The sequence below is a fragment of the Phalangium opilio genome, unplaced genomic scaffold (assembly GCF_054372755.1).
Source record: "Phalangium opilio isolate 3A_F unplaced genomic scaffold, DU_Popi_V2 ptg000329l_1, whole genome shotgun sequence".
NCBI classification, from domain to species: Eukaryota; Metazoa; Arthropoda; class Arachnida; order Opiliones; family Phalangiidae; genus Phalangium; species Phalangium opilio.
Genome location: NW_028324226.1, coordinates 10,020,674 through 10,164,852, shown reverse-complemented (window position 1 = coordinate 10,164,852; position 144,179 = coordinate 10,020,674). Strand labels below are relative to the sequence as shown.

The following is a 144,179-nucleotide window of genomic DNA, read 5'->3' as shown; positions in this document are numbered from 1 at the left end:
AGTTATGAGCCTCCAAAGTTTAGTGCAAAAATCATAAGTAACATAATAAAAATAAGTGAGACGATACCAAAGTTGACGAACATTTTGCTTAATATCTCGGCCCCTGTTTGTCGTAGCTCAAAGTTTTTAGTATGGTTAGATGGGGGACAATTTGGACTATAACATATCCTAAGGACATCCCCGTATCTCTAGTAAACACAGAGTTATGGGCCTGCAAAGCATAGTCTAATGCATTTCCTTTGGACGGGTTGTTTGTTTACGTTTAGCTTAATTACTCGGCCCCTGTTTTTCGTAGCTCAATGTTTTTAGTATGGTTAGATGGGGGACAAATTGGAATATAACATACTCAAAGGACATCCCCGTATCTCCAGTAGAATTAGAGTTACGAGCCTGCAAAATATAGTCTAATGCATTTTCTATGGAGGGGTTTGTTTGTTCACGTATTGCTTAATTACTTGACCCTGTTCTTTCGATTAAAAATAATAACATATCTTTAGTGTAGCGGTTATCGCATCCGCCTCACTCCCGGAAGGCCACAGGTTCGAAACCGCGAGGTTTTTTTTTTTGCTTGGAACATACAAAGACCTTTATAATTATCCGAACATTTGTGTCAAGGTCACATTATTTACATCCCCGTATCTCTGGTAGAACCAGAGTTACGAGCCTCCAGAATTTAGTCTAATGTATTTCCTATGGAGGGGTTTGTTTGTTTACGATTAGCTTAATTACTCGACTGCTGTTTGTCGTAGCCCTAATTCTTAGTATGGCTAGATGGGGGACAAATTGGTCTATAACATACTCAAAGGACATCCCCGTATCTCCAGTAGAAACAGAGTTACGAGCCTGCAAAGTTTATTTTCAAAAATCAAAAGTAACCTTCTAACAATAAGTGAGACAAAAAGTAAGTTGACGACGATATTGAGGTAGTTTCAAGTTTAAAGTATCCTTGTATGGGGAGCAAAGAGTACTATAACATATGCAAAGGAGATCCCAGTATCTCTTGTAGAACAAGAATTATGAGCCTCCAAAGTTTCGTGCAAAAATCATAAGTAACATAATAAAAATAAGTGAGACGATACCAAAGTTGACGAACATTTTGCTTAATATCTCGGCCCCTGTTTGTCGTAGCTCAATGTTTTTAGTATGGTTAGATGGGGGACAATTTGGACTATAACATATCGTAAGGACATCCCCGTATCTCTAGTAGACACAGAGTTATGGGCCTGCAAAGTATAGTCTAATGCATTTTCTATGGAGGGGTTTGTTTTTTCACGTATTGCTTAATTACTTGACCCTATTCTTTCGATTAAAAATAATAACATAGCTTTAGTGTAGCGGTTATCGCATCCGCCTCACTCCCGGAAGGCCACAGGTTCGAAACCGCGAAGTTTTTTTTATAATTATCAGAACATTAGTGTCAAGGTCACATTATTTACATCCCCGTATCTCTGGTAGAACCAGAGTTACGAGCCTCCAGAATTTAGTCTAATGGATTTCCTATGGAGGGGTTTGTTTGTTTACGATTAGCTTAATTACTCGACTACTGTTTGTCGTAGCTCAATGTTTTTAGTATGGTTAGATGGGGGACAAATTGGACTATAACATACTCAAAGGACATCCCCGTATCTCCAGTAGAAACAGAGTTACGAGCCTGCAAAATATAGTCTAATGCATTTTCTATGGAGGGGTTTGTTTGTTCACTTATTGCTTAATTACTTGACCCTGTTCTTTCGATTAAAAATAATAACATATCTTTAGTGTAGCGGTTATCGCATCCGCCTCACTCCCGGAAGGCCACAGGTTCGAAACCGCGAAGTTTTTTTTTTTGCTTGGAACATGCAAAGACCTTTATAATTATCCGAACATTTGTGTCAAGGTCACATTATTTACATCCCCGTATCTCTGGTAGAACCAGAGTTACGAGCCTCCAGAATTTAGTCTAATGTATTTCCTTTGTTTGTTTACGATTAGCTTAATTACTCGACTACTGTTTGTCGTAGCCCTAATTCTTAGTATGGCTAGATGGGGGACAAATTGGTCTATAACATACTCAAAGGACATCCCCGTATATCCAGTAGAAACAGAGTTACGAGCCTGCAAAGTTTATTTTCAAAAATCAAAAGTAACCTTCTAACAATAAGTGAGACAAAAAGTAAGTTGACGACGATATTGAGGTAGCCTCAAGTTTAAAGTATCCTTGTATGGGGAGCAAAGAGTACTATAACATATGCAAAGGAGATCCCAGTATCTCTTGTAGAACAAGAGTTATGAGCCTCCAAAGTTTAGTGCAAAAATCATAAGTAACATAATAAAAATAAGTGAGACGATACCAAAGTTGACGAACATTTTGCTTAATATCTCGGCCCCTGTTTGTCGTAGCTCAAAGTTTTTAGTATGGTTAGATGGGGGACAATTTGGACTATAACATATCCTAAGGACATCCCCGTATCTCTAGTAAACACAGAGTTATGGGCCTGCAAAGCATAGTCTAATGCATTTCCTTTGGACGGGTTGTTTGTTTACGTTTAGCTTAATTACTCGGCCCCTGTTTTTCGTAGCTCAATGTTTTTAGTATGGTTAGATGGGGGACAAATTGGAATATAACATACTCAAAGGACATCCCCGTATCTCCAGTAGAAACAGAGTTACGAGCCTGCAAAATATAGTCTAATGCATTTTCTATGGAGGGGTTTGTTTGTTCACGTATTGCTTAATTACTTGACCCTGTTCTTTCGATTAAAAATAATAACATATCTTTAGTGTAGCGGTTATCGCATCCGCCTCACTCCCGGAAGGCCACAGGTTCGAAACCGCGAGGTTTTTTTTTTGCTTGGAACATACAAAGACCTTTATAATTATCCGAACATTTGTGTCAAGGTCACATTATTTACATCCCCGTATCTCTGGTAGAACCAGAGTTACGAGCCTCCAGAATTTAGTCTAATGTATTTCCTATGGAGGGGTTTGTTTGTTTACGATTAGCTTAATTACTCGACTGCTGTTTGTCGTAGCCCTAATTCTTAGTATGGCTAGATGGGGGACAAATTGGTCTATAACATACTCAAAGGACATCCCCGTATCTCCAGTAGAAACAGAGTTACGAGCCTGCAAAGTTTATTTTCAAAAATCAAAAGTAGCCTTCTAACAATAAGTGAGACAAAAAGTAAGTTGACGACGATATTGAGGTAGTTTCAAGTTTAAAGTATCCTTGTATGGGGAGCAAAGAGTACTATAACATATGCAAAGGAGATCCCAGTATCTCTTGTAGAACAAGAATTATGAGCCTCCAAAGTTTCGTGCAAAAATCATAAGTAACATAATAAAAATAAGTGAGACGATACCAAAGTTGACGAACATTTTGCTTAATATCTCGGCCCCTGTTTGTCGTAGCTCAATGTTTTTAGTATGGTTAGATGGGGGACAATTTGGACTATAACATATCGTAAGGACATCCCCGTATCTCTAGTAGACACAGAGTTATGGGCCTGCAAAGTATAGTCTAATGCATTTTCTATGGAGGGGTTTGTTTTTTCACGTATTGCTTAATTACTTGACCCTATTCTTTCGATTAAAAATAATAACATAGCTTTAGTGTAGCGGTTATCGCATCCGCCTCACTCCCGGAAGGCCACAGGTTCGAAACCGCGAAGTTTTTTTTATAATTATCAGAACATTAGTGTCAAGGTCACATTATTTACATCCCCGTATCTCTGGTAGAACCAGAGTTACGAGCCTCCAGAATTTAGTCTAATGGATTTCCTATGGAGGGGTTTGTTTGTTTACGATTAGCTTAATTACTCGACTACTGTTTGTCGTAGCTCAATGTTTTTAGTATGGTTAGATGGGGGACAAATTGGACTATAACATACTCAAAGGACATCCCCGTATCTCCAGTAGAAACAGAGTTACGAGCCTGCAAAATATAGTCTAATGCATTTTCTATGGAGGGGTTTGTTTGTTCACTTATTGCTTAATTACTTGACCCTGTTCTTTCGATTAAAAATAATAACATATCTTTAGTGTAGCGGTTATCGCATCCGCCTCACTCCCGGAAGGCCACAGGTTCGAAACCGCGAAGTTTTTTTTTTTGCTTGGAACATGCAAAGACCTTTATAATTATCCGAACATTTGTGTCAAGGTCACATTATTTACATCCCCGTATCTCTGGTAGAACCAGAGTTACGAGCCTCCAGAATTTAGTCTAATGTATTTCCTTTGTTTGTTTACGATTAGCTTAATTACTCGACTACTGTTTGTCGTAGCCCTAATTCTTAGTATGGCTAGATGGGGGACAAATTGGTCTATAACATACTCAAAGGACATCCCCGTATATCCAGTAGAAACAGAGTTACGAGCCTGCAAAGTTTATTTTCAAAAATCAAAAGTAACCTTCTAACAATAAGTGAGACAAAAAGTAAGTTGACGACGATATTGAGGTAGCCTCAAGTTTAAAGTATCCTTGTATGGGGAGCAAAGAGTACTATAACATATGCAAAGGAGATCCCAGTATCTCTTGTAGAACAAGAGTTATGAGCCTCCAAAGTTTAGTGCAAAAATCATAAGTAACATAATAAAAATAAGTGAGACGATACCAAAGTTGACGAACATTTTGCTTAATATCTCGGCCCCTGTTTGTCGTAGCTCAAAGTTTTTAGTATGGTTAGATGGGGGACAATTTGGACTATAACATATCCTAAGGACATCCCCGTATCTCTAGTAAACACAGAGTTATGGGCCTGCAAAGCATAGTCTAATGCATTTCCTTTGGACGGGTTGTTTGTTTACGTTTAGCTTAATTACTCGGCCCCTGTTTTTCGTAGATCAATGTTTTTAGTATGGTTAGATGGGGGACAAATTGGAATATAACATACTCAAAGGACATCGCCGTATCTACAGTAGAAACAAAGTTACGAGCCTGCAAAGTATAGTCTAATGTATTTTCTATGGAGGGGTTTGTTTGTTCACGTATTGCTTAATTACTTGACCCTGTTCTTTCGATTAAAAATAATAACATATCTTTAGTGTAGCGGTTATCGCATCCGCCTCACTCCCGGAAGGCCACAGGTTCGAAACCGCGAAGTTTTTTTTATAATTATCCGAACATTTGTGTCAAGGTCACATTATTTACATCCCCGTATCTCTGGTAGAACCAGAGTTACGAGCCTCCAGAATTTAGTCTAATGGATTTCCTATGGAGGGGTTTGTTTGTTTACGATTAGCTTAATTACTCGACTACTGTTTGTCGTAGCTCAATGTTTTTAGTATGGTTAGATGGGGGACAAATTGGACTATAACATACTCAAAGGACATCCCCGTATCTACAGTAGAAACAGATTTACGAGCCTGCAAAATATAGTCTAATGCATTTTCTATGGAGGGGTTTGTTTGTTCACGTATTGCTTAACTACTTGACCCTGTTCTTTCGATTAAACATAATAACATATCTTTAGTGTAGCGGTTATCGCATCCGCCTCACTCCCGGAAGGCCACAGGTTCGAAACCGCGAGGTTTTTTTTTTGCTTGGAACATACAAAGACCTTTATAATTATCCGAACATTTGTGTCAAGGTCACATTATTTACATCCCCGTATCTCTGGTAGAACCAGAGTTACGAGCCTCCAGAATTTAGTCTAATGTATTTCCTATGGAGGGGTTTGTTTGTTTACGATTAGCTTAATTACTCGACTGCTGTTTGTCGTAGCCCTAATTCTTAGTATGGCTAGATGGGGGACAAATTGGTCTATAACATACTCAAAGGACATCCCCGTATCTCCAGTAGAAACAGAGTTACGAGCCTGCAAAGTTTATTTTCAAAAATCAAAAGTAACCTTCTAACAATAAGTGAGACAAAATGTAAGTTGACGACGATATTGAGGTAGCCTCAAGTTTAAAGTATCCTTGTATGGGGAGCAAAGAGTACTATAACATATGCAAAGGAGATCCCAGTATCTCTTGTAGAACAAGAGTTATGAGCCTCCAAAGTTTAGTGCAAAAATCTTAAGTAACATAATAAAAATAAGTGAGACGATACCAAAGTTGACGAACATTTTGCTTAATATCTCGGCCCCTGTTTGTCGTAGCTCAATGTTTTTAGTATGGTTAGATGGGGGACAATTTGGACTATAACATATCCTAAGGACATCCCCGTATCTCTAGTAGACACAGAGTTATGGGCCTGCAAAATATATTCTAATGCATTTCCTATGGAGGGGTTTTTCCAATTCTAAAGAGTAAAGAAATCTTCCAAAGACTAGAAACTAGAAAGGTTTTAATGGACGAAGTTAGAAGGAGTTTAAGAAATTTTAATTTTCAGGGAAGGAGTTGGAAGGAGTTTAAGAAATTTTAGTTTTCAGGGAAGGAGTTGGGAGGAGTTAAAGGAATTTTAATTTTCATGCAAGGAATTGGAAGTAGTTTAAGAAATTTTATTTTTCATGGAAGGAGTTGGGAGGAGTTTAATAAATTTTAATTTTCATGGAAGGAGTTGGGAGGAGTTATACATTTCGCTTGGTGGAGTTCTGCGGAGTTGAAACTTTTGATTATGGCATTGGGAGGAATTGGAGCCATTGTTGTGTATTGCCTTGGAGTTGGAAGGAGTTGGAGGTTAATATTTTCATTTTGCAGCTCTCTAACGGGGATGTCCTTTGAGTATGTTATAGTGCAATTTGTCCCCCATCTAACCATACTAAAAACATTGAGCTACGACAAACAGTAGTCGAGTAATTAAGCTAATCATAAACAGACAAACCCGTCCATAGGAAATACATTAGACTAAATTCTGGAGGCTCGTAACTCTGGTTCTACCAGAGATACGGGGATGTAAATAATGTGACCTTGACACAAATGTTCGGATAATTATAAAAAAAACTTCGCGGTTTCGAACCTGTGGCCTTCCGGGAGTGAGGCGGATGCGATAACCGCTACACTAAAGATATGTTATTATTTTTAATCGAAAGAACAGGGTCAAGTAATTAAGCAATACGTGAAAAAACAAACCCCTCCATAGAAAATGCATTAGACTATATTTTGCAGGCTCGTAACTCTGTTTCTACTGGAGATACGGGGATGTCCTTTGAGTAGGTTATAGTCCAATTTGTCCCCCATCTAACCATACTAAAAACATTGAGCTACGACAAACAGTAGTCGAGTAATTAAGCTAATCGTAAACAAACAAACCCCTCCATAGGAAATCCATTAGACTAAATTCTGGAGGCTCGTAACTCTGGTTCTACCAGAGATACGGGGATGTAAATAATGTGACCTTGACACAAATGTTCGGATAATTATAAAAAAAAACTTCGCGGTTTCGAACCTGTGGCCTTCCGGGAGTGAGGCGGATGCGATAACCGCTACACTAAAGATATGTTATTATTTTTAATCGAAAGAACAGGGTCAAGTAATTAAGCAATACGTGAAAAAACAAACCCCTCCATAGAAAATGCATTAGACTATAATTTGCAGGCTCGTAACTCTGTTTCTACTGGAGATACGGGGATGTCCTTTGAGTATGTTATAGTCCAATTTGTCCCCCATCTAACCATACTAAAAACTTTGGGCTACGACAAACAGGGGCCGAGTAATTAAGCTAAACGTAAACAAACAACCCCTCCATAGGAAATGCATTAGACTATACTTTGCAGGCTCGTAACTCTGTTTCTACTGGAGATACGGGGATGTGCTTAGGATATGTTATAGTCCAAATTGTCCCCCATCTAACCATTCTAAAAACATTGAGCTACGACAAACAGGGGCCGAGATATTAAGCAAAATGTTCGTCAACTTTGGTATCGTCTCACTTATTTTTATTATGTTACTTATGATTTTTGCACTAAACTTTGGCGGCTCATAACTCTTGTTCTACAAGAGATACTGGGATCTCCTTTGGATATGTTATAGTACTCTTTGCTCCCCATACAAGGATACTTTAAACTTGAGGTACCTCAATATCGTCGTCAACTTATTTTTTGTCTCACTTATTGTTAGAAGGTTACTTTTGATTTTTGAAAATAAACTTTGCAGGCTCGTAACTATGTTTCTACTGGAGATACGGGGATGTCCTTTGAGTATGTTATAGACCAATTTGTCCCCCATCTAGCCATACTAAGAATTAGGGCTACGACAAACAGCAGTCGAGTAATTAAGCTAATCGTAAACAAACAAACCCCTCCATAGGAAATACATTAGACTAAATTCTGGAGGCTCGTAACTCTGGTTCTACCAGAGATACGGGGATGTAAATAATGTGACCTTGACACAAATGTTCGGATAATTATAAAGGTCTTTGTATGTTCCAAGCAAAAAAAAAACCTCGCGGTTTCGAACCTGTGGCCTTCCGGGAGTGAGGCGGATGCGATAACCGCTACACTAAAGATATGTTATTATTTTTAATCGAAAGAACAGGGTCAAGTAATTAAGCAATACGTGAACAAACAAACCCCTCCATAGAAAATGCATTAGACTATATTTTGCAGGCTCGTAACTCTGTTTCTACTGGAGATACGGGGATGTCCTTCGAGTATGTTATAGACCAATTTGTCCCCCATCTAGCCATACTAAGAATTAGGCTACGACAAACAGTAGTCGAGTAATTAAGCTAATGGTAAACAAACAAACCCCTCCATAGGAAATACATTAGACTAAATTCTGGAGGCTCGTAACTCTGGTTCTACCAGAGATACGGGGATGTAAATAATGTGACCTTGACACAAATGTTCGGATAATTATAATTGTCAACTATTTATTTCCCTGATTTTTCCAGGTTTTCCTGGTTTTCCAGGTTTGTATGAACCCTGATATCTTTTGGTGGGCGCCCAAATCCACATTTAGACTGTACCCCCCCCCTAAATTCGAAACGTTCCTACGCGCCTGCCACCAATCTTTCGGTTAGCAACCGAACGCGCATAGCATTGCGCCGCGGAAAATTAGTAAATAAATGGTAAGTGCTGGCTGGCTCCTGACAAGTCCGTTTGGAAGTAAATACAGTGATAGTTAATCATTTAAATATAAAATGACCTTTTACGCGTAATGAGCCCTTGACCATAATTAAAGAGCACTAGCATGCGCGTGTGACTACTTGGTCCGGATATCTGTAAAACTATAAAGATATCTGAACAGGTATAAGATTAGAAATCGTTCAGATAGCGCTAGGTCGGATGAAAATTATCACCTTATCGGGTCAGATTTAATAACTGAAAGTAAATACGACGTTCAATGAACTGTTGACGATTTTGCGGGAAAGATATCCATTTCAGATGTCATAAAAGAAGAAACAGTTCACAACTTTAAGCACTATGAAGTTTTAAAAGTAACGTAAAAAGTCAAAGTTTTTCCACAATACCTGACAACCATTTAATTTCTAAGTTTCCGTGGTGCAATGCTTTGCGCGTTCAGCTGTTAACCGAAAGGTTAGTGGTTCGAGCCCACCCGGGAGCGGTGTTGTGAGGTGTCAGATGTAACGCAAAAAGTCAAAGTTTTTCCACAATACCTGACGACCATATAACTTTTAGGATTCCGTGGCGCGATGGTAAGCGCGTTCGACTTTTAACCGAAAGGTAGGTGAATCGAGCCCACCCGGAAGCAGTGTTGTGAGGTGTCAGATGAAACGCAAAAAGTCAAAGTTTTTCCACAATACCTGACGACCATATAACTTTTAGGCTTCCGTGGCGCGATGGTTAGCGTGTTCGGCTGTTAACCGTAAGGTTGGTGGTTCGAGCCCACCCGGGAACGTTGGTGTGAAGTTTTATATGTAACGTACGAAGTCAAAGCTTTTCCACAATACCTGACGACCATTTAATTTCTGAGCTTCCGTGGCTCAATGGTTAGCGCCTCCGGCTGTTATACGAAAGGTTGGTGGTTCGAGCCCACCCGGAAGCGGTGTTGTGAGGTTACAGATGTAGCGTAAAAAGTCAAAGTTTTTTCAAAATTCCTGAACTCCATTTAATTTTTGGGCTTCCGTGTCGCAATGGTTTGCGCGTTTGGCTGTTAACCGAAGGTTGGTGGTTCGAGCACACGCGGGAGCGGTGCTGTGAGGTCTCAGATGTAACGTAAAAAGCCAAAGTTTTTCCACAATAACTGACGACCATTTAACTTTTAGGATTCCGTGGCGCGATGGTAAGCGCGTTCTGCTGTTAACCGAAAGGTTGAGGTTCGAGCCCACCCGGGAACGTTGGTGTGAAGTTTTATAAGTAACGTAAGAATTCAAAGCTTTTCCACAATACCTGGCGACCAATTCATTTCTGAGCTTCCGTGGCTCAACGGTTAGCGCGTTCGTCCGTTAACCGAAAGGTTGGTGGTTCGAGCCCACCCGGGATCGAAGGTGTGAAGTTTTGTAAGTAACGTAAAAAGGCAAAGCTTTTCCAAAATACCTAACGACCGTTTACTTTCTGAGCTTCCGTCGCTCAACGGTTAGCCTGTTCGTCCGTTAACCGAAAGGTTGGTGGTGCAAGCCCACCCGGGAGCGGTGTTGTGAGGTGTCAGATGTAACGCAAAAAGTCAAAGTTTTTCCACAATACCTGACGACCATTTAACTTTAGGATTCCGTGGCGCGATGGTAAGCGCGTTCGGCTGTTAACCGAAAGGTTGTTGGTTCAAGCCCACCCGGGAACGTTGGTGTGAAGTTTTTTAAGTAACTTAAAAAGGCAAAGCTTTTCCACAATACCTAACGACCGTTAACTTTCTGAGCTTCCGTGGCTCAACGGTTAGCGCGTTCGTCCGTTAACCGAAAGGGTGGTGGTTTAAGCCCACCCGGGAGCGGTGTTGTGGGGTCTCAGAAGTAGCGTAAAAAGCCAATGTTTTTCCACAGTAATTGACGTTCATTTAACTTTTAGGATTCCGTGGCGCGATGGTAAGCGCGTTCGGCTGTTAACCGAAAGGTTGGTGGTTCGAGCCCACCCGGGAATGTTGGTGTGAAAACTTTGCCTTTTTAAGTTACTTAAAAAACTTCACACCAACGTTCCCGGGTGGGCTTGAACCACCAACCTTTAGGCTAACATCCGAACGCGCTAACCATCGCGCCACGAAAGCCTAAAATTAAATGGTCTTCAGGTATTGTGGAAAAACTTTGACTTTTTTGTTACATCTGACACCTCACAACACCGCTCCCGGGTGGGCTCGAACCACCAACCTTTCGGTTAACAACCGAACGCGCTAACCATTGAGCCATGGAAGCTCAGAAATTAAATGGTCGTCAGGTATTGTGGAATAGCTTTGACTTTTTACGTTACTTCTAAATCTTCACACCATCGTTCCCGGTTGGGCCCGAACCACCAACCTTTCGGTTAACGGACGAACGCGCTAACCGTTGAGCCACGGAAGCTCAGAAATGAAATGGTCGCCAGGTAGTGTGGAAAAGCTTTGAATTCTTACGTTACTTATAAAACTTCACACCAACGTTCCCTGGTGGGATTGAACCACCAACCTTTCGGTTAACAGCCGAACGCGCTAAACATTGTGCCATGGAAGCTCAGAAATTAAATGTTCGTCCGGTATTGTGGAATAGCTTTGACTTTTTACGTTACTTCTAAATCTTCACACCATCGTTCCCGGTTGGGCCCGAACCACCAACCTTTCGGTTAACGGACGAACGCGCTAACCGTTGAGCCACGGAAGCTCAGAAATGAAATGGTCGCCAGGTAGTGTGGAAAAGCTTTGAATTCTTACGTTACTTATAAAACTTCACACCAACGTTCCCTGGTGGGATTGAACCACCAACCTTTCGGTTAACAGCCGAACGCGCTAAACATTGTGCCATGGAAGCTCAGAAATTAAATGTTCGTCCGGTATTGTGGAATAGCTTTGACTTTTTACGTTACTTCTAAATCTTCACACCATCGTTCCCGGTTGGGCCCTAACCACCAACCTTTCGGTTAACGGACGAACGCGCTAACCGTTGAGCCACTGAAGCGCAGAAATGAAATGGTCGCCAGGTATTGTGGAAAAGCTTTGACTTTTTGCGTTACATCTGACAACTCACAACACCGCTCCCGGGTGGGCTTGAACCACCAACCTTTCGGTTAACAGCCAAACGCGCAAACCATTACGACACGGAAGGACAAAAATTAAATGGTGTTCAGGTATTGTGAAAAAACTTTGACTTTTTACGTTACATCTGATACCTCAAAACACCGCTTCCGGGTGGGCTCGAACCACCAACCTTTCGGATAACAGCCGGAGGCGCTTAATATTGAGCCACGGAAGCTCAGAAATTAAATGGTCGTCAGGTATTGTGGAAAAGCTTTGACTTCTTACGTTACTTATAAAACTTCACACCTAGGCTCCCGGTAGGGCTCGAACCACCAACCTTTCGGTTAACGGACGAACGCGCTGACCGTTGAGCCACGGAAGCTCAGAAATGAATTGGTCGCCAGGTATTGCGGAAAAGCTTTGAATTCTTACGTTACTTATAAAACTTCACACCAACGCTCCCGGGTGTGCTCGAACCACCAACCTTTCGGTTAACAGCCAAACGCGCAAACCATTGCGCAACGGAAGCCCAAAAATTAAATGGTCGTCAGGTATTGTGGAAAAATTATGTTTTTTACGCTACATCCGAGACCCCACAATACCGCTCCCGGGTGGGCTTGAACCACCAACCTTTCGGTTAAGGGACGAACGCGCTAACCGTTGAGCCACGGAAGCTCAGAAAGTAAACGGTCGTTAGGTATTTTGGAAAAGCATTGCCTTTTTACGTTACTTACAAAACTTCACACCATCGTTCCCGGGTGGGCTCGAACCTCCAACCTTTCGGTTAACAGCCAAACGCGCAAACCATTGCGACACGGAAGCCCAAAAATCAAATGGTGTTCAGGTATTGTGAAAAAACTTTGACTTTTTACGCTACATCTGTAACCTCACAACACCGCTTCCGGGTGGGCTCGAACCACCAACCTTTCGGATAACAGCCGGAGGCGCTAACCATTGAGCCACGGAAGCTCAGAAATTAAATGGTCGTCAGGTATTGTGGAAAAGCTTTGACTTCGTACATTACATATAAAACTTCACACCAACGTTCCCGGGTGGGCTCGAACCACCAACCTTACGGTTAACAGCCGAACACGCTAACCATCGCGCCACGGAAGCCTAAAAGTTAAATGGTCGTCAGGTATTGTGGAAAAACTTTGACTTTTTGCGTTTCATCTGACACCTCACAACACCGCTTCCGGGTGGGCTCGAACCACCTACCTTTCGGTTAAAAGTCGAACGCGCTTACCATCGCGCCACGGAATCCTAAAAGTTAAATGGTCGTCAGGTATTGTGGAAAAACTTTGACTTTTTGCGTTACATCTGACACCTCACAACACCGCTCCCGGGTGGGCTCGAACCACTAACCTTTCGGTTACAAGCGAACGCGCTAACCATTGTGCCATGGAAGCTCAGAATTTAAATGGTCGTCCGGTATTGTGGAATAGCTTTGACTTTTTACGTTACTTCTAAAACTTCACACCATCGTTCCCGGGTAGGCTCGAAACACCAACCTTTCGGTTAAAAGCCGAACGCGCTTACCATCGCGCCACGGAATCCTAAAAATTAAATGGTCGTCAGGTATTGTGGAAAAGCTTTGACTTTTTGCGTTACATCTGACACCTCACAACACCGCTCCCGGGTGGGCTCGAACCACCAACCTTTCGGTTAACAACCGAACGCGCTAACCATTGTGCCATGGAAGCTCAGAAATTAAATGGTCGTCCGGTATTAAGGAATAGCTTTGACTTTTTACGTTACTTCTAAATCTTCACACCATCGTTCCCGGTTGGGCCCGAACCAATATCCTTTCGGTTAACAGCTAAACGCGCTAACCATTGAGCCACGAAAGCTCAGAAATTGAATGGTCGTCAGGTATCGTGGAAAAGCTTTGAATTCTTACGTTACTTATAAAACTTCACACCAACGTTCCCGGGTGGGCTCGAACCACCAACCTTTCGGTTAACAGCAGAACGCGCTTACCATCTTGCCACGAAATTCTTCAAGTTAAATGGTCGTCAGGTATTGTGGAAAGACTTTGGCTTTTACGTTACATCTGAGACCTCACAGCACCGCTCCCGGGTGTGCTCGAACCACCAGCCTTTCGGTTAACAGCCAAACGCGCAAACCATTGCGCCACGGAAGCCCAAAAATTTAATGGTTGTCAGGTATTGTGGAAAAACTTTGACTTTTTACGTTACTTTCAAAACTTCATAGTGCTTAAAGTTATGAACTGTTTCTTCTTTTATGACATCTGAATAGGATATCTTTCCCGCAAAATCGTCAGCAGTTCATTGAACGTCGTATTTACTTTCAGTTATTAAATCTGACCCGATAAGGTGATAATTTTCATCCGACCTAGCGCTATCTGAACGATTTCTAATCTTATACCTCTTCAGATATCTTTATAGTTTTACAGATATCCGTGTTTAACTTTATACACTGATTTCCTCTATACCCCTTTCGTTCATGCGACTGTTCTAGCTTAAAATAGTGGTTCAAACATCCTCATATTGTTAGTCACTTTAGCAGTGTTTACTTAAAAGCCGGACCAAGTAGTCACACGCGCATGCTAGTGCTCTTTAATTTTGGTCAAGGGCTCATTACGCGTAAAAGGTCATTTTATATTTAAATGATTAACTATCACTGTATTTACTTCCAAATGGACTTTTCAGGAACCAGCCAGCACTAAAAGTAGTTAGATAAAGATTTGATTAGAAATTCCACGGCTGTCGTTTTGGTAGCAGAAGCCGCAAAATCATGTGTACTGGAATGGTTGTATATATACTTAGTGTATAAAGTTAAACACGGATATCTGTAAAACTATAATGATTTCTGAACAGATATAAGATTAGAAATCGTTCAGATAGCGCTAGGTCGGATGAAAATTATCACCTTATCGGATCAAATTTAATAACTGAAAGTAAATACGACGTTCAATGAACTGTTGACGATTTTGCGGGAAGATATCGCAATCAGATGTCATAAAAGAAGAAACAGTTCATAATTTTAAGCACTATGAAGTTTTAAAATAAACGTAAGAAGTGAAAGCTTTTCCACAATGGCTGACGACCATTTAATTTCTGAGCTTCCGTGGCTCAATGGTTAGCGCCTCCGGCTGTTATCCGAAAGGTTGGTGGTTCGAGCCCACCCGGAAGCGGTGTTGTGAGGTCTCAGATGTAACGTAAAATGCCACAGTTTGTCCAAAATACCTGACAACCATTTATTTTCTAAGCATCTGTGGCGCAATGCTATGCGCGTTCGGCTGTTAACCAAAGGTTGGTGGTTCGAGCTCACCCGCGTGCGGTGTTGTGAGGTATCAGATGTAACGTAAAGTCAAATTGTTTCCACAATACCTGAACACCATTTAATTTTTGGGCTTTGGTGTCGCAATGGTTTGCGCGTTTGGCTGTTAACCGAAAGGTTGGAGGTTCTAGCCCACCCGGGAACGATGGTGTGAAGTTTTAGAAGTTACGTAAAAAGTCAAAGCTTTTCCAAAATACCTGACGACCATTTAATTTCTGAGCTTCCGGGCTCAACGGTTAGCGCGTTCGGCCGTTAACCGAAAGGTTGGTTATTCAAGCCTACCCGGGAGCGGTGTTGTGGCGTCTCAGATGTAGCGTAAAAAAACATAATTTTTCCACAATACCTGACGACCATTTTATTTTTGGGCTTCCGTGGCGCAATGGTTTGCTCGTTCAACTGTTAACCGAAAGGTTGGTGGTTCGAGCACACCAGTGAGCGGTGTTGTGGGGTTTCAGATGTAACGTAAAAAGCCAAAGTTTTTCCACAATACCTGACGAACATTTAATTTATTTTTGAGTATTTCTTCACTATTTTCAAATATAACCACTGAAGCCGTTATTTTTGTACATTTTGCTTTAATTCAAGCAAATGTAACGATATTCAATCAAAAAACTGTTAAAATTCAATTTTCAATAAGAAATCGTAGTCACGGATTTTGGATCTAGAAAAACAAAAATATAAGATTTTTTCGGTACATTTTTGAATGCATTTTTTCTGGACAAATTTTTGACCGAATTCAGCTTAATCCCTATAAAATACTCATTAAAAGTGATTTCATCTCGATTGAGCAATAAATAAAAATGTACCTCGATTTTTCATAACATTTTCAAAATCGACGTTTCACGGCCAGAGAAGCATATTTTGAGTATTTCTTCACTATTTTCAAATATAACCACTGAAGCCGTTATTTTTGTACTTTTTTCTTTAATTCAAGCAAATGTAACGATATTCATTCAAAAAACTGTTAAAATTCACTTTTCAACAAGAAATCGATTTCACGGATTTTGTATCTAGAAGAAGAAAAACATGCGATTTTTTCGGTACACTTTTGAATGGATTTTTTTTTGGAAAAATTGTTGATAGAATTCAGCTTAATTCCCTATAAAATACTCCTTAAAAGAGATTTCATCTCTTTTGAAAAATAAATAAAAATGTACCTCGATTTTTCTTAACATTTTCAAAATCGACGTTTCACGGCCAGAGAAGCATATTTTTGAGTATTTCTTAACTATTTTCAAATATAACCACTGAAGCCGTTATTTTTGTACATTTTGCTTTAATTCGAGCAAATGTAACGATATTCAATCAAAAAACTGTTAAAATTCAATTTTCAATAAGAAATCGTTGTCACGGATTTTGTATCTTGAAGAAAAAAACTTGTGATTTTTTTTCTTCGATGGCAGCAAGAAAGTTTGCACGACGAAACATAGTCTATTTTCGCAAGTTTGCATCTTAATCGTCTGCGTCTTGTCGTGCCAACGCTTTGGCAGAAAGAAGTTTCTCTATATCGAAGCTTTTAAAAACGTACACGCACTTAAACCCAGAGGTCCTATAATTCCAATAAAATCCTGCATTTTAGAAAGTATCCTATTTTACCCTACAATTTCACAAATCGTCCTTTAAAGTCCCATATTTTTACCCTACAATTTCACAAATCGTCCTTTAAAGTCCTATATATTTGGGATTTTGATGTAATTATTTATAGTCTTAGTTGCATGACGTTTTAAAAGTAGAATCAGGGATATTCTACAGGGCCGGTAGGCCCTTGTAGATATGACTTGATACTCTTCTGTAACGTTAAAGCAAAATTCACATGCTTTTGCCAATTTTCCTATGGAGATTAACATGGGGTTTTTCGTGATATTTAGCCACCTCTAACCGAAAAACTAGAGCGAAGTTACTTTTCGGAATACTCTTAATTTAACAATTAAGTATTCAGGGTGTGCGATCGGCTAGTCTAATCAGAAACAATTAAGTCTAAGTATGTTAATTTTAGTTAATTACGGAAGTACAACTCTTGAGTTAAACGTCAGGTTAACCTGTTAGCGCGCTGATACCCATTTCTTCAATTTTCAAGCATATTGAGAACAAGGGAGGGCCTAGCTTTGTGCCTAATAACAAGTTAAATTGACATTTTCAGTTTGATTCATTCTGTGGAAGTTGAACCATGGAGCCTTAATCTTAACAAGATACAGGCTCCATGGTTAAACTTGTTTTTGAGCAGTCGACGCTTGTTTAGTATTTTACCGGCTCAAAATATTTATTTCATTTTATAAATTTTCTGTAACACTCTTGCTAAGAAACACTTTGCTATCAGGTCGAAATTTTGTTTAATAAAGCAATCCAGGTATAAAACTAAAGGTAATTGATTTCATTAAATTATAAGATATTGGTTTTTGGATGTTCTTTAAGACCAAGGCTTAGGTTTCTTACGTATTGTATTTGTATATATTCTTGATTCTCGGAGTCGGGAGTCGGGACTCGGGAGAACCCAGTTACACCATGGATGTACTAATAACTATCGTAACGATAGTTATTAGTACATCCATGGTTACACTTACCCAGCTTCTGAGCCTCCAGTGTCGTCTAGTTTGGCCTACACTCTCGTGTTTTTAAGCTGAAGGTTATGTTGCAAACTTGCAACGTTTTTGGTTTACAGACTTGGATAATTTTAATAATAGTGATGCTTCTTGATCTTTACTCTTTAGGATAGTAACAGTATGTTGTAGAAAAAGAGCTACTACTTGAAGGACTTATCTTTATTTTATTTTAGAAGTATTATTAAAATTTCAGAAGCTCCGCAACCGTTACAATAACTGTTTCTATAGCAGTTAATTCAACATTCCTTTGAGGTATACAGGGTTTTAGTATTTGTTATTCTCACCAAAATGCTACTAATTCAGAAGGTGTGTGGTACAATTCCTGAAACTCAACCAATGTAGAGGACGACATCATTCGTTAAAACAATTTTTTCCCGTTGCAACAGTCCGTATATGATATTTCGTTTCATAAATTATTTGTTTCCAAGAGTGGATTGTTTAATTCAGAAATATAAGTAACAGTGGTGCTGGTTAATCCAGGAGAACATTGTCTTTACGTAATTTAATTAGTCAAATAAATTACATGTGGAGATTTTTTCAACGTAACCATGTGGGAAACAGAGGGTTACGTTCGCTATTTCCACAGTCCTCATTGCCATTTGTTTATTTGTCAGAATTGCTATGAATTGTTTAGGTATTTGATTTAATTACTGGTATTTAAGCGAAACTATGGAATCACATCATTCATTAACATTGTAATCTTTGTAGTGATCCCTTGTAACAGGCTCCCCGTTACAACATATTTTATTGTTAATCTTCACGTTACCGCAAATTTAGCACGGGGCTATGTGTTGGAACTAATTAAAAACTCATCTAAACAAGCTCAATTTATAAGCTAAATCAATATTGCCAAACCATAATCCTTCATTAATTTCAACTCAATTAAGCCTAAAACCTTTAAATTAAACTTAATCAAGATAAACCTTCAAATTAAACTTAATCGAGATATACCTTTAAATTAAACTTAATCGAGATATACCTTCAAATTAAACTTAATCGAGATATACCTTCAAATTAAACTTAATCGAGATATACCTTCAAATTAAACTTAATCGAGATATACCTTCAAATTAAACTTAATCAAGATATACCTTCAAATTAAACTTAATCAAGATATACCTTTAAATTAAACTTAATCAAGATATACCTTTAAATTGAACTTAATCGAGATATACCTTCAAATTAAACTTAATCGAGATATACCTTCAAATTAAACTTAATCGAGATATACCTTTAAATTGAACTTAATCGAGATATACCTTCAAATTAAACTTAATCGAGATATACCTTCAAATTAAACTTAATCGAGATATACCTTTAAATTAAACTTAATCGAGATATACCTTCAAATTAAACTTAATCGAGATATACCTTTAAATTAAACTTAATCGAGATATACCTTCAAATTAAACTTAATCAAGATATACCTTTAAATTAAACTTAATCAAGATATACCTTCAAATTAAACTTAATCGAGATATACCTTTAAATTAAACTTAATCAAGATATACCTTTAAATTAAACTTAATCAAGATATACCTTCAAATTAAACTTAATCAAGATATACCTTCAAATTAAACTTAATCGAGATATACCTTCAAATTAAACTTAATCGAGATATACCTTCAAATTAAACTTAATCGAGATATACCTTTAAATTAAACTTAATCGAGATATACCTTTAAATTAAACTTAATCGAGATATACCTTCAAATTAAACTTAATCGAGATATACCTTTAAATTAAACTTAATCGAGATATACCTTCAAATTAAACTTAATCAAGATATACCTTCAAATTAAACTTAATCAAGATATACCTTCAAATTAAACTTAATCGAGATATACCTTCAAATTAAACTTAATCAAGATATACCTTTAAATTAAACTTAATCGAGATATACCTTCAAATTAAACTTAATCGAGATATACCTTTAAATTAAACTTAATCAAGATATACCTTCAAATTAAACTTAATCGAGATATACCTTCAAATTAAACTTAATCGAGATATACCTTCAAATTAAACTTAATCGAGATATACCTTTAAATTAAACTTAATCGAGATATACCTTTAAATTAAACTTAATCGAGATATACCTTTAAATTAAACTTCATCGAGATATACCTTCAAATTAAACTTAATCGAGATATACCTTCAAATTAAACTTAATCAAGATATACCTTCAAATTAAACTTAATCAAGATATACCTTCAAATTAAACTTAATCAAGATATACCTTCAAATTAAACTTAATCGAGATATACCTTCAAATTAAACTTAATCAAGATATACCTTTAAATTAAACTTAATCGAGATATACCTTCAAATTAAACTTAATCGAGATATACCTTTAAATTAAACTTAATCAAGATATACCTTCAAATTAAACTTAATCGAGATATACCTTCAAATTAAACTTAATCGAGATATACCTTTAAATTGAACTTAATCGAGATATACCTTCAAATTAAACTTAATCGAGATATACCTTCAAATTAAACTTAATCGAGATATACCTTTAAATTAAACTTAATCGAGATATACCTTCAAATTAAACTTAATCGAGATATACCTTTAAATTAAACTTAATCGAGATATACCTTCAAATTCAACTTAATCAAGATATACCTTTAAATTAAACTTAATCAAGATATACCTTCAAATTAAACTTAATCGAGATATACCTTTAAATTAAACTTAATCGAGATATACCTTCAAATTAAACTTAATCAAGATATACCTTTAATTTAAACTTAATCGAGATATACCTTCAAATTAAACTTAATCGAGATATACCTTCAAATTAAACTTAATCGAGATATACCTTCAAATTAAACTTAATCGAGATATACCTTCAAATTAAACTTAATCGAGATATACCTTCAAATTAAACTTAATCAAGATATACCTTCAAATTAAACTTAATCGAGATATACCTTCAAATTAAACTTAATCGAGATATACCTTCAAATTAAACTTAATCGAGATATACCTTCAAATTAAACTTAATCAAGATATACCTTTAAATTAAACTTAATCGAGATATACCTTCAAATTAAACTTAATCGAGATATACCTTCAAATTAAACTTAATCGAGATATACCTTTAAATTAAACTTAATCAAGATATACCTTCAAATTAAACTTAATCAAGATATACCTTTAAATTAAACTTAATCAAGATATACCTTTAAATTGAACTTAATCAAGATATACCTTCAAATTACACTTAATCGAGATATACCTTTAAATTAAACTTAATCAAGATATACCTTCAAATTAAACTTAATCGAGATATACCTTCAAATTAAACTTAATCGAGATATACCTTTAAATTAAACTTAATCGAGATATACCTTTAAATTAAACTTAATCGAGATATACCTTTAAATTGAACTTAATCGAGATATACCTTCAAATTAAACTTAATCGAGATATACCTTCAAATTAAACTTAATCGAGATATACCTTCAAATTAAACTTAATCGAGATATACCTTTAAATTAAACTTAATCGAGATATACCTTCAAATTAAACTTAATCGAGATATACCTTCAAATTAAACTTAATCGAGATATACCTTCAAATTAAACTTAATCGAGATATACCTTCAAATTAAACTTAATCGAGATATACCTTCAAATTAAACTTAATCGAGATATACCTTCAAATTAAACTTAATCGAGATATACCTTTAAATTGAACTTAATCGAGATATACCTTTAAATTAAACTTAATCGAGATATACCTTTAAATTGAACTTAATCGAGATATACCTTTAAATTAAACTTAATCGAGATATACCTTTAAATTGAACTTAATCGAGATATACCTTTAAATTAAACTTAATCGAGATATACCTTCAAATTAAACTTAATCAAGATATACCTTCAAATTAAACTTAATCGAGATATACCTTCAAATTAAACTTAATCAAGATATACCTTTAAATTAAACTTAATCGAGATATACCTTCAAATTAAACTTAATCGAGATATACCTTTAAATTCAACTTAATCAAGATATACCTTCAAATTAAACTTAATCGAGATATACCTTCAAATTAAACTTAATCGAGATATACCTTTAAATTAAACTTAATCGAGATATACCTTTAAATTAAACTTAATCGAGATATACCTTCAAATTAAACTTAATCGAGTTATACCTTCAAATTAAACTTAATCGAGATATACCTTCAAATTAAACTTAATCGAGATATACCTTCAAATTAAACTTAATCGAGATATACCTTTAAATTAAACTTAATCGAGATATACCTTCAAATTAAACTTAATCAAGATATACCTTCAAATTAAACTTAATCGAGATATACCTTTAAATTAAACTTAATCGAGATATACCTTCAAATTAAACTTAATCGAGATATACCTTTAAATTAAACTTAATCGAGATATACCTTCAAATTAAACTTAATCGAGATATACCTTCAAATTAAACTTAATCGAGATATACCTTCAAATTAAACTTAATCGAGATATACCTTCAAATTAAACTTAATCGAGATATACCTTCAAATTAAACTTAATCAAGATATACCTTCAAATTAAACTTAATCGAGATATACCTTCAAATTAAACTTAATCGAGATATACCTTCAAATTAAACTTAATCGAGATATACCTTCAAATTAAACTTAATCAAGATATACCTTTAAATTAAACTTAATCGAGATATACCTTCAAATTAAACTTAATCGAGATATACCTTCAAATTAAACTTAATCGAGATATACCTTTAAATTAAACTTAATCAAGATATACCTTCAAATTAAACTTAATCAAGATATACCTTTAAATTAAACTTAATCAAGATATACCTTTAAATTGAACTTAATCAAGATATACCTTCAAATTACACTTAATCGAGATATACCTTTAAATTAAACTTAATCAAGATATACCTTCAAATTAAACTTAATCGAGATATACCTTCAAATTAAACTTAATCGAGATATACCTTTAAATTAAACTTAATCGAGATATACCTTTAAATTAAACTTAATCGAGATATACCTTTAAATTGAACTTAATCGAGATATACCTTCAAATTAAACTTAATCGAGATATACCTTCAAATTAAACTTAATCGAGATATACCTTCAAATTAAACTTAATCGAGATATACCTTTAAATTAAACTTAATCGAGATATACCTTCAAATTAAACTTAATCGAGATATACCTTCAAATTAAACTTAATCGAGATATACCTTCAAATTAAACTTAATCGAGATATACCTTCAAATTAAACTTAATCGAGATATACCTTCAAATTAAACTTAATCGAGATATACCTTCAAATTAAACTTAATCGAGATATACCTTTAAATTGAACTTAATCGAGATATACCTTTAAATTAAACTTAATCGAGATATACCTTTAAATTGAACTTAATCGAGATATACCTTTAAATTAAACTTAATCGAGATATACCTTTAAATTGAACTTAATCGAGATATACCTTTAAATTAAACTTAATCGAGATATACCTTCAAATTAAACTTAATCAAGATATACCTTCAAATTAAACTTAATCGAGATATACCTTCAAATTAAACTTAATCAAGATATACCTTTAAATTAAACTTAATCGAGATATACCTTCAAATTAAACTTAATCGAGATATACCTTTAAATTCAACTTAATCAAGATATACCTTCAAATTAAACTTAATCGAGATATACCTTCAAATTAAACTTAATCGAGATATACCTTTAAATTAAACTTAATCGAGATATACCTTTAAATTAAACTTAATCGAGATATACCTTCAAATTAAACTTAATCGAGATATACCTTCAAATTAAACTTAATCGAGATATACCTTCAAATTAAACTTAATCGAGATATACCTTCAAATTAAACTTAATCGAGATATACCTTTAAATTAAACTTAATCGAGATATACCTTCAAATTAAACTTAATCAAGATATACCTTCAAATTAAACTTAATCGAGATATACCTTTAAATTAAACTTAATCGAGATATACCTTCAAATTAAACTTAATCGAGATATACCTTTAAATTAAACTTAATCGAGATATACCTTCAAATTAAACTTAATCGAGATATACCTTCAAATTAAACTTAATCGAGATATACCTTCAAATTAAACTTAATCGAGATATACCTTCAAATTAAACTTAATCGAGATATACCTTCAAATTAAACTTAATCGAGATATACCTTCAAATTAAACTTAATCGAGATATACCTTTAAATTGAACTTAATCGAGATATACCTTTAAATTAAACTTAATCGAGATATACCTTTAAATTGAACTTAATCGAGATATACCTTTAAATTAAACTTAATCGAGATATACCTTTAAATTGAACTTAATCGAGATATACCTTTAAATTAAACTTAATCGAGATATACCTTCAAATTAAACTTAATCAAGATATACCTTCAAATTAAACTTAATCGAGATATACCTTCAAATTAAACTTAATCAAGATATACCTTTAAATTAAACTTAATCGAGATATACCTTTAAATTAAACTTAATCAAGATATACCTTCAAATTAAACTTAATCGAGATATACCTTCAAATTAAACTTAATCGAGATATACCTTTAAATTAAACTTAATCGAGATATACCTTTAAATTAAACTTAATCGAGATATACCTTCAAATTAAACTTAATCGAGATATACCTTCAAATTAAACTTAATCGAGATATACCTTCAAATTAAACTTAATCGAGATATACCTTCAAATTAAACTTAATCGAGATATACCTTTAAATTAAACTTAATCGAGATATACCTTCAAATTAAACTTAATCAAGATATACCTTCAAATTAAACTTAATCGAGATATACCTTTAAATTAAACTTAATCGAGATATACCTTCAAATTAAACTTAATCGAGATATACCTTCAAATTAAACTTAATCAAGATATACCTTTAAATTAAACTTAATCGAGATATACCTTCAAATTAAACTTAATCGAGATATACCTTCAAATTAAACTTAATCGAGATATACCTTCAAATTAAACTTAATCGAGATATACCTTCAAATTAAACTTAATCAAGATATACCTTCAAATTAAACTTAATCGAGATATACCTTCAAATTAAACTTAATCGAGATATACCTTCAAATTAAACTTAATCGAGATATACCTTCATATTAAACTTAATCAAGATATACCTTTAAATTAAACTTAATCGAGATATACCTTCAAATTAAACTTAATCGAGATATACCTTCAAATTAAACTTAATCGAGATATACCTTTAAATTAAACTTAATCGAGATATACCTTCAAATTAAACTTAATCAAGATATACCTTCAAATTAAACTTAATCGAGATATACCTTCAAATTAAACTTAATCGAGATATACCTTCAAATTAAACTTAATCGAGATATACCTTCAAATTAAACTTAATCGAGATATACCTTTAAATTAAACTTAATCAAGATATACCTTCAAATTAAACTTAATCGAGATATACCTTCAAATTAAACTTAATCGAGATATACCTTTAAATTAAACTTAATCAAGATATACCTTCAAATTAAACTTAATCGAGATATACCTTCAAATTAAACTTAATCGAGATATACCTTCAAATTAAACTTAATCGAGATATACCTTCAAATTAAACTTAATCGAGATATACCTTTAAATTGAACTTAATCGAGATATACCTTTAAATTAAACTTAATCGAGATATACCTTTAAATTGAACTTAATCGAGATATACCTTTAAATTGAACTTAATCGAGATAAACCTTTAAATTAAACTTAATCGAGATATACCTTTAAATTAAACTTAATCGAGATATACCTTTAAATTAAACTTAATCGAGATATACCTTTAAATTAAACTAAACTTAATCGAGATATACCTTTAAACTAAACTTAATCGAGATATACCTTTAAACTAAACTTAATCGAGATATACCTTTAAACTAAACTTAATCGAGATAAACCTTTAAACTAAACTTAATCGAGATAAACCTTTAAACTAAACTTAATCGAGATAAACCTTTAAACTAAACTTAATCGAGATAAACCTTTAAACTAAACTTAATCGAGATAAACCTTTAAACTAAACTTAATCGAGATAAACCTTTAAACTTAAATAAAATTAAGGTGAAATTAACCCAAAACACGATTTTTTTGGTTCAATTCATGGATACCTTATTTAATTAAAATTAAAACTAAACTTATCTTTCACCCAGTCTCAATTTTCCTTTTTAATCTTTACAATTAAATGAGGATTCAAGTCGATATTTACACCCATTTCAAATCCATATTGACACCCATTTCAAGTCGATATTTACACCCATTTCAAGTCGATATTTACACCCATTTCAGGTCCATATTGGCACCCATTTCAAGTCCATATTGACACCCATTTCAAGTCCATATTGACACCCATTTCAAGTCCATATTGACACCCATTTCAAGTCCATATTGACACCCATTTCAAGTCCATATTTACCCCCATTTCAAGTCCATATTTACCCCCATTTCAAGTCCATGTTTACCCGCATTTTAAGTCCATATTTACCCCTTTTCAAGTCCATATTTACCCCCATTTCAAGTCCATGTTTACCCGCATTTTAAGTCCATATTTACCCCTTTTCAAGTCCATATTTACCCCCATTTCATGTCCCAAATTAAAACCCCTATTAATCTCATATCAAACCCATGTTCACCCCATTTCAGGACCATACGCCTGATTTACAGGAATATTTATAGTCGTGTTCAGTGGGACTTCACAACCTTTCCTATTGTGTATGTACACGTTGAAGGCTTTCTTATTATATCAATCCTGAATGAACACGATTATAAGTTAATGCCGTTGAAATTATCCAAATGAACTCTTTTGGGCAACAACTAATGGAGTCATATTGGTTTTAATAATGAGCATGTTTTACTTTTTAAAACATCACTTAAAAACCTTTCTGAGTTTTGTATGCACAATTTTTTAAAAATACATGCTTTCAATTATTGCTTATTGGAAAATATTTCATGGCATAAAAATTTTATTTTTATTTTACAAACCGAGATTTAATATTAGGTCATTACTAAACAACTCGGGCCTTTTCCAAAAAAAATCGTTTATTTTTCAAGGTCCTTCAACTAAAAACGTTGAAAATATTGCTTGTTTTATAGGTCGGGTTAGGTAAGGCATATGTTAGTTAGGTTACGTTTCATTGAGACACAAATTTCAAGCATTGTGCCTCTTAATAGTAGAAGTATTTATCCTATAAATGCTATAAATTTAATAAAAAAATAGTTCAATAATAACAAACGTTTTATCGTTGACAGCGTTTAAAAATAAAAATATTTGCTTTTAATAATATGTAATAATATAGGCACTATATTACGTTAGAAAATTATTTTTGGGAACTCATTCTATGTTCAAACTTCGTTTAAGTTCGTTACAGTGTTACGTAATTTGACTTAAAAATTAAAATAAGCGAATCGCTTTATAACGGTCCATTTCTGCGACTTAAAAATATTTCATTCTTCTAAACTATAAATTTTGCTTAATGTTTTACAAAATAGATGGGATTTTTGCTCATTTTACATAACCACTCAATCTTTATAAATTAATCAGACCTAAATGGGTCAATAGGGCCTTAAAACGGGGGAAATAGGGTCTTTAAATGGGTAAACAGGGACTTGAAATGGTGTATTAACGGGTTTGTTTTACACCATAAACGTGGTGCTAAATATGGAAAAAATAAATATTTAACAACTATTTCACAGTTTTTCACTTCACTTGGTTTAATAATGTGACATAGGTAGCGTACTTTTTCCCTACTTTTAACACCATTAAACTAAGTAATATTAGAAGTTCAACAGATTGCCTAAAAAAGATGTTAAAAACCACTGTAAATGGTGCATAAATGCCTAATATTTCCTTAATACTTGCAAATGATATTAGAAAATGGCGTCAATTGATCATAAAAATGGGGTTAAAGTACACCATGAATGATGTCTTTTTTGGCACCGGAAAAAACAGCATAAATGGTGTTTGAATGAACCGTTATATTTTAGAGTGCAATGGTATGACGGTAAAGCAAACATAATTATTCAAAATTTAATTACATTAAGACTGAAGTGACAGATATTATAAAAAAACGTCTTGGTTTGGACCAAGGCCGAAAAAACAAACGATATGTGTGAGGTTTATCAATTGACTGAAGTTTCAGATATTGAAATTTTTTTCTAGTTATTTCTATCCACTCAATCCTTAATCAATATTTAATTCAATCAACTGATTTTACTGTTAATCGATCTAGTCCCTCTAAATTAATTGAAAAAATTACATATCTACGCTTTTTCAAGAACAATTACATTTTCCGAAAACATTTTATCATGAAATTAATTATTTTGAAGGGATTTCGTGTCGATGCTCACTAACTTGTAAGCACCTTGACCGACATAGTTTTAATTGTTGCTGGCTTGACAAATTTTCAAGTTTGCACCAAAAGAAGTTTAAATCTGTTTTAAGTTGTTGATAACTGTCGTTTACAGTGAATGTCGTCTACTTAAGACAAAGCAACAAAGTTTATCCTGTGTGGTAAAGGGTAAAGATCACATAAACAGAAATACTTCTCAGTACCAATGACTTGTTATATTCATTTCCCGCGGAAATAATATGGTTAAACACATCATTCATTACTAGTTATGCCAAGAAGGTCACATTTAACTCCGACACCCTTCCCTTCCTCTATTTTCCCAATATATGGCGTTTTATAATAACCAGTGGTTCCAGTGTATGGGTCATCTGAGCCGTCGCAACACACTCAGCCAATAGATCGAAACCTTTTCACATTAGTAAACGGTACATGACACTCCGGACTTGCCCACCAACCTTTTTAACCCAACACTATAAAACATTCGTGTACATGAATGATTATGGTTATGGCTTGACACTCGCTAGCGCCCGAACGACCGATCACTCAGTGTAATCGGTGTACATTTGTAAGTGAGTAGACCATTTTGGAAATTACATACAGAGAAACTAAAACACAGGTGTGATCCCGCCATTGGGGTGTTTTCTCTCATTCTCTCGCTCGCTTAGAAACACCGCTATAGGCAGTGCTAGTTGACTAGCCTCCTGCCCGTAGTGAACTTTGGCACCGTCTGGCGATGACCCTTGGTGCGACGGAGAATACACCTCGCCCCTGATCTTTGCGCTTGCTAAAATGATTACGCGTAATACGTAACCGGTGTAAACGTAGCGCCAACAATGTAGAAAGGGGTGGTGACGTTTCAAATGAGGACTGAGTTATGACCAAGAAATTCTAAAGTACGGAAATGGAAGTTCTAGTGCAACTTTACCTTCATAGAGGCGGCAATAGAAATGAAGAATTTCTATATACGAAATTAAATGTATAATTTCGCGCAACACCCTCGTTTGGCATCTATTAAATATTTACATTTTCCATTCGAGTTATACCAAAGTTCGCTTGCTCTTTTTAGACATCCAGTAGAACATTTCAAATATTCAATACTAATCCCTCAACACGTACTCCCTTCAAAATAATTCATTTCATGATAAAATGTTTTCGGAAAATGTAATTGTTCTTGAAAAAGCGTAGATATGTAATTTTTTCAATTAATTTAGAGGGACTAGATCGATTAACAGTAAAATCAGTTGATTGAATTAAATATTGATTAAGGATTGAGTGGATAGAAATAACTAGAAAAAAATTTCAATATCTGAAACTTCAGTCAATTGATAAACCTCACACATATCGTTTGTTTTTTCGGCCTTGGTCCAAACCAAGACGTTTTTTTATAATCTCATTTGGTCAGATAAAAAAAATCCAAGCTAAACGAATGAGAGGGTGGGTTGTTTGTTTACGTTTTGCTTAATTACTTGGCCCCCGTTTGTCGTAGCCCTAACCTTAGTATGGTTGGATGGGGGACAAATTGAAATAAAGCATACTCAAAGGACATCCCCGTATCTCTAGGGTGAGATAGCTAAACGAGTGAGAGGGTGGGTTAGCTAAACGAGTGAGAGGGTAGGTTAGCTAAACATGTGAGAGGGTGGGTTAGCTAAACGAGTGAGAGGGTGGGTTAGCTAAACGAGTGAGAGGGTGGGTTAGCTAAACGAGTGAGAGGGTGGGTTAGTTAAACGAGTGAGATGGTGGGCTAGCTAAACGAGTGAGAGGGTGGGCTAGCTAAACGAGTGAGAGGGTGGGTTAGCTAAACGAGTGAGACGGTGGGTTAGCTAAACGAGTGAGAGGGTGGGTTAGCTAAACGAGTGAGAGGGTGGGCTAGCTAAACGAGTGAGATAGTGGGTTAGCTAAACGAGTGAGATAGTGGGTTAGCTAAACGGGTGAGAGGGTGGGTTAGCTAAACGAGGGAGAGGGTGGGTTAGCAAAACGAGTGAGAGGGTGGGTTAGCTAAACGAGTGAGAGGGTGGGTTAGCTAAACGAGAGAGAGGGTGGGCTAGCTAAACGAGTGAGAGGGTGGGTTAGCTAAGCGAGTGAGAGGGTGGGTTAGCTAAAGGAGTGAGACGGTGGGTTAGCTAAACGAGTGAGAGGGTGGGTTGTTTGTTTATGTTTTGCTTAATTACTCGGCCCCCGTTTGTCGTAGCCCTAACCTTAGTATGGTTGGATGGGGGACAAATTGTACTATAACATACTCAAAGGACATCCCCGTATCTCTAATATAACCTGAGTTATGAGCCTCCAAAGTATAGTGTAATGTTAATCAAATGGAAGGTATGTTCACGAACATTTTGCTTAATTACTCGGCCCCCGTTTGACGCAAATTTTCCAGATTTCCCAGAATTTTACTACAAATTCGAAATTTACCTGAATTTTCCATGAGGTTTTTGTCAACTATTTATTTCCCTGATTTTTCCAGGTTTTCCTGGTTTTCCATTTTTGTATGAACCCTGATATCTTTTGGTGGGCGCCCAAATCCACATTTAGACTGTACCCCCCCCCCCTAAATTCGAAACGTTCCTACGCGCCTGCCACCAACCTTTCGGTTAACAACCGAACGCGCATAGCATTGCACCGCGATTTCTTGTTGAAAATTTAATTTTAAAAGTTTTTTGAATGATTATCGTTACATTTCCTTGAATTAAAGCAAAAAGTACAAAAAATATGGTTTCAGTGGTTATATTTGAAAATAGTGAAGAAATACTCAAAATATTCTTCTCTGGCCGTGAAACGTCGATTTTGAAAATGTTATTAAAAATCGAGGTACATTTTTATTTATTGTTCAATCGAGATGAAATCACTTTTAAGGAGTATTTTATAGGGAATTAAGCTGAATTCGGTCAAAAATTTGTCCAGAAAAAAACGCATTCAAAAATGTACCGAAAAAAATCGCATGTTTTTTTTTCTTCAAGATAAAAAATCCGTGACAACGATTTCTTGTTTAAAATATTTTATAGGGAATTAAGCTGAATTCGGTCAAAAATTTGTCCAGAAAAATACGCATTCAAAAATGTACCGAAAAAAATCGCATGTTTTTTTTCTTCAATATACAAAATCCGTGACAACGATTTCTTGTTGAAAATTGAATTTTAAAAGTTTTTTGAATGATTATCGTTACATTTCCTTGAATTAAAGCAAAAAGTACAAAAATTATGGTTTCAGTGGTTAAATTTGAAAATAATGAAGAAATACTCAAAATATGCTTCTCTGGCCGTGAAACGTCGATTTTGAAAATGTTATTAAAAATCGAGGTACATTTTTATTTATTGTTTAATCGAGATGAAATCACTCTTAAGGAGTATTTTATAGGGAATTAAGCTGAATTCGGTCAAAAATTTGTCCAGAAAAAAATGCATTCAAAAATGTACCGAAAAAATCGCATGTTTTTTTCTTCAAGATAAAAAATCCGTGACAACGATTTCTTGTTTAAAATTGATCTTTAACAGTTTTTTGAATAAATATCGTTACATTTGCTTGAATTAAAGCAAAAAGTACAAAAATTATGGTTTCAGTGGTTATATTTGAAAATAGTGAAGAAATACTCAAAATATGCTTCTCTGGCCGTGAAACGTCGATTTTGAAAATGTTATTAAAAATCGAAGTGCATTTTTATTTATTGTTCAATCGAGATGAAATCACTTTTAAGGAGTATTTTATAGGGAATTAAGCTGAATTCGGTCAAAAATTTGTCCAGAAAAAAACGCATTCAAAAATGTACCGAAAAAAATCGCATGTTTTTTTCTTCAATATACAAAATCCGTGACAACGATTTCTTGTTGAAAATTGATCTTTAACAGTTTTTTGAATAAATATCGTTACATTTGCTTGAATTAAAGCAAAAAGTACAAAAATTATGGTTTCAGTGGTTAAATTTGAAAATAATGAAGAAATACTCAAAATATGCTTCTCTGGCCGTGAAACGTCGATTTTGAAAATGTTATTAAAAATCGAGGTACATTTTTATTTATTGTTTAATCGAGATGAAATCACTCTTAAGGAGTATTTTATAGGGAATTAAGCTGAATTCGGTCAAAAATTTGTCCAGAAAAAAATGCATTCAAAAATGTACCGAAAAAATCGCATGTTTTTTTCTTCAAGATAAAAAATCCGTGACAACGATTTCTTGTTTAAAATTGATCTTTAACAGTTTTTTGAATAAATATCGTTACATTTGCTTGAATTAAAGCAAAAAGTACAAAAAATATGGTTTCAGTGGTTATATTTGAAAATAGTGAAGAAATACTCAAAATATGCTTCTCTGGCCGTGAAACGTCGATTTTGAAAATGTTATTAAAAATCGAAGTGCATTTTTATTTATTGTTCAATCGAGATGAAATCACTTTTAAGGAGTATTTTATAGGGAATTAAGCTGAATTCGGTCAAAAATTTGTCCAGAAAAAAACACATTCAAAAATGTACCGAAAAAAATCGCATGTTTTTTTCTTCAATATACAAAATCCGTGACAACGATTTCTTGTTGAAAATTGAATTTTAAAAGTTTTTTGAATGATTATCGTTACATTTCCTTGAATTAAAGCAAAAAGTACAAAAATTATGGTTTCAGTGGTTAAATTTGAAAATAATGAAGAAATACTCAAAATATGCTTCTCTGGCCGTGAAACGTCGATTTTGAAAATGTTATTAAAAATCGAGGTACATTTTTATTTATTGTTTAATCGAGATGAAATCACTCTTAAGGAGTATTTTATAGGGAATTAAGCTGAATTCGGTCAAAAATTTGTCCAGAAAAAAATGCATTCAAAAATGTACCGAAAAAATCGCATGTTTTTTTCTTCAAGATAAAAAATCCGTGACAACGATTTCTTGTTTAAAATTGATCTTTAACAGTTTTTTGAATAAATATCGTTACATTTGCTTAAATTAAAGCAAAAAGTACAAAAATTATGGTTTCAGTGGTTATATTTGAAAATAGTGAAGAAATACTCAAAATATGCTTCTCTGGCCGTGAAACGTCGATTTTGAAAATGTTATTAAAAATCGAGGTACGTTTTTGTTTATTGTTCAATCGAGATGAAATCACTTTTAAGGAGTATTTTATAGGGAATTAAGCTGAATTCGGTCAAAAATTTGTCCAGAAAAAAACGCATTCAAAAATGTACCGAAAAAAATCGCATGTTTTTTTTCTTCAATATACAAAATCCGTGACAACGATTTCTTGTTGAAAATTGAATTTTAAAAGTTTTTTGAATGATTATCGTTACATTTCCTTGAATTAAAGCAAAAAGTACAAAAATTATGGTTTCAGTGGTTAAATTTGAAAATAATGAAGAAATACTCAAAATATGCTTCTCTGGCCGTGAAACGTCGATTTTGAAAATGTTATTAAAAATCGAGGTACATTTTTATTTATTGTTTAATCGAGATGAAATCACTCTTAAGGAGTATTTTATAGGGAATTAAGCTGAATTCGGTCAAAAATTTGTCCAGAAAAAAATGCATTCAAAAATGTACCGAAAAAATCGCATGTTTTTTTCTTCAAGATAAAAAATCCGTGACAACGATTTCTTGTTTAAAATTGATCTTTAACAGTTTTTTGAATAAATATCGTTACATTTGCTTGAATTAAAGCAAAAAGTACAAAAATTATGGTTTCAGTGGTTATATTTGAAAATAGTGAAGAAATACTCAAAATATGCTTCTCTGGCCGTGAAACGTCGATTTTGAAAATGTTATTAAAAATCGAAGTGCATTTTTATTTATTGTTCAATCGAGATGAAATCACTTTTAAGGAGTATTTTATAGGGAATTAAGCTGAATTCGGTCAAAAATTTGTCCAGAAAAAAACGCATTCAAAAATGTACCGAAAAAAATCGCATGTTTTTTTTCTTCAATATACAAAATCCGTGACAACGATTTCTTGTTGAAAATTGAATTTTAAAAGTTTTTTGAATGATTATCGTTACATTTCCTTGAATTAAAGCAAAAAGTACAAAAATTATGGTTTCAGTGGTTAAATTTGAAAATAATGAAGAAATACTCAAAATATGCTTCTCTGGCCGTGAAACGTCGATTTTGAAAATGTTATTAAAAATCGAGGTACATTTTTATTTATTGTTTAATCGAGATGAAATCACTCTTAAGGAGTATTTTATAGGGAATTAAGCTGAATTCGGTCAAAAATTTGTCCAGAAAAAAATGCATTCAAAAATGTACCGAAAAAATCGCATGTTTTTTTCTTCAAGATAAAAAATCCGTGACAACGATTTCTTGTTTAAAATTGATCTTTAACAGTTTTTTGAATAAATATCGTTACATTTGCTTGAATTAAAGCAAAAAGTACAAAAAATATGGTTTCAGTGGTTATATTTGAAAATAGTGAAGAAATACTCAAAATATGCTTCTCTGGCCGTGAAACGTCGATTTTGAAAATGTTATTAAAAATCGAAGTGCATTTTTATTTATTGTTCAATCGAGATGAAATCACTTTTAAGGAGTATTTTATAGGGAATTAAGCTGAATTCGGTCAAACATTTGTCCAGAAAAAAACGCATTCAAAAATGTACCGAAAAAAATCGCATGTTTTTTTTCTTCAATATACAAAATCCGTGACAACGATTTCTTGTAGAAAATTGAATTTTAACAGTTTTTTGAATGAATATCGTTACATTTGCTTGAATTAAAGCAAAAAGTACAAAAATTATGGTTTCAGTGGTTAAATTTGAAAATAATGAAGAAATACTCAAAATATGCTTCTCTGGCCGTGAAACGTCGATTTTGTAAATGTTATTAAAAATCGAGGTACATTTTTATTTATTGTTTAATCGAGATGAAATCACTTTTAAGGAGTATTTTATAGGGAATTAAGCTGAATTCGGTCAAAAATTTGTCCAGAAAAAAACGCATTCAAAAATGTACCGAAAAAAATCGCATGTTTTTTTCTTCAATATACAAAAACCGTGACAACGATTTCTTGTTGAAAATTGAATTTTAAAAGTTTTTTGAATGATTATCGTTACATTTCCTTGAATTAAAGCAAAAAGTACAAAAATTATGGTTTCAGTGGTTAAATTTGAAAATAATGAAGAAATACTCAAAATATGCTTCTCTGGCCGTGAAACGTCGATTTTGAAAATGTTATTAAAAATCGAGGTACATTTTTATTTATTGTTTAATCGAGATGAAATCACTCTTAAGGAGTATTTTATAGGGAATTAAGCTGAATTCGGTCAAAAATTTGTCCAGAAAAAAATGCATTCAAAAATGTACCGAAAAAATCGCATGTTTTTTTCTTCAAGATAAAAAATCCGTGACAACGATTTCTTGTTTAAAATTGATCTTTAACAGTTTTTTGAATAAATATCGTTACATTTGCTTGAATTAAAGCAAAAAGTACAAAAATTATGGTTTCAGTGGTTATATTTGATAATAGTGAAGAAATACTCAAAATATGCTTCTCTGGCCGTGAAACGTCGATTTTGAAAATGTTATTAAAAATCGAGGTACGTTTTTGTTTATTGTTCAATCGAGATGAAATCACTTTTAAGGAGTATTTTATAGGGAATTAAGCTGAATTCGGTCAAAAATTTGTCCAGAAAAAAATGCATTCAAAAATGTACCGAAAAAATCGCATGTTTTTTTCTTCAAGACACAAAATCCGTGACAACGATTTCTTATTGAAAATTGAATTTTAACAGTTTTTTGAATGAATATCGTTACATTTGCTTGAATTAAAGCAAAAAGTACAAAAATTATGGTTTCAGTGGTTATATTTGAAAATAGTGAAGAAATACTCAAAATATGCTTCTCTGGCCGTGAAACGTCGATTTTGAAAATGTTATTAAAAATCGAGGTACGTTTTTGTTTATTGTTCAATCGAGATGAAATCACTTTTAAGGAGTATTTTATAGGGAATTAAGCTGAATTCGGTCAAAAATTTGTCCAGAAAAAAACGCATTCAAAAATGTACCGAAAAAAATCGCATGTTTTTTTTCTTCAATATACAAAATCCGTGACAACGATTTCTTGTTGAAAATTGAATTTTAAAAGTTTTTTGAATGATTATCGTTACATTTCCTTGAATTAAAGCAAAAAGTACAAAAATTATGGTTTCAGTGGTTAAATTTGAAAATAATGAAGAAATACTCAAAATATGCTTCTCTGGCCGTGAAACGTCGATTTTGAAAATGTTATTAAAAATCGAGGTACATTTTTATTTATTGTTTAATCGAGATGAAATCACTCTTAAGGAGTATTTTATAGGGAATTAAGCTGAATTCGGTCAAAAATTTGTCCAGAAAAAAATGCATTCAAAAATGTGCCGAAAAAATCGCATGTTTTTTTCTTCAAGATAAAAAATCCGTGACAACGATTTCTTGTTTAAAATTGATCTTTAACAGTTTTTTGAATAAATATCGTTACATTTGCTTGAATTAAAGCAAAAAGTACAAAAATTATGGTTTCAGTGGTTATATTTGAAAATAGTGAAGAAATACTCAAAATATGCTTCTCTGGCCGTGAAACGTCGATTTTGAAAATGTTATTAAAAATCGAAGTGCATTTTTATTTATTGTTCAATCGAGATGAAATCACTTTTAAGGAGTATTATATAGGGAATTAAGCTGAATTCGGTCAAAAATTTGTCCAGAAAAAAACGCATTCAAAAATGTACCGAAAAAAATCGCATGTTTTTTTTCTTCAATATACAAAATCCGTGACAACGATTTCTTGTTGAAAATTGAATTTTAAAAGTTTTTTGAATGATTATCGTTACATTTCCTTGAATTAAAGCAAAAAGTACAAAAATTATGGTTTCAGTGGATAAATTTGAAAATAATGAAGAAATACTCAAAATATGCTTCTCTGGCCGTGAAATGTCGATTTTGAAAATGTTATTAAAAATCGAGGTACATTTTTATTTATTGTTTAATCGAGATGAAATCACTCTTAAGGAGTATTTTATAGGGAATTAAGCTGAATTCGGTCAAAAATTTGTCCAGAAAAAAATGCATTCAAAAATGTACCGAAAAAATCGCATGTTTTTTTCTTCAAGATAAAAAATCCGTGACAACGATTTCTTGTTTAAAATTGATCTTTAACAGTTTTTTGAATAAATATCGTTACATTTGCTTGAATTAAAGCAAAAAGTACAAAAAATATGGTTTCAGTGGTTATATTTGAAAATAGTGAAGAAATACTCAAAATATGCTTCTCTGGCCGTGAAACGTCGATTTTGAAAATGTTATTAAAAATCGAAGTGCATTTTTATTTATTGTTCAATCGAGATGAAATCACTTTTAAGGAGTATTTTATAGGGAATTAAGCTGAATTCGGTCAAACATTTGTCCAGAAAAAAACGCATTCAAAAATGTACCGAAAAAAATCGCATGTTTTTTTTCTTCAATATACAAAATCCGTGACAACGATTTCTTGTAGAAAATTGAATTTTAACAGTTTTTTGAATGAATATCGTTACATTTGCTTGAATTAAAGCAAAAAGTACAAAAATTATGGTTTCAGTGGTTAAATTTGAAAATAATGAAGAAATACTCAAAATATGCTTCTCTGGCCGTGAAACGTCGATTTTGTAAATGTTATTAAAAATCGAGGTACATTTTTATTTATTGTTTAATCGAGATGAAATCACTTTTAAGGAGTATTTTATAGGGAATTAAGCTGAATTCGGTCAAAAAATTTGTCCAGAAAAAAACGCATTCAAAAATGTACCGAAAAAAATCGCATGTTTTTTTTCTTCAATATACAAAAACCGTGACAACGATTTCTTGTTGAAAATTGAATTTTAAAAGTTTTTTGAATGATTATCGTTACATTTCCTTGAATTAAAGCAAAAAGTACAAAAATTATGGTTTCAGTGGTTAAATTTGAAAATAATGAAGAAATACTCAAAATATGCTTCTCTGGCCGTGAAACGTCGATTTTGAAAATGTTATTAAAAATCGAGGTACATTTTTATTTATTGTTTAATCGAGATGAAATCACTCTTAAGGAGTATTTTATAGGGAATTAAGCTGAATTCGGTCAAAAATTTGTCCAGAAAAAAATGCATTCAAAAATGTACCGAAAAAATCGCATGTTTTTTTCTTCAAGATAAAAAATCCGTGACAACGATTTCTTGTTTAAAATTGATCTTTAACAGTTTTTTGAATAAATATCGTTACATTTGCTTGAATTAAAGCAAAAAGTACAAAAATTATGGTTTCAGTGGTTATATTTGAAAATAGTGAAGAAATACTCAAAATATGCTTCTCTGGCCGTGAAACGTCGATTTTGAAAATGTTATTAAAAATCGAGGTACGTTTTTGTTTATTGTTCAATCGAGATGAAATCACTTTTAAGGAGTATTTTATAGGGAATTAAGCTGAATTCGGTCAAAAATTTGTCCAGAAAAAAACGCATTCAAAAATGTACCGAAAAAAATCGCATGTTTTTTTTCTTCAATATACAAAATCCGTGACAACGATTTCTTGTTGAAAATTGAATTTTAACAGTTTTTTGAATGAATATCGTTACATTTGCTTGAATTAAAGCAAAAAGTACAAAAATTATGGTTTTAGTGGTTATATTTGAAAATAGTGAAGAAATACTCAAAATATGCTTCTCTGGCCGTGAAACGTCGATTTTGAAAATGTTTTTAAAAATCGAGGTACGTTTTTGTTTATTGTTCAATCGAGATGAAATCACTTTTAAGGAGTATTTTATTGGGAATTAAGCTGATTTCGGTCAAAAATTTGTCCAGAAAAAAATGCATTCAAAATTGTACCGAAAAAATCGCATGTTTTTTTTCTTCAAGATAAAAAATCCGTGACAACGATTTCTTGCTTAAAATTGATCTTTAACAGTTTTTTGAATGAATATCGTTACATTTGCTTGAATTAAAGCAAAAAGTACAAAAATTATGGTTTCAGTGGTTATATTTGAAAATAGTTAAGAAATACTCAAAATATGCTTTTCTGGCCGTGAAACGTCGATTTTGAAAATGTTATTAAAAATTGAGGTACATTTTTATTTATTGTTCAATCGAGATGAAATCACTTTTAAGGAGTATTTTATAGAGAATTAAGCTGAATTCGGTCAAAAATTTGTCCAGAAAAAAATGTATTCAAAAATGTACCGAAAAAATCGCATGTTTTTTTCTTCAAGATAAAAAATCCGTGACAACGATTTCTTGTTTAAAATTGATCTTTAACAGTTTTTTGAATAAATATCGTTACATTTGCTTGAATTAAAGCAAAAAGTACAAAAATTATGGTTTCAGTGGTTATATTTGAAAATAGTGAAGAAATACTCAAAATATGCTTCTCTGGCCGTGAAACGTCGATTTTGAAAATGTTATTAAAAATCGAAGTGCATTTTTATTTATTGTTCAATCGAGATGAAATCACTTTTAAGGAGTATTTTATAGGGAATTAAGCTGAATTCGGTCAAAAATTTGTCCAGAAAAAAACGCATTCAAAAATGTACCGAAAAAAATCGCATGTTTTTTTTCTTCAATATACAAAATCCGTGACAACGATTTCTTGTTGAAAATTGAATTTTAAAAGTTTTTTGAATGATTATCGTTACATTTCCTTGAATTAAAGCAAAAAGTACAAAAATTATGGTTTCAGTGGTTAAATTTGAAAATAATGAAGAAATACTCAAAATATGCTTCTCTGGCCGTGAAACGTCGATTTTGAAAATGTTATTAAAAATCGAGGTACATTTTTATTTATTGTTTAATCGAGATGAAATCACTCTTAAGGAGTATTTTATAGGGAATTAAGCTGAATTCGGTCAAAAATTTGTCCAGAAAAAAATGCATTCAAAAATGTACCGAAAAAATCGCATGTTTTTTTCTTCAAGATAAAAAATCCGTGACAACGATTTCTTGTTTAAAATTGATCTTTAACAGTTTTTTGAATAAATATCGTTACATTTGCTTGAATTAAAGCAAAAAGTACAAAAAATATGGTTTCAGTGGTTATATTTGAAAATAGTGAAGAAATACTCAAAATATGCTTCTCTGGCCGTGAAACGTCGATTTTGAAAATGTTATTAAAAATCGAGGTACGTTTTTGTTTATTGTTCAATCGAGATGAAATCACTTTTAAGGAGTATTTTATAGGGAATTAAGCTGAATTCGGTCAAAAATTTGTCCAGAAAAAAATGCATTCAAAAATGTACCGAAAAAATCGCATGTTTTTTTCTTCAAGACACAAAATCCGTGACAACGATTTCTTATTGAAAATTGAATTTTAACAGTTTTTTGAATGAATATCGTTACATTTGCTTGAATTAAAGCAAAAAGTACAAAAATTATGGTTTCAGTGGTTATATTTGAAAATAGTGAAGAAATACTCAAAATATGCTTCTCTGGCCGTGAAACGTCGATTTTGAAAATGTTATTAAAAATCGAGGTACGTTTTTGTTTATTGTTCAATCGAGATGAAATCACTTTTAAGGAGTATTTTATAGGGAATTAAGCTGAATTCGGTCAAAAATTTGTCCAGAAAAAAACGCATTCAAAAATGTACCGAAAAAAATCGCATGTTTTTTTTCTTCAATATACAAAATCCGTGACAACGATTTCTTGTTGAAAATTGAATTTTAACAGTTTTTTGAATGAATATCGTTACATTTGCTTGAATTAAAGCAAAAAGTACAAAAATTATGGTTTTAGTGGTTATATTTGAAAATAGTGAAGAAATACTCAAAATATGCTTCTCTGGCCGTGAAACGTCGATTTTGAAAATGTTTTTAAAAATCGAGGTACGTTTTTGTTTATTGTTCAATCGAGATGAAATCACTTTTAAGGAGTATTTTATTGGGAATTAAGCTGATTTCGGTCAAAAATTTGTCCAGAAAAAAATGCATTCAAAATTGTACCGAAAAAATCGCATGTTTTTTTTCTTCAAGATAAAAAATCCGTGACAACGATTTCTTGCTTAAAATTGATCTTTAACAGTTTTTTGAATGAATATCGTTACATTTGCTTGAATTAAAGCAAAAAGTACAAAAATTATGGTTTCAGTGGTTATATTTGAAAATAGTTAAGAAATACTCAAAATATGCTTTTCTGGCCGTGAAACGTCGATTTTGAAAATGTTATTAAAAATTGAGGTACATTTTTATTTATTGTTCAATCGAGATGAAATCACTTTTAAGGAGTATTTTATAGAGAATTAAGCTGAATTCGGTCAAAAATTTGTCCAGAAAAAAACGCATTCAAAAATGTACCGAAACAAATCGCATGTTTTTTTTCTTCAATATACAAAAACCGTGACAACGATTTCTTGTTGAAAATTGAATTTTAAAAGTTTTTTGAATGATTATCGTTACATTTCCTTGAATTAAAGCAAAAAGTACAAAAATTATGGTTTCAGTGGTTAAATTTGAAAATAATGAAGAAATACTCAAAATATGCTTCTCTGGCCGTGAAACGTCAATTTTGAAAATGTTATTAAAAATCGAGGTACATTTTTATTTATTGTTTAATCGAGATGAAATCACTCTTAAGGAGTATTTTATAGGGAATTAAGCTGAATTCGGTCAAAAATTTGTCCAGAAAAAAATGCATTCAAAAATGTACCGAAAAAATCGCATGTTTTTTTCTTCAAGATAAAAAATCCGTGACAACGATTTCTTGTTTAAAATTGATCTTTAACAGTTTTTTGCATAAATATCGTTACATTTGCTTGAATTAAAGCAAAAAGTACAAAAATTATGGTTTCAGTGGTTATATTTGAAAATAGTGAAGAAATACTCAAAATATGCTTCTCTGGCCGTGAAACGTCGATTTTGAAAATGTTATTAAAAATCGAGGTACGTTTTTGTTTATTGTTCAATCGAGATGAAATCACTTTTAAGGAGTATTTTATAGGGAATTAAGCTGAATTCGGTCAAAAATTTGTCCAGAAAAAAATGCATTCAAAAATGTACCGAAAAAATCGCATGTTTTTTTCTTCAAGACACAAAATCCGTGACAACGATTTCTTATTGAAAATTGAATTTTAACAGTTTTTTGAATGAATATCGTTACATTTGCTTGAATTAAAGCAAAAAGTACAAAAATTATGGTTTCAGTGGTTATATTTGAAAATAGTGAAGAAATACTCAAAATATGCTTCTCTGGCCGTGAAACGTCGATTTTGAAAATGTTATTAAAAATCGAGGTACGTTTTTGTTTATTGTTCAATCGAGATGAAATCACTTTTAAGGAGTATTTTATAGGGAATTAAGCTGAATTCGGTCAAAAATTTGTCCAGAAAAAAACGCATTCAAAAATGTACCGAAAAAAATCGCATGTTTTTTTTCTTCAATATACAAAATCCGTGACAACGATTTCTTGTTGAAAATTGAATTTTAACAGTTTTTTGAATGAATATCGTTACATTTGCTTGAATTAAAGCAAAAAGTACAAAAATTATGGTTTTAGTGGTTATATTTGAAAATAGTGAAGAAATACTCAAAATATGCTTCTCTGGCCGTGAAACGTCGATTTTGAAAATGTTTTTAAAAATCGAGGTACGTTTTTGTTTATTGTTCAATCGAGATGAAATCACTTTTAAGGAGTATTTTATTGGGAATTAAGCTGATTTCGGTCAAAAATTTGTCCAGAAAAAAATGCATTCAAAATTGTACCGAAAAAATCGCATGTTTTTTTTCTTCAAGATAAAAAATCCGTGACAACGATTTCTTGCTTAAAATTGATCTTTAACAGTTTTTTGAATGAATATCGTTACATTTGCTTGAATTAAAGCAAAAAGTACAAAAATTATGGTTTCAGTGGTTATATTTGAAAATAGTTAAGAAATACTCAAAATATGCTTTTCTGGCCGTGAAACGTCGATTTTGAAAATGTTATTAAAAATCGAGGTACATTTTTATTTATTGTTCAATCGAGATGAAATCACTTTTAAGGAGTATTTTATAGAGAATTAAGCTGAATTCGGTCAAAAATTTGTCCAGAAAAAAATGCATTCAAAAATGTACCGAAAATTTCGCATGTTTTTTTTCTTCAAGATACAAAATCCGTGACAACGATTTTTTGTTGAAAATTGAATTTTAAAAGTTTTTTGAATGATTATCATTACATTTCCTTGAATTAAAGCAAAAAGTACAAAAATTATGGTTTCAGTGGTTAAATTTGAAAATAATGAAGAAATACTCAAAATATGCTTCTCTGGCCGTGAAACGTCGATATTGAAAATGTTATTAAAAATCGAGGTACATTTTTATTTATTGTTTAATCGAGATGAAATCACTCTTAAGAAGTATTTTATAGGGAATTAAGCTGAATTCGGTCAAAAATTTGTCCAGAAAAAAATGCATTCAAAAATGTACCGAAAAAATCGCATGTTTTTTTCTTCAAGATAAAAAATCCGTGACAACGATTTCTTGTTTAAAATTGATCTTTAACAGTTTTTTGAATAAATATCGTTACATTTGCTTGAATTAAAGCAAAAAGTACAAAAATTATGGTTTCAGTGGTTATATTTGAAAATAGTGAAGAAATACTCAAAATATGCTTCTCTGGCCGTGAAACGTCGATTTTGAAAATGTTATTAAAAATCGAGGTACGTTTTTGTTTATTGTTCAATCGAGATGAAATCACTTTTAAGGAGTATTTTATAAGGAATTAAGCTGAATTCGGTCAAAAATTTGTCCAGAAAAAAACGCATTCAAAAATGTACCGAAAAAATCGCATGTTTTTTTTCTTCAATATACAAAATCCGTGACAACGATTTCTTGTTGAAAATTGAATTTTAACAGTTTTTTGAATGAATATCGTTACATTTGCTTGAATTAAAGCAAAAAGTACAAAAATTATGGTTTTAGTGGTTATATTTGAAAATAGTGAAGAAATACTCAAAATATGCTTCTCTGGCCGTGAAACGTCGATTTTGAAAATGTTTTTAAAAATCGAGGTACGTTTTTGTTTATTGTTCAATCGAGATGAAATCACTTTTAAGGAGTATTTTATAGGGAATTAAGCTGAAATCGGTCAAAAATTTGTCCAGAAAAAAATGCATTCAAAAATGTACCGAAAAAATCGCATGTTTTCTTCTTCAAGATACAAAATCCGTGACAACGATTTCTTATTGAAAATTGAATTTTAACAGTTTTTTGAATGAATATCGTTACATTTGCTTGAATTAAAGCAAAAAGTACAAAAATTATGGTTTTAGTGGTTATATTTGAAAAAAGTGAAGAAATACTCAAAATATGCTTCTCTGGCCGTGAAACGTCGATTTTGAAAATGTTATTAAAAATCGAGGTACGTTTTTGTTTATTGTTCAATCGTGATGAAATCACTTTTTAGGAGTATTTTATAGGAAATTAAGCTGAATTCGGTCAAAAATTTGTCCAGAAAAAAACGCATTCAAAAATGTACCGAAAAAAATCGCATGTTTTTTTTCTTCAATATACAAAATCCGTGACAACGATTTCTTGTTGAAAATTGAATTTTAACAGTTTTTTGAATGAATATCGTTACATTTGCTTGAATTAAAGCAAAAAGTACAAAAGTTATGGTTTCAGTGGTTAAATTTGAAAATAATGAAGAAATACTCAAAATATGCTTCTCTGGCCGTGAAACGTCGATATTGAAAATGTTATTAAAAATCGAGGTACATTTTTATTTATTGTTTAATCGAGATGAAATCACTCTTAAGGAGTATTTTATAGGGAATTAAGCTGAATTCGGTCAAAAATTTGTCCAGAAAAAAACGCATTCAAAAATGTACCGAAAAAATCGCATGTTTTTTTTCTTCAATATACAAAATCCGTGACAACGATTTCTTGTTGAAAATTGAATTTTAACAGTTTTTTGAATGAATATCGTTACATTTGCTTGAATTAAAGCAAAAAGTACAAAAATTATGGTTTTAGTGGTTATATTTGAAAATAGTGAAGAAATACTCAAAATATGCTTCTCTGGCCGTGAAACGTCGATTTTGAAAATGTTTTTAAAAATCGAGGTACGTTTTTGTTTATTGTTCAATCGAGATGAAATCACTTTTAAGGAGTATTTTATAGGGAATTAAGCTGAAATCGGTCAAAAATTTGTCCAGAAAAAAATGCATTCAAAAATGTACCGAAAAAATCGCATGTTTTCTTCTTCAAGATACAAAATCCGTGACAACGATTTCTTATTGAAAATTGAATTTTAACAGTTTTTTGAATGAATATCGTTACATTTGCTTGAATTAAAGCAAAAAGTACAAAAATTATGGTTTTAGTGGTTATATTTGAAAAAAGTGAAGAAATACTCAAAATATGCTTCTCTGGCCGTGAAACGTCGATTTTGAAAATGTTATTAAAAATCGAGGTACGTTTTTGTTTATTGTTCAATCGTGATGAAATCACTTTTTAGGAGTATTTTATAGGAAATTAAGCTGAATTCGGTCAAAAATTTGTCCAGAAAAAAACGCATTCAAAAATGTACCGAAAAAAATCGCATGTTTTTTTTCTTCAATATACAAAATCCGTGACAACGATTTCTTGTTGAAAATTGAATTTTAACAGTTTTTTGAATGAATATCGTTACATTTGCTTGAATTAAAGCAAAAAGTACAAAAGTTATGGTTTCAGTGGTTAAATTTGAAAATAATGAAGAAATACTCAAAATATGCTTCTCTGGCCGTGAAACGTCGATATTGAAAATGTTATTAAAAATCGAGGTACATTTTTATTTATTGTTTAATCGAGATGAAATCACTCTTAAGGAGTATTTTATAGGGAATTAAGCTGAATTCGGTCAAAAATTTGTCCAGAAAAAAATGCATTCAAAAATGTACCGAAAAAATCGCATGTTTTTTTCTTCAAGATAAAAAATCCGTGACAACGATTTCTTGTTTAAAATTGATCTTTAACAGTTTTTTGAATAAATATCTTTACATTTGCTTGAATTAAAGCAAAAAGTACAAAAATTATTCTAGGAGAGCGGTCGCTCTCTTAGATAAGACTTGATACTGCCTCTAATGCTAAAGGAGGGTTCTCTGATTGGCCGTAACTTTTTTCGTATTGTGTTTGCTGCTTTGAAATTTTGCCAGTGAACTAAAATTTGGGCCCTAATTATGCGGTTAAAATTTCAAAAAGATCCAACTAATAGTTAGTTCTATAAAGAAAAAAGTTGTTAAGGGTGGTTTTAGAATCCATAAAATTAATCAGACATTTGGTGAAAGATACAATATTCTTCCATAGACATAACATGGGATTTTTTTGAAAAATGACCTTAATTGGGATCGTGTATAAAGAAAACTAATCATTCGTTACGTTTGGGAACCATCTTAAATGAAAGATAACAGTCCTTAGATGTGCCTTTTATTAGTTTCATTAAGATCAATTAAGTTTAAGTATCGATTTTTATCATTATTAACACATACTTTGACTTACGTTGTTTTGGGTATTGGAATTACGGCGTTTTACCACTGTTAGAGACACGCATTTTAGCCCTAATTTTTTATATTGGACTTACGGCGTTTTTGTCGTGATTCACGCCGTTAGAGGGATATTAAGCAAGAAAAACATTGCGTTTGAGCTCTTGTAGGTGCTTTGCCCGGGTTCTTGTGGGTGCTTGTAGGTACTTGTGGGTACTTGTGGGTGCTTGTAGGTACTTGTGGGTGCTTGTAGGTACTTGTGGGTACTTGTGGGTGCTTGTGGGTACTTGTGGGCGCTTGTGGGTACTTGTGGGTGCTTGTGGGTACTTGTGGGTGCTTGTAAGTACTTGTGGGTGCTTGTAGGTACTTGTGGGTGCTTGTAGGTACTTGTGGGTGCTTGTAGGTACTTGTGGGTGCTTGTAGGTACTTGTGGGTGCTTGTAGGTACTTGTGGGTGCTTGTAGGTACTTGTGGGTGCTTGTAGGTACTTGTGGGTGCTTGTAGGTACTTGTGGGTGCTTGTAGGTACTTGTGGGTGCTTGTGGGTGCTTGTGGGTACTTGTGGGTGCTTGTGGGTACTTGTGGGTGCTTGTGGGTGCTTGTGGGTACTTGTGGGTGCTTGTAGGTACTTGTGGGTTCTTGTAGGTACTTGTGGGTTCTTGTGGGTACTTGTGGGTTCTTGTGGGTACTTGTAGGTACTTGTGGGTTCTTGTGGGTACTTGTGGGTTCTTGTGGGTACTTGTGGGTTCTTGTGGGTGCTTGTGGGTACTTGTGGGTGCTTGTGGGTACTTGTGGGTGCTTGTGGGTACTTGTGGGTGCTTGTGGGTGCTTGTGGGTACTTGTGGGTGCTTGTGGGTGCTTGTGGGTGCTTGTGGGTGCTTGTGGGTACTTGTGGGTGCTTGTAGGTACTTATGGGTGCTTGTAGGTACTTATGGGTGCTTGTGGGTACTTGTAGGTACTTGTAGGTACTTGTGGGTACTTGTAGGTACTTGTGAGTACTTGTAGGTACTTGTGAGTACTTGTAGGTACTTGTGAGTACTTGTAGGTACTTGTGAGTACTTGTAGGTACTTGTGAGTACTTGGCGGTACTTGTGAATACTTGTAGGTACTTGTGAATACTTGTAGGTACTTGTGAATACTTGTAGGTACTTGTGAGTACTTGTAGGTACTTGTGAGTACTTGTAGGTACTTGTGAGTACTTGTAGGTACTTGTGAGTACTTGTAGGTACTTGTGAGTACTTGTAGGTACTTGTGAGTACTTGTGAGTACTTGTGAGTACTTGTGAGTACTTGTAGGTACTTGTGGGTACTTGTGGGTGCTTGTAGGTACTTGTGGGTGCTTGTAGGTACTTATGGGTACTTTTAGGTACTTGTGGGTACTTGTGGGTAATTGTGGGTACTTGTGGGTGCTTGTGGGTACTTGTAGGTACTTGTGGGTACTTGTGGGTACTTGTAGGTACTTGTGGGTACTTGTAGGTACTTGTGGGTACTTGTAGGTACTTGTGGGTACTTGTAGGTACTTGTGGGTACTTGTAGGTACTTGTGGGTACTTGTAGGTACTTGTGGGTACTTGTGGGTACTTGTGGGTACTTTTGGGTACTTGTAGGTATTTGTGGGTACTTGTAGGTATTTGTGGGTACTTGTAGGTATTTGTGGGTACTTGTAGGTACTTGTGGGTACTTGTAGGTACTTGTGGGTACTTGTAGGTACTTGTAGGTACTTGTAGGTACTTGTAGGTACTTGTAGGTACTTGTGGGTACTTGTGGGTACTTGTGCGTGCTTGTGGGTACTTGTAGGTACTTGTGGGTGCTTGTAGGTACTTGTAGGTACTTGTGGGTACTTGTGGTTGCTTGTAGGTACTTGTGGGTACTTGTGGTTGCTTGTAGGTACTTGTGGGTACTTGTAGGTACTTGTGGGTACTTGTAGGTACTTGTGGGTACTTGTAGGTACTTGTAGGTACTTGTAGGTACTTGTAGGTACTTGTAGGTACTTGTGGGTACTTGTGGGTACTTGTGCGTGCTTGTGGGTACTTGTAGGTACTTGTGGGTGCTTGTAGGTACTTGTAGGTACTTGTGGGTACTTGTGGTTGCTTGTAGGTACTTGTGGGTACTTGTGGTTGCTTGTAGGTACTTGTGGGTACTTGTGGGTGCTTGTAGATACTTGTGGGTACTTGCCCCGGGTACTTGTGGGTGTTTTTAGGTACTTGTGGGTGTTTGTAGGTACTTGTGGGTGTTTGTAGGTACTTGTGGGTGTTTGTAGGTGCTTGTGGATACTTGTAGGTGCTTCTGGGTACTAGTAGGTACTTGTGGGTGCTTGTAGGTACTTGTAGGTACTTGTGGGTGCTTGTAGGTACTTGTAGGTACTTGTGGGTGCTTGTAGGTACTTGTAGGTACTTGTGGGTGCTTGTGGTTACTTGTGGGTGCTTGAAGGTACTTGTAGGTACTTGTGGGTGCTTGTAGGTACTTGTGGGTGCTTGTAGGTACTTGTGGGTACTTGTGGGTGCTTGAAGGTACTTGTAGGTACTTCTGGGTGCTTGTGGTTACTTGTGGGTGCTTGAAGGTACTTTTAGGTACTTGTGGGTGCTTGAAGGTACTTGTGGGGACTTGCCCCGGGTACTTGTGGGTGTTTGTAGGTACTTGTGGGTACTTGCCACGGGTGCCTCTGGGTGCTTGCCCCGGGTGCTTGCAGGTACTTGCCCCGGGTGCTCCTGGGTGCTTACCCCGGGTGCTTGTAGGTACTTGCCCCGGGTGCTTGTAGGTACTTGCTCCAGGTGATTGTAGCTACTTGCTCCGGGTGATTGTAGGTACTTGATCCGGGTGATTGTAGGTACTTGATCCGCGTGCTTGTAGGTACTTGATCCGGGTGCTTGTAGGTACTTGCCCCGGGTGCTTGTAGGTACTTGCCCCGGGTACTTGTAGGTACTTGCCCCGGGTACTTGTAGGTACTTTGCCTCCTCCATAGGATTAACATTACACTAAATTTTGGAAGCTCGTAACTCTGGTTTTATTAGAGATACGGGGATATCCTTTGATTATGTAATAGTCCTATTTGCCCCTTCCCTCCTTTGTTAACATTTGCTCCATGGGATACTCCATATACGGGAAAAACATGGAAAACTCAGGGAAGTATATGGGGAAAAGCCTGGAAATCTCAGGGAAATTGGTTTTCCAAAAGTTGTATGAAGCTTGTTTTGGAACATATGTTATAAACTCATGGTTTTAGTTATATAAAGTTTTACCAAGAAGCGATATCTAGTTTACTAGAGAGAAGGTATTAGATGCCTAAGTATTCGCGCGCCATAGTCCGAGTCCCACTTTCAAAATACAAGGGGGGGACGTAAAAGGAGGCCGGGCTATTTCGCCTCTCGGCAGTCGGAAAATACGAAGTTTTCGTCATTCGCGTCGCGTTTACGTGAGTTTTCTGGTCCGTGACCAAATGAGCATTTTTTAAACTGGACATTAGGCCAGTGACTTTCCTGACTTGGAATAAATAAACTGGTCCGTTACCATTGACCAGAGCACGTCGTCTGCTAAACTAAAGAAGTGGATAATTAAAGGGATAGAATCAAGGATTTCCGACTAGTACAAGATGAGGGCAGTTTTAGGTAAAAAAATGTGCCTAAAATTATGTGTGCCAAAAAAAAATCGAATTAAAACGTTTAAAATTAAGAAAAGTACGTTAGATATTTTGAAATTCAAACTAGCCGCGAATACCGTCCAACTTGTTTTGTTACCCTAGTGACGTTGCTAACGTCCACTCATTCATTGGTTGTTTGGAAATAGGAGTATATAGGGGAACTCAAGTTGAGGATAGTAGGTTTTTTTTCCGTCGTCTGCTACAGGAGCCAAATAGAAAATGTCATCGTCGACGTCGAGTCGTAGCTCGGAATCCGAAATATCAGACGGGCCTGACTCTGTAGTAGAATCCGATAGTTAAGACTCGGTTGAATCTTTCGAAATTCGTGAGTCAAGTGAGGAAAATTCAAATTCGGATAATTCGTTACTTGGTAGACTATGAAATGACAGAGATTTGTCCGAGTCTGTATTGGTACAGTCAAAAACAACGCACTTTCTACGACATTTTGGCAAAGGCTTAGTTTCCATGATCGATTTTTTTATTCTAAGTGGCCCTAAATTCAAGCTTTTAAGATTTATTTTTCAAATTAAATGTGCTAAACCTCTTACTTAAACGATTTAATTGCTATGAAACTATTTAGCTTCTTTCACGCCTCTCAAAACACGTAAATCGAAATAAAAGTTAAGGCCAAGTTTATTTGTGATCCACAAGTGAAATAGTATGAAAACTACTGTTAGTCGTAAAGCTACCATATCTTCAAATAAGAGGAGCGTATGGAGGGGTGGGTAGATGTTTCAACCGTGTTTTTGCCAAACGACGCAGGAGGGGGTAGTGATCGGAGCAGTCCCAAAAAACAATACTTTTAAAAATTAATTAAAAATAGTTAAGTTATTAAAAGTATCAATATATATATATTTTTGAAAACGTAATTTTAGGTTCTATCTGATTTTAAAATATGAAATCTTTTCATTAGTAGCCAAAACATCGATTCTATCCCTTTAAAATATTAGAATTTTAATGTGTGGAGTCTGATTACCCTTGAACTTTCTTAGTAGTCTCGTGGACCACTGACCCCCCTCCGATTTAATTTTTGAACTGGACCAGGGGATTTTTAAACTGGTCATTTGCCCTGTGTCACCGCCTTATTTCCCACGCTGGCGCGAGTTGCTTTGCGTTGTCGAGTGCGTGATGGAGTTGGCTATGCCTGGAGTCCCAACCTTGAAGGAGAGAGGAATGGAGTAGAAACCCCCATACCTATAGCGTTGCCTGTGTACCCCCACCTACGGCAACATAGTCCTCTCAGCATCCTCAGCGGTTAGGTAGGGTCGTACTGGACGAAATTGTAAAGGGCGCTCCCTCTGTCTTCAAAATAGAAGCTAGTTCTCATACAAATAAAATGGCGCTCCGCGGCAGCACTTAGCAATCGCCTACCGAAGGGTAGGGGCGTGCGCGAGGTACATAGGGAGAGATACGGTGCCGCAGGTCGCCCATCATCATTTCCAATCCATCTCAACTTCCTTATCACTGTCCCAACCCCCGCGACTTCCAACCACTAGCATAGCCCACTCGATCACGCTCTCTTTTCCCCGGCTACATATTTTGAAGATGGCACTTTTTAGGCGTATTAACAATCTTGGATCATCTTGGTGAACTTTTAGGGTAGCCCTGACTATATTTTGTTTAAGGTTTTAAGCTTCATATCAAACAGACGTTAGTTTATGCTACAAAAAAAGTGTGAAATTGAAAATCTCGGATCGTCTTTATGAAGTTTTAAGGATATCGGAATTTCATATTGGGCTTATGACAATTTTGAGCTAAATGATAAACGGACATAAATCAGCATTTTTAAAAATTTTGTAAAATTGTCAATTTGGTCCTATTTCTGGAATTTTTAGGGGGCGCCTCGCGTTTCAATGAATGATTGTAAAAAATTGTATTATGTTAATTACAATAAGAATACAAACTTTTATTGATTTACGTTTTTTTTTGAAGTATCATAATAAATAAATGTCTGATTGAGCGAAAGTTATGGTCCCCTTTATATATTTGTTTCTGCTTAGTGCAGATTTTGAAAATGTAAAACAGTTTCTTAACATTCTTAATTAAAATGAAGACTGAAGGAACAGATATTAATCAAAAATGTCTTGATTAGAATCAAGACCTAAAAAGTATCGATAAGACTGAGGTAATCACTTGTCTGAAGGATCAGATATTAATTTTTCGTTTTAATTGAAACTTAAATGCATGCTTAAGAAAAAACAACGTTCCATTACCGTTTTCCGTTGAAATAAATTATTTTACTGGTAATCAATTTCAAAAATTTACTTATCTCGGCTTTTCGACCACAATTCCATTCCCCGAAAACATTTTATCATTACATTAATTACTTTTGGGAGATAACGTGTCAAAATAACCTATAGAACAATGAAAAACTGTAATAGCGGTCTGTTAAGCCATGACAACAACCTTTTAAAAGTTACAAGGACTATATAACCCTTTCGAGACTAACAGGACCTGAGCAAACTATAGCTTAACCTGCTACTAGTACGAACAGATGTAAACTGGAGTTGAAATTTCATCATGTGCGACCTGTGGCCCAGAAACTCTCCCATAGTCCCAGTGTGTGTAGAACATAATTCTTTTCGCTGTTATCTGCCAAAATCAATCTTTCTAGGTAGTGCCGCCTCCTCACTTGAATATTTCATGATATATTAAGGTTTGAACGAACAAAATTCTAGATTACTATTTTCACTACCATGTCCCTCTGCTACCTTGAAGCAAAATTTCTTCTCTTTTTGCTGCTCATTACCGGTGCCATTCCCTTGACTTTCTGTTCGTTATAACTACTATCATGAGTTTATTAATTTCAAACCAAAATATAAAAAAATGGATTATTTTTCCTTTTGTGCTTCTTAGAATATAACGTTGTGCCGCTCCTTATCAAATAGTCTCTAACCATTGTTAGAAACTAGAGAGAGAAATTGGGCAGTAACACTGATCATGCCCTGAACTATGAGAAAGAACAATACGACGGTTCACTAAAGTACACTTGATATTACATCATTTTGCAAAACCGCGAGTAAAAATGTTACTGTCCCTATTGAATTTGGCGCCATTGGTTTTAGAATAATTAAAATGTTCCACTGCGAAGCGTGCTGGTCACGAATGGGGATGTAACGTCTTTAGGAACCTTTTAAAACGCAAAAACCATACACGTACTCTCCCAAAAGTAATTAATGTAATGATAAAATGTTTTCGGGGAATGGAATTGTGGTCGAAAAGCCGAGATAAGTAAATTTTTGAAATTGATTACCAGTAAAATAATTTATTTCAACGGAAAACGGTAATGGAACGTTGTTTTTTCTTAAGCATGCATTTAAGTTTCAATTAAAACGAAAAATTAATATCTGATCCTTCAGACAAGTGATTACCTCAGTCTTATCGATACTTTTTAGGTCTTGATTCTAATCAAGACATTTTTGATTAATGGTTTTAGTGGTTATATTTGAAAATAGTGAAGAAATACTCAAAATATGCTTCTCTGGCCGTGAAACGTCGATTTTGAAAATGTTATTAAAAATCGAGGTACGTTTTTGTTTATTGTTCAATCGAGATGAAATCACTTTTTAGGAGTATTTTATAGGAAATTAAGCTGAATTCGGTCAAAAATTTGTCCAGAAAAAAACGCATTCAAAAATGTACCGAAAAAAATCGCATGTTTTTTTTCTTCAATATACAAAATCCGTGACAACGATTTCTTATTGAAAATTGAATTTTAACAGTTTTTTGAATGAATATCGTTACATTTGCTTGAATTAAAGCAAAAAGTACAAAAATTATGGTTTCAGTGGTTAAATTTGAAAATAATGAAGAAATACTCAAAATATGCTTCTCTGGCCGTGAAACGTCGATATTGAAAATGTTATTAAAAATCGAGGTACGTTTTTGTTTATTGTTCAATCGAGATGAAATCACTTTTAAGGAGTATTTTATAGGGAATTAAGCTGAATTCGGTCAAAAATTTGTCCAGAAAAAAACGCATTCAAAAATGTACCGAAAAAAATCGCATGTTTTTTTTCTTCAATATACAAAATCCGTGACAACGATTTCTTGTTGAAAATTGAATTTTAACAGTTTTTTGAATAAATATCGTTACATTTGCTTGAATTAAAGCAAAAAGTACAAAAATTATGGTTTCAGTGGTTATATTTGAAAATAGTGAAGAAATACTCAAAATATGCTTCTCTGGCCGTGAAACGTCGATTTCGAAAATGTTATTAAAAATCGAGGTACGTTTTTGTTTATTGTTCAATCGAGATGAAATCACTTTTAAGGAGTATTTTATAAGGAATTAAGCTGAATTCGGTCAAAAATTTGTCCAGAAAAAAACGCATTCAAAAATGTACCGAAAAAATCGCATGTTTTTTTCTTCAAGACACAAAATCCGTGACAACGATTTCTTATTGAAAATTGAATTTTAACAGTTTTTTGAATGAATATCGTTACATTTGCTTGAATTAAAGCAAAAAGTACAAAAATTATGGTTTCAGTGGTTATATTTGAAAATAGTGAAGAAATACTCAAAATATGCTTCTCTGGCCGTGAAACGTCGATTTTGAAAATGTTATTAAAAATCGAGGTACGTTTTTGTTTATTGTTCAATCGAGATGAAATCACTTTTAAGGAGTATTTTATAGGGAATTAAGCTGAATTCGGTCAAAAATTTGTCCAGAAAAAAACGCATTCAAAAATGTACCGAAAAAAATCGCATGTTTTTTTTCTTCAATATACAAAATCCGTGACAACGATTTCTTGTTGAAAATTGAATTTTAACAGTTTTTTGAATGAATATCGTTACATTTGCTTGAATTAAAGCAAAAAGTACAAAAATTATGGTTTTAGTGGTTATATTTGAAAATAGTGAAGAAATACTCAAAATATGCTTCTCTGGCCGTGAAACGTCGATTTTGAAAATGTTTTTAAAAATCGAGGTACGTTTTTGTTTATTGTTCAATCGAGATGAAATCACTTTTAAGGAGTATTTTATAGGGAATTAAGCTGAATTCGGTCAAAAATTTGTCCAGAAAAAAATGCATTCAAAAATGTACCGAAAAAATCGAATGTTTTCTTCTTCAAGATACAAAATCCGTGACAACGATTTCTTATTGAAAATTGAATTTTAACAGTTTTTTGAATGAATATCGTTACATTTGCTTGAATTAAAGCAAAAAATACAAAAATTATGGTTTTAGTGGTTATATTTGAAAATAGTGAAGAAATACTCAAAATATGCTTCTCTGGCCGTGAAACGTCGATTTTGAAAATGTTATTAAAAATCGAGGTACGTTTTTGTTTATTGTTCAATCGAGATGAAATCACTTTTAAGGAGTATTTTATAGGGAATTAAGCTGAATTCGGTCAAAAATTTGTCCAGAAAAAAAATGCATTCAAAAATGTACCGAAAAAATCGCATGTTTTCTTCTTCAAGATACAAAATCCGTGACAACGATTTCTTATTGAAAATTGAATTTTAACAGTTTTTTGAATGAATATCGTTACATTTGCTTGAATTAAAGCAAAAAGTACAAAAATTATGGTTTTAGTGGTTATATTTGAAAATAGTGAAGAAATACTCAAAATATGCTTCTCTGGCCGTGAAACGTCGATTTTGAAAATGTTTTTAAAAATCGAGGTACGTTTTTGTTTATTGTTCAATCGAGATGAAATCACTTTTAAGGAGTATTTTATAGGGAATTAAGCTGAATTCGGTCAAAAATTTGTCCAGAAAAAAATGCATTCAAAAATGTACCGAAAAAATCGAATGTTTTCTTCTTCAAGATACAAAATCCGTGACAACGATTTCTTATTGAAAATTGAATTTTAACAGTTTTTTGAATGAATATCGTTACATTTGCTTGAATTAAAGCAAAAAATACAAAAATTATGGTTTTAGTGGTTATATTTGAAAATAGTGAAGAAATACTCAAAATATGCTTCTCTGGCCGTGAAACGTCGATTTTGAAAATGTTATTAAAAATCGAGGTACGTTTTTGTTTATTGTTCAATCGAGATGAAATCACTTTTAAGGAGTATTTTATAAGGAATTAAGCTGAATTCGGTCAAAAATTTGTCCAGAAAAAAACGCATTCAAAAATGTACCGAAAAAATCGCATGTTTTTTTCTTCAAGACACAAAATCCGTGACAACGATTTCTTATTGAAAATTGAATTTTAACAGTTTTTTGAATGAATATCGTTACATTTGCTTGAATTAAAGCAAAAAGTACAAAAATTATGGTTTCAGTGGTTATATTTGAAAATAGTGAAGAAATACTCAAAATATGCTTCTCTGGCCGTGAAACGTCGATTTTGAAAATGTTATTAAAAATCGAGGTACGTTTTTGTTTATTGTTCAATCGAGATGAAATCACTTTTAAGGAGTATTTTATAGGGAATTAAGCTGAATTCGGTCAAAAATTTGTCCAGAAAAAAACGCATTCAAAAATGTACCGAAAAAAATCGCATGTTTTTTTTCTTCAATATACAAAATCCGTGACAACGATTTCTTGTTGAAAATTGAATTTTAACAGTTTTTTGAATGAATATCGTTACATTTGCTTGAATTAAAGCAAAAAGTACAAAAATTATGGTTTTAGTGGTTATATTTGAAAATAGTGAAGAAATACTCAAAATATGCTTCTCTGGCCGTGAAACGTCGATTTTGAAAATGTTTTTAAAAATCGAGGTACGTTTTTGTTTATTGTTCAATCGAGATGAAATCACTTTTAAGGAGTATTTTATAGGGAATTAAGCTGAATTCGGTCAAAAATTTGTCCAGAAAAAAATGCATTCAAAAATGTACCGAAAAAATCGAATGTTTTCTTCTTCAAGATACAAAATCCGTGACAACGATTTCTTATTGAAAATTGAATTTTAACAGTTTTTTGAATGAATATCGTTACATTTGCTTGAATTAAAGCAAAAAATACAAAAATTATGGTTTTAGTGGTTATATTTGAAAATAGTGAAGAAATACTCAAAATATGCTTCTCTGGCCGTGAAACGTCGATTTTGAAAATGTTATTAAAAATCGAGGTACGTTTTTGTTTATTGTTCAATCGAGATGAAATCACTTTTAAGGAGTATTTTATAGGGAATTAAGCTGAATTCGGTCAAAAATTTGTCCAGAAAAAAAATGCATTCAAAAATGTACCGAAAAAATCGCATGTTTTCTTCTTCAAGATACAAAATCCGTGACAACGATTTCTTATTGAAAATTGAATTTTAACAGTTTTTTGAATGAATATCGTTACATTTGCTTGAATTAAAGCAAAAAGTACAAAAATTATGGTTTTAGTGGTTATATTTGAAAATAGTGAAGAAATACTCAAAATATGCTTCTCTGGCCGTGAAACGTCGATTTTGAAAATGTTATTAAAAATCGAGGTACGTTTTTGTTTATTGTTCAATCGAGATGAAATCACTTTTTAGGAGTATTTTATAGGAAATTAAGCTGAATTCGGTCAAAAATTTGTCCAGAAAAAAAATGCATTCAAAAATGTACCGAAAAAATCGCATGTTTTCTTCTTCAAGATACAAAATCCGTGACAACGATTTCTTATTGAAAATTGAATTTTAACAGTTTTTTGAATGAATATCGTTACATTTGCTTGAATTAAAGCAAAAAGTACAAAAATTATATTTTCAGTTTTTATATTTGAAAATAGTGAAGAAATACTCAAAATATGCTTCTCGGGCCGTGAAATGTCGATTTTGAAAATGTTATTAAAAATCGAGGTACATTTTTATTTATTGTTTAATCGAGATGAAATCACTTTTAAGGAGTATTTTATTGGGAATTAAGCTGATTTCGGTCAAAAATTTGTCCAGAAAAAAATGCATTCAAAAATGTACCGAAAAATCGCATGTTTTTATTCTTCAAGATAAAAAATCCGTGACTACGATTTCTTGTTTAAAATTGATCTTTAACAGTTTTTTGAATGAATATCGTTACATTTGCTTGAATTAAAGCGAAAAGTACAAAAATTATGGTTTCAGTTTTTATATTTGAAAATAGTGAAGAAATACTCAAAATATGCTTCTCTGGCCGTGAAACGTCGATTTTGAAAATGTTATTAAAAATCGAGGTACATTTTTATTTATTGTTCAATCGAGATGAAATCACTTTTAAGGAGTATTTTATAGGGAATTAAGCTGAATTCGATCAAAAATTTCTGTAGAAAAAAATGCATTCAAAAATTTACCGAAAAAATCGCATGTTTGTTTCTTCAAGATACAAAATCCGTGACAACGATTTCTTATTGAAAATTGAATTTTAACAGTTTTTTGAACTCGAAACACCAACCTTTCGGTTAACAGCCGAGTGCGCTAACCATTGCGCCACGGAAGCCCAAAAATTAAATGGTCGTCAGGTATTGTGGAAAAACTTTGGCTTTATACGTTACATTTGAGATCCCACAACACCGCTCCTGGGTGGGCTCGAACCACCAACCTTTTGGTAAGCATCCGAACGCGCTAACCATTGCGCCACGGAAGCCCAAAAATTAAATGGTCGTCAGATATTGTGGAAAAACATTTGCTTTTTAGGTCTCATCTGAGACCCCACAACACCGCTCCCGGGTGGGCTCGAACCACCAATCTTTCGGTTAACAGCCGAGCGCGCTAACCATTGCGCCACGGAAGCCCAAAAATTAAATGGTCGTCAGGTATTGTGGAAAAACTTTGCCTTTTTACGTTACATCTGAGACCTCACAACACCGTCCCGGGTGAGCTCGAACCACCAATCTTTTGAATAACACCTGAGCGTGCTAACCATTGCGCCACGGAAGCCCAAAAATTAAATGGTCGTCAGGTATTGTGGAAAAACTTTGCTTTTTACGTTACATTTGAGACTTCACAACACCGCTCCCGGGTGGGCTTGCACCACCAACCTTTTGTTTAACATCCGAACGCGCTAGCCATGGAGCCAAGGAAGCTCAGAAATGAAATGGTCGTCAGGTATTGTGGAAAAACTTTAACATTTAACGTCACATCTGAGACCTCACAACACCGCTCCGGGATGGGCTCGAACCACCAACCTTTCGGTAAACAGCCGAACGCGCTAACCATTTTGCCACGGAAGCCCAAAAATTAAATGGTCGTCAGGTATTGTGGAAAAACTTTGGCTTTATACGTTACATTTGAGATCCCACAACACCGCTCCCGGGTGGGCTCGAACCACCAACCTTTTGGTAAACATCCGAACGCGCTAACCATTGCGCCACGGAAGCCCAAAAATTAAATGGTCGTCAGGTATTGTGGAAAAACATTTGCTTTTTACGTCACATCTGAGACCCCACAACACCGCTCTCGGGTGGGCTCGAACCACCAACCTTTCGGTTAACAGCCGAGCGCACTAACCATTGCGCCACGGAAGCCCAAAAATTAAATGGTCGTCAGGTATTGTGAAAAAAACTTTTGCTTTTTACGGTTCAGCTGTAAACCGAAAGGTTGGTGGTTCGAGCCCACCCGGGAGCGTAGGTGTGAAGTTTTAAAAGTAACGTAAAAAGGCAAAGTTTTTCCAAAAGACCTGACGACCATTTAATTTCTGAGCTTCCGGGCTCAATGGTTAACGCGTTCGGCTGTTAACCAATAGGTTGGTGGTTCGAGCCCACCCGGGAGTGGTGTTGTGGGATCTCAAATGTCACGTATAAAGACATAGTTTTTCCACAATACCTGACGACCATTTAATTTTTGGCTTCCGTTGCGCAATGGTGTGCGCGTTTGGCTGTTAACCGAAAGGTTGGAGGTTCTAGCCCACCCGGGAACGATGGTGTGAAGTTTTATAAGTAACGTAAAAAGTCAAAGTTTTTCCAAAAGACCTGACGACCATATACTTTTTGGGCTTTCGTGGCGCAATGGTTAGCGCGCTCCGCTGTTATTCAAAAGGTTGGTGGTTCGAGCCCATTCGGGAGCGGTGTTGTGAGGTTTCAAATGTAACGTTTAAATTCAGAGTTTTTCCACATATACCTGACGAACATGTAATTTTTGGGCTTCCGTGGCACAATAGTTACCGCGTTCAGCTGTTAACCGAAAGGTTGGTGGTTAGAGCCCACCCGGGAGAAGTTTTGTGAGGTCTTAGATGTAGCGTAAAAAGTCAAAACTTTTCCACAATACGTGACAACCATTTAATTTGTGAGCTTCCGAGGCTCAATGGTTTGCGCGTTCGGCTGTTAACCAATAGGTTGGTGGTTAGAGCTCACCCGGGAGCGGTGTTGTGGGATCTCAAATGCCACGTATAAAGCCAAAGTTTTTCTACAATACCTGACGACCATATAATGTTTAGGCTTCCGTGGCGCAATGGTTAGCGCTCTCAGCTGTTATTCAAAAGGTTGGTGGTTCGAGCCCACCCGGGAGCGGTGTTGCGAGATCTCAGATTTAGCGTAAAAAGTCATAGCTTTTCCACAATAACTGACAACCATTTAATTTCTGAGCTTCCGTGGCTCAATGGTTAGCGCGTTCGGCTGTTAACCAATAGGTTGGTGGTTCGAGCCCACCCGGGAGCGGTGTTGTGGGATCTCAAATGTCACGTATAAAGGCAAAGTTTTTCCACAATACCTGACGACCATATAATTTTTGGGCTTCCGTAGAGCAATGGTTAGCGCGCTCCGCTGTTATTCAAAAGGTTGGTGGTTCGAGACCACCCGGGAGCGGTGTTGTGAGGTCTCAGATTTAGCGTAAAAAGTCATAGCTTTTCCACAATACCTGACAACCATTTAATTTCTGAGCTTCCGTGGCTCAATGGTTAGCGCGTTCGGCTGTTAACCAATAGGTTGGTGGTTCGAGCCCACCCGGGAGCGGAGTTGTGGGATCTCAAATGTCACGTATAAAGCCAAAGTTTTTCCACAATACCTGACGACCAAATAATTTTTGGGATTCCGTGGCGCAATGGTTAGCGCGCTCCGCTGTTATTCAAAAGGTTGGTGGTTCGAGCCCATTCGGGAGCGGTGTTGTGAGGTCTCAAATGTAACGTTTAAATTCAGAGTTTTTCCACAATACCTGACGACCATATAATTTTTGGGCTTCCGTGGCGCAAAGGTTAGCGCGCTCAGCTGTTATTCAAAAGGTTGGTGATTCGAGCCCACCCGGGAGCGGTGTTGTGAGGTCTCAGGTGTAGCGTAAAAAGTCATAGCTTTTCCACAAAACCTGACAACCATTTAATTTCTGAGCTTCCGTGGCTCAATGGTTAGCGCGTTCGGCTGTTAACCAATAGGTTGGTGGTTCGAGCCCACCCGGGAGCGGTGTTGTGGGGTCTTTGATGTAGCGTAAAAAGTCAAAACGTTTCTAAAATACGTGACAACCATTTAGTTTCTGAGCTTCCGTGGCTCAATGGTTAGCGCGTTCGGCTGTTAACCAATAGGTTGGTGGTTCGAGCCCATTCGGGAGCGGTGTTGTGAGGTCTCAAATGTAACGTTTAAATTCAGAGTTTTTCCACAATACCTGACGACCATATAATTTTTGGGCTTCGGTGGCGCAATGGTTAGCGCGCTCCGCTGTTATTCAAAAGGTTGGTGATTCGAGCCCACCCGGGAGCGGTGTTGTGAGGTCTCAGGTGTAGCGTAAAAAGTCATAGCTTTTCCACAATACCTGACAACCATTTAATTTCTGAGCTTCCGTGGCTCAATGGTTAGCGCGTTCGGCTGTTAACCAATAGGTTGGTGGTTCGAGCCCATCCGGGAGCGGTGTTGTGGGATCTCAAAGGTCACGTATAAAGCCAAAGTTTTTCCACAATACCTGACGACCATATACTTTTTGGGCTTCCGTGGCGCAATGGTTAGCGCGCTCCGCTGTTATTCAAAAGGTTGGTGGTTCGAGCCCATTCGGGAGCGGTGTTGTGAGGTTTCAAATGTAACGTTTAAATTCAGAGTTTTTCCACAATACCTGACGAACATATAATTTTTGGGCTTCCGTGGCACAATAGTTAGCGCGTCCAGCTGTTAACCGAAAGGTTGGTGGTTAGAGCCCACCCGGGAGAAGTTTTGTGGGGTCTTAGATGTAGCGTAAAAAGTCAAAACTTTTCCACAATACGTGACAAAAATTTAATTTCTGAGCGTCCGTGGCTCAATGGTTAGCGCGATCGGCTGTTAACCAATAGGTTGGTGGTTCGAGCCCACCCGGGAGCGGTGTTGTGGGGTCTTAGATGGAGCGTAAAAAGTCAAAACTTTTCCACAATACGTGACAACCATTTAGTTTCTGAGCTTCCGTGGCTCAATGGTTAACGCGTTCGGCTGTTAACCAATAGGTTGGTGGTTCGAGCCCACCCGGGAGTGGTGTTGTGGGATCTCAAATGTCACGTATAAAGCCATAGTTTTTCCACAATACCTGACGACCATATAATTTTTGGGCTTCCGTGGCGCAATGGTTAGCGCGCTCAGCTGTTATGCTAAAGGTTGGTGGTTCGAGCCCACCCGGGAGCGGTGTTGTGAGGTCTCAGATTTAGCGTAAAAAGTCATAGCTTTTCCTCAATACCTGACAACCATTTAATTTCTGAGCTTCCGTGGCTCAATGGTTAGCGCGTTCGGCTGTTAACCAATAGGTTGGTGGTTCGAGCCCACCCGGGAGCGGTGTTGTGGGATCTCAAATGTCACGTATAAAGCCAAAGTTTTTCCACAATACCTGACGACCAAATAATTTTTGGGCTTCCGTGGCGCAATGGTTAGCGCGCTCAGCTGTTATTCAAAAGGTTGGTGGATCGAGCCCATTCGGGAGCGGTGTTGTGAGGTCTCAGGTGTAGCGTAAAAAGTCATAGCTTTTCCACAAAACCTGACAACCATTTAATTTCTGAGCTTCCGTGGCTCAATGGTTAGCGCGTTCGGCTGTTAACCAATAGGTTGGTGGTTCGAGCCCACCCGGGAGCGGTGTTGTGGGATCTCAAATGTCACGTATAAAGCCAAAGTTTTTCCACAATACCTGACGAACATGTAATTTTTGGGCTTCCGTGGCACAATAGTTAGCGCGTTCAGCTGTTAACCGAAAGGGTGGTGGTTAGAGCCCACCCGGGAGAAGTTTTGTGGGGTCTTAGATGTAGCGTAAAAAGTCAAAACTTTTCCACAATACGTGACAAAGATTTAATTTCTGAGCTTCCGTGGCTCAATGGTTAGCGCGTTCGGCTGTTAACCAATAGGTTGGTGGTTCGAGCCCACCCGGGAGCGATGTTGTGGGATCTCAAATGTCACGTATAAAGCGAAAGTTTTTCCACAATACCTGACGACCATATAATTTTTGGGCTTCCGTGGGGTAATGGTTAGCGCGCTCAGCTGTTATTCAAAAGGTTGGTGGTTCGAGCCCACCCGGGAGCGGTGTTGCGAGGTCTCAGATTTAGCGTAAAAAGTCATAGCTTTTCCACAATACCTGACAACCATTTAATTTCTGAGCTTCCGTGGCTCAATGGTTAGCGCGTTCGGCTGTAAACCAATAGGTTGGTGGTTCGAGCCCACCCGGGAGCGGTGTTGTGGGGTCTTTGATGTAGCGTAAAAAGTCAAAACTTTTCTAAAATACGTGACAACCATTTAGTTTCTGAGCTTCCGTGGCTCAATGGTTAGCGCGTTCGGCTGTTAACCAATAGGTTGGTGGTTCGAGCCCATTCGGGAGCGGTGTTGTGAGGTCTCAAATGTAACGTTTAAATTCAGAGTTTTTCCACAATACCTGACGACCATATAATTTTTGGGCTTCCGTGGCGAAATGGTTAGCGCGCTCAGCTGTTATTCAAAAGGTTGGTGATTCGAGCCCACCCGGGAGCGGTGTTGTGAGGTCTCAGGTGTAGCGTAAAAAGTCATAGCTTTTCCACAATACCTGACAACCATTTAATTTCTGAGCTTCCGTGGCTCAATGGTTAGCGCGTTCGGCTGTTAACCAATAGGTTGGTGGTTCGAGCCCACCCGGAAGCGGTGTTGTGGGATCTCAAATGTCACGTATAAAGCCAAAGTTTTTCCACAATACCTGACGACCATATACTTTTTGGGCTTCGGTGGCGCAATGGTTAGCGCACTCCGCTGTTATTCAAAAGGTTGGTGGTTCGAGCCCATTCGGGAGCGGTGTTGTGAGGTCTCAAATGTAACGTTTAAATTCAGAGTTTTTCCACAATACCTGACGACCATATAATTTTTGGGCTTCCGTGGCGCAAAGGTTAGCGCGCTCAGCTGTTATTCAAAAGGTTGGTGATTCGAGCCCACCCGGGAGCGGTGTTGTGAGGTCTCAGGTGTAGCGTAAAAAGTCATAGCTTTTCCACAAAACCTGACAACCATTTAATTTCTGAGCTTCCGTGGCTCAATGGTTAGCGCGTTCGGCTGTTAACCAATAGGTTGGTGGTTCGAGCCCACCCGGGAGCGGTGTTGTGGGGTCTTTGATGTAGCGTAAAAAGTCAAAACTTTTCTAAAATACGTGACAACCATTTAGTTTCTGAGCTTCCGTGGCTCAATGGTTAGCGCGTTCGGCTGTTAACCAATAGGTTGGTGGTTCGAGCCCATTCGGGAGCGGTGTTGTGAGGTCTCAAATGTAACGTTTAAATTCAGAGTTTTTCCACAATACCTGACGACCATATAATTTTTGGGCTTCGGTGGCGCAATGGTTAGCGCGCTCCGCTGTTATTCAAAAGGTTGGTGATTCGAGCCCACCCGGGAGCGGTGTTGTGAGGTCTCAGGTGTAGCGTAAAAAGTCATAGCTTTTCCACAATACCTGACAACCATTTAATTTCTGAGCTTCCGTGGCTCAATGGTTAGCGCGTTCGGCTGTTAACCAATAGGTTGGTGGTTCGAGCCCATCCGGGAGCGGTGTTGTGGGATCTCAAAGGTCACGTATAAAGCCAAAGTTTTTCCACAATACCTGACGACCATATACTTTTTGGGCTTCCGTGGCGCAATGGTTAGCGCGCTCCGCTGTTATTCAAAAGGTTGGTGGTTCGAGCCCATTCGGGAGCGGTGTTGTGAGGTTTCAAATGTAACGTTTAAATTCAGAGTTTTTCCACAATACCTGACGAACATATAATTTTTGGGCTTCCGTGGCACAATAGTTAGCGCGTCCAGCTGTTAACCGAAAGGTTGGTGGTTAGAGCCCACCCGGGAGAAGTTTTGTGGGGTCTTAGATGTAGCGTAAAAAGTCAAAACTTTTCCACAATACGTGACAAAAATTTAATTTCTGAGCGTCCGTGGCTCAATGGTTAGCGCGATCGGCTGTTAACCAATAGGTTGGTGGTTCGAGCCCACCCGGGAGCGGTGTTGTGGGGTCTTAGATGGAGCGTAAAAAGTCAAAACTTTTCCACAATACGTGACAACCATTTAGTTTCTGAGCTTCCGTGGCTCAATGGTTAACGCGTTCGGCTGTTAACCAATAGGTTGGTGGTTCGAGCCCACCCGGGAGTGGTGTTGTGGGATCTCAAATGTCACGTATAAAGCCATAGTTTTTCCACAATACCTGACGACCATATAATTTTTGGGCTTCCGTGGCGCAATGGTTAGCGCGCTCAGCTGTTATGCTAAAGGTTGGTGGTTCGAGCCCACCCGGGAGCGGTGTTGTGAGGTCTCAGATTTAGCGTAAAAAGTCATAGCTTTTCCTCAATACCTGACAACCATTTAATTTCTGAGCTTCCGTGGCTCAATGGTTAGCGCGTTCGGCTGTTAACCAATAGGTTGGTGGTTCGAGCCCACCCGGGAGCGGTGTTGTGGGATCTCAAATGTCACGTATAAAGCCAAAGTTTTTCCACAATACCTGACGACCAAATAATTTTTGGGCTTCCGTGGCGCAATGGTTAGCGCGCTCAGCTGTTATTCAAAAGGTTGGTGGATCGAGCCCATTCGGGAGCGGTGTTGTGAGGTCTCAGGTGTAGCGTAAAAAGTCATAGCTTTTCCACAAAACCTGACAACCATTTAATTTCTGAGCTTCCGTGGCTCAATGGTTAGCGCGTTCGGCTGTTAACCAATAGGTTGGTGGTTCGAGCCCACCCGGGAGCGGTGTTGTGGGATCTCAAATGTCACGTATAAAGCCAAAGTTTTTCCACAATACCTGACGAACATGTAATTTTTGGGCTTCCGTGGCACAATAGTTAGCGCGTTCAGCTGTTAACCGAAAGGGTGGTGGTTAGAGCCCACCCGGGAGAAGTTTTGTGGGGTCTTAGATGTAGCGTAAAAAGTCAAAACTTTTCCACAATACGTGACAAAGATTTAATTTCTGAGCTTCCGTGGCTCAATGGTTAGCGCGTTCGGCTGTTAACCAATAGGTTGGTGGTTCGAGCCCACCCGGGAGCGATGTTGTGGGATCTCAAATGTCACGTATAAAGCGAAAGTTTTTCCACAATACCTGACGACCATATAATTTTTGGGCTTCCGTGGGGTAATGGTTAGCGCGCTCAGCTGTTATTCAAAAGGTTGGTGGTTCGAGCCCACCCGGGAGCGGTGTTGCGAGGTCTCAGATTTAGCGTAAAAAGTCATAGCTTTTCCACAATACCTGACAACCATTTAATTTCTGAGCTTCCGTGGCTCAATGGTTAGCGCGTTCGGCTGTAAACCAATAGGTTGGTGGTTCGAGCCCACCCGGGAGCGGTGTTGTGGGGTCTTTAATGTAGCGTAAAAAGTCAAAACTTTTCTAAAATACGTGACAACCATTTAGTTTCTGAGCTTCCGTGGCACAATAGTTAGCGCGTTCAGCTGTTAACCGAAAGGGTGGTGGTTAGAGCCCACCCGGGAGAAGTTTTGTGGGGTCTTAGATGTAGCGTAAAAAGTCAAAACTTTTCCACAATACGTGACAAAGATTTAATTTCTGAGCTTCCGTGGCTCAATGGTTAGCGCGTTCGGCTGTTAACCAATAGGTTGGTGGTTCGAGCCCATTCGGGAGCGGTGTTGTGAGGTCTCAAATGTAACGTTTAAATTCAGAGTTTTTCCACAATACCTGACGACCATATAATTTTTGGGCTTCCGTGGCGAAATGGTTAGCGCGCTCAGCTGTTATTCAAAAGGTTGGTGATTCGAGCCCACCCGGGAGCGGTGTTGTGAGGTCTCAGGTGTAGCGTAAAAAGTCATAGCTTTTCCACAATACCTGACAACCATTTAATTTCTGAGCTTCCGTGGCTCAATGGTTAGCGCGTTCGGCTGTTAACCAATAGGTTGGTGGTTCGAGCCCACCCGGAAGCGGTGTTGTGGGATCTCAAATGTCACGTATAAAGCCAAAGTTTTTCCACAATACCTGACGACCATATACTTTTTGGGCTTCGGTGGCGCAATGGTTAGCGCACTCCGCTGTTATTCAAAAGGTTGGTGGTTCGAGCCCACCCGGGAGCGGTGTTGTGAGGTCTCAGATTTAGCGTAAAAAGTCATAGCTTTTCCTCAATACCTGACAACCATTTAATTTCTGAGCTTCCGTGGCTCAATGGTTAGCGCGTTCGGCTGTTAACCAATAGGTTGGTGGTTCGAGCCCACCCGGGAGCGGTGTTGTGGGATCTCAAATGTCACGTATAAAGCCAAAGTTTTTCCACAATACCTGACGACCAAATAATTTTTGGGCTTCCGTGGCGCAATGGTTAGCGCGCTCAGCTGTTATTCAAAAGGTTGGTGGATCGAGCCCATTCGGGAGCGGTGTTGTGAGGTTTCAAATGTAACGTTTAAATTCAGAGTTTTTCCACAATACCTGACGAACATGTAATTTTTGGGCTTCCGTGGCACAATAGTTAGCGCGTCCAGCTGTTAACCGAAAGGTTGGTGGTTAGAGCCCACCCGGGAGAAGTTTTGTGGGGTCTTAGATGTAGCGTAAAAAGTCAAAACTTTTCCACAATACGTGACAAAAATTTAACTTCTGAGCTTCCGTGGCTCAATGGTTAGCGCGTTCGGCTGTTAACCAATAGGTTGGTGGTTCGAGCCCACCCGGGAGCGGTGTTGTGGGGTCTTAGATGTAGCGTAAAAAGTCAAAACTTTTCCACAATACGTGACAACCATTTAGTTTCTGAGCTTCCGTGGCTCAATGGTTAGCGCGTTCGGCTGTTAACCAGTAGGTTGGTGGTTCGAGCCCACCCGGGAGCGGTGTTGTGGGATCTCAAATGTCACGTATAAAGCCAAAGTTTTTCCACAATACCTGACGACCAAATAATTTTTGGGCTTCCGTGGCTCAATGGTTAGCGCGTTCGGCTGTTAACCAATGGGTTGGTGGTTCGAGCCCACCCGGGAGCGGTGTTGTGGGATCTCAAATGTCACGTATAAAGCCAAAGTTTTTCCACAATACCGGACGAGCAAATAGTTTTTGGGCTTCCGTGGCGCAATGGTTAGCGCGCTCCGCTGTTATTCAAAAGGTTGGTGGTTCGAGCCCACCCGGGAGAGGTGTTGTGAAGTCTCAAATGTAACGCAAAAAGTCAAAGTTTTTCCATAATACCTGACGACCATTTAATTTTTGGGCTTCCGTGGCGCAATGGTTAGCGCGTTCAGCTGTTAATCAAAAGGTTGGTGGTTCGAGCCCACCCGGGAGCGGTGTTGTGTTGTCTCAGATGTAGCGTAAAAAGTCAAAGTTTTTCTACACTACCTGACGACAATCTATTTTCTAAACTTCCGTGGCACAATGGTTAGCGCGTTCGGCTGTTAACCGAAAGATTGCTAGTTCGAGCCCACCCGGGAACGTTGGTGTGTTTTGTGATAAATAACGTAAAAAGTCAAAGTTTTTCCATAATACCTGAAGACCATTTAATTTTTGGGCTTTCGTGGCGCAATAGTTAGCGCGTTCAGCTGTTAATCAAAAGGTTGGTGGTTCGAGCCCAACCGGGAGCGGAGTTATGAGGTCTCAGAAGTAACATAAAAAGTCAAAGTTTTTCCACAATACCTGCCGATCATTTAATTTCTGAGTTTCCGTGGCTCAATGGTTAGCGCGTTCGGCTGTTAACCGAAAGGTTGGTGGTTCGAGCCCACCCGGGAGCGGAGTTGCAAGGCCTCAGATGTAACATAAAAAGTCAAAGTTTTTCTACAATACTGACGACAATTTATTTTCAAAACTTCCGTGGCACAATGGTTAGCGCGTTCGGCTGTTAACCGAAAGATTGCTAGTTCGAGCCCACCCGGGAACGTTGGTGTGTTTTGGTATAAATAACGTAAAAAGTCAAAGTTTTTCCATAATACCTGACGACCATTTAATTTTTGGGCTTCCGTGGCGCAATGGTTAGCGCGTTCAGCTGTTTATCAAAAGGTTGGTGGTTCGAGCCCACCCGGGAGCGGTGTCGTGTTGTCTCAGATGTAACGTAAAAAGTCAAAGTTTTTCTACAATACCTGACGACAATCAATTTTCTAAACTTCCGTGGCACAATGGTTAGCGCGTTCGGCTGTTAACCGAAAGATTGCTAGTTCGAGCCCACCCGGGAACGTTGGTGTGTTTTGTGATAAATAACGTAAAAAGTCAAAGTTTTTCCATAGTACCTGAAGACCATTTAATTTTTGGGCTTCCGTGGCGCAATAGTTAGCGCGTTCGGCTGTTAACCGAAAGGTTGTTGGTTCGAGCCCATACGGGAGCGGTGTTGTGAGGTCTCAGATGTAACATAAAAAGTCAAAGTTTTTCCACAATACCTGCCGATCATTTAATTTCTGAGTTTCCGTGGCTCAATGGTTAGCGCGTTCGGCTGTTAACCGAAAGGTTGTTGGCTCGAACCACCAACCTTTTGAATAACAGCGGAGCGCGCTAACCATTGCGCCACGGAAGCCCAAAAATTATATGGTCGTCAGGTATTGTGGAAAATCTTTGGCTTTATACGTGACATTTGAGATCCCACAACACCGCTCCCGGGTTGGCTCGAACCACCAACCTATTCGTTAACAGCCGAACGCGCTAACCATTGAGCCACGGAAGCTCAGAAATTAAATGGTTGTCAGGTATTGTGGAAAAGCTATGACTTTTTACGCTAAATCTGAGACCTCACAACACCGCTCCCGGGTGGGCTCGAACCACCAACCTTTTGAATAGCAGCGGAGCGCGCTAACCATTGCGCCACGGAAGCTCAAAAATTATATGGTCGTCAGGTATTGTGGAAAAACTTTGGCTTTATACGTGACATTTGAGATCCCACAACACCGCTCCCGGGTGGGCTCGAACCACCAACCTATTGGTTAACAGCCGAACGCGCTAACCATTGAGCCACGGAAGCTCAGAAATTAAATGGTTGTCAGGTATTGTGGAAAAGCTATGACTTTTTACGCTTAATCTGAGACCTCACAACACCGCTCCCGGGTGGGCTCGAACCACCAACCTTTTGAATAACAGCGGAGCGCGCTAACCATTGCACCACGGAAGCCCAAAAATTATATGGTCGTCAGGTATTGTGGAAAAACTTTGGCCTTATACTTGACATTTGAGATCAAACAACACCGCTCCCGGGTGGGCTCGAACCACCAACCTATTGGTTAACAGCCGAACGCGCTAACCACTGAGCCACGGAAGCTCAGAAATTAAATGGTTGTCATGTATTGTGGAAAAGCTATGACTTTTTACGCTACACCTGAGACTTACAACACCGCTCCCGGGTGGGCTAGAATCACCAACCTTTTGAATAACAGCTGAACGCGCTAACCATTGCGCCACGGAAGCCCAAAAATTATATGGTCGTCAGGTATTGTGGAAAAACTTTGGCTTTATACGTGACATTTGAGATCCCACAACACCGCTCCCGTGTGGGCTCGAACCACCAACCTATTGGTTATCAGCCGAACGCGCTAAACATTGAGCCACGGAAGCCCAAAAATTATATGGTCGTCAGGTATTGTGGAAAAACTTTGGCTTTATACGTGACATTTGAGATCCCACAACACCGCTCCAGGGTGGGCTCGAACCACCAACCTATTGGTTAACAGCCGAACGCGCTAACCATTGAGCCACGGAAGCTCAGAAATTAAATGGTTGTCAGGTATTGTGGAAAAGCTATGACTTTTTACGCTACACCTGAGACCTCACAACACCGCTCCCGGGTGGGCTCGAATCACCAACCTTTTGAATAACAGCTGAGCGCGCTAACCATTGCGCCACGGAAGCCCAAAAATTATATGGTCGTCAGGTATTGTGGAAAAACTTTGGCTTTATACGTGACATTTGAGATCCCACAACACCGCTCCCGGGTGGGCTCGAACCACCAACCTATTGGTTAACAGCCGAACGCGCTAACCATTGAGCCACGGAAGCTCAGAAATTAAAGGGTTGTCAGGTATTGTGGAAAAGCTATGACTTTTTACGCTACACCTGAGACCTCTCAACACCGCTCCCGGGTGGGCTCGAATCACCAACCTTTTGAATAACAGCTGAGCGTGCTAACCATTGCGCCACGGAAGCCCAAAAATTATATGGTCGTCAGGTATTGTGGAAAAACTATGGCTTTATACGTGACATTTGAGATCCCACAACACCTCTCCCGGGTGGGCTCGAACCACCAACCTATTGGTTAACAGCCGAACGCGCTAACCATTGAGCCACGGAAGCTCAGAAACTAAATGGTTGTCACGTATTGTGGAAAAGTTTTGACTTTTTACGCTACATCTAAGACCCCACAACACCGCTCCCGGGTGGGCTCGAACCACCAACCTATTGGTTAACAGCCGAACGCGCTAACCATTGAGCCACGGAAGCCCAAAAATTTCATGTTCGTCAGGTATTGTGGAAAAACTCTGAATTTAAACGTTACAATTGAGACCTCACAACACCGCTCCCGAATGGGCTCGAACCACCAACCTTTTGAATAACAGCAGAGCGCGCTACCCATTGCGCAACGGAAGCCCAAAAATTATTTGGTCGTCAGGTATTGTGAAAAAACTTTGGCTTTATACGTGACATTTGAGATCCCACAACACCGCTCCCGGGTGGGCTCGAACCACCAACCTATTGGTTAACAGCCGAACGCGCTAACCATTGAGCCACGGAAGCTCAGAAATTTAATGGTTGTCAGGTATTGTGGAAAAGCTATGACTTTTTACGCTAAATCTGAGACCTCACAACACCGCTCCCGGGTGGGCTCGAACCACCAACCTTTTGAATAACAGCGGAGCGCGCTAACCATTGCGCCACGGAAGCCCAAAAATTATATGGTCGTCAGGTATTGTGGAAAAACTTTGGCCTTATACGTGACATTTGAGATCCCACAACACCGCTCCCGGGTGGGCTCGAACCACCAACCTATTGGTTAACAGCCGAACGCGCTTACCATTGAGCCACGGAAGCTCTGAAATTAAATGGTTGTCAGGTATTGTGGAAAAGCTATGACTTTTTACGCTACACCTGAGACCTCACAACACCGCTCCCGGGTGGGCTCGAATCACCAACCTTTTGAATAACAGCTGAGTGCGTTAACCATTGCGCCACGGAAGCCCAAAAATTATATGGTCGTCAGGTATTGTGGAAAAACTATGGCTTTATACGTGACATTTGAGATCCCACAACACCTCTCCCGGGTGGGCTCGAACCACCAACCTATTGGTTAACAGCCGAACGCGCTAACCATTGAACCACGGAAGCTCAGAAACTAAATGGTTGTCACGTATTGTGGAAAAGTTGTGACTTTTTACGCTACATCTAAGACCCCACAACACCGCTCCCGGGTGGGCTCGAACCACCAACCTATTGGTTAACAGCCGAACGCGCTAACCATTGAGCCACGGAAGCCCAAAAATTTCATGTTCGTCAGGTATTGTGGAAAAACTCTGAATTTAAACGTTACAATTGAGACCTCACAACACCGCTCCCGAATGGGCTCGAACCACCAACCTTTTGAATAACAGCAGAGCGCGCTACCCATTGCGCTACGGAAGAGCCCAAAAATTATTTGGTCGTCAGGTATTGTGGAAAAACTTTGGCTTTATACGTGACATTTGAGATCCCACAACACCGCTCCCGGGGGGGCTCGAACCACCAACCTATTTGTTAACAGCCGAACGCGCTAACCATTGAGCCACGGAAGCTCAGAAATTTAATGGTTGTCAGGTATTGTGGAAAAGCTATGACTTTTTACGCTAAATCTGAGACCTCACAACACCGCTCCCGGGTGGGCTCGAACCACCAACCTTTTGAATAACAGCGGAGCGCGCTAACCATTGCGCCACGAAAGCCCAAAAATTATATGGTCGTCAGGTATTGTGGAAAAACTTTGGCTTTATACGTGACATTTGAGATCCCACAACACCGCTCCCGGGTGGGCTCGAACCACCAACCTATTGGTTAACAGCCGAACGCGCTTACCATTGAGCCACGGAAGCTCTGAAATTAAATGGTTGTCAGGTATTGTGGAAAAGCTATGACTTTTTACGCTACACCTGAGACCTCACAACACCGCTCCCGGGTGGGCTCGAATCACCAACCTTTTGAATAACAGCTGAGCGCGCTAACCATTGCGCCACGGAAGCCCAAAAATTATATGGTCGTCAGGTATTGTGGAAAAACTATGGCTTTATACGTGACATTTGAGATCCCACAACACCTCTCCCGGGTGGGCTCGAACCACCAACCTATTGGTTAACAGCCGAACGCGCTAACCATTGAGCCACGGAAGCTCAGAAATTAAATGGTTGTCAGGTATTGTGGAAAAGCTATGACTTTTTACGCTAAATCTGAGACCTCGCAACACCGCTCCCGGGTGGGCTCGAACCACCAACCTTTTGAATAACAGCTGAGCGCGCTAACCATTGCGCCACGGAAGCCCAAAAATTATATGGTCGTCAGATATTGTGGAAAAACTTTCGCTTTATTCGTGACATTTGAGACCCCACAACACCGCTCCCGGGTGGGCTCGAACCACCAACCTATTGGTTAACAGCCGAACGCGCTAACCATTGAGCCACGGAAGCTCAGAAACTAAATGGTTGTCACGTACTGTGGAAAAGTTTTGACTTTTTACGCTACATCTAAGACCCCACAACACCGCTCCCGGGTGGGCTCGAACCACCAACCTTTTGGTTAACAGCCGAACGCGCTAACCATTGAGCCACGGAAGCTCAGAAATTAAATGGTTGTCAGGTATTGTGGAAAAGCTATGACTTTTTACGCTAAATCTGAGACCTCGCAACACCGCTCCCGGGTGGGCTCGAACCACCAACCTATTGAATAACAGCTGAGCGCGGTAACCATTGCGCCACGGAAGCCCAAAAGTTATATGGTCGTCAGATATTGTGGAAAAACTTTCGCTTTATACGTGACATTTGAGATCCCACAACACCGCTCCCGGGTGGGCTCGAACCACCAACCTATTGGTTAACAGCCGAACGCGCTAACCATTGAGCCACGGAAGCTCAGAAACTAAATGGTTGTCACGTATTGTGGAAAAGTTTTGACTTTTTACGCTACATCTAAGACCCCACAACACCGCTCCCGGGTGGGCTCGAACCACCAACCTATTGGTTAACAGCCGAACGCGCTAACCATTGAGCCACGGAAGCTCAGAAATTAAATGGTTGTCAGGTATTGTGGAAAAGCTATGACTTTTTACGCTAAATCTGAGACCTCGCAACACCGCTCCCGGGTGGGCTCGAACCACCAACCTTTTGAATAACAGCTGAGCGCGCTAACCATTGCGCCACGGAAGCCCAAAAATTATATGGTCGTCAGATATTGTGGAAAAACTTTCGCTTTATACGTGACATTTGAGATCCCACAACACCTCTCCCGGGTGGGCTCGAACCACCAACCTATTGGTTAACAGCCGAACGCGCTAACCATTGAACCACGGAAGCTCAGAAACTAAATGGTTGTCACGTATTGTGGAAAAGTTGTGACTTTTTACGCTACATCTAAGACCCCACAACACCGCTCCCGGGTGGGCTCGAACCACCAACCTATTGGTTAACAGCCGAACGCGCTAACCATTGAGCCACGGAAGCCCAAAAATTTCATGTTCGTCAGGTATTGTGGAAAAACTCTGAATTTAAACGTTACAATTGAGACCTCACAACACCGCTCCCGAATGGGCTCGAACCACCAACCTTTTGAATAACAGCAGAGCGCGCTACCCATTGCGCTACGGAAGAGCCCAAAAATTATTTGGTCGTCAGGTATTGTGGAAAAACTTTGGCTTTATACGTGACATTTGAGATCCCACAACACCGCTCCCGGGGGGGCTCGAACCACCAACCTATTTGTTAACAGCCGAACGCGCTAACCATTGAGCCACGGAAGCTCAGAAATTTAATGGTTGTCAGGTATTGTGGAAAAGCTATGACTTTTTACGCTAAATCTGAGACCTCACAACACCGCTCCCGGGTGGGCTCGAACCACCAACCTTTTGAATAACAGCGGAGCGCGCTAACCATTGCGCCACGAAAGCCCAAAAATTATATGGTCGTCAGGTATTGTGGAAAAACTTTGGCTTTATACGTGACATTTGAGATCCCACAACACCGCTCCCGGGTGGGCTCGAACCACCAACCTATTGGTTAACAGCCGAACGCGCTTACCATTGAGCCACGGAAGCTCTGAAATTAAATGGTTGTCAGGTATTGTGGAAAAGCTATGACTTTTTACGCTACACCTGAGACCTCACAACACCGCTCCCGGGTGGGCTCGAATCACCAACCTTTTGAATAACAGCTGAGCGCGCTAACCATTGCGCCACGGAAGCCCAAAAATTATATGGTCGTCAGGTATTGTGGAAAAACTATGGCTTTATACGTGACATTTGAGATCCCACAACACCTCTCCCGGGTGGGCTCGAACCACCAACCTATTGGTTAACAGCCGAACGCGCTAACCATTGAGCCACGGAAGCTCAGAAATTAAATGGTTGTCAGGTATTGTGGAAAAGCTATGACTTTTTACGCTAAATCTGAGACCTCGCAACACCGCTCCCGGGTGGGCTCGAACCACCAACCTTTTGAATAACAGCTGAGCGCGCTAACCATTGCGCCACGGAAGCCCAAAAATTATATGGTCGTCAGATATTGTGGAAAAACTTTCGCTTTATTCGTGACATTTGAGACCCCACAACACCGCTCCCGGGTGGGCTCGAACCACCAACCTATTGGTTAACAGCCGAACGCGCTAACCATTGAGCCACGGAAGCTCAGAAACTAAATGGTTGTCACGTACTGTGGAAAAGTTTTGACTTTTTACGCTACATCTAAGACCCCACAACACCGCTCCCGGGTGGGCTCGAACCACCAACCTTTTGGTTAACAGCCGAACGCGCTAACCATTGAGCCACGGAAGCTCAGAAATTAAATGGTTGTCAGGTATTGTGGAAAAGCTATGACTTTTTACGCTAAATCTGAGACCTCGCAACACCGCTCCCGGGTGGGCTCGAACCACCAACCTATTGAATAACAGCTGAGCGCGGTAATCATTGCGCCACGGAAGCCCAAAAGTTATATGGTCGTCAGATATTGTGGAAAAACTTTCGCTTTATACGTGACATTTGAGATCCCACAACACCGCTCCCGGGTGGGCTCGAACCACCAACCTATTGGTTAACAGCCGAACGCGCTAACCATTGAGCCACGGAAGCTCAGAAACTAAATGGTTGTCACGTATTGTGGAAAAGTTTTGACTTTTTACGCTACATCTAAGACCCCACAACACCGCTCCCGGGTGGGCTCGAACCACCAACCTATTGGTTAACAGCCGAACGCGCTAACCATTGAGCCACGGAAGCTCAGAAATTAAATGGTTGTCAGGTATTGTGGAAAAGCTATGACTTTTTACGCTAAATCTGAGACCTCGCAACACCGCTCCCGGGTGGGCTCGAACCACCAACCTTTTGAATAACAGCTGAGCGCGCTAACCATTGCGCCACGGAAGCCCAAAAATTATATGGTCGTCAGATATTGTGGAAAAACTTTCGCTTTATACGTGACATTTGAGATCCCACAACACCGCTCCCGGGTGGGCTCGAACCACCAACCTATTGGTTAACAGCCGAACGCGCTAACCATTGAGCCACGGAAGCCCAAAAATTTCATGTTCGTCAGGTATTGTGGAAAAACTCTGAATTTAAACGTTACAATTGAGACCTCACAACACCGCTCCCGAATGGGCTCGAACCACCAACCTTTTGAATAACAGCAGAGCGCGCTACCCATTGCGCTACGGAAGCCCAAAAATTATTTGGTCGTCAGGTATTGTGGAAAAACTTTGGCTTTATACGTGACATTTGAGATCCCACAACACCGCTCCCGGGTTGGCTCGAACCACCAACCTATTGGTTAACAGCCGAACGCGCTAACCATTGAGCCACGGAGGCTCAGAAATTTAATGGTTGTCAGGTATTGTGGAAAAGCTATGACTTTTTACGCTAAATCTGAGACCTCACAACACCGCTCCCGGGTGGGCTCGAACCACCAACCTTTTGAATAACAGCGGAGCGCGCTAACCATTGCGCCACGGAAGCCCAAAAATTATATGGTCGTCAGGTATTGTGGAAAAACTTTGGCTTTATACGTGACATTTGAGATCCCACAACACCGCTCCCGGGTGGGCTCGAACCACCAACCTATTGGTTAACAGCCGAACGCGCTAACCATTGAGCCACGGAAGCTCAGAAATTAAATGGTTGTCAGGTATTGTGGAAAAGCTATGACTTTTTACGCTACACCTGAGACCTCACAACACCGCTCCCGGGTGGGCTCGAATCACCAACCTTTTGAAAAACAGCTGAGCGCGCTAACCATTGCGCCACGGAAGCCCAAAAATTATATGGTCGTCAGGTATTGTGGAAAAACTATGGCTTTATACGTGACATTTGAGATCCCACAACACCTCTCCCGGGTGGGCTCGAACCACCAACCTATTGGTTAACAGCCGAACGCGCTAACCATTGAGCCACGGAAGCTCAGAAACTAAATGGTTGTCACGTATTGTGGAAAAGTTTTGACTTTTTACGCTACATCTAAGACCCCACAACACCGCTCCCGGGTGGGCTCGAACCACCAACCTATTGGTTAACAGCCGAACGCGCTAACCATTGAGCCACGGAAGCTCAGAAATTAAATGGTTGTCAGGTATTGTGGAAAAGCTATGACTTTTTACGCTAAATCTGAGACCTCGCAACACCGCTCCCGGGTGGGCTCGAACCACCAACCTATTGGTTAACAGCCGAACGCGCTAACCATTGTGCCACGGAAGTTTAGAAAATAAATTGTCGTCAGGTATTGTAGAAAAACTTTGACTTTTTACTTTACATCTGACACAACACAAAACCGCTCCCGGGTGGGCTCGAACCACCAACCTTTTGATTAACAGCTGAACGCGCTAACCATTGCGCCACGGAAGCCCAAAATTTAAATGGTCGTAAGGTATTATGGAAAAACTTTGACTTTTGACGTTATTTCTACCAAAACACACCAACGTTCCCGGGTGGGCTCGACTTTTTACGTTACATCTGACACAACACAACACCGCTCCCGGGTGGGCTCGAACCACCAACCTATTGGTTAACAGCCGAACGCGCTAACCATTGAGCCACGGAAGCCCAAAAATTACATGTTCGTCAGGTATTGTGGAAAAACTCTGAATTTAAACGTTACACTGTAAAAAATAATGGTGCATTCTTACACCATATATGCTGTTTTTTTCGGTGCCAAAATTGACACCATTTAAGGTGTACTTCTACACCATTTTTATGATAAATTCACGCCTTTTACAAATATTATTTGCAAGTATGAACGAAATATTAGGCATTTATGCACCATTTATAGTGCTTTTTAACATATTTTTCAGGAAATCTTTTGAACTCTAATATTACTACTTAGTTTAATGGTGTTAAATGTAGGCAAAGTTACGCCACGTATATCACATTACTACACCAAATGAAGTGAAGGTGTTAAATATTTTTTCTATATTTAGCTCCACGTTTAAGGTGTAAAACAAAGCCATTAATACACCATTTCAAGTCTCTGTTCACTCCATTTCAAAGCCCTATTTACTCCATTTCAGAGCCCTATTTACTCCATTTCAAAGCCCTATTTAATCCATTTCAAAGCCCTATTTACTCCATTTCAAAGCCCTAGCTATTTACTCCATTTTAAAGCCCTAGCTATTTACTCCATTTCAAAGCCCTAGCTATTTACTCCATTTCAAAGCCCTAGCTATTTACTCCATTTCAAAGCCCTATTTACTCCATTTCAAAGCCCTATTTACTCCATTTCCAAGCGGCTATTTACTCCATTTCCAAGCGGCTATTTACTCCATTCAAACCCCTATTTATTCCATTTCCAAGCCTATTTACTCCATTTCAAAGCCCTATTTACTCCATTTCAAAGCCCTATTTACTCCATTTCAAAGCCCTATTTACTCCATTTCCAAGCGGCTATTTACTCCATTTCAAACCCCTATTTATTCCATTTCCAAGCCCTATTTACTCCATTTCAAAGCCCTATTTACTCCATTTCAAACCCCTATTTACTCCATTTCAATGCCCTATTTACTCCATTTCAAACCCCTATTTACTCCATTTCAATGCCCTATTTACTCCATTTCAAAGCCCTTTTTACTCCATTTAAAAGCCATATTTAATCCATTTCACACCTCAATTTACTCCATTTCACACCTCAATTTACTCCATTTCAAACCCCAATTTACTCCATTTCAAACCCCAATTTACTCCATTTCAAACCCCAATTTACTCTATTTCAAATCCATATTTACACCATATCAAACCCATATTTACACCGTTTCAAACCCATATTTACACCGTTTCAAACCCCTATTTTCACCGTTTCAAACCCCTATTTACACCGTTTAAAACCCCTATTTACTCCATTTCAAGTCCCCTTTCAACAATTTCAAGCCCTGTTCATCCCATTCCAAGTTGATTTTACTACGGCAATTAACAGATTGTTTTCCATTCCGCTGAAAAACCCCGCAATTTGGCGGTTTTTGGATTCGGAATATTATGATTAAAAGTTCCCGATGGAAATACAGTAATGCTCGGGAACACGAAGACACTATACCCGAGATAATCTGATTATCTAATGAAGATTGAGTGGTTAGGTAAAATGAGTAATAATTCCTTGTATTTTTTTAAATATTAAGCAAAATTTAGAGTTTAGAAGAACGAAATATTTTCAAATCGAAGAAATGTACCTTGATAAAGCGATTAGCAAATTGTTATATTTAAGTCATATGCATTATGTAACACTGTAATGAAGTTTGAACATAGAATGAGTACCCAAAATCTATTTTCTAACGTAACATAGTTCCTCTAAAAAACATTTCATTTTTAAACGCTGTCACCGATAAAATGTTTATTATCATTGAAATGGTTTTTCAATTTTTAGCATTTATAGGATATGAATATATGCATACGCTTATTATCACGAGGTCAAATGCTTAATTTAGGAACCGTAGGTCTCAAAGACGCCTAAGCAAAACTAACCTATGCCTTTCCTAACCCTAATCTGATCTATAAAACAAGCAATATTTTGGAAAAAGAAGATGCTTATTCTTCAAAATCCTTAATTAATATAATGTTATTGTTCAAGGACCTAAAGAAATGGAGCATTTCTTCGAATAGGCCCGCTTTTTACCTCTCCGAGTGACGTATGTCACGGAGAGGTTCTGTAACGATAGTGTGTGTCTGGGTGTCTGTGTGTGTGTCTGTTGTTACACCCACGTGACCGCGTTCGCAGTTTCCAAATCGGAGCAAAGGTGTTCGCCATTTCCGAACTGCTTTCACAGTCACGGAAATGGCTACTCTACTTGAGTTCTCACACCACCATCTTCTGGTCTTTGTCCAACCCACACGGACACCAGTCTGTACTTACTGGCTTCTAATCACCACCATCTTACGGCCTTCGTCCATCCCACATGGACACCAGTCTGTACATACTGGCTTCTAACCACCATCATCTTCTGGTCATTGTCCATCCCACATGGACACCAGTCTGTACACACTGGCTTCTAACACCACCATCATCTGGTCTTTGTTTTTGTCCATCCCACATGGACACCAGTCTGTACACACTGGCTTCTAACACCACCATCATCTGGTCTTTGTTTTTGTCCATCCCACATGGACACCAGTCTGTACTTACTGGCTTCTAACACCACCATCTTCAGGTCATTGTCCATCCCTCATGGACACCAGTCTGTACACACTGGCTTCTAACACCACCATCTTCAGGTCATTGTCCATCCCACATGGACACCAGTCTGTACACACTGGCTTCTAACACCACCATCTTCAGGTCATTGTCCATCCCACATGGACACCAGTCTGTACACACTGGCTTTTAACACCACCATCTTCTGGTCTTTGTTTTTGTCCATCCCACATGGACACCAGTCTGCACACCTGGCTTCTACACCACCAATTTCTGGTCTTTGTTTTTGTCCATCCCACATGGACACCAGTCTGCACACCTGGCTTCTACACCACCATCTTCTAGTCTTTGTTTTTGTCCATCCCATATGGACACCAGTCTGCACACCTGGCTTCTACTCCATCGTCATCGTTGGGTTTAAGACATTCGCGGCGATCAGCTAGGGTTACGAGAAACGTCTAGCCTCCCTAGGGTGGGTTGTCCACGATAGGTTTTCGCAATTGCGGTTATTCTTGCTTTTAGCCGTAGTTCGACACCCTTATATACTACCTATTTGATTAAGGCGAAGCAACCGGCGTATGCTTAATTTCAAACGCCAATATTAATCAAGTCTCTCAAGAATGTTTAATTGTTCTTTTTTAAAACGATGTAACGTTCAATAAGGCGAATAACTAACGAAGAAAATATTAAATATTAATTATATTTATTTTAATATTTAAGATAATCTTGTTTCTCAATTCAAAATTAATACGGAAAGAGTTAAAAAGCAGTCTATGTTTTTGTCTGTGTGTGTCCGTCCGTTGTTACAGTAGTGCGCTGCGTTAGAAGTTCGTTTTGTTTTGATGTGTAAAGGAATCCTACAGAACCATAATATTCCCTTTATCCTTAATATAAAGTGAATATGTGGAAATATTTTTCGTAATTATGATGTATTTAGTACTTTTGTAGCTTTAAAGCTCTATTTCATTTTGATATTCCAAAGATTTTTTTTAATATTATTATTTAAAATGGATGTTTATATATTACTTAAGCTATACTACATCTGTTTATAGCATAATCCTTTCTAAAGTGAATACAAGCACAACGCTACTTTGTTGGTCAAATGAACTTTTATTTGTCAAAAGGACTAGTGAACCAAAAAGTAAACGCTTGGGTTTGGTTTTCGTTTCTGTAATGCAGAGACATCAACGGTTCAGAGTGAGCCGAAAGTTAAATACACTTTTAAATAATTAGGCTTAGATTATATAATCATGGTGGAAATCTGGGCCGCGTTCAGCAGTGCCCAGCGCTGTGAGCAGTGTCCTACATAACGGGATTTTGTTTTTGAATTTTGACGTCACGGTTCTTAGCGCTGAGCTAGCGCGGTCTTCAAAGGAAATAGTCGGCTCTTTGGATAACGTGACGTAAAACGCATAGTTCTCAGATTGGCGAAAAAACCGTGGAGGAATTAATACAAATATCTCTATGGGACTATAACTATTTAATTGGCGTGAAACCAGTTGATCACGCGAGAATTTTAAGAGATATGTTAGTTTCCAATTTTAATTATAAAAGTTGTTATCTATTTCTATAAATATGTTATCATACAATTTTTGTTAAGCCTTGGTACTTTGCACGCTTTATTGCGCTAGCGTCATTTATAAAACGCCGATGACCGGAGAAAAGCTATGACGACAGACCTCACCGGTAAACATTTCCAAAATCCGCCGTCTTTTTTGGTGAGCTCTGCTGCACGCAGCCCAGAGTCCCAGACCAGTGAAAGGTCTGATCGTAATCGGATAATAGCTTCGTGTTTTCATGCTTTTATGGTACCCATTTACTTTCAGTGTGTGTAGCCACAAATAAGCTTTGGTGTTATGTAACGTTAACAGTCATGTTGACAAACTAAGAAAATCGTTGAGATGAAACGAGAGGATAGTGTTTAAATGGCAACCCTGTTGTGAATATGGCTTTGAACATAGAGGGAATACAGTTGAGGAGTAGAAAATTGGGCCTTTACAAACACGTAAAGGTAATATCCCTCCAAAGTTTTATCTCTTCTTTTCCCGTTTTTCCCCCATCGGATGATTTTAATGTGTACAAGTATTTCATTATTGGATGTAAAATGTCGTCTGATTTACAGTATATTTGCTATGCTTTGTATACTGCTTTAATATTTCATAAACATTTCCATATCTGGGTAAATAAGTTTGTAAGTAGTCGTCTTGACTCGGAGAGGTAATATTTTGGTTTTCCCAACTTGTATGAAGCTAGATTCCCACTCCACGGAAAAGACGACGGAAACCCGGCAGAAAGGGGCTCGACCGACGGAATTTCCGTTCGTCGGGCGTAAGATGTGTTCTATTTTTTCGGTCGTGTTCGTCGTTACGCCGGTGTCTCAGCCAATGAAATTATCCCACTGACAACGTCATAAATTTCAAGACCGCACGCACACGCGAAATCGATTGATAGCCGCCATTTTTTGTGGTTGACCAAGGCTTATCGGAAACATACCACCAAGAAAGAAAAATTAAATTAACGGAAGTAAAAAGAGATAAGATGTTAATAAGGAAAAGTTTACTGAGGAAGCTAGAAAATATCCCTTCTAGTACGATCCAAGCGACAAGGGGACAAAGAGTGTGAAATAGATGTTGAGGAAACAACTCAAATCTGTCACGTGACCCAAAAATATCTACCGCCAAACTGAAAATTCAGTCGTAGTTTGAACGGTCTACCGCCGGACGCCAGCATAAGTTAAAATTTTTACCGTTGGCTGTGTGATTTCCGCCGGTTTTTTTCGGTCGAGTGGGAATCTAGTTTAATGCCTAAGAAAGAAAGGTGTTGCTTTAAAAAGTAACATGTGCTCTTTATTAATACCGATCTGACTCTATTAGTTGTTACCCAAGAGAGATCATTTGGATAATTTTAACTGCATTAACTTATAGTCGTGTTAATTCGAGCTTGATATAATCATGAGTTAATAATATGTTAGCTCATATAGGGAGCTAACATATTATTCACTCATGATATAATAGAAAAGCCTTCAACGTGTATATACACAATAGTAAAGGTAGTGAAGTCCCACCGAACACGACAATAATGATCCCAGTAAATGGGGTGAATAGAGGTTTGAAATGGGCAAATAGTGACAAGAAATGGGGTAAATAAAGACTTGAAAAGAGGTGAATAGGGGTTTTGCAATGGTGTAAATAGGGCTTGAAATAAGGTTAATATACACTTGAAATGGGCTAAATTTAGACTTGAAATGGGATAAATAAGGACTTGAAATGAGGTAAATAGGAGTTTTCAATGGCGTAAATAGGTTTAAAATGGGGTAAATATTAGGAATTAAAATGAGGTAAATAGGGGTTTTGCAATAGTGAAAATAGGACAAGAAATGGGGTAAATATAGACTTGAAATGTGGTAAATATAGGCCTGAAATGGGGTAGATATGGAGTTGAAATGGGGTAAATAGGGACTTAAAATGGGGTAAATAAGGGTTTTGCAATGGTGTAAATAGGGGTTTTGCAATGGTATAAATAGGGGTTTTGCAATGGTGTAAATAAGGCTTGAAAAGGTGTAAATAGGGGTTTTGCAATGGTGTAAATAAGGCTTGAAAAGGTGTAAATAGGGGTTTTGCAATGGTGTAAATAGGGGTTTTGCAATGGTGTAAATAGGTGTTTTGCAATGGTGTAAATAGGGGTTTTGCAATGGTGTAAATAGGGGTTTTGCAATGGTATAAATATGGGTTTTGCAATGGTGTAAATAGGGGTTTTGCAATGGTGTAAATAGGGGTTTTGCAATAGTGTAAATAGGGGTTTTGCAATGGTGTAAATAGGGGTTTTGCAATGGTGTAAATAGGGCTTGAAATGGGGTAAATATAGACTTGAAATGGTGTAAATATGGACTTGAAATGGTGTAAATATGGACTTGAAATGAGGTGAATAGGGATTTGCAATGGTGTAAATGGGGTAAATATAGACTTGGAATGGGCTAATTAATAAGGACTTAAAATGGGGTAAATAGGGGTTTGCAATGGTGTAAATGGGGTAAATATAGACTTGTAATGGGCTAATTAATAAGGACTTAAAATGGGGTAAATAGGGGTTTGCAAAGGTGTATTTTCGTATTATTTTAACACCATTTAATGGTATAATCGAAGGTGTTATTTTAATCCATTTGTGTATAATTTGAGCAACTTTTATTGAATGATGTTTTATGAATCCGTTTTTTGCACCATTTATTTTCGCTAATGGTGTTTGTAAAATATCGCACTATTTTCATACAATTTCAACACATTGTCAAGGTGTACAAATACTGCGGAATAAATTTTACACAACTACAACACTTTTTAGGTACCTTAATTTAGAGTGCATAACTCCATTTTCACGTTATTTCACCATCTTTTATGAGTCTTGCTCACCTTTTCGAGGATGAGGTTTCTTCAGTCGTTTCTTACACCTTCTATTTAAGCGAAAGGTGTTTAAAAGATAACTCCATTTTCACATTATTTCAACATCTTTTTAAGGGCCTGCGAAGGTGTTATTTTATACCAATTGCGCAACTTTCCGAGGATGAGGTTTTTTCCGCCCTTATTTACACCTTCTATTTAAGCCAATGGTGTTCAAAACATAACTCTATTTTCACATTATTTGAACACCTTTTATATGGGCCTTGCGAAGTTATTATTTTATATCGTTTGGGTATCATTTGTGCGCCTTTTAATGAATGAGGCTTTTTGAACCCTTATTCACACCGTTTATTTAAGCGAATGGTGAATGAATGAATATTTTATTGACCTTTTTGTAAACAATCCCTTTTAAATCAGGGAGGAACACTCTCGGTGTTCACAGGTCCGGAACAATAAACAATGATATACAATACAGGAATCGATATAATATTTACAGTTAAACAGTTAAACACTTAAACAATTGACTAAGTACATCGACGAATTGCAGAACAGGCTAAGGTGGGCTTTGTTGGCGCAAATTGGCCCATTGTCGGAGAATGCTTTTTGTCGTCCCTACCAATTCTAAGTGTAGCCCCTCGCCAATCGCGGGCAACCCAAAGGTCCTAAACGGCGCCCTCGCCAACTCCAGGGCTGGACATTCCAAGATGACATGCGCTATGTGTTTAAAAATTATCGCACTAATACTATGCCATTTGAGCACCATTTAATGGGGTATTCAATGGGGCTATTTTATATAATTAAGGTATCATTTGCACACCTTCTAAAGAATTATGCTTTATAAACCCATTTCTACACCATTCGTTTAAGCTAATGGTGTTTTTAAAATATCGAACCATTTTCGTAATATTTCCGCACCTTGTCAAGGTGCACAAATAGTGCACATTATTTTAACACCATTATGGCACTATTTAGACACCACAATTTTTTACAGTGTACAATTGAGACCTCACAACACCGCTCCCGAATGGGCTCGAACCACGAACCTTTTGAATAACAGCAGAGCGCGCTACCCATTGCGCTACGGAAGCCCAAAAATTATTTGGTCGTCAGGTATTGTGGAAAAACTTTGGCTTTATACGTGACATTTGAGATCCCACAACACCGCTCCCGGGTTGGCTCGAACCACCAACCTATTGGTTAACAGCCGAACGCGCTAACCATTGAGCCACGGAAGCTCAGAAATTTAATGGTTGTCAGGTATTGTGGAAAAGCTATGACTTTTTACGCTAAATCTGAGACCTCACAACACCGCTCCCGGGTGGGCTCGAACCACCAACCTTTTGAATAACAGCGGAGCGCGCTAACCATTGCGCCACGGAAGCCCAAAAATTATATGGTCGTCAGGTATTGTGGAAAAACTTTGGCTTTATACGTTACATTTGAGATCCCACAACACCGCTCCCGGGTGGGCTCGAACCACCAACCTATTGGTTAACAGCCGAACGCGCTAACCACTGAGCCACGGAAGCTCAGAAATTAAATGGTTGTCAGGTATTGTGGAAAAGCTATGACTTTTTACGCTAAATCTGAGACCTCGCAACACCGCTCCCGGGTGGGCTCGAACCACCAACCTTTTGAATAACAGCTGAGCGCGCTAACCATTGCGCCACGGAAGCCCAAAAATTATATGGTCGTCAGGTATTGTGGAAAAACTATGGCTTTATACGTGACATTTGAGATCCCACAACACCTCTCCCGGGTGGGCTCGAACCACCAACCTATTGGTTAACAGCCGAACGCGCTAACCATTGAGCCACGGAAGCTCAGAAACTAAATGGTTGTCACGTATTGTGGAAAAGTTTTGACTTTTTACGCTACATCTTAGACCCCACAACATCGCTCCCGGGTGGGCTCGAACCACCAACCTATTGGTTAACAGCCGAACGCGCTAACCATTGAGCCACGGAAGCTCAGAAATTAAATGGTTGTCAGGTATTGTGGAAAAGCTATGACTTTTTACGCTAAATCTGAGACCTCGCAACACCGCTCCCGGGTGGGCTCGAACCACCAACCTTTTGAATAACAGCTGGGCGCGCTAACCATTGCGCCACGGAAGCCCAAAAATTATATGGTCGTCAGATATTGTGGAAAAACTTTCGCTTTATACGTGACATTTGAGATCCCACAACACCGCTCCCGGGTGGGCTCGAACCACCAACCTATTGGTTAACAGCCGAACGCGCTAACCATTGAGCCACGGAAGCTCAGAAACTAAATGGTTGTCACGTATTGTGGAAAAGCTATGACTTTTTACGCTAAATCTGAGACCTCGCAACACCGCTCCCGGGTGGGCTCGAACCACCAACCTTTTGAATAACAGCGGAGTGCGCTAACCATTGCGCCACCGAAGCCCAAAAAGTATATGGTCGTCAGGTATTGTGGAAAAACTTTCGCTTTATACGTGACATTTGAGATCCCACAACACCGCTCCCGGGTGGGCTCGAACCACCAACCTTTTGAATAACAGCTGAGCGCGCTAACCATTGCGCCACGGAAGCCCAAAAATTATATGGTCGTCAGATATTGTGGAAAAACTTTCATTTTATACGTGACATTTGAGATCCCACAACACCGCTCCCGGGTGGGCTCGAACCACCAACCTATTGGTTAACAGCCGAACGCGCTAACCAATTGAGCCACGGAAGCTCAGAAACTAAATGGTTGTCACGTATTGTGGAAAGGTTTTGATTTTTTACGCTACATCTAAGACCCCACAACACCGCTCCCGGGTGGGCTCGAACCACCAACCTATTGGTTAACAGCCGAACGTGCTAACCATTGAGCCACGGAAGCCCAAAAATTACATGTTCGTCAGGTATTGTGGAAAAACTCTGAATTTAAACGTTACAATTGAGACCTCACAACACCGCTCCCGAATGGGCTCGAACCACCAACCTTTTGAATAACAGCAGAGCGCGCTACCCATTGCGCCACGGAAGCCCAAAAAGTATATGGTCGTCAGGGATTGTGGAAAAACTTTGGCTTTATACGTGACATTTGAGATCCCACAACACCGCTCCCGGGTGGGTTCGAACCACCAACCTATTGGTTAACAGCCGAACGCGCTAACCATTGAGCCACGGAAGCTTAGAAATAAAATGGTTGTCAGGTATTGTGGAAAAGCTATGACTTTTTACGCTAAATCTGAGACCTCGCAACACCGCTCCCGGGTGGGCTCGAACCACCAACCTTTTGAATAACAGCTGGGCGCGCTAACCATTGCGCCACGGAAGCCCAAAAATTATATGGTCGTCAGATATTGTGGAAAAACTTTCGCTTTATACGTGACATTTGAGATCCCACAACACCGCTCCCGGGTGGGCTCGAACCACCAACCTATTGGTTAACAGCCGAACGCGCTAACCATTGAGCCACGGAAGCTCAGAAATTAAATCTTTGTCACGTATTGTGGAAAAGTTTTGACTTTTTACGCTACATCTAAGACCCCACAAAACTTCTCCCGGGTGGGCTCTAACCACCAACCTTTCGGTTAACAGCTGAACGCGCTAACAATTGTGCCACGGAAGCCCAAAAATTACATGTTCGTCAGGTATTGTGGAAAAACTCTGAATTTAAACGTTACATTTGAAACCTCACAACACCGCTCCCGAATGGGCTCGAACCACCAACCTTTTGAATAACAGCGGAGCGCGCTAACCATTGCGCCACGGAAGCCCAAAAAGTATATGGTCGTCAGGGATTGTGGAAAAACTTTGGCTTTATACGTGACATTTGAGATCCCACAACACCGCTCCCGGGTGGGCTCGAACAACCAACCTATTGGTTAACAGCCGAACGCGCTAACCATTGAGCCACGGAAGCTCAGAAATTAAATGGTTGTCAGGTATTGTGGAAAAGCTATGACTTTTTACGCTACACCTGAGACCTCACAACACCGCTCCCGGGTGGGCTCGAATCACCAACCTTTTGAATAACAGCTGAGCGCGCTATCCATTACGCCACGGAAGCCCAAAAATTATTTGGTCGTCAGGTATTGTGGAAAAACTTTGGCTTTATACGTGACATTTGAGATCCCACAACACCGCTCCCGGGTGGGCTCGAACCACCAACCTATTGGTTAACAGCCGAACGCGCTAACCATTGAGCCACGGAAGCTCAGAAATTAAATGGTTGTCAGGTATCGTGGAAAAGCTATGACTTTTCACGCTAAATCTGAGACCTCACAACACCGCTCCCGGGTGGTCTCGAACCACCAACCTTTTGAATAACAGCGGAGCGCGCTAACCATTGCGCCACGGAAGCCCAAAAATTATATGGTCGTCAGGTATTGTGGAAAAACTTTGCCTTTATACGTGACATTTGAGATCCCACAACACCGCTCCCGGGTGGGCTCGAACCACCAACCTATTGGTTAACAGCCGAACGCGCTAACCATTGAGCCACGGAAGCTCAGAAATTAAATCTTTGTCACGTATTGTGGAAAAGTTTTGACTTTTTACGCTACATCTAAGACCCCACAAAACTTCTCCCGGGTGGGCTCTAACCACCAACCTTTCGGTTAACAGCTGAACGCGCTAACTATTGTGCCACGGAAGCCCAAAAATTACATGTTCGTCAGGTATTGTGGAAAAAATCTGAATTTAAACGTAACATTTGAAACCTCACAACACCGCTCCCGAATGGGCTCGAACCACCAACCTTTTGAATAACAGCGGAGCGCGCTAACCATTGCGCCACGGAAGCCCAAAAAGTATATGGTCGTCAGGGATTGTGGAAAAACTTTGGCTTTATACGTGATATTTGAGATCCCACAACACCGCTCCCGGGTGGGCTCGAACAACCAACCTATTGGTTAACAGCCGAACGCGCTAACCATTGAGCCACGGAAGCTCAGAAATTAAATGGTTGTCAGGTATTGTGGAAAAGCTATGACTTTTTACGCTACATCTGAGACCTCACAACACCGCTCCCGGGTGGGCTCGAACCACCAACCTTTTGAATAACAGCGGAGTGCGCTAACCATTGCGCCACCGAAGCCCAAAAAGTATATGGTCGTCAGGTATTGTGGAAAAACTTTGGCTTTATACGTGACATTTGAGATCCACAACACCGCTCCCGGGTGGGCTCGAACCACCAACCTATTTGTTAACAGCCGAACGCGCTAACCATTGAGCCACGGAAGCTCAGAAATTAAATGGTTGTCAGGTATTGTGGAAAAGCTATGACTTTTTGCGCTACACCTGAGACCTCACAACACCGCTCCCGGGTGGGCTCGAATCACCAACCTTTTGAATAACAGCTGAGCGCGCTATCCATAGCGCCACGGAAGCCCAAAAATTATATGGTCGTCAGGTATTGTGGAAAAACTCTGAATTTAAACGTTACATTTGAGACCTCACAACACCGCTCCCGAATGGGCTCGAACCACCAACCTTTTGAATAACAGCGGGGCGCGCTAACCATTGCGCCACGGAAGCCCAAAAATTATTTGGTCGTCAGGTATTGTGGAAAAACTTTGGCTTTATACGTGACATTTGAGATCCCACAACACCGCTCCCGGGTGGGCTCGAACCACCAACCTATTGGTTAACAGCCGAACGCGCTAACCATTGAGCCACGAAAGCTCAGAAATTAAATGGTTGTCAGGTATTGTGGAAAAGCTATGACTTTTTACGCTAAATCTGAGACCTCACAACACCGCTCCCGGGTGGTCTCGAACCACCAACCTTTTGAATAACAGCGGAGCGCGCTAACCATTGCGCCACGGAAGCTCAGAAATTATATGGTCGTCAGGTATTGTGGAAAAACTTTGCCTTTATACGTGACATTTGAGATCCCACAACACCGCTCCCGGGTGGGCTCGAACCACCAACCTATTGGTTAACAGCCGAACGCGCTAACCATGAGCCACGGAAGCTAGGAAACTAAATGGTTGTCACGTATTGTGGAAAAGTTTTGACTTTTTACGCTACATCTAAGACCCCACAACACCGCTCCCGGGAAGGCTCGAACCACCAACCTATTGGTTAACAGCCGAACGCGCTAACCATTGAGCCACGGAAGCTCAGAAATTAAATGGTTGTCAGGTATTGTGGAAAAGCTATGACTTTTTACGCTAAATCTGAGATCTCGCAACACCGCTCCCGGGTGGGCTCGAACCACCAACCTTTTGAATAACAGCTGAGCGCGCTAACCATTGCGCCACGGAAGCCCAAAAATTATATGGTCGTCAGGTATTGTGGAAAAACTTTAACTTTATACGTGACATTTGAGATCCCACAACACCGCTCCCGGGTGGGCTCTAACCACCAACCTATTGGTTAACAGCCGAACGCGCTAACCATTGAGCCACGGAAGCTCAGAAATTAAATGGTTGTCACGTATTGTGGAAAAGTTTTGACTTTTTACGCTACATCTAAGACCTCACAAAACTTCTCCCGGGTAGGGTGTAACCACCAACCTTTCGGTTAACAGCTGAACGCGCAAACTATTGTGCCACGGAAGCCCAAAAATTACATGTTCGTCAGGTATTGTGGAAAAACTCTGAATTTAAACGTTACATTTGAAACCTCACAACACCGCTCCCGAATGGGCTCGAACCACCAACCTTTTGAATAACAGCTGAACGCGCTAACCATTGCGCCACGGAATCCCAAAAATTAAATGGTCGTCAGGGTTTATGGAAAAACTTTGACTTTTTTCGTTATTTTTACCAAAACACACCAACGTTCCCGGGTGGGCTCGAACTAGCAATCTTTCGGTTAACAGCCGAACGCGCTAACCATTGTGCCACGGAAGTTTAGAAAATAAATTGTCGTCAGGTATTGTAGAAAAACTTTGACTTTTTACGTTACAACTGACACAACACAACACCGCTCCCGGGTGGGATCGAACCACCAACCTTTCGGTTAACAGCCGAACGCGCTAACCATTGCGGCACGCAAGCCCAAAAATTAAATGGTCGTCAGGTATTATGGAAAAACTTTGACTTTTGACGTTATTTTTACCAAAACACACCAACGTTCCCGGGTGGGCCCGACTTTTTACGTTACATCTGACACAACACAACACCGCTCCCGGGTGGGCTCGAACCACCAACCTTTTGATTAACAGCTGAACGCGCTAACCATTGCGCCACGGAAGCCCAAAAATTAAATGGTCGTCAGGTATTATGGAAAAACTTTGACTTTTGACGTTATTTTTACCAAAACACACCAACGTTCCCGGGTGGGCTCGAACTAGCAATCTTTCGGTTAACAGCCGAACGCGCTAACCATTGTGCCACGGAAGTTTAGAAAATAAATTGTCGTCAGGTATTGTAGAACAACTTTGACTTTTTACGTTACATCTGACACAACACAACACCGCTCCCGGGTGGGATTGAACCACCAACCTTTCGGTTAACAGCCGAACGCGCTAACCATTGCGCCACGGAAACTCAGAAATTAAATGATCGGAGGTATTGTGGAAAAACTTTGACTTTTATTTTACATCTGAGGCCTCAAAACTCTGCTCCCGGGTGGGCTCGCCACCAACCTTTCGGTTAACAGCCGAACGCGCTAGCCATTGAGCCACGGAAACTCAGAAATTAAATGATCGGCAGGTATTGTGGAAAAACTTTGACTTTTTATGTTACATCTGACACAACACAACTCCGCTCCCGGTTGGGCTCGAACCACCAACCTTTTTACTAACAACTGAACGCGCTAACCATTGCGTCACGGAAGCCAGAAAATTAAATGGTAGTCAGGTATTATGGAAAAACTTTGACTTTTTACGTTATTTATCACAAAACACACCAACGTTCCCGGGTGGGCTCGAACTAGCAATCTTTCGGTTAACAACCGAACGCGCTAACCATTGTGCCACGGAAGTTTAGAAAATAAATTGTCGTCAGGTATTGTAGAACAACTTTGACTTTTTACGTTACATCTGACACAACACAACTCCGCTCCCGGTTGGGCTCGAACCACCAACCTTTTTACTAACAACTGAACGCGCTAACCATTGCGTCATGGAAGCCAGAAAATTAAATGGTCGTCAGGTATTATGGAAAAACTTTGACTTTTTACGTTATTTATCACAAAACACTCCAACGTTCCCGTGTGGGCTCGAACTAGCAATCTTTCGGTTAACAGCCGAACGCGCTAACCATTTTGCCACGGAAGTTTAGAAAATAAATTGTCGTCAGGTATTGTAGAAAAACTTTGACTTTTTACGTTACATCTGAGACAACACAACACCGCTCCCGGGTGGGCTCGAACCACCAACCTTTCGGTTAACAGCCAACGCGCTAACCATTGAGCAACGGAAGCCCAAGAATTAAATGGTCGTCAGGAATTATGGAAAAACTTTGACTTTTTACGTTATTTATACCAAAACACACCAACGTTCCCGGGTGGGCTCGAACTAGCAATCTTTCGGTTAACAGCCGAACGCGCTAACCATTGTGCCACGGAAGTTTAGAAAATAAATTGTCGTCAGGTATTGTAGAACAACTTTGACTTTTTACGTTACATCTGACACAACACAACACCGCTCCCGGGTGGGATTGAACCACCAACCTTTAGATTATCAGCTGAACGCGCTAACCATTGCGCCACGGAATCCTAAAAATTAAATGGTCGTCAGGGTTTATGGAAAAACTTTGACTTTTTTCGTTATTTTTACCAAAACACACCAACGTTCCCGGGTGGGCTCGAACTAGCAATCTTTCGGTTAACAGCCGAACGCGCTAGCCATTGAGCCACGGAAACTCAGAAATTAAATGATCGGCAGGTATTGTGGAAAAACTTTGACTTTTTATGTTACATCTGACACAACACAACTCCGCTCCCGGTTGGGCTCGAACCACCAACCTTTTTACTAACAACTGAACGCGCTAACCATTGCGTCACGGAAGCCAGAAAATTAAATGGTCGTCAGGTATTATGGAAAAACTTTGACTTTTTACGTTATTTATCACAAAACACACCAACGTTCCCGGGTGAGCTCGAACTAGCAATCTTTCGGTTAACAGCCGAACGCGCTAACCATTGTGCCACGGAAGTTTAGAAAATAAATTGTCGTCAGGTATTGTAGAAAAACTTTGACTTTTTACGTTACATCTGACACATCACAACACCGCTCCCGGGTGGGCTCGAACCACCAACCTTTAGATTAACAGCTGAACGCGCTAACCATTGCGCCACGGAATCCTAAAAATTAAATGGTCGTCAGGGTTTATGGAAAAACTTTGACTTTTTTCGTTATTTTTACCAAAACACACCAACGTTCCCGGGTGGGCTCGAACTAGCAATCTTTCGGTTAACAACCGAACGCGCTAACCATTGTGCCACGGAAGTTTAGAAAATAAATTGCCGTCAGGTATTGTAGAACAACTTTGACTTTTTACGTTACATCTGACACAACACAACTCCGCTCCCGGTTGGGCTCGAACCACCAACCTTTTTACTAACAACTGAACGCGCTAACCATTGCGTCATGGAAGCCAGAAAATTAAATGGTCGTCAGGTATTATGGAAAAACTTTGACTTTTTACGTTATTTATCACAAAACACTCCAACGTTCCCGTGTGGGCTCGAACTAGCAATCTTTCGGTTAACAGCCGAACGCGCTAACCATTTTGCCACGGAAGTTTAGAAAATAAATTGTCGTCAGGTATTGTAGAAAAACTTTGACTTTTTACGTTACATCTGAGACAACACAACACCGCTCCCGGGTGGGCTCGAACCACCAACCTTTCGGTTAACAGCCAACGCGCTAACCATTGAGCAACGGAAGCCCAAGAATTAAATGGTCGTCAGGAATTATGGAAAAACTTTGACTTTTTACGTTATTTATACCAAAACACACCAACGTTCCCGGGTGGGCTGGAACTAGCAATCTTTCAGTTAACAGCCGAACGCGCTAACCATTGTGCCACGGAAGTTTAGAAAAAAATTCTCGTCAGGTATTCTAGAAAAACTTTGACTTTTTACATTACATCTGAGACAACACAACACCGCTCCCGGGTGGGCTCGAACCACCAACCGTTCGGTTAACAGCCGAACGCGCTAACCATTGAGCCACGGAAATTCAGAAATTAAATGATCGGCAGGTATTGTGGAAAAACTCTGACTTTTTATGTTACATCTGAGAACTAACAACCCCGCTCCCGGTTGGGCTCGAACCACCAACCTTTTAACTAACAGCTAAACGCGCTAACCATTGCGCCACGGAAGCCCAAAAAATAAATGGTCGTCAGGTATTATGGAAAAACGTTGACTTTTTACGTTATTTTTACCAAAACACACCAACGTTCCCGGGTGGGCTCGAACTAGCAATCTTTCGATTAACAGCCGAACGCGCTAACCATTGTGCCACGGAAGTTCAGAAAATAAATTGTCGTCAGGTATTGTAGAAAAACTTTGACTTTTCGCGTTACATCCGACAAAACACAACACCGGTCCCGGGTGGGCTCGAACCACGAACCTTTCGGTTAACAGCCGAACGCACTAACCATTGAGCCACGGAAACTCAGAAATAAAATGATCGGCAGGTATTGTGGAAAAACTTTGACTTTTTATGTTACATCTGAGACCTCACAACTCCGCTCCCGGTTGGGCTCGTACCACCAACCTTTCGGTTAACAGCCGAACGCGCTAACCATTGAGCCACGGAAACTCAGAAATTAAATGATCGGCAGGTATTGTGGAAAAACTTTGACTTTTTTCGTTATTTTTACCAAAACACACCAACGTTCCCGGGTGGGCTCGAACTAGCAATCTTTCGGTTAACAGCCGAACGCGCTAACCATTGAGCAACGGAAGCCCAAAAATTAAATGGTCGTCAGGAATTATGGAAAAACTTTGACTTTTTACGTTATTTATACCAAAACACACCAACGTTCCCGGGTGGGCTGGAACTAGCAATCTTTCAGTTAACAGCCGAACGCGCTAACCATTGTGCCACGGAAGTTTAGAAAAAAATTCTCGTCAGGTATTCTAGAAAAACTTTGACTTTTTACATTACATCTGAGACAACACAACACCGCTCCCGGGTGGGCTCGAACCACCAACCGTTCGGTTAACAGCCGAACGCGCTAACCATTGAGCCACGGAAATTCAGAAATTAAATGATCGGCAGGTATTGTGGAAAAACTTTGACTTTTTATGTTACATCTGAGAACTAACAACCCCGCTCCCGCTTGGGCTCGAACCACCAACCTTTTAACTAACAGCTAAACGCGCTAACCATTGCGCCACGGAAGCCCAAAAAATAAATGGTCGTCAGGTATTATGGAAAAACGTTGACTTTTTACGTTATTTTTACCAAAACACACCAACGTTCCCGGGTGGGCTCGAACTAGCAATCTTTCGGTTAACAGCCGAACGCGCTAACCATTGTGCCACGGAAGTTTAGAAAATAAATTGTCGTCAGGTATTGTAGAAAAACTTTGACTTTTCGCGTTACATCCGACACAACACAACACCGCTCCCGGGTGGGCTCGAACCACGAACCTTTCGGTTAACAGCCGAACGCACTAACCATTGAGCCACGGAAACTCAGAAATAAAATGATCGGCAGGTATTGTGGAAAAACTTTGACTTTTTATGTTACATCTGAGACCTCACACCTCCGCTCCCGGTTGGGCTCGTACCACCAACCTTTCGGTTAACAGCCGAACGCGCTAACCATTGAGCCACGGAAGCCCAAAAATTAAATGGTCGTCAGGTATTATGGAAAAACTTTGGCTTTTTACGTCATTTATACCAAAACACACCAACGTTCCCGGGTGGGCTCGAACCTGCAATCTTTCGGTTAACAGTCGAACGCGCTAAATATTGTGCCACGGAAGTTTAGAAAATAAATTGTCGTCAGGTATTGTAGAAAAACTTTGACTTTTTACGTTGCATCTGAGACAACACAACACCGCTCCCGGGTGGGTTCGAACCACCAACCTTTCGGTTAACAGCCGAACGCGCTAACCATTGAGCCACGGAAACTCAGAAATTAAATGATCGGCAGGTATTGTGGAAAAACTTTGACTTTTCATGTTACATCTGAGGCCTCACAACTCCGCTCCCGGTTGGGCTCGAACCACCAACCTTTTTTCTAACAGCTGAACGCGCTAACCATTGCGCCACGGAAGCCCAAAAATTAAATGGTCGTCAGGTATTATGGAAAAACTTTGACTTTTTACGTTATTTATCGCAAAACACTCCAACGTTCCCGTGTGGGCTCGAACTAGCAATCTTTCGGTTAACAGCCGAACGCGCTAACCATTTTTCCACGGAAGTTTAGAAAATAAACTGTCGTCAGGTATTGTAGAAAAACTTTGACTTTTTACGTTACATCTGAGACAACACAACACCGCTCCCGGGTGGGCTCGAACCACCAACCTTTCGGTTAACAGCCAACGCGCTAACCATTGAGCAACGGAAGCCCAAAAATTAAATGGTCGTCAGGAATTATGGAAAAACTTTGACTTTTTACGTTATTTATACCAAAACACACCAACGTTCCCGGGTGGGCTGGAACTAGCAATCTTTCAGTTAACAGCCGAACGCGCTAACCATTGTGCCACGGAAGTTTAGAAAAAAATTCTCGTCAGGTATTCTAGAAAAACTTTGACTTTTTACATTACATCTGAGACAACACAACACCGCTCCCGGGTGGGCTCGAACCACCAACCGTTCGGTTAACAGCCGAACGCGCTAACCATTGAGCCACGGAAATTCAGAAATTAAATGATCGGCAGGTATTGTGGAAAAACTTTGACTTTTTATGTTACATCTGAGAACTAACAACCCCGCTCCCGCTTGGGCTCGAACCACCAACCTTTTAACTAACAGCTAAACGCGCTAACCATTGCGCCACGGAAGCCCAAAAAATAAATGGTCGTCAGGTATTATGGAAAAACTTTGACTTTTTACGTTATTTATCACAAAACACTCCAACGTTCCCGGGTGGGCTCGAACTAGCACTCTTTCGGTTAACAGCCGAACGCGCTAACCATTGTGCCACAGAAGTTTAGGAAATAAATTGTCGTCAGGTATTGTAGAAAAACTTTGACTTTTACGTTACATCTGAGACAACACAACACCGCTCCCGGGTGGGCTCGAACCACCAACCTTTCGGTTAACAGCCAACGCGCTAACCATTGAGCAACGGAAGCCCAAAAATTAAATGGTCGTCAGGAATTATGGAAAAACTTTGACTTTTTACGTTATTTATACCAAAACACACCAACGTTCCCGGGTGGGCTCGAACTAGCAATCTTTCGGTTAACAGCCGAACGCGCTAACCATTGTGCCACGGAAGTTTAGAAAATAAATTGTCGTCAGGTATTGTAGAACAACTTTGACTTTTTACGTTACATCTGACACAACACAACTCCGCTCCCGGTTGGGCTCGAACCACCAACCTTTTTACTAACAACTGAACGCGCTAACCATTGTGCCACGGAAGTTTAGAAAAAAATTCTCGTCAGGTATTCTAGAAAAACTTTGACTTTTTACATTACATCTGAGACAACACAACACCGTTCCCGGGTGGGCTCGAACCACCAACCGTTCGGTTAACAGCCGAACGCGCTAACCATTGAGCCACGGAAATTCAGAAATTAAATGATCGGCAGGTATTGTGGAAAAACTTTGACTTTTTATGTTACATCTGAGAACTAACAACCCCGCTCCCGCTTGGGCTCGAACCACCAACCTTTTAACTAACAGCTAAACGCGCTAACCATTGCGCCACGGAAGCCCAAAAAATAAATGGTCGTCAGGTATTATGGAAAAACTTTGACTTTTTACGTTATTTATCACAAAACACTCCAACGTTCCCGGGTGGGCTCGAACTAGCACTCTTTCGGTTAACAGCCGAACGCGCTAACCATTGTGCCACAGAAGTTTAGGAAATAAATTGTCGTCAGGTATTGTAGAAAAACTTTGACTTTTACGTTACATCTGAGACAACACAACACCGCTCCCGGGTGGGCTCGAACCACCAACCTTTCGGTTAACAGCCAACGCGCTAACCATTGAGCAACGGAAGCCCAAAAATTAAATGGTCGTCAGGAATTATGGAAAAACTTTGACTTTTTACGTTATTTATACCAAAACACACCAACGTTCCCGGGTGGGCTCGAACTAGCAATCTTTCGGTTAACAGCCGAACGCGCTAACCATTGTGCCACGGAAGTTTAGAAAATAAATTGTCGTCAGGTATTGTAGAACAACTTTGACTTTTTACGTTACATCTGACACAACACAACTCCGCTCTCGGTTGGGCTCGAACCACCAACCTTTTTACTAACAACTGAACGCGCTAACCATTGTGCCACGGAAGTTTAGAAAAAAATTCTCGTCAGGTATTCTAGAAAAACTTTGACTTTTTACATTACATCTGAGACAACACAACACCGCTCCCGGGTGGGCTCGAACCACCAACCGTTCGGTTAACAGCCGAACGCGCTAACCATTGAGCCACGGAAATTCAGAAATTAAATGATCGGCAGGTATTGTGGAAAAACTTTGACTTTTTATGTTACATCTGAGAACTAACAACCCCGCTCCCGCTTGGGCTCGAACCACCAACCTTTTAACTAACAGCTAAACGCGCTAACCATTGCGCCACGGAAGCCCAAAAAATAAATGGTCGTCAGGTATTATGGAAAAACGTTGACTTTTTACGTTATTTTTACCAAAACACACCAACGTTCCCGGGTGGGCTCGAACTAGCAATCTTTCGGTTAACAGCCGAACGCGCTAACCATTGTGCCACGGAAGTTTAGAAAATAAATTGTCGTCAGGTATTGTAGAAAAACTTTGACTTTTCGCGTTACATCCGACACAACACAACACCGCTCCCGGGTGGGCTCGAACCACGAACCTTTCGGTTAACAGCCGAACGCACTAACCATTGAGCCACGGAAACTCAGAAATAAAATGATCGGCAGGTATTGTGGAAAAGCTTTGACTTTTTATGTTACATCTGAGACCTCACAACTCCGCTCCCGGTTGGGCTCGTACCACCAACCTTTCGGTTAACAGCCGAACGCGCTAACCATTGAGCCACGGAAGCCCAAAAATTAAATGGTCGTCAGGTATTATGGAAAAACTTTGACTTTTTACGTTATTTATCACAAAACACACCAACGTTCCCGGGTGGGCTCGAACTAGCAATCTTTCGGTTAACAGCCGAACGCGCTAACCATTGTGCCACGGAAGTTTAGAAAATAAATTGTCGTCAGGTATTGTAGAACAACTTTGACTTTTTACGTTACATCTGACACAACACAACTCCGCTCCCGGTTGGGCTCGAACCACCAACCTTTTTACTAACAACTGAACGCGCTAACCATTGCGTCATGGAAGCCAGAAAATTAAATGGTCGTCAGGTATTATGGAAAAACTTTGACTTTTTACGTTATTTATCGCAAAACACTCCAACGTTCCCGTGTGGGCTCGAACTAGCAATCTTTCGGTTAACAGCCGAACGCGCTAACCATTTTGCCACGGAAGTTTAGAAAATAAATTGTCGTCAGGTATTGTAGAAAAACTTTGACTTTTTACGTTACATCTGAGACAACACAACACCGCTCCCGGGTGGGCTCGAACCACCAACCTTTCGGTTAACAGCCAACGCGCTAACCATTGAGCAACGAAAGCCCAAAAATTAAATGGTCGTCAGGAATTATGGAAAAACTTTGACTTTTTACGTTATTTATACCAAAACACACCAACGTTCCCGGGTGGGCTGGAACTAGCAATCTTTCAGTTAACAGCCGAACGCGCTAACCATTGTGCCACGGAAGTTTAGAAAAAAATTCTCGTCAGGTATTCTAGAAAAACTTTGACTTTTTACATTACATCTGAGACAACACAACACCGCTCCCGGGTGGGCTCGAACCACCAACCGTTCGGTTAACAGCCGAACGCGCTAACCATTGAGCCACGGAAATTCAGAAATTAAATGATCGGCAGGTATTGTGGAAAAACTTTGACTTTTTATGTTACATCTGAGAACTAACAACCCCGCTCCCGCTTGGGCTCGAACCACCAACCTTTTAACTAACAGCTAAACGCGCTAACCATTGCGCCACGGAAGCCCAAAAAATAAATGGTCGTCAGGTATTATGGAAAAACGTTGACTTTTTACGTTATTTTTACCAAAACACACCAACGTTCCCGGGTGGGCTCGAACTAGCAATCTTTCGGTTAACAGCCGAACGCGCTAACCATTGTGCCACGGAAGTTTAGAAAATAAATTGTCGTCAGGTATTGTAGAAAAACTTTGACTTTTCGCGTTACATCCGACACAACACAACACCGCTCCCGGGTGGGCTCGAACCACGAACCTTTCGGTTAACAGCCGAACGCACTAACCATTGAGCCACGGAAACTCAGAAATAAAATGATCGGCAGGTATTGTGGAAAAGCTTTGACTTTTTATGTTACATCTGAGACCTCACAACTCCGCTCCCGGTTGGGCTCGTACCACCAACCTTTCGGTTAACAGCCGAACGCGCTAACCATTGAGCCACGGAAGCCCAAAAATTAAATGGTCGTCAGGTATTATGGAAAAACTTTGACTTTTTACGTTATTTATCACAAAACACACCAACGTTCCCGGGTGGGCTCGAACTAGCAATCTTTCGGTTAACAGCCGAACGCGCTAACCATTGTGCCACGGAAGTTTAGAAAATAAATTGTCGTCAGGTATTGTAGAACAACTTTGACTTTTTACGTTACATCTGACACAACACAACTCCGCTCCTGGTTGGGCTCGAACCACCAACCTTTTTACTAACAACTGAACGCGCTAACCATTGCGTCATGGAAGCCAGAAAATTAAATGGTCGTCAGGTATTATGGAAAAACTTTGACTTTTTACGTTATTTATCGCAAAACACTCCAACGTTCCCGTGTGGGCTCGAACTAGCAATCTTTCGGTTAACAGCCGAACGCGCTAACCATTTTTCCACGGAAGTTTAGAAAATAAACTGTCGTCAGGTATTGTAGAAAAACTTTGACTTTTTACGTTACATCTGAGACAACACAACACCGCTCCCGGGTGGGCTCGAACCACCAACCTTTCGGTTAACAGCCAACGCGCTAACCATTGAGCAACGGAAGCCCAAAAATTAAATGGTCGTCAGGAATTATGGAAAAACTTTGACTTTTTACGTTATTTATACCAAAACACACCAACGTTCCCGGGTGGGCTGGAACTAGCAATCTTTCAGTTAACAGCCGAACGCGCTAACCATTGTGCCACGGAAGTTTAGAAAAAAATTCTCGTCAGGTATTCTAGAAAAACTTTGACTTTTTACATTACATCTGAGACAACACAACACCGCTCCCGGGTGGGCTCGAACCACCAACCGTTCGGTTAACAGCCGAACGCGCTAACCATTGAGCCACGGAAATTCAGAAATTAAATGATCGGCAGGTATTGTGGAAAAACTTTGACTTTTTATGTTACATCTGAGAACTAACAACCCCGCTCCCGCTTGGGCTCGAACCACCAACCTTTTAACTAACAGCTAAACGCGCTAACCATTGCGCCACGGAAGCCCAAAAAATAAATGGTCGTCAGGTATTATGGAAAAACGTTGACTTTTTACGTTATTTTTACCAAAACACACCAACGTTCCCGGGTGGGCTCGAACTAGCAATCTTTCGGTTAACAGCCGAACGCGCTAACCATTGTGCCACGGAAGTTTAGAAAATAAATTGTCGTCAGGTATTGTAGAAAAACTTTGACTTTTCGCGTTACATCCGACACAACACAACACCGCTCCCGGGTGGGCTCGAACCACGAACCTTTCGGTTAACAGCCGAACGCACTAACCATTGAGCCACGGAAACTCAGAAATAAAATGATCGGCAGGTATTGTGGAAAAGCTTTGACTTTTTATGTTACATCTGAGACAACACAACACCGCTCCCGGGTGGGCTCGAACCACCAACCTTTCGGTTAACAGCCAACGCGCTAACCATTGAGCAACGGAAGCCCAAAAATTAAATGGTCGTCAGGAATTATGGAAAAACTTTGACTTTTTACGTTATTTATACCAAAACACACCAACGTTCCCGGGTGGGCTGGAACTAGCAATCTTTCAGTTAACAGCCGAACGCGCTAACCATTGTGCCACGGAAGTTTAGAAAAAAATTCTCGTCAGGTATTCTAGAAAAACTTTGACTTTTTACATTACATCTGAGACAACACAACACCGCTCCCGGGTGGGCTCGAACCACCAACCGTTCGGTTAACAGCCGAACGCGCTAACCATTGAGCCACGGAAATTCAGAAATTAAATGATCGGCAGGTATTGTGGAAAAACTTTGACTTTTTATGTTACATCTGAGAACTAACAACCCCGCTCCCGCTTGGGCTCGAACCACCAACCTTTTAACTAACAGCTAAACGCGCTAACCATTGCGCCACGGAAGCCCAAAAAATAAATGGTCGTCAGGTATTATGGAAAAACGTTGACTTTTTACGTTATTTTTACCAAAACACACCAACGTTCCCGGGTGGGCTCGAACTAGCAATCTTTCGGTTAACAGCCGAACGCGCTAACCATTGTGCCACGGAAGTTTAGAAAATAAATTGTCGTCAGGTATTGTAGAAAAACTTTGACTTTTCGCGTTACATCCGACACAACACAACACCGCTCCCGGTTGGGCTCGAACCACGAACCTTTCGGTTAACAGCCGAACGCACTAACCATTGAGCCACGGAAACTCAGAAATAAAATGATCGGCAGGTATTGTGGAAAAACTTTGATTTTTTATGTTACATCTGAGACCTCACAACTCCGCTCCCGGTTGGGCTCGTACCACCAACCTTTCGGTTAACAGCCGAACGCGCTAACCATTGAGCCACGGAAGCCCAAAAATTAAATGGTCGTCAGGTATTATGGAAAAACTTTGGCTTTTTACGTCATTTATACCAAAACACACCAACGTTTCTGGGTGGGCTCGAACTAGCAATCTTTCGGTTAACAGTCGAACGCGCTAAATATTGTGCCACGGAAGTTTAGAAAATAAATTGTCGTCAGGTATTGTAGAAAAACTTTGACTTTTTACGTTGCATCTGAGACAACACAACACCGCTCCCGGGTGGGTTCGAACCACCAACCTTTCGGTTAACAGCCGAACGCGCTAACCATTGAGCCACGGAAATTCAGAAATTAAATGATCGGCAGGTATTGTGGAAAAACTTTGACTTTTTATGTTACATCTGAGACCTAACAACCCCGCTCCCGGTTGGGCTCGAACCACCAACCTTTTTACTAACAGCTAAACGCGCTAACCATTGCGCCACGGAAGCCCAAAAAATAAATGGTCGTCAGGTATTATGGAAAAACGTTGACTTTTTACGTTATTTTTACCAAAACACACCAACGTTCCCGGGTGGGCTCGAACTAGCAATCTTTCGGTTAACAGCCGAACGCGCTAACCATTGTGCCACGGAAGTTTAGAAAATAAATTGTCGTCAGGTATTGTAGGACAACTTTGACTTTTTACGTTACATCTGACACAACACAACACCGCTCCCGGGTGGGCTCGAACCACCAACCTTTCGGTTAACAGCCGAACGCGCTAACCATTGCGCCACGGAAACTCAGAAATTAAATGATCGAAGGTATTGTGGAAAAACTTTGACTTTTATTTTACATCTGAGGCCTTACAACTCCGCTCCCGGGTGGGCTCGCCACCAACCTTTCGGTTAACAGCCGAACGCGCTAGCCATCGAGCCACGGAAACTCAGAAATTAAATGATCGGTAGGTATTGTGGAAAAACTTTGACTTTTTATGTTACATCTGAGACCTCACAACTCCGCTCCCGGTTGGGCTCGAACCACCAACCTTTTTACTAACAACTGAACGCGCTAACCATTGCGTCACGGAAGTCAGAAAATTAAATGGTCGTCAGGTATTATGGAAAAACTTTGACTTTTTACGTTATTTATCACAAAACACACCAACGTTCCCGGGTGGGCTCGAACTAGCAATCTTTCGGTTAACAGCCGAACGCGCTAACCATTGTGCCACGGAAGTTTAGAAAATAAATTGTCGTCAGGTATTGTAGAAAAACTTTGACTTTTTACGTTACATCTGACACAACACAACACCGCTCCCGGGTGGGCTCGAACCACCAACCTTTAGATTAACAGCTGAACGCGCTAACCATTGCGCCACGGAAGCCCAAAAATTAAATGGTCGTCAGGTATTATGGAAAAACTTTGACTTTTTTCGTTATTTTTACCAAAACACACCAACGTTCCCGGGTGGGCTCGAACTAGCAATCTTTCGGTTAACAGCCGAACGCGCTAACCATTGTGCCACGGAAGTTTAGAAAATAAATTGTCGTCAGGTATTGTAGAAAAACTTTGACTTTTTACGTTACATCTGACACAACACAACACCGCTCCCGGGTGTGCTCGAACCACCAACCTTTTGATTAACAGCTGAACGCGCTAACCATTGCGCCACGGAAGCCCAAAATTTAAATGGTCGTCAGGTATTATGGAAAAACTTTGACTTTTGACGTTATTTCTACCAAAACACACCAACGTTCCCGGGTGGGCTCGAACTAGCAATCTTTCGGTTAACAGCCGAACGCGCTAACCATTGTGCCACGGAAGATTAGAAAATAAATTGTCGTCAGGTATTGTAGAACAACTTTGACTTTTTACGTTACATCTGACACAACACAACTCCGCTCTCGGTTGGGCTCGAACCACCAACCTTTTTACTAACAACTGAACGCGCTAACCATTGCGTCACGGAAGCCAGAAAATTAAATGGTCGTCAGGTATTATGGAAAAACTTTGACTTTTTACGTTATTTATCACAAAACACACCAACGTTCCCGGGTGGGCTCGAACTAGCAATCTTTCGGTTAACAGCCGAACGCGCTAACCATTGTGCCACGGAAGTTTAGAAAATAAATTGTCGTCAGGTATTGTAGAAAAACTTTGACTTTTTACGTTACATCTGACACATCACAACACCGCTCCCGGGGGGGCTCGAACCACCAACCTTTAGATTAACAGCTGAACGCGCTAACCATTGCGCCACGGAATCCCAAAAATTAAATGGTCGTCAGGGTTTATGGAAAAACTTTGACTTTTTTCGTTATTTTTACCAAAACACACCAACGTTCCCGGGTGGGCTCGAACTAGCAATCTTTCGGTTAACAGCCGAACGCGCTAACCATTGTGCCACGGAAGTTTAGAAAATAAATTGTCGTCAGGTATTGTAGAAAAACTTTGACTTTTTACGTTACATCTGACACAACACAACACCGCTCCCGGGTGGGCTCGAACCACCAACCTTTTGATTAACAGCTGAACGCGCTAACCATTGCGCCACGGAAGCCCAAAATTTAAATGGTCGTCAGGTATTATGGAAAAACTTTGACTTTTTACGTTATTTATCACAAAACACACCAACGTTCCCGGGTGGGCTCGAACTAGCAATCTTTCGGTTAACAGCCGAACGCGCTAACCATTGTGCCACGGAAGTTTAGAAAATAAATTGTCGTCAGGTATTGTAGAAAAACTTTGACTTTTTACGTTACATCTGACACATCACAACACCGCTCCCGGGGGGGCTCGAACCACCAACCTTTAGATTAACAGCTGAACGCGCTAACCATTGCGCCACGGAATCCCAAAAATTAAATGGTCGTCAGGGTTTATGGAAAAACTTTGACTTTTTTCGTTATTTTTACCAAAACACACCAACGTTCCCGGGTGGGCTCGAACTAGCAATCTTTCGGTTAACAGCCGAACGCGCTAACCATTGTGCCACGGAAGTTTAGAAAATAAATTGTCGTCAGGTATTGTAGAAAAACTTTGACTTTTTACGTTACATCTGACACAACACAACACCGCTCCCGGGTGGGCTCGAACCACCAACCTTTTGATTAACAGCTGAACGCGCTAACCATTGCGCCACGGAAGCCCAAAATTTAAATGGTCGTCAGGTATTATGGAAAAACTTTGACTTTTTACGTTATTTATCACAAAACACACCAACGTTCCCGGGTGGGCTCGAACTAGCAATCTTTCGGTTTACAGCCGAACGCGCTAACCATTGTGCCACGGAAGTTTAGAAAATAAATTGTCGTCAGGTATTGTAGAAAAACTTTGACTTTTTACGTTACATCTGACACATCACAACACCGCTCCCGGGTGTGCTCGAACCACCAACCTTTTGATTAACAGCTGAACGCGCTAACCATTGCGCCACGGAAGCCCAAAATTTAAATGGTCGTCAGGTATTATGGAAAAACTTTGACTTTTGACGTTATTTCTACCAAAACACACCAACGTTCTAGGGTGGGCTCGAACTAGCAATCTTTCGGTTAACAGCCGAACGCGCTAACCATTGTGCCACGGAAGTTTAGAAAATAAATTGTCGTCAGGTATTGTAGAACAACTTTGACTTTTTACGTTACATCTGACACAACACAACACCGCTCCCGGGTGGGCTCGAACCACCAACCTTTCGGTTAACAGCCGAACGCGCTAACCATTGCGCCACGGAAACTCAGAAATTAAATGATCGGAGGTATTGTGGAAAAACTTTGACTTTTTATGTTACATCTGAGACCTCACAACTCCGCTCCCGGTTCGGCTCGAACCACCAACCTTTTTACTAACAACTGAACGCGCTAACCATTGCGTCACGGAAGCCAGAAAATTAAATGGTCGTCAGGTTTTATGGAAAAACTTTGACTTTTTACGTTATTTATCACAAAACACACCAACGTTCCCGGGTGGGCTCGAACTAGCAATCTTTCGGTTAACAGCCGAACGCGCTAACCATTGTGCCACGGAAGTTTAGAAAATGAATTGTCGTCAGGTATTGTAGAAAAACTTTGACTTTTTACGTTACATCTGACACATCACAACACCGCTCCCGGGTGGGCTCGAACCACCAACCTTTAGATTAACAGCTGAACGCGCTAACCATTGCGCCACGGAATCCCAAAAATTAAATGGTCGTCAGGGTTTATGGAAAAACTTTGACTTTTTTCGTTATTTTTACCAAAACACACCAACGTTCCCGGGTGGGCTCGAACTAGCAATCTTTCGGTTAGCAGCCGAACGCGCTAACCATTGTGCCACGGAAGTTTAGAAAATAAATTGTCGTCAGGTATTGTAGAACAACTTTGACTTTTTACGTTACATCTGACACAACACAACTCCGCTTCCGGTTGGGCTCGAACCACCAACCTTTTTACTAACAACTGAACGCGCTAACCATTGCGTCACGGAAGCCAGAAAATTAAATGGTCGTCAGGTATTATGGAAAAACTTTGACTTTTTACGTTATTTATCACAAAACACACCAACGTTCCCGGGTGGGCTCGAACTAGCAATCTTTCGGTTAACAGCCGAACGCGCTAACCATTGTGCCACGGAAGTTTAGAAAATAAATTGTCGTCAGGTATTGTAGAAAAACTTTGACTTTTTACGTTACATCTGACACATCACAACACCGCTCCCGGGGGGGCTCGAACCACCAACCTTTAGATTAACAGCTGAACGCGCTAACCATTGCGCCACGGAATCCCAAAAATTAAATGGTCGTCAGGGTTTATGGAAAAACTTTGACTTTTTTCGTTATTTTTACCAAAACACACCAACGTTCCCGGGTGGGCTCGAACTAGCAATCTTTCGGTTAACAGCCGAACGCGCTAACCATTGTGCCACGGAAGTTTAGAAAATAAATTGTCGTCAGGTATTGTAGAAAAACTTTGACTTTTCGCGTTACATCTGACACAACACAACACCGCTCCCGGGTGGGCTCGAACCACGAACCTTTCGGTTAACAGCCGAACGCACTAACCATTGAGCCACGGAAACTCAGAAATAAAATGATCGGCAGGTATTGTGGAAAAACTTTGACTTTTTATGTTACATCTGAGACCTCACAACTCCGCTCCCGGTTGGGCTCGTACCACCAACCTTTTTACTAACAGCTGAACGCGCTAACCATTGCGCCACGGAAGCCAGAAAATTAAATGGTCGTCAGGTATTATGGAAAAACTTTGACTTTTGACGTTATTTTTACCAAAACACACCAACGTTCCCGGGTGGGCTCGAACTAGCAATCTTTCGGTTAACAGCCGAACGCGCTAACCATTGTGCCACGGAAGTTTAGAAAATAAATTGTCGTCAGGTATTGTAGAACAACTTTGACTTTTTACGTTACATCTGACACAACACAACACCGCTCCCGGGTGGGCTCGAACCACCAACCTTTCGGTTAACAGCCGAACGCGCTAACCATTGCGCCACGGAAACTCAGAAATTAAATGATCGGAGGTATTGTGGAAAAACTTTGACTTTTTATGTTACATCTGAGACCTCACAACTCCGCTCCCGGTTGGGCTCGAACCACCAACCTTTTTACTAACAACTGAACGCGCTAACCATTGCGTCACGGAAGCCAGAAAATTAAATGGTCGTCAGGTTTTATGGAAAAACTTTGACTTTTTACGTTATTTATCACAAAACACACCAACGTTCCCGGGTGGGCTCGAACTAGCAATCTTTCGGTTAACAGCCGAACGCGCTAACCATTGTGCCACGGAAGTTTAGAAAATGAATTGTCGTCAGGTATTGTAGAAAAACTTTGACTTTTTACGTTACATCTGACACATCACAACACCGCTCCCGGGTGGGCTCGAACCACCAACCTTTAGATTAACAGCTGAACGCACTAACCATTGCGCCACGGAATTCCAAAAATTAAATGGTCGTCAGGGTTTATGGAAAAACTTTGACTTTTTTCGTTATTTTTACCAAAACACACCAACGTTCCCGGGTGGGCTCGAACTAGCAATCTTTCGGTTAACAGCCGAACGCGCTAACCATTGTGCCACGGAAGTTTAGAAAATAAATTGTCGTCAGGTATTGTAGAACAACTTTGACTTTTTACGTTACATCTGACACAACACAACTCCGCTCCCGGTTGGGCTCGAACCACCAACCTTTTTACTAACAACTGAACGCACTAACCATTGCGTCACGGAAGCCAGAAAATTAAATGATCGTCAGGTATTATGGAAAAACTTTGACTTTTTACGTTATTTATCACAAAACACACCAACGTTCCCGGGTGGGCTCGAACTAGCAATCTTTCGGTTAACAGCCGAACGCGCTAACCATTGTGCCACGGAAGTTTAGAAAATAAATTGTCGTCAGGTATTGTAGAAAAACTTTGACTTTTTACGTTACATCTGACACAACACAACACCGCTCCCGGGTGTGCTCGAACCACCAACCTTTTGATTAACAGCTGAACGCGCTAACCATTGCGCCACGGAAGCCCAAAATTTAAATGGTCGTCAGGTATTATGGAAAAACTTTGACTTTTGACGTTATTTCTACCAAAACACACCAACGTTCCCGGGTGGGCTCGAACTAGCAATCTTTCGGTTAACAGCCGAACGCGCTAACCATTGTGCCACGGAAGATTAGAAAATAAATTGTCGTCAGGTATTGTAGAACAACTTTGACTTTTTACGTTACATCTGACACAACACAACTCCGCTCCCGGTTGGGCTCGAACCACCAACCTTTTGATTAACAGCTGAACGCGCTAACCATTGCGCCACGGAAGCCCAAAATTTAAATGGTCGTCAGGTATTATGGAAAACTTTGACTTTTTACGTTATTTATCACAAAACACACCAACGTTCCCGGGTGGGCTCGAACTAGCAATCTTTCGGTTAACAGCCGAACGCGCTAACCATTGTGCCACGGAAGTTTAGAAAATAAATTGTCGTCAGGTATTGTAGAAAAACTTTGACTTTTTACGTTACATCTGACACAACACAACACCGCTCCCGGGTGTGCTCGAACCACCAACCTTTTGATTAACAGCTGAACGCGCTAACCATTGCGCCACGGAAGCCCAAAATTTAAATGGTCGTCAGGTATTATGGAAAAACTTTGACTTTTGACGTTATTTCTACCAAAACACACCAACGTTCCCGGGTGGGCTCGAACTAGCAATCTTTCGGTTAACAGCCGAACGCGCTAACCATTGTGCCACGGAAGATTAGAAAATAAATTGTCGTCAGGTATTGTAGAACAACTTTGACTTTTTACGTTACATCTGACACAACACAACTCCGCTCCCGGTTGGGCTCGAACCACCAACCTTTTGATTAACAGCTGAACGCGCTAACCATTGCGCCACGGAAGCCCAAAATTTAAATGGTCGTCAGGTATTATGGAAAACTTTGACTTTTTACGTTATTTATCACAAAACACACCAACGTTCCCGGGTGGGCTCGAACTAGCAATCTTTCGGTTAACAGCCGAACGCGCTAACCATTGTGCCACGGAAGTTTAGAAAATAAATTGTCGTCAGGTATTGTAGAAAAACTTTGACTTTTTACGTTACATCTGACACAACACAACACCGCTCCCGGGTGTGCTCGAACCACCAACCTTTTGATTAACAGCTGAACGCGCTAACCATTGCGCCACGGAAGCCCAAAATTTAAATGGTCGTCAGGTATTATGGAAAAACTTTGACTTTTGACGTTATTTCTACCAAAACACACCAACGTTCCCGGGTGGGCTCGAACTAGCAATCTTTCGGTTAACAGCCGAACGCGCTAACCATTGTGCCACGGAAGATTAGAAAATAAATTGTCGTCAGGTATTGTAGAACAACTTTGACTTTTTACGTTACATCTGACACAACACAACTCCGCTCCCGGTTGGGCTCGAACCACCAACCTTTTGATTAACAGCTGAACGCGCTAACCATTGCGCCACGGAAGCCCAAAATTTAAATGGTCGTCAGGTATTATGGAAAAACTTTGACTTTTTACGTTATTTATCACAAAACACACCAACGTTCCCGGGTGGGCTCGAACTAGCAATCTTTCGGTTAACAGCCGAACGCGCTAACCATTGTGCCACGGAAGTTTAGAAAATGAATTGTCGTCAGGTATTGTAGAAAAACTTTGACTTTTTACGTTACATCTGACACATCACAACACCGCTCCCGGGTGGGCTCGAACCACCAACCTTTAGATTAACAGCTGAACGCGCTAACCATTGCGCCACGGAATCCCAAAAATTAAATGGTCGTCAGGGTTTATGGAAAAACTTTGACTTTTTTCGTTATTTTTACCAAAACACACCAACGTTCCCGGGTGGGCTCGAACTAGCAATCTTTCGGTTAACAGCCGAACGCGCTAACCATTGTGCCACGGAAGTTTAGAAAATAAATTGTCGTCAGGTATTGTAGAACAACTTTGACTTTTTACGTTACATCTGACACAACACAACTCCGCTTCCGGTTGGGCTCGAACCACCAACCTTTTTACTAACAACTGAACGCGCTAACCATTGCGTCACGGAAGCCAGAAAATTAAATGGTCGTCAGGTATTATGGAAAAACTTTGACTTTTTACGTTATTTATCACAAAACACACCAACGTTCCCGGGTGGGCTCGAACTAGCAATCTTTCGGTTAACAGCCGAACGCGCTAACCATTGTGCCACGGAAGTTTAGAAAATAAATTGTCGTCAGGTATTGTAGAAAAACTTTGACTTTTTACGTTACATCTGACACATCACAACACCGCTCCCGGGGGGGCTCGAACCACCAACCTTTAGATTAACAGCTGAACGCGCTAACCATTGCGCCACGGAATCCCAAAAATTAAATGGTCGTCAGGGTTTATGGAAAAACTTTGACTTTTTTCGTTATTTTTACCAAAACACACCAACGTTCCCGGGTGGGCTCGAACTAGCAATCTTTCGGTTAACAGCCGAACGCGCTAACCATTGTGCCACGGAAGTTTAGAAAATAAATTGTCGTCAGGTATTGTAGAAAAACTTTGACTTTTCGCGTTACATCTGACACAACACAACACCGCTCCCGGGTGGGCTCGAACCACGAACCTTTCGGTTAACAGCCGAACGCACTAACCATTGAGCCACGGAAACTCAGAAATAAAATGATCGGCAGGTATTGTGGAAAAACTTTGACTTTTTATGTTACATCTGAGACCTCACAACTCCGCTCCCGGTTGGGCTCGTACCACCAACCTTTTTACTAACAGCTGAACGCGCTAACCATTGCGCCACGGAAGCCAGAAAATTAAATGGTCGTCAGGTATTATGGAAAAACTTTGACTTTTGACGTTATTTTTACCAAAACACACCAACGTTCCCGGGTGGGCTCGAACTAGCAATCTTTCGGTTAACAGCCGAACGCGCTAACCATTGTGCCACGGAAGTTTAGAAAATAAATTGTCGTCAGGTATTGTAGAACAACTTTGACTTTTTACGTTACATCTGACACAACACAACACCGCTCCCGGGTGGGCTCGAACCACCAACCTTTCGGTTAACAGCCGAACGCGCTAACCATTGCGCCACGGAAACTCAGAAATTAAATGATCGGAGGTATTGTGGAAAAACTTTGACTTTTTATGTTACATCTGAGACCTCACAACTCCGCTCCCGGTTGGGCTCGAACCACCAACCTTTTTACTAACAACTGAACGCGCTAACCATTGCGTCACGGAAGCCAGAAAATTAAATGGTCGTCAGGTTTTATGGAAAAACTTTGACTTTTTACGTTATTTATCACAAAACACACCAACGTTCCCGGGTGGGCTCGAACTAGCAATCTTTCGGTTAACAGCCGAACGCGCTAACCATTGTGCCACGGAAGTTTAGAAAATGAATTGTCGTCAGGTATTGTAGAAAAACTTTGACTTTTTACGTTACATCTGACACATCACAACACCGCTCCCGGGTGGGCTCGAACCACCAACCTTTAGATTAACAGCTGAACGCACTAACCATTGCGCCACGGAATTCCAAAAATTAAATGGTCGTCAGGGTTTATGGAAAAACTTTGACTTTTTTCGTTATTTTTACCAAAACACACCAACGTTCCCGGGTGGGCTCGAACTAGCAATCTTTCGGTTAACAGCCGAACGCGCTAACCATTGTGCCACGGAAGTTTAGAAAATAAATTGTCGTCAGGTATTGTAGAACAACTTTGACTTTTTACGTTACATCTGACACAACACAACTCCGCTCCCGGTTGGGCTCGAACCACCAACCTTTTTACTAACAACTGAACGCACTAACCATTGCGTCACGGTAGCCAGAAAATTAAATGATCGTCAGGTATTATGGAAAAACTTTGACTTTTTACGTTATTTATCACAAAACACACCAACGTTCCCGGGTGGGCTCGAACTAGCAATCTTTCGGTTAACAGCCGAACGCGCTAACCATTGTGCCACGGAAGTTTAGAAAATAAATTGTCGTCAGGTATTGTAGAAAAACTTTGACTTTTTACGTTACATCTGACACAACACAACACCGCTCCCGGGTGTGCTCGAACCACCAACCTTTTGATTAACAGCTGAACGCGCTAACCATTGCGCCACGGAAGCCCAAAATTTAAATGGTCGTCAGGTATTATGGAAAAACTTTGACTTTTGACGTTATTTCTACCAAAACACACCAACGTTCCCGGGTGGGCTCGAACTAGCAATCTTTCGGTTAACAGCCGAACGCGCTAACCATTGTGCCACGGAAGATTAGAAAATAAATTGTCGTCAGGTATTGTAGAACAACTTTGACTTTTTACGTTACATCTGACACAACACAACTCCGCTCCCGGTTGGGCTCGAACCACCAACCTTTTGATTAACAGCTGAACGCGCTAACCATTGCGCCACGGAAGCCCAAAATTTAAATGGTCGTCAGGTATTATGGAAAAACTTTGACTTTTTACGTTATTTATCACAAAACACACCAACGTTCCCGGGTGGGCTCGAACTAGCAATCTTTCGGTTAACAGCCGAACGCGCTAACCATTGTGCCACGGAAGTTTAGAAAATAAATTGTCGTCAGGTATTGTAGAAAAACTTTGACTTTTTACGTTACATCTGACACAACACAACACCGCTCCCGGGTGTGCTCGAACCACCAACCTTTTGATTAACAGCTGAACGCGCTAACCATTGCGCCACGGAAGCCCAAAATTTAAATGGTCGTCAGGTATTATGGAAAAACTTTGACTTTTGACGTTATTTCTACCAAAACACACCAACGTTCCCGGGTGGGCTCGAACTAGCAATCTTTCGGTTAACAGCCGAACGCGCTAACCATTGTGCCACGGAAGATTAGAAAATAAATTGTCGTCAGGTATTGTAGAACAACTTTGACTTTTTACGTTACATCTGACACAACACAACTCCGCTCCCGGTTGGGCTCGAACCACCAACCTTTTGATTAACAGCTGAACGCGCTAACCATTGCGCCACGGAAGCCCAAAATTTAAATGGTCGTCAGGTATTATGGAAAAACTTTGACTTTTTACGTTATTTATCACAAAACACACCAACGTTCCCGGGTGGGCTCGAACTAGCAATCTTTCGGTTAACAGCCGAACGCGCTAACCATTGTGCCACGGAAGTTTAGAAAATGAATTGTCGTCAGGTATTGTAGAAAAACTTTGACTTTTTACGTTACATCTGACACAACACAACACCGCTCCCGGGTGTGCTCGAACCACCAACCTTTTGATTAACAGCTGAACGCGCTAACCATTGCGCCACGGAAGCCCAAAATTTAAATGGTCGTCAGGTATTATGGAAAAACTTTGACTTTTGACGTTATTTCTACCAAAACACACCAACGTTCCCGGGTGGGCTCGAACTAGCAATCTTTCGGTTAACAGCCGAACGCGCTAACCATTGTGCCACGGAAGATTAGAAAATAAATTGTCGTCAGGTATTGTAGAACAACTTTGACTTTTTACGTTACATCTGACACAACACAACTCCGCTTCCGGTTGGGCTCGAACCACCAACCTTTTTACTAACAACTGAACGCGCTAACCATTGCGTCACGGAAGCCAGAAAATTAAATGGTCGTCAGGTATTATGGAAAAACTTTGACTTTTTACGTTATTTATCACAAAACACACCAACGTTCCCGGGTGGGCTCGAACTAGCAATCTTTCGGTTAACAGCCGAACGCGCTAACCATTGTGCCACGGAAGTTTAGAAAATAAATTGTCGTCAGGTATTGTAGAAAAACTTTGACTTTTTACGTTACATCTGACACATCACAACACCGCTCCCGGGGGGGCTCGAACCACCAACCTTTAGATTAACAGCTGAACGCGCTAACCATTGCGCCACGGAATCCCAAAAATTAAATGGTCGTCAGGGTTTATGGAAAAACTTTGACTTTTTTCGTTATTTTTACCAAAACACACCAACGTTCCCGGGTGGGCTCGAACTAGCAATCTTTCGGTTAACAGCCGAACGCGCTAACCATTGTGCCACGGAAGTTTAGAAAATAAATTGTCGTCAGGTATTGTAGAAAAACTTTGACTTTTCGCGTTACATCTGACACAACACAACACCGCTCCCGGGTGGGCTCGAACCACGAACCTTTCGGTTAACAGCCGAACGCACTAACCATTGAGCCACGGAAACTCAGAAATAAAATGATCGGCAGGTATTGTGGAAAAACTTTGGTTTTTATGTTACATCTGAGACCTCACAACTCCGCTCCCGGTTGGGCTCGTACCACCAACCTTTTTACTAACAGCTGAACGCGCTAACCATTGCGCCACGGAAGCCAGAAAATTAAATGGTTGTCAGGTATTATGGAAAAACTTTGACTTTTGACGTTATTTTTACCAAAACACACCAACGTTCCCGGGTGGGCTCGAACTAGCAATCTTTCGGTTAACAGCCGAACGCGCTAACCATTGTGCCACGGAAGTTTAGAAAATAAATTGTCGTCAGGTATTGTAGAACAACTTTGACTTTTTACGTTACATCTGACACAACACAACACCGCTCCCGGATGGGATCGAACCACCAACCTTTCGGTTAACAGCCGAACGCGCTAAACATTGCGCCACGGAAACTCAGAAATTAAATGATCGGAGGTATTGTGGAAAAACTTTGACTTTTATTTTACATCTGAGGCCTCACAACTCCGCTCCCGGGTGGGCTCGCCACCAACCTTTCGGTTAACAGCCGAACGCGCTAGCCATTGAGCCACGGAAACTCAGAAATTAAATGATCGGCAGGTATTGTGGAAAAACTTTGACTTTTTATGTTACATCTGAGACCTCACAACTCCGCTCCCGGTTGGGCTCGAACCACCAACCTTTTTACTAACAACTGAACGCGCTAACCATTGCGTCACGGAAGCCAGAAAATTAAATGGTCGTCAGGTTTTATGGAAAAACTTTGACTTTTTACGTTATTTATCACAAAACACACCAACGTTCCCGGGTGGGCTCGAACTAGCAATCTTTCGGTTAACAGCCGAACGCGCTAACCATTGTGCCACGGAAGATTAGAAAATAAATTGTCGTCAGGTATTGTAGAAAAACTTTGACTTTTTACGTTACATCTGACACATCACAACACCGCTCCCGGGTGGGCTCGAACCACCAACCTTTAGATTAACAGCTGAACGCGCTAACCATTGCGCCACGGAATCCCAAAAATTAAATGGTCGTCAGGGTTTATGGAAAAACTTTGACTTTTTTCGTTATTTTTACCAAAACACACCAACGTTCCCGGGTGGGCTCGAACTAGCAATCTTTCGGTTAACAGCCGAACGCGCTAACCATTGTGCCACGGAAGTTTAGAAAATAAATTGTCGTCAGGTATTGTAGAACAACTTTGACTTTTTACGTTACATCTGACACAACACAACTCCGCTCCCGGTTGGGCTCGAACCACCAACCTTTTTACTAACAACTGAACGCACTAACCATTGCGTCACGGAAGCCAGAAAATTAAATGATCGTCAGGTATTATGGAAAAACTTTGACTTTTTACGTTATTTATCACAAAACACACCAACGTTCCCGGGTGGGCTCGAACTAGCAATCTTTCGGTTAACAGCCGAACGCGCTAACCATTGTGCCACGGAAGTTTAGAAAATAAATTGTCGTCAGGTATTGTAGAAAAACTTTGACTTTTTACGTTACATCTGACACAACACAACACCGCTCCCGGGTGGGCTCGAACCACCAACCTTTAGATTAACAGCTGAACGAGCTAACCATTGCGCTACGGAAATCCAAAAATTAAATGGTCGTCAGGTATTATGGAAAAACTTTGACTTTTTTCGTTATTTTTACCAAAACACACCAACGTTCCCGGGTGGGCTCGAACTAGCAATCTTTCGGTTAACAGCCGAACGCGCTAACCATTGTGCCACGGAAGTTTAGAAAATAAATTGTCGTCAGGTATTGTAGAAAAACTTTGACTTTTTACGTTACATCTGACACAACACAACACCGCTCCCGGGTGTGCTCGAACCACCAACCTTTTGATTAACAGCTGAACGCGCTAACCATTGCGCCACGGAAGCCCAAAATTTAAGTGGTCGTCAGGTATTATGGAAAAACTTTGACTTTTGACGTTATTTCTACCAAAACACACCAACGTTCCCGGGTGGGCTCGAACTAGCAATCTTTCGGTTAACAGCCGAACGCGCTAACCATTGTGCCACGGAAGATTAGAAACTAAATTGTCGTCAGGTATTGTAGAACAACTTTGACTTTTTACGTTACATCTGACACAACACAACTCCGCTCCCGGTTGGGCTCGAACCACCAACCTTTTTACTAACAACTGAACGCGCTAACCATTGCGTCACGCAAGCCAGAAAATTAAATGGTCGTCAGGTATTATGTAAAAACTTTGACTTTTTACGTTATTTATCACAAAACACACCAACGTTCCCGGGTGGGCTCGAACTAGCAATCTTTCGGTTAACAGCCGAACGCGCTAACCATTGTGCCACGGAAGTTTAGAAAATAAATTGTCGTCAGGTATTGTAGAAAAACTTTGACTTTTTACGTTACATCTGACACATCACAACACCGCTCCCGGGGGGGCTCGAACCACCAACCTTTAGATTAACAGCTGAACGCGCTAACCATTGCGCCACGGAATCCCAAAAATTAAATGGTCGTCAGGGTTTATGGAAAAACTTTGACTTTTTTCGTTATTTTTACCAAAACACACCAACGTTCCCGGGTGGGCTCGAACTAGCAATCTTTCGGTTATCAGCCGAACGCGCTAACCATTGTGCCACGGAAGTTTAGAAAATAAATTGTCGTCAGGTATTGTAGAAAAACTTTGACTTTTTACGTTACATCTGACACAACACAACACCGCTCCCGGGTGGGCTCGAACCACCAACCTTTTGATTAACAGCTGAACGCGCTAACCATTGCGCCACGGAAGCCCAAAATTTAAATGGTCGTCAGGTATTATGGAAAAACTTTGACTTTTTACGTTATTTATCACAAAACACACCAACGTTCCCGGGTGGGCTCGAACTAGCAATCTTTCGGTTAACAGCCGAACGCGCTAACCATTGTGCCACGGAAGTTTAGAAAATAAATTGTCGTCAGGTATTGTAGAAAAACTTTGACTTTTTACGTTACATCTGACACATCACAACACCGCTCCCGGGTGGGCTCGAACCACCAACCTTTAGATTAACAGCTGAACGCGCTAACCATTGCGCCATGAAATCCCAAAAATTAAATGGTCGTCAGGGTTTATGGAAAAACTTTGACTTTTTTCGTTATTTTTACCAAAACACACCAACGTTCCCGGGTGGGCTCGAACTAGCAATCTTTCGGTTAACAGCCGAACGCGCCAACCATTGTGCCACGGAAGTTTAGAAAATAAATTGTCGTCAGGTATTGTAGAAAAACTTTGACTTTTCGCGTTACATCTGACACAACACAACACCGCTCCCGGGTGGGCTCGAACCACGAACCTTTCGGTTAACAGCCGAACGCACTAACCATTGAGCCACGGAAACTCAGAAATAAAATGATCGGCAGGTATTGTGGAAAAACTTTGACTTTTTATGTTACATCTGAGACCTCACAACTCCGCTCCCGGTTGGGCTCGTACCACCAACCTTTTTACTAACAGCTGAACGCGCTAACCATTGCGCCACGGAAGCCCAAAAATTAAATGGTCGTCAGGTATTATGGAAAAACTATGACTTTTTTCGTTATTTTTACCAAAACACACCAACGTTCCCGGGTGGGCTCGAACTAGCAATCTTTCGGTTAACAGCCGAACGCGCTAACCATTGTGCCACGGAAGTTTAGAAAATAAATTGTCGTCAGGTATTGTAGAAAAACTTTGACTTTTTACGTTACATCTGACACATCACAACACCGCTCCCGGGTGGGCTCGAACCACCAACCTTTCGGTTAACAGCCGAACGCGCTAACCATTGCGCCACGGAAACTCAGAAATTAAATGATCGGAGGTATTGTGGAAAAACTTTGACTTTTATTTTACATCTGAGGCCTCACAACTCCGCTCCCGGGTGGGCTCGCCACCAACCTTTCGGTTAACAGCCGAACGCGCTAGCCATTGAGCCACGGAAACTCAGAAATTAAATAATCGGCAGGTATTGTGGAAAAACTTTGACTTTTTATGTTACATCTGAGACCTCACAACTCCGCTCCCGGTTGGGCTCGAACCACCAACCTTTTTACTAACAACTGAACGCGCTAACCATTGCGTCACGGAAGCCAGAAAATTAAATGGTCGTCAGGTTTTATGGAAAAACTTTGACTTTTTACGTTATTTATCACAAAACACACCAACGTTCCCGGGTGGGCTCGAACTAGCAATCTTTCGGTTAACAGCCGAACGCGCTAACCATTGTGCCACGGAAGTTTAGAAAATAAATTGTCGTCAGGTATTGTAGAAAAACTTTGACTTTTTACGTTACATCTGACACATCACAACACCGCTCCCGGGTGGGCTCGAACCACCAACCTTTAGATTAACAGCTGAACGCGCTAACCATTGCGCCACGGAATCCCAAAAATTAAATGGTCTTCAGGGTTTATGGAAAAACTTTGACTTTTGACGTTATTTCTACCAAGACACACCAACGTTCCCGGGTGGGCTCGAACTAGCAATCTTTCGGTTAACAGCCGAACGCGCTAACCATTGTGCCACGGACGTTTAGAAAATAAATTGTCGTCAGGTATTGTAGAACAACTTTGACTTTTTACGTTACATCTGACACAACACAACTCCGCTCCCGGTTGGGCTCGAACCACCAACCTTTTTACTAACAACTGAACGCGCTAACCATTGCGTCACGGAAGCCAGAAAATTAAATGGTCGTCAGGTATTATGGAAAAACTTTGACTTTTTACGTTATTTATCACAAAACACACCAACGTTCCCGGGTGGGCTCGAACTAGCAATCTTTCGGTTAACAGCCGAACGCGCTAACCATTGTGCCACGGAAGTTTAGAAAATAAATTGTCGTCTGGTATTGTAGAAAAACTTTGTCTTTTTACGTTACATCTGACACATCACAACACCGCTCCCGGGTGGGCTCGAACCACCAACCTTTAGATTAACAGCTGAACGCGCTAACCATTGCGCCACGGAATCCCAAAAATTAAATGGTCGTCAGGGTTTATGGAAAAACTTTGACTTTTTTCGTTATTTTTACCAAAACACACCAACGTTCCCGGGTGGGCTCGAACTAGCAATCTTTCGGTTAACAGCCGAACGCGCTAACCATTGTGCCACGGAAGTTTAGAAAATAAATTGCCGTCAGGTATTGTAGAAAAAGTTTGACTTTTCGCGTTACATCTGACACAACACAACACCGCTCCCGGGTGGGCTCGAACCACGAACCTTTCGGTTAACAGCCGAACGCACTAACCATTGAGCCACGGAAACTCAGAAATAAAATGATCGGCAGGTATTGTGGAAAAACTTTGACTTTTTATGTTACATCTGAGACCTCACAACTCCGCTCCCGGTTGGGCTCGTACCACCAACCTTTTTACTAACAGCTGAACGCGCTAACCATTGCGCCACGGAAGCCAGAAAATTAAATGGTCGTCAGGTATTATGGAAAAACTTTGACTTTTGACGTTATTTTTACCAAAACACACCAACGTTCCCGGGTGGGCTCGAACTAGCAATCTTTCGGTTAACAGCCGAACGCGCTAACCATTGTGCCACGGAAGTTTAGAAAATAAATTGTCGTCAGGTATTGTAGAACAACTTTGACTTTTTACGTTACATCTGACACAACACAACACCGCTCCCGGGTGGGCTCGAACTACCAACCTTTCGGTTAACAGCCGAACGCGCTAACCATTGCGCCACGGAAACTCAGAAATTAAATGATCGGAGGTATTGTGGAAAAACTTTGACTTTTATTTTACATCTGAGGCCTCACAACTCCGCTCCCGGGTGGGCTCGCCACCAACCTTTCGGTTAACAGCCGAACGCGCTAGCCATTGAGCCACGGAAACTCAGAAATTAAATAATCGGCAGGTATTGTGGAAAAACTTTGACTTTTTATGTTACATCTGAGACCTCACAACTCCGCTCCCGGTTGGGCTCGAACCACCAACCTTTTTACTAACAACTGAACGCGCTAACCATTGCGTCACGGAAGCCAGAAAATTAAATGGTCGTCAGGTTTTATGGAAAAACTTTGACTTTTTACGTTATTTATCACAAAACACACCAACGTTCCCGGGTGGGCTCGAACTAGCAATCTTTCGGTTAACAGCCGAACGCGCTAACCATTGTGCCACGGAAGTTTAGAAAATAAATTGTCGTCAGGTATTGTAGAAAAACTTTGACTTTTTACGTTACATCTGACACATCACAACACCGCTCCCGGGTGGGCTCGAACCACCAACCTTTAGATTAACAGCTGAACGCGCTAACCATTGCGCCACGGAATCCCAAAAATTAAATGGTCTTCAGGGTTTATGGAAAAACTTTGACTTTTGACGTTATTTCTACCAAGACACACCAACGTTCCCGGGTGGGCTCGAACTAGCAATCTTTCGGTTAACAGCCGAACGCGCTAACCATTATGCCACGGACGTTTAGAAAATAAATTGTCGTCAGGTATTGTAGAACAACTTTGACTTTTTACGTTACATCTGACACAACACAACTCCGCTCCCGGTTGGGCTCGAACCACCAACCTTTTTACTAACAACTGAACGCGCTAACCATTGCGTCACGGAAGCCAGAAAATTAAATGGTCGTCAGGTATTATGGAAAAACTTTGACTTTTTACGTTATTTATCACAAAACACACCAACGTTCCCGGGTGGGCTCGAACTAGCAATCTTTCGGTTAACAGCCGAACGCGCTAACCATTGTGCCACGGAAGTTTAGAAAATAAATTGTCGTCTGGTATTGTAGAAAAACTTTGTCTTTTTACGTTACATCTGACACATCACAACACCGCTCCCGGGTGGGCTCGAACCACCAACCTTTAGATTAACAGCTGAACGCGCTAACCATTGCGCCACGGAATCCCAAAAATTAAATGGTCGTCAGGGTTTATGGAAAAACTTTGACTTTTTTCGTTATTTTTACCAAAACACACCAACGTTCCCGGGTGGGCTCGAACTAGCAATCTTTCGGTTAACAGCCGAACGCGCTAACCATTGTGCCACGGAAGTTCAGAAAAAAAAATTGTCGTCAGGTATTGTAGAAAAACTTTGACTTTTTACGTTACATCTGACACAACACAACACCGCTCCCGGGTGGGCTCGAACCACCAACCTTTTGATTAACAGCTGAACGCGCTAACCATTGCGCCACGGAAGCCCAAAATTTAAATGGTCGTCAGGTATTATGGAAAAACTTTGACTTTTTTCGTTATTTTTACCAAAACACACCAACGTTCCCGGGTGGGCTCGAACTAGCAATCTTTCGGTTAACAGCCGAACGCGCTAACCATTGTGCCACGGAAGTTTAGAAAAAAAAATTGTCGTCAGGTATTGTAGAAAAACTTTGACTTTTTACGTTACATCTGACACAACACAACACCGCTCCCGGGTGGGCTCGAACCACCAACCTTTTGATTAACAGCTGAACGCGCTAACCATTGCGCCACGGAAGCCCAAAATTTAAATGGTCGTCAGGTATTATGGAAAAACTTTGACTTTTTACGTTATTTATCACAAAACACACCAACGTTCCCGGGTGGGCTCGAACTAGCAATCTTTCGGTTAACAGCCGAACGCGCTAACCATTGTGCCACGGAAGTTTAGAAAATAAATTGTCGTCAGGTATTGTAGAAAAATTTTGACTTTTTACGTTACATCTGACACATCACAACACCGCTCCCGGGTGGGCTCGAACCACCAACCTTTAGATTAACAGCTGAACGCGCTAACCATTGCGCCACGGAATCCCAAAAATTAAATGGTCGTCAGGGTTTATGGAAAAACTTTGACTTTTTTCGTTATTTTTACCAAAACACACCAACGTTCCCGGGTGGGCTCGAACTAGCAATCTTTCGGTTAACAGCCGAACGCGCTAACCATTGTGCCACGGAAGTTTAGAAAATAAATTGTCGTCAGGTATTGTAGAAAAAGTTTGACTTTTCGCGTTACATCTGACACAACACAACACCGCTCCCGGGTGGGCTCGAACCACGAACCTTTCGGTTAACAGCCGAACGCACTAACCATTGAGCCACGGAAACTCATAAATAAAATGATCGGCAGGTATTGTGGAAAAACTTTGACTTTTTATGTTACATCTGAGACCTCACAACTCCGCTCCCGGTTGGGCTCGTACCACCAACCTTTTTACTAACAGCTGAACGCGCTAACCATTGCGCCACGGAAGCCAGAAAATTAAATGGTCGTCAGGTATTATGGAAAAACTTTGACTTTTGACGTTATTTTTACCAAAACACACCAACGTTCCCGGGTGGGCTCGAACTAGCAATCTTTCGGTTAACAGCCGAACGCGCTAACCATTGTGCCACGGAAGTTTAGAAAATAAATTGTCGTCAGGTATTGTAGAAAAACTTTGACTTTTTACGTTACATCTGACACATCACAACACCGCTCCCGGGTGGGCTCGAACCACCAACCTTTAGATTAACAGCTGAACGCGCTAACCATTGCGCCACGGAATCCCAAAAATTAAATGGTCGTCAGGGTTTATGGAAAAACTTTGACTTTTGACGTTATTTCTACCAAGACACACCAACGTTCCCGGGTGGGCTCGAACTAGCAATCTTTCGGTTAACAGCCGAACGCGCTTACCATTGTGCCACGGACGTTTAGAAAATAAATTGTCGTCAGGTATTGTAGAACAACTTTGACTTTTTACGTTACATCTGACACAACACAACTCCGCTCCCGGTTGGGCTCGAACCACCAACCTTTTTACTAACAACTGAACGCGCTAACCATTGCGTCACGGAAGCCAGAAAATTAAATGGTCGTCAGGTATTATGGAAAAACTTTGACTTTTTACGTTATTTATCACAAAACACACCAACGTTCCCGGGTGGGCTCGAACTAGCAATCTTTCGGTTAACAGCCGAACGCGCTAACCATTGTGCCACGGAAGTTTAGAAAATAAATTGTCGTCTGGTATTGTAGAAAAACTTTGTCTTTTTACGTTACATCTGACACATCACAACACCGCTCCCGGGTGGGCTCGAACCACCAACCTTTAGATTAACAGCTGAACGCGCTAACCATTGCGCCACGGAATCCCAAAAATTAAATGGTCGTCAGGGTTTATGGAAAAACTTTGACTTTTTTCGTTATTTTTACCAAAACACACCAACGTTCCCGGGTGGGCTCGAACTAGCAATCTTTCGGTTAACAGCCGAACGCGCTAACCATTGTGCCACGGAAGTTTAGAAAATAAATTGTCGTCAGGTATTGTAGAAAAACTTTGACTTTTTACGTTACATCTGACACAACACAACACCGCTCCCGGGTGGGCTCGAACCACCAACCTTTTGATTAACAGCTGAACGCGCTAACCATTGCGCCACGGAAGCCCAAAATTTAAACGGTCGTCAGTTATTATGGAAAAACTTTGACTTTTTTCGTTATTTTTACCAAAACACACCAACGTTCCCGGGTGGGCTCGAACTAGCAATCTTTCGGTTAACAGCCGAACGCGCTAACCATTGTGCCACGGAAGTTTAGAAAATAAATTGTCGTCAGGTATTGTAGAAAAACTTTGACTTTTTACGTTACATCTGACACAACACAACACCGCTCCCGGGTGGGCTCGAACCACCAACCTTTTGATTAACAGCTGAACGCGCTAACCATTGCGCCACGGAAGCCCAAAATTTAAATGGTCGCCAGGTATTATGGAAAAACTTTGACTTTTTTCGTTATTTTTACCAAAACACACCAACGTTCCCGGGTGGGATCGAACTAGCAATCTTTCGGTTAACAGCCGAACGCGCTAACCATTGTGCCACGGAAGTTTAGAAAATAAATTGTCGTCAGGTATTGTAGAAAAACTTTGACTTTTTACGTTACATCTGACACAACACAACACCGCTCCCGGGTGGGCTCGAACCACCAACCTTTTGATTAACAGCTGAACGCGCTAACCATTGCGCCACGGAAGCCCAAAATTTAAATGGTCGTCAGGTATTATGGAAAAACTTTGACTTTTTTCGTTATTTTTACCAAAACACACCAACGTTCCCGGGTGGGCTCGAACTAGCAATCTTTCGGTTAACAGCCGAACGCGCTAACCATTGTGCCACGGAAGTTTAGAAAATAAATTGTCGTCAGGTATTGTAGAAAAACTTTGACTTTTTACGTTACATCTGACACAACACAACACCGCTCCCGGGTGGGCTCGAACCACCAACCTTTTGATTAACAGCTGAACGCGCTAACCATTGCGCCACGGAAGCCCAAAATTTAAATGGTCGTCAGGTATTATGGAAAAACTTTGACTTTTTTCGTTATTTTTACCAAAACACACCAACGTTCCCGGGTGGGCTCGAACTAGCAATCTTTCGGTTAACAGCCGAACGCGCTAACCATTGTGCCACGGAAGTTTAGAAAATAAATTGTCGTCAGGTATTGTAGAAAAACTTTGACTTTTTACGTTACATCTGACACAACACAACACCGCTCCCGGGTGGGCTCGAACCACCAACCTTTTGATTAACAGCTGAACGCGCTAACCATTGCGCCACGGAAGCCCAAAATTTAAATGGTCGTCAGGTATTATGGAAAAACTTTGACTTTTTTCGTTATTTTTACCAAAACACACCAACGTTCCCGGGTGGGCTCGAACTAGCAATCTTTCGGTTAACAGCCGAACGCGCTAACCATTGTGCCACGGAAGTTTAGAAAATAAATTGTCGTCAGGTATTGTAGAAAAACTTTGACTTTTTACGTTACATCTGACACAACACAACACCGCTCCCGGGTGTGCTCGAACCACCAACCTTTTGATTAACAGCTGAACGCGCTAACCATTGCGCCACGAAAGCCCAAAATTTAAATGGTCGTCAGGTATTATGGAAAAACTTTGACTTTTGACGTTATTTCTACCAAAACACACCAACGTTCCCGGGTGGGCTCGAACTAGCAATCTTTCGGTTAACAGCCGAACGCGCTAACCATTGTGCCACGGAAGATTAGAAAATAAATTGTCGTCAGGTATTGTAGAAAAACTTTGACTTTTTACGTTACATCTGACACAACACAACTCCGCTCCCGGTTGGGCTCGAACCACCAACCTTTTTACTAACAACTTAACGCGCTAACCATTGCGTCACGGAAGCCAGAAAATTAAATGGTCGTCAGGTATTATGGAAAAACTTTGACTTTTTACGTTATTTATCACAAAACACACCAACGTTCCCGGGTGGGCTCGAACTAGCAATCTTTCGGTTAACAGCCGAACGCGCTAACCATTGTGCCACGGAAGTTTAGAAAATAAATTGTCGTCAGGTATTGTAGAACAACTTTGACTTTTTACGTTACATCTGACACAACACAACTCCGCTCCCGGTTGGGCTCGAACCACCAACCTTTTTACTAACAACTGAACGCACTAACCATTGCGTCACGGAAGCCAGAAAATTAAATGGTCGTCAGGTATTATGGAAAAACTTTGACTTTTTACGTTATTTATCACAAAACACACCAACGTTCCCGGGTGGGCTCGAACTAGCAATCTTTCGGTTAACAGCCGAACGCGCTAACCATTGTGCCACGGAAGTTTAGAAAATAAATTGTCGTCAGGTATTGTAGAAAAACTTTGACTTTTTACGTTACATCTGACACAACACAACACCGCTCCCGGGTGGGCTCGAACCACCAACCTTTTGATTAACAGCTGAACGCGCTAACCATTGCGCCACGGAAGCCCAAAATTTAAATGGTCGTCAGGTATTATGGAAAAACTTTGACTTTTTTCGTTATTTTTACCAAAACACACCAACGTTCCCGGGTGGGCTCGAACTAGCAATCTTTCGGTTAACAGCCGAACGCGCTAACCATTGTGCCACGGAAGTTTAGAAAATAAATTGTCGTCAGGTATTGTAGAAAAACTTTGACTTTTTACGTTACATCTGACACAACACAACACCGCTCCCGGGTGTGCTCGAACCACCAACCTTTTGATTAACAGCTGAACGCGCTAACCATTGCGCCACGGAAGCCCAAAATTTAAATGGTCGTCAGGTATTATGGAAAAACTTTGACTTTTGACGTTATTTCTACCAAAACACACCAACGTTCCCGGGTGGGCTCGAACTAGCAATCTTTCGGTTAACAGCCGAACGCGCTAACCATTGCGCCACGGAAGATTAGAAAATAAATTGTCGTCAGGTATTGTAGAACAACTTTGACTTTTTACGTTACATCTGACACAACACAACTCCACTCCCGGTTGGGCTCGAACCACCAACCTTTTTACTAACAACTGAACGCGCTAACCATTGCGTCACGGAAGCCAGAAAATTAAATGGTCGTCAGGTATTATGGAAAAACTTTGACTTTTTACGTTATTTATCACAAAACACACCAACGTTCCCGGGTGGGCTCGAACTAGCAATCTTTCGGTTAACAGCCGAACGCGCTAACCATTGTGCCACGGAAGTTTAGAAAATAAATTGTCGTCAGGTATTGTAGAAAAACTTTGACTTTTTACGTTACATCTGACACATCACAACACCGCTCCCGGGGGGGCTCGAACCACCAACCTTTAGATTAACAGCTGAACGCGCTAACCATTGCGCCACGGAATCCCAAAAATTAAATGGTCGTCAGGGTTTATGGAAAAACTTTGACTTTTTTCGTTATTTTTACCAAAACACACCAACGTTCCCGGGTGGGCTCGAACTAGCAATCTTTCGGTTAACAGCCGAACGCGCTAACCATTGTGCCACGGATGTTTAGAAAATAAATTGTCGTCAGGTATTGTAGAAAAACTTTGACTTTTTACGTTACATCTGACACAACACAACACCGCTCCCGGGTGGGCTCGAACCACCAACCTTTTGATTAACAGCTGAACGCGCTAACCATTGCGCCACGGAAGCCCAAAATTTAAATGGTCGTCAGGTATTATGGAAAAACTTTGACTTTTTACGTTATTTATCACAAAACACACCAACGTTCCCAGGTGGGCTCGAACTAGCAATCTTTCGGTTAACAGCCGAACGCGCTAACCATTGTGCCACGGAAGTTTAGAAAATAAATTGTCGTCAGGTATTGTAGAAAAACTTTGACTTTTTACGTTACATCTGACACATCACAACACCGCTCCCGGGTGGGCTCGAACCACCAACCTTTAGATTAACAGCTGAACGCGCTAACCATTGCGCCACGGAATCCCAAAAATTAAATGGTCGTCAGGGTTTATGGAAAAACTTTGACTTTTTTCGTTATTTCTACCAAAACACACCAACGTTCCCGGGTGGGCTCGAACTAGCAATCTTTCGGTTAACAGCCGAACGCGCTAACCATTGTGCCACGGAAGTTTGGAAAATAAATTGTCGTCAGGTATTGTAGAAATACTTTGACTTTTTACGTTACATCTGACACATCACAACACCGCTCCCGGGGGGGCTCGAACCACCAACCTTTAGATTAACAGCTGAACGCGCTAACCATTGCGCCACGGAATCCCAAAAATTAAATGGTCGTCAGGGTTTATGGAAAAACTTTGACTTTTTTCGTTATTTTTACCAAAACACACCAACGTTCCCGGGTGGGCTCGAACTAGCAATCTTTCGGTTAACAGCCGAACGCGCTAACCATTGTGCCACGGAAGTTTAGAAAATAAATTGTCGTCAGGTATTGTAGAAAAACTTTGACTTTTTACGTTACATCTGACACAACACAACACCGCTCCCGGGTGGGCTCGAACCACCAACCTTTTGATTAACAGCTGAACGCGCTAACCATTGCGCCACGGAAGCCCAAAATTCTAGGAGAGCGGTCGCTCTCTTAGATAAGACTTGATACTGCCTCTAATGCTAAAGGAGGGTTCTCTGATTGGCCGTAACTTTTTTCGTACTGTGGTTGCTGCTTTGAAATTTTGCCAGTGAACTAAAATTTGGGCCCTAATTATGTGGTTAAAATTTCAAAGAGATCCAACTAATAGTTAGTTCTATAAAGAAAAAAGTTGTTAAGGGTGGTTTTAGAATCCATAAAATTAATCAGACATTTGGTGAAAGATACAATATTCTTCCATAGACATAACATGAGATTTTTTTGAAAAATGACCTTAATTGGGATCGTGTATAAAGAAAACTAATCATTCGTTACGTTTGGGAACCATCTTAAATGAAAGATAACAGTCCATAGATGTGCCTTTTCTTAGTTTCATTAAGATCAATTAAGTTTAAGTATCGATTTTTATCATTATTAACACATACTTTGACTTACGTTGTTTTGGGTATTGGAATTACGGCGTTTTACCACTGTTAGAGACACGCATTTTCGCCCTAATTTTTTATATTGGACTTACGGCGTTTTTGTCGTGATTCACGCCGTTAGAGGGATATTAAGCAAGAAAAACATTGCGTTTGAGCTCTAGTAGGTGCTTTGCCCGGGTTCTTGTGGGTACTTGTGGGTGCTTGTAGGTACTTGTGGGTACTTGTGGGTGCTTGTAGGTACTTGTGGGTGCTTGTGGGTGCTTGTGGGTGCTTGTGGGTACTTGTGGGTACTTGTGGGTGCTTGTGGGTACTTGTGGGTACTTGTGGGTACTTGTAGGTGCCTGTAGGTACTTATGGGTGCTTGTAGGTACTTGTGGGTACTTGTAGGTACTTGTGGGTACTTGTAGGTACTTGTGGGTACTTGTGGGTACTTGTAGGTACTTGTGGGTACTTGTGGGTACTTGTAGGTACTTGTGGGTACTTGTGGGTGCTTGTAGGTACTTGTAGGTACTTGTGGGTACTTGTAGGTACTTGTGGGTACTTGTGGGTACTTGTGGGTACTTGTGGGTACTTGTGGGTACTTGTGGGTACTTGTAGGTACTTGTGGGTGCTTGTAGGTACTTGTGGGTGCTTGTGGGTGCTTGTGGGTGCTTGTAGGTGCTTGTAGGTGCTAGTGGGTGCTTGTAGGTGCTTGTGGGTGCTTGTAGGTGCTTGTGGGTACTTGTAGGTGCTTGTGGGTACTTGTAGGTGCTTGTGGGTACTTGTAGGTGCTTGTGGGTACTTGTAGGTACTTGTGGGTGCTTGTAGGTACTTGTGGGTACTTGACCCGGGTACTTGTGGGTGTTTGTAGGTACTTGTGGGTACTTGTAGGTACTTGTGGGTGCTTGTAGGTACTTGTGGGTACTTGTAGGTACTTGTGGGTGCTTGTAGGTACTTGTGGGTACTTGTAGGTACTTGTGGGTACTTGTGGGTACTTGTAGGTACTTGTGGGTACTTGTAGGTACTTGTGGGTACTTGTGGGTACTTGTGGGTACTTGTAGGTACTTGTAGGTACTTGTAGGTACTTGTGGGTACTTGTGGGTACTTGTGGGTACTTGTGGGTACTTGTAGGTACTTGTGGGTACTTGTGGGTACTTGTGGGTACTTGTAGGTACTTGTGGGTACTTGTGGGTATTTGTGAGTACTTGTGGGTACTTGTAGGTACTTGTGGGTGCTTGTAGGTACTTGTGGATGCTTGTGGGTGCTTGTAGGTGCTTGTAGGTGCTTGTAGGTGCTAGTGGGTGCTAGTGGGTGCTTGTAGGTACTTGTGGGTTCTTGTAGGTACTTGTGGGTTCTTGTAGGTACTTGTGGGTGCTTGTAGGTACTTGTGGGTACTTGTAGGTACTTGTGGGTACTTGTAGGTACTTGTGGGTACTTGTCCCGGGTACTTGTAGGTACTTGTGGGTACTTGTGGGTACTTGTGGGTACTTGTGCTTGCTTGTGGGTACTTGTAGGTACTTGTAGGTACTTGTGGGTACTTGTGGGTACTTGTAGGTACTTGTAGGTACTTGTAGGTACTTGTAGGTACTAGTAGGTACTTTTGGGTACTTGTAGGTACTTTTGGGTACTTGTAGGTACTTTTGGGTACTTGTAGGTACTTGTGGGTACTTGTGCGTGCTTGTGGGTACTTGTAGGTACTTGTGCGTGCTTGTGGGTACTTGTAGGTACTTGTGGGTGCTTGTAGGTACTTGTGGGTGCTTGAAGGTACTTGTGGGTTCTTGTGGGTACTTGTGGGTTCTTGAAGGTACTTGTAGGTACTTGAAGGTACTTGTAGGTACTTGTGGGTGCTTGTGGTTACTTGTGGGTGCTTGAAGGTACTTGTGGGTACTTGCCCCGGGTACTTGTGGGTGCTTGAAGGTACTTGTGGGTACTTGCCCCGGGTACTGGTGGGTGTTTGTAGGTACTTGTGGGTGTTTGTAGGTACTTGTGGGTGTTTGTAGGTACTTGTGGGTGTTTGTAGGTACTTGTGGGTGCTTGTAGGTACTTGTGGGTGCTTGTAGGTACTTGTGGGTGCTTGTAGGTGCTTCTGGGTGCTTGTAGGTGCTTCTGGGTACTTGTAGGTACTTGTAGGTGCTTGTAGGTACTTGTGGGTGCTTGTAGGTACTTGTGGGTGCTTGTAGGTACTTGTGGGTGCTTGTAGGTACTTGTAGGTACTTGTGGGTGCTTGTGGTTGCTTGTGGGTGCTTGTGGTTACTTGTGGGTGCTTGAAGGTACTTGTAGGTACTTGTGGGTGCTTGTAGGTACTTGTAGGTGCTTGTGGTTGATTGTGGGTGCTTGTAGGTACTTGTAGGTACTTCTGGGTGCTTGTGGTTACTTGTGGGTGCTTGAAGGTACTTTTAGGTACTTGTGGGTGCTTGTGGTTACTTGTGGGTGCTTGAAGGTACTTGTGGGTGCTTGAAGGTACTTGTGGGGACTTGTCCTGGGTACTTGTGGGTGTTTGTAGGTACTTGTGGGTACTTGCCACGGGTGCCTCTGGGTGCTTGCAGGTACTTGCCCCGGGGGCTTGCAGGTACTTGCCCCGGGTGCTCCTGGGTGCTTACCCCGGGTGCTTGTAGGTACTTGCCCTGGGTGCTCCTGGGTGCTTACCCCGGGTGCTTGTAGGTACTTGCCCCGGGTGCTTGTAGGTACTTGCCCCGGGTGCTTGTAGGTACTTGCTCCGGGTGATTGTAGCTACTTGCCCCGGGTGCTTGTAGGTACTTGCCCCGGGTACTTGTAGGTACTTTTCCTCCTCCATAGGATTAACATTACACTAAATTTTGGAAGCTCGTAACTCTGGTTTTATTAGAGATACGGGGATATCCTTTGATTATGTAATAGTCCTATTTGCCCCTTCCCTCCTTTGTTAACATTTGCTCCATGGGATACTCCATATACGGGAAAAACATGGAAAACTCAGGGAAGTATATGGGGAAAAGCCTGGAAATCTCAGGGAAATTTGTTTTCCAAAAGTTGTATGAAGCTTGTTTTGGAACATATGTTATAAACTCATGGTTTCAGTTATATAAAGTTTTACCAAGAAGCGATATCTAGTTTACTAGAGAGAAGGTATTAGATGCCTAAGTATTCGCCCGCCATAGTCCCAGTCCCACTTTCAAAATACAAGGGGGGACGTAAAAGTAGGCCGGGCTATTTCGCCTCTCGGCAGTCGGAAAATACGTAGTTTTCGTCATTCGCGTCGCGTTTACGTGAGTTTTCTGGTTCGTGACCAAATAAGCATTTTTTAAACTGGACATTAGGCCAGTGACTTTCCTGACTTGGAATAAATAAACTGGTCCGTTGCCAGTGACTTTCCTGACTTGGAATAAATAAACTGGTCCGTTACCATTGACCAGAGCACGTCGTCTGCTAAACTAAAGAAGTGGATAATTAAAATATTAGAATTTTAATGTGTGGAGTCTGATTACCCTTGAACTTTCTTAGTAGTCTCGTGGACCACTGACCCCCCTCCGATTTAATTTTTGAACTGGACCAGGGAATTTTTAAACTGGTCATTTGCCCTGTGTCACCGCCTTATTTCCCACGCTGGCGCGAGTTGCTTTGCGTTGTCGAGTGCGTGATGGAGTTGGCTATGCCTGGAGTCCCAACCTTGAAGGAGAGAGGAATGGAGTAGAAACCCCCATACCCTTAGCGTTGCCTGTGTACCCCCACCTACGGCAACATAGTCCTCTCAGCATCCTCAGCGGTTAGGTAGGGTCGTACTGGACGAAATTGTAAAGGGCGCTCCCTCTATCTTCAAAATAGAAGCTAGTTCTCATACAAATAAAATGGTGCTCCGCGGCAGCACTTAGCAATTGCCTACCGAAGGGTAGGGGCGTGGGCGGGGTACATAGGGAGAGATACGGTGCCGCAGGTCGCCCATCATCATTTCCAATCCATCTCAACTTCCTTATCACTGTCCCAACCCCCGCGACTTCCAACCACTAGCATAGCCCACTCGATCACGCTCTCTTTTCCCAGGCTACATATTTTGAAGATCGTACTTTTTAGGCGTATTAACAATCTTGGATCATCTTGGTGAACTTTTAGGGTAGCCCTGACTATATTTTGTTTAAGGTTTTAAGCTTCATATCAAACAGACGTTAGTTTATGCTACAAAAAAAGTGTGAAATTGAAAATCTCGGATCGTCTTTATGAAGTTTTAAGGATATCGGAATTTCATATTGGGCTTATGACAATTTTGAGCTAAATGATAAACGGTTATAAATCAGCAATTTTAAAAATTTTGTAAAATTGTCAATTTGGTCCTATTTATGGAATTTTTAGGGGGCGCCTCGCGTTTCAATGAATGATTGTAAAAAATTGTATTATGTTAATTACAATAAGAATACAAACTTTTATTGATTTACGTTTTTTTTGAAGTATCATTATAAATAAATGTCTGATTGAGCGAAAGTTATGGTCCCCTATATATATTTGTTTCTGCTTAGTTAATTAAAATGAAGACTGAAGGAACAGATATTAATCAAAAATGTCTTGATTATAATCAAGACCTAAAAAGTATCGATAAGACTGAGGTTATCACTTGTCTGAAGGATCAGATATTAATTTTTCTTTTTAATTGAAACTTAAATGCATGCTTAAGAAAAAACAACGTTCCATTACAGTTTTCCGTTGAAATAAATTATTTTACTGGTAATCAATTTCAAAAATTTACTTATCTCGGCTTTTCGACCACAATTCCATTCCCCGAAAACATTTTATCATTACATTAATTACTTTTGGGAGATAACGTGTCAAAATAACCTATAAAACAATAAAAAACTGTAATAGCGGTCTGTTAAGCCATGACAACAACCTTTTAAAAGTTACAAGGACTATATAACCCTTTCGAGACTAACAGGACCTGAGCAAACTATAGCTTAACCTGCTACTAGTACGAACAGATGTAAACTGGAGTTGAAATTTCATCATGTGCGACCTGTGGCCCAGAAACTCTCCCATAGTCCCAATGTGTGTAGAACATAATTTTTTTCGCTGTTATCTGCCAAAATCAATCTTTCTAGGTAGTGCCGCCTCCTCACTTGAATATTTCATGATATAATAAGGTTTGAACGAACAAAATTCTAGATTACTATTTTCACTACCATGTCCCTCTGCTACCTTGAAGCAAACTTTCATCTCTTCTTGCTGCTCATTGCCGGTGCCATTCCCTTGACTTTCTGTTCGTTATAACTACTATCATGAGTTTATTTATTTCAAACCAAAATATAAAAAAATGGATTCAATTTCCTTTTGTGCTACTTAGAATTTACAAATGTATATAACGTTGTGCCGTGCCATATCAAATAGTCTCTAACCATTGTTAGAAACTAGAGAGAGAAATTGGGCAGTAACACTGATCATGCCCTGAACTATGAGAAAGAACAATACGACGGTTCACTAAAGTACACTTGATATTACATCATTTTGCAAAACCGCGAGTAAAAATGTTACTGTCCCTATTGAATTTGCCGCCATTGGTTTTAGAATAATTAAAATGTTCCACTGCGAAGCGTGCTGGTCACGAATGGGGATGTAACGTCTTTAGGAACCTTTTAAAACGCAAAAACCATACACGTACTCTCCCAAAAGTAATTAATGTAATGATAAAATGTTTTCGGGGAATGGAATTGTGGTCGAAAAGCCGAGATAAGTAAATTTTTGAAATTGATTACCAGTAAAATAATTTATTTCAACGGAAAACTGTAATGGAACGTTGTTTTTTCTTAAGCATGCATTTAAGTTTCAATTAAAAAGAAAAATTAATATCTGATCCTTCAGACAAGTGATAACCTCAGTCTTATCGATACTTTTTAGGTCTTGATTATAATCAAGACATTTTTGATTAATTTAAATGGTCGTCAGGTATTATGGAAAAACTTTGACTTTTTACGTTATTTATCACAAAACACACCAACGTTCCCAGGTGGGCTCGAACTAGCAATCTTTCGGTTAACAGCCGAACGCGCTAACCATTGTGCCACGGAAGTTTAGAAAATAAATTGTCGTCAGGTATTGTAGAAAAACTTTGACTTTTTACGTTACATCTGACACATCACAACACCGCTCCCGGGTGGGCTCGAACCACCAACCTTTAGATTAACAGCTGAACGCGCTAACCATTGCGCCACGGAATCCCAAAAATTAAATGGTCGTCAGGGTTTATGGAAAAACTTTGACTTTTTTCGTTATTTTTACCAAAACACACCAACGTTCCCGGGTGGGCTCGAACTAGCAATCTTTCGGTTAACAGCCGAACGCGCTAACCATTGTGCCACGGAAGTTTAGAAAATAAATTGTCGTCAGGTATTGTGGAAAAACTTTGACTTTTTATGTTACATCTGAGACCTCACAACTCCGCTCCCGGTTGGGCTCGTACCACCAACCTTTTTACTAACAGCTGAACGCGCTAACCATTGCGCCACGGAAGCCAGAAAATTAAATGGTCGTCAGGTATTATGGAAAAACTTTGACTTTTTACGTTATTTATCACAAAACACACCAACGTTCCCGGGTGGGCTCGAACTAGCAATCTTTCGGTTAACAGCCGAACGCGCTAACCATTGTGCCACGGAAGTTTGGAAAATAAATTGTCGTCAGGTATTGTAGAAATACTTTGACTTTTTACGTTACATCTGACACATCACAACACCGCTCCCGGGGGGGCTCGAACCACCAACCTTTAGATTAACAGCTGAACGCGCTAACCATTGCGCCACGGAATCCCAAAAATTAAATGGTCGTCAGGGTTTATGGAAAAACTTTGACTTTTTTCGTTATTTTTACCAAAACACACCAACGTTCCCGGGTGGGCTCGAACTAGCAATCTTTCGGTTAACAGCCGAACGCGCTAACCATTGTGCCACGGAAGTTTAGAAAATAAATTGTCGTCAGGTATTGTAGAAAAACTTTGACTTTTTACGTTACATCTGACACAACACAACACCGCTCCCGGGTGGGCTCGAACCACCAACCTTTTGATTAACAGCTGAACGCGCTAACCATTGCGCCACGGAAGCCCAAAATTTAAATGGTCGTCAGGTATTATGGAAAAACTTTGACTTTTTACGTTATTTATCACAAAACACACCAACGTTCCTGGGTGGGCTCGAACTAGCAATCTTTCGGTTAACAGCCGAACGCGCTAACCATTGTGCCACGGAAGTTTAGAAAATAAATTGTCGTCAGGTATTGTAGAAAAACTTTGACTTTTTACGTTACATCTGACACATCACAACACCGCTCCCGGGTGGGCTCGAACCACCAACCTTTAGATTAACAGCTGAACGCGCTAACCATTGCGCCACGGAAGCCCAAAAATTAAATGGTCGTCAGGGTTTATGGAAAAACTTTGACTTTTTTCGTTATTTTTACCAAAACACACCAACGTTCCCGGGTGGGCTCGAACCACGAACCTTTCGGTTAACAACCGAACGCACTAACCATTGAGCCACGGAAACTCAGAAATAAAATGATCGGCAGGTATTGTGGAAAAACTTTGACTTTTTATGTTACATCTGAGACCTCACAACTCCGCTCCCGGTTGGGCTCGTACCACCAACCTTTTTACTAACGGCTGAACGCGCTAACCATTGCGCCACGGAAGCCAGAAAATTAAATGGTCGTCAGGTATTATGGAAAAACTTTGACTTTTGACGTTATTTTTACCAAAACACACCAACGTTCCCGGGTGGGCTCGAACTAGCAATCTTTCGGTTAACAGCCGAACGCGCTAACCATTGTGCCTCGGAAGTTTAGAAAATAAATTGTCGTCAGGTATTGTAGAACAACTTTGACTTTTTTCGTTATTTTTACCAAAACACACCAACGTTCCCGGGTGGGCTCGAACTAGCAATCTTTCGGTTAACAGCTGAACGCGCTAACCATTGTGCCACGGAAGTTTAGAAAATAACTTGTCGTCAGGTATTGTAGAAAAACTTTGACTTTTCGCGTCACATCTGACACAACACAACACCGCTCCCGGGTGGGCTCGAACCACGAACCTTTCGGTTAACAGCCGAACGCACTAACCATTGAGCCACGGAAACTCAGAAATAAAATGATCGGCAGGTATTGTGGAAAAACTTTGACTTTTTATGTTACATCTGAGACCTCACAACTCCGCTCCCGGTTGGGCTCGTACCACCAACCTTTTTACTAACAGCTGAACGCGCTAACCATTGCGCCACGGAAGCCAGAAAATTAAATGGTCGTCAGGTATTATGGAAAAACTTTGACTTTTGACGTTATTTTTACCAAAACACACCAACGTTCCCGGGTGGGCTCGAACTAGCAATCTTTCGGTTAACAGCCGAACGCGCTAACCATTGTGCCACGGAAGTTTAGAAAATAAATTGTCGTCAGGTATTGTAGAAAAACTTTGACTTTTCGCGTTACATCTGACACAACACAACACCGCTCCCGGGTGGGCTCGAACCACGAACCTTTCGGTTAACAGCCGAACGCACTAACCATTGAGCCACGGAAACTCAGAAATAAAATGATCGGCAGGTATTGTGGAAAAACTTTGACTTTTTATGTTACATCTGAGACCTCACAACTCCGCTCCCGGTTGGGCTCGTACCACCAACCTTTTTACTAACAGCTGAACGCGCTAACCATTGCGCCACGGAAGCCAGAAAATTAAATGGTCGTCAGGTATTATGGAAAAACTTTGACTTTTGACGTTATTTTTACCAAAACACACCAACGTTCCCGGGTGGGCTCGAACTAGCAATCTTTCGGTTAACAGCCGAACGCGCTAACAATGTGCCACGGAAGTTTAGAAAATAAATTGACGTCAGGTATTGTAGAACAACTTTGACTTTTTACGTTACATCTGACACAACACAACACCGCTCCCGGGTGGGCTCGAACTACCAACCTTTCGGTTAACAGCCGAACGCGCTAACCATTGCGCCACGGAAACTCAGAAATTAAATGATCGGTGGTATTGTGGAAAAACTTTGACTTTTATTTTACATCTGAGGCCTCACAACTCCGCTCCCGGGTGGGCTCGCCACCAACCTTTCGGTTAACAGCCGAACGCGCTAGCCATTGAGCCACGGAAACTCAGAAATTAAATGATCGGCAGGTATTGTGGAAAAACTTTGACTTTTTATGTTACATCTGAGACCTCACAACTCCGCTCCCGGTTGGGCTCGAACCACCAACCTTTTTACTAACAACTGAACGCGCTAACCATTGCGTCACGGAAGCCAGAAAATTAAATGGTCGTCAGGTTTTATGGAAAAACTTTGACTTTTTACGTTATTTATCACAAAACACACCAACGTTCCCGGGTGGGCTCGAACTAGCAATCTTTCGGTTAACAGCCGAACGCACTAACCATTGAGCCACGGAAACTCAGAAATAAAATGATCGGCAGGTATTGTGGAAAAACTTTGACTTTTCGCGTTACATCTGACACAACACAACACCGCTCCCGGGTGGGCTCGAACCACGAACCTTTCGGTTAACAGCCGAACGCACTAACCATTGAGCCACGGAAACTCAGAAATAAAATGATCGGCAGGTATTGTGGAAAAACTTTGACTTTTTATGTTACATCTGAGACCTCACAACTCCGCTCCCGGTTGGGCTCGTACCACCAACCTTTTTACTAACAGCTGAACGCGCTAACCATTGCGCCACGGAAGCCAGAAAATTAAATGGTCGTCAGGTATTATGGAAAAACTTTGACTTTTGACGTTATTTTTACCAAAACACACCAACGTTCCCGGGTGGGCTCGAACTAGCAATCTTTCGGTTAACAGCCGAACGCGCTAACCATTGTGCCACGGAAGTTTAGAAAATAAATTGTCGTCAGGTATTGTAGAACAACTTTGACTTTTTTCGTTATTTTTACCAAAACACACCAACGTTCCCGGGTGGGCTCGAACTAGCAATCTTTCGGTTAACAGCCGAACGCGCTAACCATTGTGCCACGGAAGTTTAGAAAATAAATTGTCGTCAGGTATTGTAGAAAAACTTTGACTTTTCGCGTCACATCTGACACAACACAACACCGCTCCCGGGTGGGCTCGAACCACGAACCTTTCGGTTAACAGCCGAACGCACTAACCATTGAGCCACGGAAACTCAGAAATAAAATGATCGGCAGGTATTGTGGAAAAACTTTGACTTTTTATGTTACATCTGAGACCTCACAACTCCGCTCCCGGTTGGGCTCGTACCACCAACCTTTTTACTAACAGCTGAACGCGCTAACCATTGCGCCACGGAAGCCAGAAAATTAAACGGTCGTCAGGTATTATGGAAAAACTTTGACTTTTGACGTTATTTTTACCAAAACACACCAACGTTCCCGGGTGGGCTCGAACTAGCAATCTTTCGGTTAACAGCCGAACGCGCTAACCATTGTGCCACGGAAGTTTAGAAAATAAATTGTCGTCAGGTATTGTAGAACAACTTTGACTTTTTACGTTACATCTGACACAACACAACACCGCTCCCGGGTGGGCTCGAACTACCAACCTTTCGGTTAACAGCCGAACGCGCTAACCATTGCGCCACGGAAACTCAGAAATTAAATGATCGGTGGTATTGTGGAAAAACTTTGACTTTTATTTTACATCTGAGGCCTCACAACTCCGCTCCCGGGTGGGCTCGAACCACCAACCTTTTTTACCTCTCCGAGTGACGTATGTCACGGAGAGGTTCTAATTTCGACGTGTCTGTCTGTCTGTGTGTCTGTCTGTTGTTACACCCACGTGACCGCGTTCGCAGTTTGCAAATCGGAGCAAACGTGTATTCAATTTCCAGACCGCATTTACAGTCCCGGAAATTGTATTCGACTTACAGGCTATTACTCCATTGCCTGTCTAACAACTCTGTTCATTTGTCCACCCCACATGGACACCAGTCTGAACTTACTGGCCTCTAAACATCACCATCTTCAAGTCTTTCGCCCATTCCACATGGACACCAGTCTGTACTTACTGGCTTCTAAACACCACCACCATCTTCTATTCTTTGTCCATTCCACATGGACACCAGTCTGTACACCTGGCTTCTAACACCACCATCTTCTGGTCTTTGTTTTTGTCCATCCCACATGGACACCAGTCTGTACACCTAGCTTCTAATACCACCATCTTCTGGTCTTTGTTTTTGTCCATCCCACATGGACACCAGTCTGTACACCTGGCTTCTAACACCACCATCTTCTGGTCTTTGTTTTTGTCCATCCCACATGGACACCAGTCTGTACACCTGGCTTCTAACACCACCATCTTCTGGTCTTTGTTTTTGTCCATCCCACATGGACACCAGTCTGTATACCTGGCTTCTAACACCACCATCATCCTTAAGGTTAAGACATACGCGGCGATCGGCTAGGGTTACGAGAAACGTCTAGCCTTCCAATGGAGGGGTCTTCCTCCAAGGTTCACGCAATTGCGATGTTCTTATCTACAGCTGCGATTCGAATCCTTTATATACTACCTATTTGAATAAGGCGAAGCAACCGGCGTATGCTTCATTTCAAACGCCAATATTAGTCAAGTCTCTCAAGAATGTTTAATTGTTCTTTATCAAAACGATGTAACGCTCAATAAGGCAAACAACTGACGAAGAAAATATTTAATATTAATTATATTTATTTTAATATTTAAGATAATCTTGTTTCTCAACTCAAAATTAATACGGAAAGAGTTAAAAAGCAGCTTATGTTTTTGTCTGTGTGTGTCCGTCCATTGTTACACTAGTGCGTCGCGTTAGCAGTTAGCCTTGTGTTGATGTGTTAAGAAATCATACAGAACCTTAATATTCCCTTTTTCCATAATATAAAGTGAATATGTGGAAGTATTTTTCGTAATTATGATGCATTTAGTACTTTTGTAGCTTTAAAGCTCTGTTTCATTTTGATATTCCAAAGATTTGTTTTAATATTGTTATTTGGAATGGCTGTTTATATATTACTTAAGCTATACTACATCTGTATATAGAATAATCCTTGGTTTAGTGACTTCATGAAGAAATCTAAGACCTTGACTCCGGCGGGTATAACAAGTATTATCCGCAATAGGCTTAGTGAAACAAATTGTAAATAATTGAGGCCTGAGGTGAAGTAAACTTTTGGCTTTGATTTTCGTGTCTGAAATGAAGAGACATTAACGGTTCAGAGTGAGCCGAAAGTTTAATACACTCTTAAATAATCAGGTTAAGATTTTATAATAGAGGAAAAGATCATGGTGGCAATTAGATTAGTTAAAGGGCTAATGGTAAACGGGTAGTAGCTACTGACTTATTATTCTCTTTATGGTGCGCATTAACTATTAGTGCGTCTAGGTACAATTTAGCTTTGGTGTTATTTAACGTTAACATTCATGTTGGCAAACTAAGAATATTGTTGAGGTGAGACGAGACGATAGTGTTTACACTGCAAACCAGTTGTGAATGTAGCTATCATAATATAGGGTAAACAGCTGAAGCGTAGACTTCATTTCCTGTTCTTTTCCCCATTGACTGATTTCCATGTGTCCAAGATTTATCCTTATTGGATGTAAAATGTCGTCTACTTTACTGTTCGCTTTGTTTGGAATACTGCTTCAATATTTCGTAAATTTTTACTTCAAAAAAGTGAAATAATTCCATATCTAGGTAAATAAGTTTGTAGTAGTAGACCTCTTGACTCGGAGAGGTAATATTTTGGTTTTCCCAACTTGTACTAACAACTGAACGCG

At 40.0% G+C, this 144,179-nt stretch overlaps 2 non-coding genes across 2 annotated transcripts; both read left to right on the top strand.

Annotated features, from left to right (window-relative positions):
* The first annotated feature begins 63,677 nt into the window (after positions 1-63,677).
* TRNAY-GUA (transfer RNA tyrosine (anticodon GUA)) lies at positions 63,678-63,750 on the top strand. The gene has a single exon. It is a non-coding gene; the product is annotated as a tRNA-Tyr (tRNA).
* Positions 63,751-66,764: 3,014 nt separating this feature from the next.
* On the top strand, positions 66,765-66,837 carry TRNAY-GUA (transfer RNA tyrosine (anticodon GUA)). The gene has a single exon. It is a non-coding gene; the product is annotated as a tRNA-Tyr (tRNA).
* Positions 66,838-144,179: the final 77,342 nt, after the last annotated feature.